This window comes from Rhodamnia argentea, chromosome 9 (genome assembly GCF_020921035.1).
Source record: "Rhodamnia argentea isolate NSW1041297 chromosome 9, ASM2092103v1, whole genome shotgun sequence".
In the NCBI taxonomy this organism is placed as follows: domain Eukaryota; kingdom Viridiplantae; phylum Streptophyta; class Magnoliopsida; order Myrtales; family Myrtaceae; genus Rhodamnia; species Rhodamnia argentea.
Window position 1 is genome coordinate 3,616,205 of NC_063158.1, and position 143,592 is coordinate 3,759,796.

Consider the following 143,592-nt stretch of genomic DNA (forward strand, 5'->3'; position numbering starts at 1 on the left):
AATGATATTTTTTAGGCAAATTCAACTCTAAGTGTAATGAAGGAACACATAAAATTGAACTTGAATTTTGACTTTTTATGAGGTCAAAATGAAAAGGGAATTAAAATAAAAATATAGGATATTTTTCTATATTTTTGTGACCTCAAGAGATATTTTTCTTGATTTTCCATGCATTTTCCTATTTTCCAAAAATATTAAAAAATGCGAAAAATTATCTTTTGGCCAAAAATGGTTCCTTAGGCTTGGACAAGGCTACCAAAGTTGATTTTGCAATTTTTCAACTTTTTATGAATTTTTTTATAAATTTTTCAAAAATAAATAGGGAAAATGCTGATTAAAAATCGGGTGTCAACAGGTGATTGGTGGTGGTGATGGAGGACGGCTGAACCAGGGAAGAAGAAGAAGAGTGAAGGGGGGGCTATCATCTAAGGGGGTCGGAGAGAGAGAGAGAGAGATGTGACGTGATGGGAGGCTGAGTTGACTAGGGGACCCACGAGTTAAATCTACTTTTAGTTATTTTGTCTCTTAGTGAATAATATCCGAGGGCGTCTCGGTAAATTGGCTCGCCAAGTAAATTAAACTATCGGTGCTAAAACCGAGGGCAATTTTGGAAATCTCACAATTAGAGTTCGGTCGGGGCTAAGCTCAAGCGCGAAGGGTCTCAATACTACGACTCCACGACTCGACTACCTAGCTTGACTTCTCTAGCCGACGTCTCAAGATAATCCAATTATTATCTCTTGATTCTTCGTAAATCCAAATTTATTTACCAAGCTGGTACATATGATTAAAATCCATTGAATCCATTTTTTTTCTTACGAACGTCCAAATTTCGGGGCGTCACAGGTGGTGCATATGATCTTCGTTGGTGCCTTTTTAATTGATATTGATGCTCGGTAGGACCAGTTATATGGATCCAATCGGGAATCGGATCGGACCGGTGGTTTTGCTCTCGGTTGGATCCATAAAATGAGCGAGTGGTTCAAAGTTTGCATTTTGCAAAATCGATCTCTAGCGGGCGGTTCTTGGTTTTAGAGTAAGAACCATCCATCCTAGAACCTATTACCCCTAGTGATGACTATCTTGCTCAGGCCATATGGATCCCAAGGACACTTTTCAGACGGGTTTGGACAAAGCTATTCAATGATAAAGGCCTGGCCTGGTTTCAAAGCTTCTTTGATGTAATTTGGGAAAACGATATAGATGGTCTCTAAATTTCGACCCAATATGCAAATCGTCCATGAACTTTTAATGAATTCAATGCGTTGATACATATTCAATGCCGTCTCTAGTGGGCAATTCTCGGTTCTAGGGTGAAAATCATCCACCCCGAAATCGATCACCCCTAGTGATGACTATCTTGCTGGAGCCATATGGATCCCAAAGAAACTTTCGGACGGGTTTGGACAAAGCTATTCAATGTTAAAGGCCCCGCTCGGTTTCAAAGTTTCTTTAATGTAATTTAGGAAAACGATATAGATGATTCTTGAATTTCTACTCAATGTGCAAATCGTCCATGAACTTTTAATGTATTCAATGTGTTGATACATATTCAATGTCGTCTTTAAACCTTTAACTTGTTCAATGTTGTCTCTTAACATTTCGTATATGTTCAATCTAGTCCCGTAACTATATGAAAGCTTTCATTTTAGTTCTTCCATTTATTCAAGTTCACCGATAATAGTGAATACATTTATATAGTTCAAGGACTAGATTGAATATATATCAAAAGTTGAGAGATCTTATTGATCAAATTAAAAGTTCGGGGACGACATTGAAAATTTCCAAATGCTCAAGGATCACGTTAAATAATTTAAAATTTCAGGATGATATTACACATTAGATTAAAATTTCGAGACCACATCCTTTGTAATTTTTTGTTATGGATGATGGACTTGGACAATAAATTAGGCCCGACTTAAGGAGGGTTACGCCCGGTCTGATGCCTTCTCACCCCAAGAATCCTATCGACTCGTGTTTGACAACAACTATAGTAGGTCGTACGATTTCATCTTACTTAACATTAGGTACGTCTAAAATATTTAAAGGTGCGCGAAATTTTAACACGTGGAACTTGGTTAGTTGATCAAGTCTTGACCTCAGGATAGGAAAAGTACGCTTCTAAGAATAGGTGAATTTGTAGCTCATGGTGGGCTAGTTAGATCTTCTCTTTTCTTTTTGTTTCTCCTTTTTTTGGCTGACAAAGCTAAGTTAAATTCATACACTTATTGCTCCATGATATTTTCTTATGAAGTATAAAATCATCGCGATCGAGCATGGCACGAGCAACCCTCCAGTGTTATTTCATTTACGTTATTTTGAGTCATGTTCTTTTTTTTTTTTTTTCATTTTAAGGTTGTGCTTGTTTGGGTAGAAGAATTTTTCGCGAATTAATTTTTTGAGAATGATCTATCAACGAAAAATTATTTACGATTAAATAAAATATACATACTTAAAATAAAAAAAAATGAATTTCCTGAGAAAATATATTTTCCAGAAACATACCCTAAATGCGTGATCCAACTGCATAATCGAATCAAAAACACCATTAATTTTCAATCAACAACGGCCAAGTTAGTTCTATCAAACGAACTGTTTGGGATAATTGCTGTACAATGTTCATATCTGGTCAACCTTAACCTCCCCGAAAATGTCTCCTTTTCGCTCTAATACACAAGGGAATTTTTTTTTTTGCAAAATAAGACTATTTTCTAATAACGATCTCCTCCCCCGACCGTTGATCCAAGTGCTTGATCCACCTTCTCCGACCCTTTGCACCGCTCGTGCTCGCCACGTGCGCGATGTCCAATCCCTTCCCCACCGGCAGGAACACCGACCGCACCACCTGCCGCGATCCTCCCTCCATCATGCTCCGCCACCGCGACGGGGCGCCTGCTCCGGAGATCGCCGCGTTCTTGCACACCAGGACCGCCCAACGGCTGCTCAACTTGGCCTTCCTTAGCACCTTGGAGTAATCGCTTCGCGGACAGTCCACCACCATGAAGTCGATCCCTTCCAGCTCCTCAATGGCCGATTCCGGTCTCCCGACGATCACCTCAGCCGCAGCCCCACCGGCGGCTCCGATCGCCTCGAGGTACTCCGACCGGGACGCCTCGTCGGGGACCACGCACACGTGCCGCCCGCGCGTGTGGCGGGCAGCTACCGCGAGGCCGACGCTCGTGGCAACCACGCCTCCCCTCGACCAGGTCTCGATGATGAGCTGCGCGTTCCACCCCGCCGCCATGGCGGCCACAAGCTCCGCGACGCCGGATTCTTGCCGATCGTCAAACTGCAAATTTTAACAAACGTCGTGGTCAGAGCAATTTCCAAAGGAATCGTCAAGTTTCGGTTTTGAAACTTCAGAGGCTGACGTATTCAGGCGAACTCCAGGGGAAAATTTTTTCCAGGACGAAATGATGAGATCTTGAAGAAGGGTAAGAGCTTACGGATTTGATGGTGTCGATGTACGCTTTGGACGCAGTTTCCGGAGACCAAACTAGCTTCATCGCTTCTCTCTCGCGCGGCCTCTCTAGCTCTGTGCTTAGCTTCTGTCCTCGTTCCTTGGCAAGAAAGTATGAAGAATGACTTCCAAGATGATGAAGAAGAAGATGGCGATGATGAAGCGATGAGTTGGTGAAATGTGGAGAGTGGGTATTTATGTCGAGGAAGCAAGCGTTGTGGGTTGTGACGTGGATCCGCGCAAATCCAACGTGCGGGATTGGGATTACAGTGGATTATCGCGAACAACTCGATAAAATATTGAAGCTTCCGTGTAACAACCTGGATTTTTTTATTTGGGGGCAGCGCTATTTTCACTTGTTTGCTTGTCAAGTGTGGGGGCTACGAGAGTATATTCGGACACGTACACGTAAGTTTGCCACTTGGTGTGCAAACTGACTTTACCGATTTGGTGTCTGACTCCTGTTCATGGCTCGGGAAATTGGCCCGGGTTTTTAACTCGATTTTGGTCATGAAGCCCTGATCTGGCAAGGCTACAGTCAAGCCATGACTAGACCCGTCAGAACGAGTCGTGCGTTAATTTCTTAGCTCGTATTTTAATGATATGGGTAATAAATGAGTTTAGAAAGGTAAAAACTAGAATAATACGCGTGTTAAATGGGCGCACAATTTACTTAGATTCAATTGATTTTTATTACTCTATTTTCACATTCTCGTTCTTATTTGATCTTATGCTCGCTTCGCCTTCTCACCTCATTTTGGGTGTGGGTTTTCTTATATTACGTCGAGTTTGAAAGTATTTTTAGCGATATGGTTCGGTCTCAGAATGTCTTGGGTACATGTTGGATCAAGTAAGAGTCGTTAGATCTGCATTACATAAAAACGGGTTGAACGAGTCAATTTGGATTAGATTCTATCCACTCATTTTGACTAGTCGAACCATAACTAAGATGTATTGTGACGGATGCATTCCGTAGCGTGTGTTTTAAGCTACAGCACCTGCAAAGATTAGATGGCGGGCAGCTTTGAAAAAACCACCCAAAGCAATTGCAGCCGCCAAATGATTGTTGATCTCTTTATATTCAATTGATAGTTTTGAACTCCTAAAACCAGCCCTAGAGAAAGCTGGCCGGATAGATGTTCTGTCAAAGTATGTTTATGCCCTTCTTCTTAGGCCTGATTCCCACCAGACAGCCCTCAAGGGTCATAGGTTGTCGTGTAATTTATCAATTATCTTTCCGGGATCGAGACTTTGTCGATCGCGATCACGTACCCTTTAATAGTGTTTCGTTCACTTATTAAACTTAGTATGAAAGAACACTTCATTGAACCTGAGCGCGTCAAAAAGTGAAGTGATCCTACATCTCGGAAGCCAAGTCCAAGGTCGGAGCAGCTCGATTCTGTGGGCTCGGGCTTGGTTCTTCTTCTTCTGATGATGGTGAATTTGTTTCTTTTCTGTTCATGTAGAGAAAGTCAAATTTCGAAAGATCTGGAGGTAGGTGGGGATCAGATGAACAAGCAGAAACAGCCGCGTCCTCATAGGATGCGATAGTCAACCGAGGCACGAAATGGGAGTTGCTGTCTTTCCTTTTCTTAAACTCTGCGAAAGAAGAGAGGGATAAAAAATTAGGTCGCTCCAGCTTTGTTGACTTCGACGTCCATCTGACTCCGTCGCCCCCTCCCATTGGCCGCCAGCGTCGCCACGTCACGCGTTGGCCATCCGCGTGGCTGACGTGGCTGTCTAGCTAACTGGAATCCGGTCTCTCCACCACCTCAAAATCTTACATGACGTGTCCGAAATATTTACGCAAAATGAAATCAGAGTATCATAATGTGAAAGTAGCTGTCGTTCCCATCGCCATTTTGCTCAGTGAAAGCCGCCCTCCTGTCGCTATGAAAATATGAACTACAATAAGGTGCACATTGAGAAATATTATGTATTTATATGTACGCACATGCATTTATGGCTATCGTGTTCATTTATTTAAGGAGCTGGCTTACATAAGCTGTAGCTACCAGGTAGTATAGTTGCTATATAATAAAGCATAATGTACATTTAGGTAGGGATGTCAATGGCTCGGGTCGGGACGAGTTTCCATGATATACGACCTGGCCCAAAACACTAGAGGAATGTGCTTGACCCGACTCGAAGCACTATAGAAAATTATCCCAGTGGTCGGGTCAATATCGGTCGGGTTTTGAGATTCTTTTTTAATAAAAATAATAATTATTTGCAAAACCTCATTTTATACACAAACCGAATTAAAAAGGTATATGTATATGAATTTAGTTGTTGGATGGTATATAAGGGCAATTAAACTTGCTGCTCGTCTAATAAAGAGTTGAAATTTGAAGTGCATTTAGGTCTAAGAGATTGAAGGGTTGAATTTGAAAACGTGCGCAGAAGACGCGAAAAAGGAAAATCAAGATGTGATGCCAAAACCAGCGATAGCAATCTTCAAACCACTCTTAAAATTGAATCGTGTGAAGCAAATTTGCAGATAAAATGATGATATCATCATATTATCATGTAACAATAATATAAGTAGCCGACTCAGGAAATTCGACCTAATTGCTTTGATATGACAGGTCGATTATCTTTTTTTTAATCAGAGGTTTCCACTTTATAACAAAAAGAGGTTGTCAATCCATGATGATTAGAGAGAGAAGATATATTAAGTTGAGTTTTGTTAGCATAACAATCTTTGGATGGCGGTAAGAATAATAGTATGTTGTGAACCACAAATTATTAAATGATTGAACCGCACAATAATTTTTAATTAATTATTATTTATTTTGTTTGCCCAAAATAGACTATTGGATTTACCATCACCAAAAAACTATTACATGATCATTTCTCTATTAAATTCATGAGAGGAAATATATTGTTTTAACGTTCGGCCGAGTCAAAAAGTTGATTAATCTTTCCTATATTGGAGTCTAATGCATTAGAGCACGTTTAAATTGATAGTGCTATCATAAAACAAACAAAAGAATTTGCTCTTAATGATGTAAATCGAAGGAATAAACATTGGATATTCAAAGCTTAACAAGTCTTAAAAGCTTTGGTAACTTGCGCGGTTTGTTCCTTAAATGTCAGCTTAATAGACGCTATTTCAATTTTATATGAATGCTGACGAGGGGCAATGGAAAATATAAGAAGGAATCTGTCTTATCACTGCCCATTGGTGATTAGGAAAACATATTGAGGCGAAAAATAAAAGAAAAATGACATAAATGGTCCATGAATTTTGACCCGATTTACAATGTAATCCCTAAACTTGTAATTTATTCAACGTGATATCTAAACTTTAACCCAACGTGTAATTGATATATAATATTTTAATTTATTCGATGTCGTCTCTGAATTTTTTATGCATGTTCAAAATTAGTCCTTAGACTATACAATGTTCTACTATTAATTTAAGTTCGGGGACAATAGCAAACATTTCCTTATAGTCTCGAGACTAGTTTGAATAATACGAAAAGTTCATGAGATACATTGAAAAAACTAAAAGTTCAGGACCACTTTGTAGACATTGAGATAAAATAGTGGAGAAAAGTGTCAAAAAAAGAGCTAAACCTATTGCATTGATGCCAATTTAGTCTTAAACATTTAAATTATGCCAATTTAATCCTAAATTTTTTGCATTTTTGCCAATTGAGTCCATCCATCTAATTTTGGCCAGAAATTATTGACATGAACATCAATCATCATAAGTGGGAAAAGTGTTAAAAAAAACTATTAAAAAAAAATCTCCACATCATGCCTGCCTTATCACGTAGGACGATTGATGTCCACTTGGCAATTTTCTGTTAAAATTGGTCGGATGGACTCAATTGACATAAATACAAAAGGTTTATGACTAAATTGGCACAATTAAAATGTTTAAGACTAAATTGGCACAAATGCAATATGTTTATGACTTTTTTGATACTTTTTCCTAAAATACTGACTGAATGAACAAATCAAAAGTTGAGAGATCATATTGTACATTAGGCCAAAGTTTACGAACCATTTGTATTATTGTCCCAAAAATAAACTGAACTTTGTATATAGAGAGAACAGATTTTGGGGATATATTGGTCATTGACCAAGTGGCTGGACTAAGTCGGTTCATTGACTTGCGTGATGTTCCATGCACTTCCAAATGAACAAGTTTTCTCAATCTTACCTTTCAATTATAAATGTAGAAAAGAAGAAAAAGAAGCATTATGTAAAGTTCTAGTTCACTCTCCAATGTCTCCATAGGTTTTGGGATATAAAGGGTGAGTAAACACAAAGGTCAACCGCTGAACCTCGATAAGAAATTTTTTACACAAAAGCCTCTTTGTTTCACAAATACTTCAGCGAGTTTAGACATTATATCAGACACTTCAAACACAAAATTAATTTTTCCCACGAGTATTTCTCTTCCATTTCTCACCTTGTATTGCAAACTTAGCTGTTTTTATCGCATTTTATCATAAATTATTTGGGAGATTAACGACATTACTGTGGTTTTTCTGGCTAGTCGTTGATGTGTGGTTTCTTCGAGTTCCTTTGGGCCGTCTCGAACTGCCTGAGGACTGGGCACGTTACGAGGGATTTTTTTTTTTTTTAAATTTTTGGTCGAAAACGAAGAACTTTTATTCAACTAGAAAAAACAAAGGGGCCCAATAAACGGGCCTCGAAACATAACAAGTCCAAAAGAGTTTGAGAAGGTGAAACGACCCAATCAAAAAGTAAAGACTTGCGAAGGATTGAGTTTACCAATTAAAAGGGGGTTGAAGTGTCGATATATGATTTTTCAAAATTTTTGACAATCTATAGAGAATGAGATAGTCTTTGTATGTGAAAGACGTGACCCAGAGGAAATATCTTCTATCAATGGAAATGTGAAAAGAGTAGGAGATAAAAGTGACTGTAAAACGACTTATGTAGTTCGGCCTTTTCACTCAGTTCATTCAAGTATTCTAACTCTAACAGCTCTAATAAGGTCGGAATTCACTAGTGCAATTCTTAAAGCCGACAGGATTTACATATGAAGTTGCCTCGGGATGTCAATGGGCCGGGTTGGGCCGGATCTCGGCCCGGCCCTGCCCGGCCCGAAACCGAACAGTGCCAAGCTCGACACAGCCCAAACCCTCTTCGGGCCGGGTTAGGTTGGTTTTCTTTTTGTTTTTTTTTTTTTTTAATCAAAATCACTTGACATGTCCGTCGAATGAAAGAATATAAAAAAAAATGAAAATAAGATAAATTAAAAATAAAGCGTGAGTGAAAAAAAAAAGCCGGAACCGGGCTTGCCCAACCCGGCCCGATCCTAACAATACTAAGCCGGTCGAAAATTAGGGTGAATTTTCGAATCGGGCCTGGCGCGAACTTTTTGACATTCCTCCCTCACCAAGAGAGACTATATATAGCTCATAGCTCACTCTATAGGGATACACCGATTAACAAACTCGTTGCCTTTGGAAATTAAAGTCGTGATATGATTAATAAACGCGTAGGCTGCGTTTGGTCGTCAGTATAAAACTCGGGATATAATATATTTTATCATATCCCGTGTTTGGTAGGTGTCTCGGATAGTATAATATCGGATATAAGGGGGATATAACCCGGATAAAAAAATCCTAGGAGAGGGGGTAGGATAAGGTCGGATAGGATTTCTCTTATCCGTCATATAAAAGCTAACTTTTTTTGTCTCATTTGTTTCTATTTTCATTTTATTTATTTTTTTTGCAAAGAGGTTTGAAAATCTAATAAAATGTGTATATTTTCAAGTTTTTTTTTTGTGTATGAGAACATTATTTTTATAATAATAAGATCGGAATATTTCATGAGCATCACGTATGGCATATATGTCATTTAGATTGATATACGGTTTCTACCAAATGCAGGATAGGATATGATATGAGAATATCCGATTTTAAATCCGTAGTTCACCAAATTATGAATATGATATGGCCAAATCCCTAGATTTCTTATCATATCCTATCCAATCCTATCCCGACCGGAAATCCCGACGACCAAACGCAGCCGTAATGTTCGGGTCGGGCTAAATTTGGTGTGACGTGACCTGGGTTCCGATGCCAGGGGCTTCTTGGGTTCGGTCCCGGCCCGCTTGCATTCGGTAGTTAGACGCCGCCCTATTCCCACAGCAGCATGTGGGACGAGCCGCTCATATCCTTCGTCAATCCCCCGATCCTCTCCAGCCCGTTTACCTCTAAAGAAGCCTGCGAAGCCACTGACACATTTCGTCGAACACCTGATCAACCCTCGCCCCACCATCACCGACCGGCGTCCGCCAGTAGAAGCCACAGCCACACTCTCTTGTCCGCGTGACATTTCGCCAGGGGCTACGTGGCATTCTTCTAAGCTTCCTCGTGCCGCTGAGCGTCATTCCTACCCTACCGCTCCTCCATCTTCAACCCAGAACTGTTAATCATTCAAATCACTGATCTGCCCGAAAAAGAACGAACAGATGCACCGGTTGAGGTCACCTTTCCGGTTCCGCAGGTCCATCGCGTCTAGTTACTTGACCCTCCGCCGTAACCACCATCTACACGACCTCGAGAATGTCGGGTCGATGGCCTCCCGGCTCAAGACCCGGTCCGTGATCAGGTTCAGCGGCCCGGACACGATCAAGTTCCTTCAGGGCCTATTGACCAACGACGTGCGGCGGTTCGGTGAAACCCCTGGCGAGGAGACTTCGAACCTGCCCACGCCCAACCTGCCCCTGCTCACGGTCCCTCCAATGTATGCCGCTCTATTGACTCCTCAGGGGAGGTTCTTGTATGATCTGTTTCTGTACAGGCCCGCGAGGCCCGAAGAGAAGCTCGACAAGACTGGGTCCGGACCCAGGTCCGATGACGGGGAGCTCGAGCTGCTCGCGGACGTGGATGCGCAGGTCTTGGACGAGGTTGTGCAGACTTTCAAAAGGTGAGTCCGTTGACAAATTCGTATTATTGTCTTTTTTTTGGGGGTTCTCTGAATTTGTATGGTTAGTGAAGGGAGGACCAAAGTGTTTATGCGTGTTGGTACGCCTGTCACTAATAGTTCCTGTCATTGCCCTTCAGTTTATCATCCAAAAATTGCACAATTTGGCTGCCTTAGCTGTTTTGGTAGTTCTCTGGAGTCTTGGGATGCTGATAAATTCCCGTTTGTCCAATGTTTGAAAGGTTAACCATTCGAATTGTCTGTGCAACTGCATTGGAACTTTGTACCCAAGGAAGAACCTTGGATATGAATGCTATCTGGGTGCTCAGAACAATTTCCAAACCTTCGATCGTCAGGATAACCATGTCATGGGGCCTTCGGTTTCTATATAGGACATGTACCTAATGTCAAATCATGCTAGTTCTGTGGTTGCAAGAACTACTCATAACTTCTATTTTATATCATAGAGTGTTGCTCTGCAGTCTCACTACTCACGTAGTAGCTGACCTTTGTCCCTCAGCATGAACTGACGCGCCATCTTTCTTTTGTTTTTGAACCTATGGTATCCTTACCGATCATTGGAAGGATCCGGTATGGTTGAGGTTGCTGCATTCTTCTTTATGTTGGTGCTGCAGATGAAGCTCCTATGCAGACACGAAGTTAGGTGCTTTAACTTGATCTTAACCATCAGATGTTATCTGTCGTCAAGAGTAGGCAATTCATAATGTCTGAGGCACACATTTCTTAAAAAAGTTTGGCATCATAAAAGAAAAATATGGCTTTTTGATTGATTTTAGTGGGAAGATCTTGGTTTGGTATCAGTCTTGCGTCATATGGATCTCCAATTAATAATAACTAGAGTTTTAGGCAAAGTGCATGCTGTAAAGTGGCGGCCTAGGAAGCACGAATACTCTCCAAAAGCCTCCGTGTCGGTGTCGGACGCGTGTCGGATTTTCAACACGTGGTTCAAATCTTCTAACACGCTAGCGCACGCGTGTCGGGATCTGATGCGTTTGAAAAGTATAAAAACCTAATATTCTAAAAAAACTCCAGCAACATGTAAAAATGTAAAATTCTCCAAGCTTTATGGATTATTAGAGTGGAATGTAGTTGAATTTGTCAATTCAAAACTATGAATGATACTAATAAATGGTGGATTAATGTTTTTAGTGTAAATTCATTGTAGGCTCTTTTTTATTATTTATTAATTTGTGGATTTGAATCAAATTAACTTGATTGAAATAATCATAAAAATGAAAATTTATCATGTTTGTGTAAAAATATACATTTAATATATATCCTAACTGTTGGAATTCTCTATTTTTTAGAAATGACGTGTTGGCTCGTGTTGTGTCGCGTGTCAGTGTCGGTTCAACTTAGGTGGCGGCTTTCTGCCACGTTATATCAGGGTAGGACGATCAATTTTCATTAACTAATATTTTTTTCGCCCAATCTGAAAAGTGGAAACTCGTCACACGAAAAGTGATCTTAGTTCTTTCTATAGGCAGTTTTTCTATGACTCTGCATTCACATGCATGTAAAATGATTTGGTTTTTGGTTTGTGGTAAATGGATGGGCTTCAATGGACAGTTTTAGTTCACCAGAAACTTTGCCCCTCCCAACAAAATAAAATGATGACTTTCCCCTGGACTCATATGTACTGTTTCTCATTATCCTGTCGCTACAGATACCGATTGAGGGCAAAAGTGGATATTGAAAATGCGGCCCAAGATTTTTCTCCTTGGCAGCATTATGGTGGTAACTTCTCTCACAAGTCCTCAAAAGCGGAGGAGCCAGATGCTGCTAGTGTTGGCTGGGGTGCTGGCGTTGACAAAGCTGCTATGTCTGCTTCACAAGGAAGTGAAAACGGGTGGCAATGGTTCAAAGATCCTAGATTAGACTGTCTGGGTTGTAGAGGAATATTTCCATCTTCTTCAAAACGTATGTATTTCTTGTCCTTTCTCAATTTGGTTGCTCGCATGTCTTTGGTGTCATGGTGTTGAAAACTGGGCCATAATCTTATATTTCCCTGCAAATACTCTTTTACCTAAGACTGTTAAGCTTCTTTCTTGTGTCTATTGCAGCTCCTTTGGTTGAAGCAGACAAAGAAACAGATGAAAAAAATTATCTTCTGTGGAGACTAGAGAAGGGGGTGGCAGAGGGCTCAACAGAGATTCCCAAAGGTTCATCTTGTTTCCCAATTTCACACTTGAGATGTAACAGTTGTGTTGAAATTTGTTAAGTTTGGCAAGATATATAGAACCTTCTTGTCAGATGTTCTTTGCAAGTCCCTTTTCAGTAACTATTTGAACATTTCTGGAGGCGTTCAAAGTATCTAAAGAGATTTGTCTCTTTCCACATGATTCTCTTCATGGCACATAGTAGAACTTGGTGCTTAGACCTTCAATTATGCAGCAGAAGCTGTTCTATATAACTATATATTGCGCCCCCCCCCTCCCTTTCTTCTATCTCGCTCGGCCACGTAATCTCTAATCATTAAACAATTACTTCTGCAGGAGAGGTAATTCCACTAGAATACAATCTAGAAGGTCTTAACGCTATAAGCTTCGACAAGGGTTGCTACGTTGGGCAAGAATTGATTGCTCGAACCCATCACCGAGGTGTCATCCGCAAACGTTTGCTGCCTTTGAAATTCCTTAACGATGAAGGAAAAGGTAAATCTTCTGCCTATGTTTTTGTTACTTGCTTTTTTTTTTCATCCCAAGTATCTGATGGATCTCCGATGCTCCTTGTGTTATAGAAGCAGAGCAGAAAGTAGCTCCTAGATCAGAAATCCTGGATGCTGCTTCTGGCAAGAGAATCGGAACAGTCACAACCACTCTGGGATGTCGAGGTCTCGGTGTATTACGGTTGGAAGAAGCTCTAAAAAAGTCCACTTCGCTTACCATACTTGGGCAAGAGGATCTCAAGGTTGAGGCAATTAAACCAGATTGGTGGCCTCCGGAATGGTTTGAAGAGCAACGACAGCACAGTGCAGTTGCTTAAATTTTCGTGGTGCTAATCACTTGTACTCTTCACCTTTTTGTCGGTAACAACTGTCCTTTTAAAGCTGTTTTTGTTAGTAGGAGAAAAGACCCGTCCGACAAAATGTGTATCGATAGCCTTAGGATTGTAATTTATTCCACAAACTCCGATTCAGAATAATTGCGAAGGAAATAGCAATTTTCAAATCTTCAAGAGAAACAGAGGATTCGGTTGATGAGCCAGTTGAGTCACTGCTGGCCTCATCTCCATGATAAGTGATGTCAGTTGATTCCTTTCCTGTTCCAGATCATCTTTGTTGCCCTTGGAACATGTTTCAAGTGTCAAAATCGTGAATTGCTGGGAGGTCTGAGAACTGCGGGATCTGGTGTTCCCTACTTATTGATAAAGAGTGGTATCAAGCAGTCTCCTGACGAAAAAAAGGTACTGCAGTTGAAGTAGGGTTGGCCTGAGATTTGCAGTGCATTTGCCCCAGCATATCATTAAGCAAAGACCAGAATGAGAGAAAACAAGCGATGCAGATGGGATGCATAATTTGATCCTGGAAGATCATCGGATGCGTACATCATCAAGGCCTCAGACAACTTCTGTGTTTTGGGTATCGTTTTAAGTTTAAATGGAGGAGGAAGCAACATGCCCACCTAAATGGGAACGAGGGTTCAATTAGAGCGGACAACAGTACTTGATGATCATTGGAGAAGTCCAATAATGTCCGGTCCATTTTCCAAAGGCCCGACACGGCAGTGACAGTGGCAGTGGCAGTGGCAGAGAGAGGCAGAATGATTGAACGGACACCTTTCCCAGAGCACCTCTTGGCTCTTGGCCAACGCCCAACTCACTTCCCCAGAAGAGCACCTGTTCCCAAACGTCCCACATGGTTCATAAAACTCACGTCGTTCTATGTTGCTTGCACTGTATTAGAATTTCAAGCGCAAGGCTTATATTTATGTTGACGATTTATATCATTCCATATTATTATTAATTAAATTAATATCACAAAAAATATTAAATTAATACATTTATGATAAATTTATCAAAAAATTATTTTTTTGACTATAAAAAACTCCAAACTTGTACATTTGTAATAAATTTATCTTAAACTAGTACATCCGTAATAAATTTACCATCCGTTATTTTTTGTTAAATATAATCGTCAAATTACTGAGTTGGATGACACGTGATGGTTGACATTTGTACTAATTTGAGATTTTTAGCTTGTGTTTATCGGATGTGTATCAATTTAAATTTTTCGTGATATTAACCCAATTTAACGGACGATAAATTTGTTATATGTGTATTAGTTTGGAGCTTTTCATTGTCAAAAATATTAATTTATGATTTTTCCTGATAAAAAAAATAGTTTGAGGTAAATTTATCATAGGTGTACCAGTTAGAAATTTTTTGTAGTAATAACCCTTATTAATTTGATTTTAAATTATTTCGAGAAAAATAAATATTTTAAATCATTCACAAACATACTTAAATTTAAATTATTATCGATAACGAAGATATTTTTCATTGATTATAAAAAATTATATCCATCGCGAATTTTTTTTTTTGTCTAAAAAAATAAGTCATCAACTTTCAATCTAAAAGTCCCAATAATCAAAGCAGACTTTGAATTAAAGCGAAAGCTGATGATTTTTTTTTTTTAAAATGATTGGGCTGCATTTAAAGTTCGAATTTCTTTTTTCAGGAAACTAGGACTATAAGTTTATTATACGATATCTCAGAGTTATAATTAACTTTTTGTTATTCGGTCCTGCACCAAAAGAAAGAGAATAATAGTTTCCCCTACAAAACCGAAGGAGGGACCCACCTCGTCCGCTTCAAAAATTAAACAGTCTTCTTCTGACGACCCTCAAACCGCCGCTTCATTCATTTCATCGCTCTCTCTCTCTCTCTTCCCCCTCTCCTCCTTTGCCCGACCCGAGAAGAGACAAAGGCCCCGAATCGGAGTCCGAGGAGATGGGCAAGGACCTGACCGACGACCAAATCTCCTCCATGAAGGAGGCCTTCACCCTCTTCGACACCGACGGGGACGGCCGGATCGCCCCGTCGGAGCTCGGGATCCTCATGCGCTCCCTCGGCGGCAACCCCACCCAGGCCCAGCTCAAGTCCATCATCGCCGACGAGAGCCTCACCTCCCCCTTCGACTTCCCTCGCTTCCTCGACCTCATGTCCAAGCACCTCAAGGCCGAGCCCTTCGATCGCCAGCTCCGCGACGCCTTCAAGGTCCTCGACAAGGAGTCCACCGGCTACGTCTCCGTCGCCGATCTGCGCCACATCCTCACCAGCATCGGCGAGAAGCTCGAGCCCTCGGAGTTCGACGAGTGGATCCGGGAGGTCGAGGTCGGGTCGGACGGGAAGATCCGGTACGAGGATTTCATTGCCAGGATGGTCGCCAAGTGAGAGCGAGCGTCCCCAAGAGAGGGTAATTTCGAATTTGTGACGTTCGGGTGTATTTTCGTGAACTTGTATTGTTTTCCCCCTTTTTCTATGCCAGGCGGTGGTTGTTCTTTTTGGTATTTGAAGATTGTGTTCAAGTTTCCGTGCAAGGTTCAATGTCGTAAGAGTCGTTTGTCCTCTTTGTCGTTTCTTTCTCTTCTTAATTTGGCTACTGTGTTGTTAATTTGTTCGATTAATGCATAGTGGTTTATCTTTGCGGGCATGAGGCGTGTTTTATCTTTCACGGAGGAATGGGAATGGGGTTTATCTTGATGAATTGGATGGTATTGCAGAGAGGAGTGTGGGTAGGGAAATAGGTTTATGAATGACAACTACGAGTTTCCCAGGAGCTAATCTGATGTTGGCTATATTCGGGATCAATGGCGTCGCATTCTTTCGTGGTTGATGAGGTGCCTCAGCTTGGGTCTTACCTTGATAGTTGTGCAGTGGCTTGGCTTTGGTTTGTAGAACTTGTTTTAGTCTAAAGTTGAACATTTGTCATCGACACGGTGCAAGCAGCTATATATCTGAGAAAGCGGTGAAATGCAGCTTGCAGCACAAAAGTCGCGTGGTCTTTCTGGCAATTCCTTGTGTTTTGTGTAGATTATGGGAACTATTATGAGGTTCCATATTGCGAATGCGCCTTTTGACTGTCCCTTCAGATGTTTTGCTTATGGCTTCAGCCTTGCTCTATCCAAAAGATGCTTCCTGTTTATACATTTGAGCTTGGATTGAGGATTCAAAGAACCCATATTGGCAAATACCCCATCCTCGACGAACTATTTTTTAAGTTCTTTTAATGTACTTTTCCTGTAAGTTTAGTATGGGGTTCCGGAAGTAAGTAATTGCTCAGGTGTGATTCGTATTTCTATTTCGAAGGCAGTAGCCTAGGTATGGAGCTGTATTTACTGTATTCAGGGGATCTTAGTGCCCTATCTCTGCTACTTTTATCATAGAGCTATGCTTTTCAATTGTTGCTGCTGGAGTGTGGGCGAGTGCTAGAATTTTTCTCCACGCACACTATTACATTTCTAAATTCAGGGGATACCTAGTCGCCTTTCTCTGCTCCTTTTACTCTACATCTATGTTTTTTTAAGTGTTGTTGCCATAGTGCGGGCGAGTGGCAGAAATTTTAATCTTTACACGCTCTTGCAGTACTACAGTAGACATGGTAATTAGGCAATCTATAGGTCATTCGACCAAAGCATTCAGGTTATATATGGAAAGTGGAGTTGTATGCAACGCAAGTTGTGACAAACATGAGCTGATTGGTAACCTTGAAGCCAAGAATAGTCCTGCTTCGACTGGAATAATGAAGAAACCTATTTGAGGGAACAAAACTGCAGCTGTTGTGGGTTTGGTACTACCGCCGGTTACAATAAATGGTGTAATAAGCTTCAGTTAAAAGTTGCATCTCCTGGATGTCAATTACCACCTTGCTCTGGAATCAGACTTGGTGAAATAGACTTAGCGAAATGATTTTCCACACTCACTTGCTGGTGCTTGCACTGGATTGTTGGCCTGTCAATTGTTCTTCCAATGAAATCTTATTAGTAGTCACGCCCTTCTGCTGCTTCACTTGTTTAATGGATTTTGTAGGGTCAGATGAACCTAATAGTCTGATCTTGTTTGTTGGGGTGAGGCTTATGGAAGTGTCAAAATCAGGAGAATATGGCTGCCAGCCATGTATCCAGCACAGTTCAGTGTTCTATCCCTTTTCCTTTAGTCGAGCCTAACACAATCTGTTCCTGCTACTGGAACGAGAATGCTCGTATCTCTGTTAATGTTGTTCCTTATTTTTTTCTTGCTCTTTTGGAGGTATCATAAATTACTTCCATTTACATATTTAAACCAACTCAAGCCATCTGCAGACAATGGAGATAAAAAATGGTGGTCATGTCCAGTTAGTCTTTGTAGGTAGGTTCCTATGAATGGGATGGTTTCTTCAGAGTATCCCAGCTTGTGTTGTCAATTTGGTTACAGCCTGATATTTGGCAGCATACATTCAGCTCCGCCATTTGAATCCTTCAATAGCATCTTGAAAGGAGAATTGCCCGTCCGGTAAAATCAACTGGGCCTCTTCTTTTTCATTGTATGATTTTGATCCTTATGGAATTTGATGAGTTAACCATTCGTGTCTTGGAACAGATACCGGGAAAACTCAAACTGCCTTTTACAAATCTTATGTTGATATGACGCTGCTTAACATACGACCACAACCCTGCTTGCCGGTGATATTCCGTGTACGATTGCAAAGGCTACAATCTTTGGGACATGTTTCAACTCTTCTATCTGTTCTTTCAACTTTTGACAATGCCACGAAGTATCAATAAAACGCCAAGTCAAGGATTCCGGTGAAAATTTACCATGGGCACTTTTGGACTGTCCTCCGGAATGGACGAGGGGCAGGTCTGCAGTTCCCCAGCCATCATAATCGCATGGATGTGTAGAAGAGAATGAAACACCCGTTCCTTTCCAAGAGAGAGGCCAAACTACAAATTCTGCCGGCTTACCAACAAGAACCCTGTCTGTTCATATTATACAAACAAGAATGCTCGAAGCTTTCAAAATTTTACAGTCTTTTACTTCCACAGCAAGAAGTCACGAAATGTACAATGAGCAGAAACAAATGCAATGATTGTCAATGTGTACTTCAACAGCTCTCAGCAGATGGCAATTCACCACTCCATGAGGATGTTCAGTCAAAAGCATCAATTTGAATATCAATTGCTCAACAGCTCAAATTCAGCTTAACACCATCCACAAACTTCTGCTGTTTTCTACAACTTCCCTTTATGATGAATCTCTATCTCCATACGCCATCTTTGACACTGGTGCGCTGAAACTGCGACCCGATTGTCCATGAATCTAACAAATGACAGTGCGCCGAAAGCTTGTGGCTTGAAACAAAGTAAGAACTGAAAACACTGGGGGGAAAAAGAAGGTATGCCAGCTCCTCTATCACACCTCAAGTGGCTCTGGTTCAACTCGCTGATTTTCTTCGGTAGAGTGCTTTTCTTCAAAACTGTGAGTTCCCATCATCTCCTGAGCTGGATGATCATCTGAATCTTGCTTTTCTTCAAAACTATGAGTTCCCATCGTCTCATGAGCTGGATGTTCATCTGTATCCTGCTTTTCTCCAAAATCATAAGTCTCTGTCACTTCTTCATCTGGAGGTGATCGATTTTCAGAGGAAGGAGGAGACTTTTCCTCATTGTCCTTGGAAACATTAACAGGATCTCCGCATTGATTAGTGCTGTCGCTGGCACTGACAGCTGTCACAGCCATGGCTCCTCGAACCAAGTCTGGCCGAGCTTCAACCCCAACTCGTCTGAGATGTAGCTGCCACGCGACAGTTAACACAGTTAAAAAAATCTTCGTTCTTAACTAGACAAGGGGCCAAGAGTACCCCAAACAAAAGAACTACTTTTTTGAATTAGACTACCTGAAGATGTAAGTTCACTTCATCTGGGCGAGAAAGGAAGGGAAAGTCTCCTCCAGTTTTCAGGTGTGCTCTTCTTGCTTCGGGATACCTCTCACTTACTTGATCTTTTAGGTTTTGAGGAGTTGCACAATAGTCATTTGTCTTCATTGAGAAAGGATATGCCCACAAATGAGACAAATGCACGATCAGCAATATGTATAGATTTCTTTGTAAATACAAGAGTGAAACGGTTAATCACCAATATGAATTTACAAATCTATGGCTAAATCAGTTATGCAGTACATCAGCTGCATTTTGCAATGAATTCTCGTCACTTGGCCTTTTTATCACAGATGAAAAACAAACCCACAACAAAAATTACAATGAGGTTTCAAGCAGAAGAAAATTAGACAATTTTCACGTTTCCCCACTTCCAGTATGAGAGAGATTCTACAAAGATTTAATATACAACTTGTTAACAGCTATATACCAAAAAAATAAAACAAGGTCACTTACATCCATTATGGTGATAAATGAATCTGACAGCAGAAGAGATCCAACTGAAGCAGCATCAACCATCAAAGTTAACCTGGAGGCTAAGTCTTCCCTGGAGAGAGTCTCAACCTGTCAATTACCACATATTGTTTGGTTTCAAATATCAACAAAACTAATCCACAGTGAGATTCCTGTTTTAGTTAACATTCGAGCAGCAAATTCAAGCGTCGAGTAATTCACTTGAAGAATGAGACATGAAGTCCGTAAAAGACGAACAGACATCCATTAAATCAGGCAATGCATGCCCATTATTCGCTTCCTCTAAAACTTGAGTGTTGGGGAAGAAGTAATTCGAATGAGAATGAAATAAGGATGTACAAGCTGTTTTAAACCACCATCTTTGCAAATTAACATCCTACTTAAGATAGGGTCATGATTTCACGCGGAAAACTAGATTAAATAGACTTTGTTTGCCATACTTGAGAGACGACAAAGTCGACTGAATCAGCAATGAATGGTTCATGAGGGCCATCGCGAATCCCAGTTAATACATAGCGCTTAAGCAAAAAAGAAGGGGTCCAGCTGACACTGCACAAGTCAATACCAGAGCGTCAACCACCTGAATGTCAGATTGAGTATCAAGTGCTTCCAGACTTAGAATAATATCATTATTAAATAAGAAACACTGCTTCATACAGATGAGAAAACGTTTGTATGAGCTCCCAATAAACTCCTTATCAAAAGGTTTAAACGTAAGGAAAATCCTAACATAGAGCTTCAAACAGGACATTCAATATATCCTAAGAAGGCAGGACAAGCAATTGGTGCCGGGCTGAACCATTGCAACTGAAATGAGGGGAAGTTCCACCAGGAATGCTATTTCGCAGGATTAGCACACCAGCTAAGTGATTTGCAGATATATATAGAGCCAAACTTAGTAACGCCCGTACAAGAACTAATCTAAAATTTTAGCAATTTTGCTAGTCATTTTCGGCATTTGCAGGATGAACAATTATAGTATTATCTGATTGAAAATACAACCTGACAAATTCATATCAAATGAAATACCAGCGTAGTCTTAATGCATGTCTGTCCTTATATAGATCTCTACAGATAGAAATGATGGATAGGCATGATCAGAGAAAGAAATAAATGCTCAGGGCTATATCCACCTATCAAGAGAATCGAGGTATCAAACATACATCGGAGCCCATGGCATTGCAGCAGAAAAGCTCTGCGTTTCCAAGAATGTATTGGATAAAATCAATGATCTGACCCGCCTGGGACGATGTTGAGCGAATAGTTGTGCTAGAAAGCCTCCCAGAGAGGTGCCATAAAGATGTATCTGTCAAAACCAAGCTAATGGGTTCACGGAACATCCTAAACATAATTAAGCTGTCAGTCAATGACCGACACAGAATGTATGAAGAAATACACTTTCAGATACACATTCAGCATTGCAGAATGAACCGGCGGGAGTAATTACTTCACTAAAAACTTCATCCATGAGCATAATTAGCCAAGTTGTCCCAACAAAGTTTCATCATTAATGTAAATCAATTCTAAAATATGGTATCTGAGAATGATGCCTATCAACGACAAGAGTTCAAGAAAACATCTAACAAGAATACCACAAAGTTACCAGTCGCAAACAATAAACAAATGCCAAGCAGATAGTAATTCCATATCGAAAAGAGAACTTACATGATGAACGTCGATAGCATCCAAGAACTTTTCAAATGCCTGAATCCATTCGTGATGGTTCCAAACACGTGGAATATCAACAGAAATCACCCGATAACCCTGAAATTTTTTAAATTAGGTCCATTGATCAACAAGTGGTCAAAGTGTAAGATAGTAAAAAGTGAATAGTAGAAAACTAGAAATTTCTCATCATTGCTCATGTTGCAGCTGCTGAAAAAACTCTATGATACTGAAGTAATTACCTTCATTGCCAAAGACATGACCTGCTTGTAATAGACATCTGCCGTTCCTGCTGTGCCAGGAAGACAAATAAGTGGTGGCACCACTTTTGGACCAAAATCGTAATATCTCCATTGCTTTACGCCAATCTGGCAAAAAGAAAAAGACATCAGTTAGGTAGCTGTGAAACAACATAGTGCATGGAATTTGGCTGGAGCAAGCTGAGAAGTTGGGGCTCAAGGGTGGCGTTTAAACCTGACAGCTTTAGCTTAGAGGACGAGGATAGCCAAGGTTCTTGTGAGGATTACAAATGGCAACTTCAGCTTAGAATACGAGGATAGCCAAGGATCTTTTTAAGACACACATGGCAACTTTAGCTTAGAATACGAGGATAGCCAAGGTTCTTGTGAGGACTACAATAAACAATTGATAAGCTATATGAAAATTGACCATAGGAGCAAATCAGTACTCTTGATGATTTGAATTCATGAACGTTGCATGAAGCTATTTCAGACATCAAGTTTCAAAAAACTGTCAAAAGAAAAAGAATTTCAGAACCTCCGATATAATCGACAGATAAAGGATCTCCCATAGCATGAAGCTATTAGCTATGACGCACATCCCAGACACTAAAAGGAAATGACACCATTGGATCAAAACTATCAAATATTACCATTCATATCTAAAATCGAAAACGTGTAAGATGTCAAACACTCTAGGGAATGTTACTAGGGGCATGACAAGCTACTGCATATCACGGAAGCAAGCATCTGCTGAAACCATTGTAAGTTATCGAAGATCCAGCAATACTCACTCAATATCTTTGTTGAACTTGAACCCAGATATAATGGTCAATGGTAAATATTACATCTACCCCTATTTTCTCGTCTCATGAATATGATTAAGTGCAGAGTCAAAGTGTAATATTATTTTAACTCCACATCATATCATTATTGAAGAGGCTACCGCCAAACACAAGAACGACTCATGACTAGGGCTTTATAGTCCTGTTGCAGTGTTGGCCCCAGCTTTTTTGGGTTCTTTGCACTAAAATTGCTTATCTAGATCAAATCACAGCATAAAGATTGGAGATGAGAACCTGATATAATCAAACAGAGCACCAAAAAGGGGGCTGATTTGAGAAATGAACTGGTCAGCATCACATGGGTTGATCTGTGAACTTTCGAGCATAAAAATAACATAGATGTAGAGACAGAATGACTTTTTCGCCAGAATTAACCATCTCACTTAAGTCATTACTGCGTGAATACACCGAGTTCTTGGACAAAAGTGAAGAGCTTAGCCGGACTAATCGAGCAAGAAGCAACAACAAGCAGAAGAATTCCACGTCACAAACAGTAACCCAAACGCAGCAAATCAAGAATTGACCAAATTGAAGGAAAAAAGTGGACACAAATGCCAACGTAAGCACACAGGCGCGCGCGCGCGCACTAACAACACGAAACTAATCCCACAAACCAACTACGACAATTCCAAAATGAGAAACTTAAATTCGAGATCGAGAGAGAGAGAGAGACTCACGGGGATCTTGTGAAGAGGGACCTGAGACTTGAAGTGGACATAATCGCCGGGCGCCGAAGAGACGCCTTTCATGGCTCAATACCCCCGCGGTCGTCGTCGACGCAGACCCATCTATCGAAAAATCACGTTGAAAGCCGTCTTGTGACCGATTTCGCCGTTCAAACAATCATTGACGATGCCGGGATCGTTCTTGGCGTTTTGTCGGGCCGTCTCTGTTCGCAAAACTCTCGTCTTTTTCTTCTTCTTCTCTCCCAATTAATCGATTTCACAACTCAATCGATGAGTGGGAATTGAGGAGAGAGAGAGCACGTGGGACGTGGGTGGAGTTGGAGGTGAAGGTGGAATCAATAAACAGTCAATTGACGGAGCGCACCTTCAACAGCTCGTCAGCGTTCTTTTATATTTTTGGGATATTCCATCTCTGTCCGAGCGAAGGCCTATTTTATGTTGTCCATGAAAACTAGATGCATCCATATTGCGCTATTACTGAAGAACAGGAACAAGAACGCCTGAATTTTGCAAACACCATTGCTGCACATTCTCCAAAAACTCGCCCGATGTCCCAAGAGACCAGGCCCAACCAATTCGCTTCCAAAGCCCAGAAACGTTCCAACAGGCCCGCCCGATTCCCGAGCGCCACCTCTCCACGTGTCCATCATGTCCAAACAATCCTTTTTTGGTCGAAAAATGTCCAAAGAAGTTCACCGGGGCAAAAACAGAGAACTAATGAAATGTCCCGAAACGCCAACATATGAGTCGGATCACCAGAGCTAAAAGCATCCCACCAGGGCCACAGAATTAAGCTAATCCATTCCACGCTAAGTGCTGATATCCCAAGCACTGAGCCAGCTCAGGATTTGAAGTCAACCAGCTAGATCCCCTCCTCCTTAAGCCATCGAGCAGTCTAATTTTGATCGCAATTTTGGCACGCTTAACAAGTCTGTCAGCCTGAGCTATCCGGCTATTATGCAGGGCACCCTTTTTCCGTCCTTCCGTAGAAAATAAAATGGCTCCATTTCCTTGCCCAATTTATAGTTTGTGTCGTCTGATCCATGATCAAGTCTAGATAGAGCAACCGACATCTTTGATTCTTTCGACCATGTTTGCTTCTTGACATTAAGTGTTGATTTACATCGAAATAACTTGTTAGCAAAGACTCAGAATGGGAGAAAAGCAAAATGAAAAGACTATCTGCTTTGGCCGGAAATATTTTAGCATTTAGGCTCCGTTTGTTTCACAAAAAATATTTTTTCGGAAAACATTTTCCCCAATTTCTGGTGTTTGGGGGGCGGAAAATGAGCGGCCAACGGAAAATATTTTCCGGTCAACAAAAAAAGCCTTCTAAAACTAAGGAAAATGATTTTCTCGTTTTTAGAAGATGAAAACATTTTCCACACTTTTTATTCCTCCTCTCTTTCAACTATTTTTTCTTTTTAATTATTTTTTTGCTTTCTTTTCGTTTTTATTTATTTTTTTCAAAATTCAAATTTTTTTTTAATTTTTCTGATGAAATTTATTTTTTAATTACTTTCTTTATTTTTTTTTCCTTTTTTTCATCTTTTTTTCTTTATTTTTTTTAGTATTCTTTCTTTGCCGGTCGCCGGGCACGGCCACAACCAATGGTCGGCGAGGTGAGGCCGGGCGTTGTTTGTCTCGAGCGAGGCCCGGCCAGCCACCGTCGGCCTCGTACGAGGCTAGGCGAGCCGTCGCCGGCCTCGATCGAGGCCAACCCAGCCGCCGCCGGCCTCGATAAAGGCCAAGCCTTGTCAGATTTGGCAAGGCCAAGCGAATCGTCGCAAGCCTTGTGTGAGGCTAGGCGTTGCACATGACCGGTCGCCACATGTCATCGAGGCAAGCGACCGGTAGAAAACTATAATTGAAAAAAGAGAAAAATATTAAAAAGAAAAAAAGAAAAAATGAAGGAGAAAAAAGGAAGGAGAAAAAAGGGAAAAAGATAGATAACTAAAAATATTAAAATTCAATTTTAAAAAATGAAAAATGAAAAAAAAATAAATTATTAAATGAAGTGCATGGAGGAAAATTAAATCCAATTTTCCATCCCAAACAACAGACAATATTTTCCTAATCTTTTTCATATTTCAACTAAACACCGAAAAATATGATCATTATATTGGAAATTGACTTCCTGGACAATATTTTCCAAAAACGACTCATTTTTTGCGAAACAAACGGAGCCTTAGCAACAACACATAATGGAGATTGTTTCTTATTCTCTCTACCTAGCGAGAACACTAGATCAATGATGTGCATGAATGGTCTTTTCATTTTCATCTTGCAATTTTTCAATATCTATTTTGACTGCTTTTAAGAAAAAAAAATCAAAAAAGTCTGAAAACTATTGTCCTTTTGCCAATTTAATATCAAACCTTTTAGTTTTGTCAATTCAATCTTAGACCTTTTGTATTTGAGCTACTTCAATCAAAAACTTTTTTTTTTGTGTGAATTCAGTCCCAACCTTTTTGCATTTGTCTCAATTTAATCCATTTGGCCGGTCTTGATGTGGACGTCGGCCAATGCTAACTTAGTGCCAAGGCAATTTTTAATAATATTTTATTATTTTTTCAACTTTTTTACTACTTTCTCTTATCTTTTTTCCTTTTTTTAAGGTCTTCCTTCTTAGAGTAGAGGACTGGTGGGCCACTAGCGCCGTCGTCGCTAGATGAGGCCGACCACGCCATGGTGTCACCGTTGCCAATTCCTTCCTCTAACTCGAACCCTTTGAATCTCTCGTTGTCATGACCCACCTTGATCTCTATAAGTATCGCTTGGTGAGCTAATGGATTACGGCTTAGCTCGGGTCCGCCCACACCCATACCAAATTGTGGCGAGGTAAAATTGGATTCGATCTTTATATGAACAGTGACATATGTATGTGTACATGCATTAGAGTTGCCCCCACTCTTTGAAGAAGGTAGACCGGAAACCTTATCGAGAATGTTGGAAGAAACCGTTCGATTCTACGCAATCAAAGATTGTGGATTCAGTGACTTGTTTACGCTAATTAGATAACTAACGACCTTTCTGTACCTAACCAATTAATGTTCCTAAAGTGACCATATATTCTGCTTATCAATCAAAACCTATCGGGTGTCAAACAAGCGCTTTATGTTATTTTCGTGCAATTACCTACTTAATTCTTAATCCGACATTTAGAAAAGAAATTAACAGGCAATTTATCGAAATATAGAGCTATGATTAGACACTCAAGTATTTAAAGCAGCTACTTACTAACCGGAAAGTAAATAAGCAAGCCAATTAATATAGGTTATAATCCCAAGTAATCGAACCCGAGACATGATCGGATGTACAACAAATCGAACAAATCGGACTGGAATGGACATCGATCATCCTCTATCGTGAAATAAAAACCTAAAAAATTATTTTTTTTGAATTTTCCAAAATTTTTGGAATTTTTTAAAATATTATTTTTTAAAATATTTTTTTAAAAAAGGAAAAAGGGCGCCAATACGCGTTGCCGGGAACGACTTCGTTCGGGGCGCGATCACTTCTCTTAGGCATTTCACCAAACACCTTGCCCGTACTAAATCCCTTGAACCAGCCTTTGGAAGGATTTTTCCAACCTTCAATCTTGGATCTCGAGTACAACCAACAACAAAACTGCAAAACCGCACATAGGCGCGTGCGACAACATTATGGCAATGACAAAAACATAACGAAAGATCGCGTCGAAGTTGAGGCTAACCTGTTTTTTGCAAGAACTTGGTTTGAAAACCAGCCTTTGAAAGCATTTTCACGGCCTTTAATCTCGGTCCTTGTTGACACCTAAATGTTGAATTCTTATTTATGGCATAAAAATTAGGGACTAACATTAGTCCTTAGCAAAAATATCAAAATCATTTTCATATAGTTATTATGTAGATTAATATTTTAGCATGCACTTACATTTGCATTTGAGTCGGACCGACATCGGATGAAATTAATTCAGTTTGGATTAAGCTCGCAAGAATGTGAAAATCAATCAAGCCGATATCTTCCATGTGGTCAAATATCGCAAAGAATTGCACGACATAATGGGATCTTTGGGGTGTGGAATTTTTGGAGGAAATGATGATAATGAATGTGGGCGTAATAAGAAAAGAAGAGAAGCATTTCTCGAAGAGACTCACACTCTCTCCACTAACGAATTGGAAAAAAATCTGAAACTGTGGAGTATCAAAAGTGATCTGGGCAATCCACGAAATCATTCTAGGCGCGGTTGAACACTACTTTCGTGGCAAGAAAATCTCGAGCAAAAAAAAGTCAGTTGTTTATAGAAGGTTGCCGAATCCCTACGATGAAGGGATTTCGCGGGCACTTAAATGGTTGTGGGGATTTTTCTTGGGTCTATAAAAAGGGACCATCAATAAACTGTCAGGGGGCTGGAGAGTATCATAGGAGGAGAAAAAGTGGAGAGCTTCGTCCATGGAAGTGTAGAGAGAGAACGCGAAAGCTTCGTCCAGGAAGGTTCAGAGAGAGATAAAGAAAAAGTGAGAACCTGATGAGGGAGGGGCACTGAGAGCGCTTCGTCCAGTGAGGTCTAGAGGGAGAAGAGAGCATAGGGAGAGCTTCACAGTATGTCCACAAAAAAGTGAGAATGGGGATGATGGCGCAGAAAAGTCAAAAGGGGGAGAGCTTCGTCCATTGAAGTGCAGAAAAATCAGAGGAGAGAGAGAGAGAGGGGGAGGCTTCGTTAAAAAAGAAAGGGGTCTTCGTGCAGGAGAGAAAAATGGAGAGGGCTTCACAATAATTGTGAGGAAAACTCAGTGAAAAATAGAGAGGCAGGTCTCCCCATCGTCGAAGTTGTTTCCCCTTCGCCATTACGGTGGCCGCGTTACTTATCCCCGACGGTTCGTTGTTGCGAAGATCACCATGTCGCACCGTTGTCCATCATTGGCGCAGCACTAGCGACAAGCAAGCTGACCTCACCAAAGGCGTCAGATCCTCTTTGCTAGCGGTGGATTTCGGAGTTCTACAATACTGTCAATTCTGGTGAGTCCTTCCTCAAGCACACGTAACGTACGGTCTTCGCCATCACCACAAACGCAAGACAATTCATCGAGAACCACCGTCCGTGGCCGAGTTAACCCTTGTCCAATCTCGCACCAAGTTCCATCAAGCCAATCCATCGATCCGCAAGATCGAGTCGATATCGGTTCAATCTTCTGGTAAGGTAAAAATTCTAATTTTATTTTATTTTATTTTTAATTAGAATACTTGATTGTCTTATTTGAAAAATTCTGCATATTTTTAAATATATATTGTGTATTGAGCATATTGCATAAAAGTGGATATCCTTTGCTTAAAAATATAGGTTGATTAGGAATCTTTTCCTAATCCGCAACTTGCCACGAGCAAGGATTTGAATGCAATCGTTAATCGTAAGATTACGGATTAAAGATTGGATTCAAATATTTGCGAAATGTTTTCAAAAATCGGTTGAGATATCCACTTTCTTGATTAATTTGATTGGCATAATATCTTTAGAATGAATATTCTCTTGCGTGATATTTAAAATTCTAAAAGATATTGCATTGCATTTTAAGATAAAAATTGCATTAAAATCATGTAGATATTTGCACGTTAATTTACTTTTCAGAACAAGTTAATTTAGATTTGCATTCTAGGATAGAATATGCATATTAGCATTGATTTTCATGTCTAAAATAATTTATCTTTAATATGTTAGGGATTAGGCAAACCTGAACCTTAAAATATGAAAGATAATTATCTTTATGCATATTTTTAGTTAGGGTCGTTCATTAATCCGAAAATACAGAAAAATAAAACAAGCTTGCCATGTCATTTGCATGCTAGGTTTAGATCATATAGAATTTGCATGTTTAGGTCTTCAATTAGTTCGTAAGCCATGTAGTCATTTTAATTAGACCGTAACATCATTTGTACATTAGTTTCATTTAATTGCATGTCATCTAGGTTAGTCATGTAGTTAAATTAATTTCATATGCATGCCTAGGATTTCCTTGCATTTAATTTAATTCATTTGCATCTTAGACTAAATTCATGCATTGCATATAGGTTAGTCTTTATCCCATTAAAAAGCAAAAATTCAAAAGTGAGAATAATTTGTCTTGGCGTATGCTTCCCGCAATTACCTTGACTCCTTGATGTTCAATTAATTGATTGTGCAATCGCATGATAACCTTTGTTAGTGACTTAGGTTAAAATCAATTAATGTTGCCCGACAAGAATTTTTCATGAAATAAAATGGTACCGAAATGGCGTTAGAGTAATCTAGCGTAATCAAGTCCCCGGACTTAGAATCTCCGGTTCGTAAAAGTAATTTAGTTCTCCCGCTAATTTACTTAGGTTTCTAATCGACCTACCAAAAATGATTAGTGGCGGCTCCAATTCAAATATCTTTGCATGTTAAGTTGCGATTTGGTATGGACTTGGGAGAGTCCGAGTTAGGTTAGTTGAATAATCAACCTAATAATCCATTAGCCTAGAAACCGGATTTTTAGGTCGCGACAGTCCTTGAGCACAACCAACAGCAAAACCGCACATAGGCGCGTGCGACAACATTATGGTAATGACATTAATTAAGAAAGAACAACTAAAACAATAAAAAAACATAACAAAATATCGCTTCGAAGTCGGGGCTCTGGCCTGTTTTTTGCAAGAATTTGGTTTGAAAACCAACCTTTGAAAGCGTTTTCACGGCCATTAATCTTGGCCCTCGAGCACAACCAACAGCAAAATACATTCTGGGAATGACATTGACTAAGAAAGAACAACTAAAACGAACAAAAACATAACGAAAGATAGCCTCGAAGTCGCTGGTCTGGCTTGCTTTTTCCAAGAACTTGGTTTGGAAACCAGCCTTCGAAAGCATTTTCAGGACCTTCAATCTCGTCCCTCGAGCACAACCAACAGCAAAACCGCACATAGGCACATTTTAAAACATTCTAGGAATGACATTAACTAAGAAATAACAACTAAAACGAACAAAAACATAATGAAAGATCGCCTCGAACTTGCGGGTCTGACTCATTTTGGAGAACTGGGTTTGAACCTAGGCCAAGCGAATAGGTTGCATACCCGGATTCAAGCCCCTAAACCTATCACACATGCATCATTCAAAAGAAATAAATCAACCCAAGCTAAAGTACGTAACACAAGGTTTCAAATGCATCAAACGGCTCATAAAATAGTTGAGCACATGCATCACAAACGTGTCACGAAGAAGCCTTCGTGCAAGACCCACAGCCAAAAAAGGAAAAGTGCAGACTCGGCTGCTTGTGAAGGGTCAAAAACCCTCTGCGCGGCGCTCATAGGGAAGAACGATGGCGAGATGTTGGTGTTAAACGGTAGAGGGAGTCTCCCTTGAGGTCTCTCAAGCTTTCTTTCGCTCTAAAAATCACTCGGCTCACCACACGGACCCCCCATTTTCCTTCGTGACCAATTTTTCTGAATTTTTCCCTTAGTTTTTTTTTCGACAAACCCAGCCCTCTCCCTCTTTCTCACTTGTGTGTTCTTGAACCTAAGACAGGAATTTTTCCCTTAGATTCTCTCTTGCTAACCATGAAAGGTCTTGATTGGCCCATGACCTATGATGTGTCATTTTGGATGGCCATGATTTTATGTCCTAATAGATGAGTAAGATAAGGCCCAAAATACAATAAAATCAAGTTAAATTTTGATTATGCCCGAAATGTGAAAATGATTCGATCGAAGTGAAATTAAATGCTCCTAAACCAATGTCATAACTGATTGAAAGCAGGAAAATGACAAGAAGGAGACCAATTTCATTTATTTTTTTGTTGCTCAATTAGGTCATGAATTGTTATGATTTGGGAAAAATATGATCCTAATCGATTTTTTTTTTAAAGTGTCCAAAATGAAATCCAAGTTGAAATAAAACTATTGACTATTTTTTCAGATTTTTCTAACCACATTTGGTATTTTCCCTTTTTTTGGCCATGTTTAAATGAAAAGAAACTTCGAAAATACCGAAAAAATAAAAAATAATTTTTGGTCAAAATTATTTCCTTAGGCATGGTCAATGGTTTCAAAGTTAATTTTTTAATCTATGAATTTTTATAGATTTTTAAATATTTATTTAAAAAATTAAAATGACAAAAATCAGGTGATAACAACCGCCCTTCTTTGGGAGTGATCTCGATAGAAGTCGCTCTCAAAGAAAAGGTGGCACCCGAGTTCCGATCGACTCAACTAGAGATAAAATGAAAACTATGATATTTGATAAAAAGAATTCCATGAAAGTTCGGGTTCAAACCAGATTTCTTTCTGTTCTTTCCTAATATGAGAGAGGGAGGGACTCACTTCGCACATACCCAAAGACCGGATGATATGGATATTATGGATGTGAATGGTGTTGATGAAAACCTAAAGTTTCGTTGGAAGAAAGCTCTGGGGTGATTTGATGATGAGATGACCAGTATGGTGGACCTAACCATAATATAACCTATGATGACATGATCCGAACTAGAATGATCCATGAGGACAGTATCTAACCTAAAATTCCCTGTAAGAGTGGATTTAATCTGAGATGCGCTGTAGCAAGAGATCTAGAGAAAAGTCCTAATGATGCTTTTAGGAAAGTCGAAAGGGCTTTAGTTTTGAAAATATTTCAGAACTTCTATTGAAAATCTTATCTTGGCCAAAAAAAAGAAAGAAAGAAGAACTTACTGATTTTTGTGATCCACGGTCAACATTTCTGGCCGATGGTGAACGATAATGACCAAATTTAGAATTTATCGATTATTATACTAGAATATATATATAACAATAATACTAAAGTTATAGATTTCGCGGATGCATGTTACCGATTGCTACAAATGTTGACAGACTATGGCAAGTCAACCACCATGATATTATAATATTATATTAATTATTTTATTAATGTAATAATAAAATGTAATATTTTAAATATAAAAGAAAAGAAAGAGAAAAAAGTTACTGATTGCATGCAGTTGGTTACAAGTTTATTGTGCTCATTTTCTGAGTTGCCGAAGCGATGCAAGAAAATGCTTATGCCTAGATGATGTTGTAATATTGATTTAGAACGTTTTCATGAGTAACATCCTTGCATGATAATTATGTAAAAGAACATGAAAATGCTCCGTCGTCCACGTGATAGTGGCAACGATATCGTGGAGTTGCAATGCTCCGTCTGTCGGGATGCCCCATGGGCCGATGTTGCAAGCTGCTGTGGAGTTGCGATGCCTCGAAGTGGATATGCCCTATGTGTCGGGATGCCTCGGGAGTATTTGGGATGAAAGATGAAGTAATGAATAAGATGCATGCTCACTTACATACATTTATTTGCGTGAATAAGACACTAGGTGATACTAGTGCATTGTAAACTGACATGACATTTGCTTGCATCATATATACAACATTATGCAACATTTATGAAAGATAATCATGTGTATGCTCATGCACTTATGTTTTACTTCGAATGCTTGTGGTTAGGAATGTCTGGTTGAGCGGTAAGAGGATCACCTATCTTAGATTTAGAGATTTCGTTTACTAAGCTCGGCTCATTCCTTTATTTTTCAAAGGGAGTTGTTACGATGATAGTCCGACAAGACTATCATTATTTCTGAACTCATGATTTTTCAATTAATGAGTGCTTTATGCAAAACGCGCGGTGATGATGTGTAGATCTACGGTCAGAAATAATTGACTGTATTGTCGGACTGTCATGAAAGTATTTCTCTTTTTCAAATATGTAGGATGAATCATCGACCACCACTATTTGGAGCCGCGGTGTATGTAGAATATATCTCCGAAGATGTTTTTGTTCCCGAGCAAGCTATAGTGTATACTAAATTTACCTCTTATGCATGTATAGACATTAGACTTGAGGAATGGGTTCCTCATCTCTATGTTGCTTGGTATATTAACGTTGAGGGCGAGTTAGTAGGACCGCTTAGGGGTTTTGATGGTCCTCCAGGTTTCGATGATCATGGCCCATCGATGGGTGAAGTTGTCGAACCTTAGGTGATATACCGACGTTTGTACAAGCATATTTTTGGCGATGAAGGAGTGAAATAGAGGGGATAGGCGACCCTAACCCTTTTTCCAGGTCCATGTAATTTTTGTTTTGTATGATGTGTTGATTATGTTTGTAAAATATAAATAAGTGTAATGTACGTTTGGTAAATTAGTGGTACTTTAAAAGATGCAAATATATTTTATTAACTCATGCGATATGCGTCGGGGATGATATGAAAAATTTTATTACGCTTTCGCATGCTAATAATTAATAAAGAAAAGATATAAATAGAGATGGCACATGTAGAGCGTGATATTCTGGGGCGACATATATAGCTATGAAAAAAAAATAATGATAATTCCATAAGTAAATTACAATTCAAATGATGAAATATAACCTAGTGTATATCTTGAAGACTTGAGGCAACCTCACTTGACTCCCCATGCTTGTGCAATTCTACATAGTCATGCTAGTTCAACGTCGAGCTAAACTCATCTTTAAGCACCACATATATTACTCTCACCATCCTTAACTATAATACCACCGAAGGCAGCTCTACGTGTTCTGCAGCCAACACGTACTATTTATTATTGTCAGCTTTAATTGCTATTTATCTGCACGGCTTTAAGCGCGTCACGTTAGTTTAAGGTTGCGTAAGACTTATTTATCTACCACTAAACAAGCTTATGCATAAGCGACGCGGAATCATAAGTATAGTCTATATCCAACCCGAAGTTTGGATACAAATTTTCAGTAGATGATACCTAAGTGAAGTTGGGGGTGAGAAGTGCGAAGAATTTTTCGAATTTTCCGAGATAAGAAAGGAAATCAGAAAAGTTTTCAGCATGACAACTGGGATTTGGATCGCCTAATATTGGAGTTTTCGTGACATGTTTAACATTACTCAAATCAAGCAATCCAAATAAAAATAGATGGCCAAGAATGGACCACGTCATTTGTTGAAGGGGGAGGGAAAAAATTTGGGAGGGAATTTTTTTGGGGTTTGAAAAATTTTGAATCCCAACCCTCTCTCAAATCAGGCCGTCCATTTTCATTTGAACGACCTGATTTGAGTAATGGTAAGCATGTCACGGAAATCTCAATGTTAGGTGATCCGGATCCTGACAACTGCCGCAAAAAGCGCGTTTGTTTCAAGGACGACGTTAATGTGGACTGGGCCCTTGGCCCCCCGAGCCCAAACTTGGGTCCATGTTCGGGCCGGTCAAATCGTGCAGAAAAGCACGACCCGGCCTATACCCGGTTCGGCTTTCGCATTTCTTTAGAGTCTTCGGAGCCTCCGTATGAGTTTACATGCGTTGGAAATTCTGCCATTCTTCTCTTCTCTGATTCTTCTTCTTCTTCTTCGTCCTCGCCTTCTTTCACTTCTCCTCCTCCTTGTTGTTGTTGTTGTTGTTGTTCGTGGTGAGGTCGGCCACAGAGAGAGAGAGAGAGATGAGCGGGCACGACTCCAAGTACTTCTCGACCACGAAGAAGGGTGAAATCCCCGAGCTCAAGGAGGAGCTGAATTCCCAGTACAAGGTCCCAATCTCGTCTCGCATTCTTGTTCGCCGTTGATATCTGATCTTCACTGATTCGTTTCTCTGCCTCCGCTTGCGCGGTGCTTGTCCTGCTGATTTGATTAAGGATTATGGGCTAGATCTGTCGGTTTGCACTCTCAGTGCTCGCTCGATTCCTTTGAATTATTGATCCGATCGGGCTTTGAGGTTGTTCCTGGCCTGTGCGGTTGTAGTTTTTGTTATTTCTGTGTCAGGCGTCTGTCCTTCTGATTGATCTGGGGAGAAATAGCGGGAAAATGAGTTAGGATTTGGGTCCGCACGAGCTCCGGTGAAATCTGATTTCGACTCTCGTATCGGTTGTAGTTGATTGGAGCGTTATGGAGCTCTATATAGTTAGATTTGCCTAGGATAAATCTTGATTTTCTTTTTGTTCCGTAAACTATATGCTTTTGCTCTGTAACGGACTTGTATGAATTGATCTTTAATGCACGAGAGGATCATGGGATACAGCATTTCTCTGTGTTGGCATGATAGTATCTTTAGTTTTGGTATCTAGTTGTTGTTTAGCTTCTCGTGGCCAAGACAGTTGCTTTCATAACAATATTGCACGCCGAGAACTTTGAACCTTTTGGCGCAACCGGTTATGTCAATGAGTTTTATGCAGTTAAATCCGTGACCATGTTGAGACTGGATTGAACTATGGATACCCCAGAAAGGATAATCATTTCTTTGTATGTATTTATGTTGTTGATGCAAACATACTAACTTTCCATGCTTAGTGTGCTGAGCTGGTAGATATGTTGTAGCTTAATTTCTAATCAATATCTTAGATGGGTTGTGCAGTTTCAGAAAATTCAGGCAAAAGCTTGGTTACATTTTGAAATTTGTTTCAGTATGTTAATCCTTGCGATTATCTATTTGTTGGATACTGCTTTTACTTGATAATGACATCTGTGATTCCTCACTACATTATGCAGGATAAGAGAAAAGATGCCGTGAAGAAAGTAATTGCTGCAATGACGGTGGGAAAGGATGTTTCTTCACTATTCACTGATGTTGTAAATTGTATGCAAACAGAAAACTTGGAGTTGAAAAAGCTCGTGTATCTGTATCTGATCAATTACGCGAAAAGTCAGCCTGACTTGGCAATACTTGCAGTAAATACATTCGTGAAGGTAGGCATTATGATTACTGTTCTGTATCTTTTGGCACGACCATTTTATTAGCTTTGTTCAATATCAGGAAAATGGTTTTCCAATTGTCTTCCAATCTATCCTACAATAAGTGCGAGCATTTGCATGCGCATAATAAAGTTATTCTTGCAGATTGGACAAGTTATGTTGTTTTCTGAAGCAATTTTGCTACGAATTTGTGCAGGATTCGCAGGACCCGAATCCCTTGATTCGTGCTTTGGCTGTACGGACTATGGGATGCATTCGAGTTGATAAAATAACTGAGTATCTCTGTGATCCCCTTCAGCGATGTCTTAAGGTTAATTTGAAGCCTTCACTTCAACTGTTCTTTCTTTAATATCTTGGCTAGAGAAATCTAGAATGCATGTATAAGCCGGTTATGTGGGTTATTTTCTGAGCCATCTGCCACCTCTGACTATGAATTACACCGACATTTCCATTGGTTGGTTTGCCACCTCATTGTTACTTCCTGACCTGCTGATCGTTTGCTTATGTTTGGTTTATTTGTCAGGATGATGATCCATATGTTCGTAAAACAGCGGCAATATGTGTTGCCAAACTCTATGACATTAATGCTGAATTAGTGGAAGACCGTGGTTTTCTAGAATCCCTAAAGGATCTGATCTCTGACAACAATCCAATGGTTGTGGCGAATGCTGTTGCTGCTTTGGCTGAGATTCAAGAGAATAGTAGTAGACCCATTTTTGAGATCACCAGTCACACACTCTCGAAGCTTCTTACAGCTCTAAATGAATGCACTGAGTAAGTCTGCATTTAAAGACTCTTTATATGTCATCTCTCGCTTTTTTCCTATCTTCCTTAGAAAGAGAGCTTGTACTTTAAGTATGGAGATTTACTTGTTTTTATCTGCCATGTTCATACTTCAAGGTGAAAAGCAAATGCTGAATATCATTTATGTTGGGGCAAACTTTTTGTTCTTTTTTGTCTCTTCCTGCTGGCCCTTTTACCAATGAAGTGGTGTACTGTTGGAAGTGCGCGTCTTATTATGAAATTAATGTTGGTCACTGCATAATCCAATGGCTTAGATTGTGAGTCGGTCTTAGCTTCGAAAGTTATGTTCGTTGGGAGCCGATTCATGGAGGCAAATTTGCTAATTTGTGGTGAGATATTCATTCCAATAGTAATAGATATAAAATTAAGACGCATGTATGCTGGACGAATACACAAGCATCGGGTCTCATGATACATTGGGCCTCTGCTCCTTAAAAAAAAGTGAGTAGATGCAGATATCGCCTGCAAGTGGTTTAAGCTCTCCAATGTGCCCCCCTTTCACTTTTCCAATGTGATGACAAGTACAACCTTACAATATTTTGGTTATCAAATAAGGGTATCAATTGATTGTTCTATCTGTTGGTTTTGCCATCATATGGCTTATCGATAATTTGCCACTAGCATTGGCAAAGGGCTCTATAAAAACATGTTAATTCATCATTCTTATGAGAACAAGTACGTTCTAATTGTGAAAAATGCAGGGATCAAATCTTGGAATCCATGTTTTGTGCTTGAATGTCTTCTCACCTCAGTTCGCATGACTGATTATGAGTGTGAGAGTATTGTGCAGACCATCTTGTGTCGCCTTTGTTTCATGAGCATGTAATGATGGTAATAGAACTGGAATGAGTGGAAATTTATAGACTGACAGTCAAGCAATAAGGTTTGAATGGATTTGCAAGAACTTGGCTTGGAATGCGAACATTTATATATTTGTGAGTGCATACATAGGACTTGCTAGCTGTCTGTTGCTTTTTGCTGCTTTGGCAGTAATTTTGATATGTCAATACCATCTTACGCCATGGGGTTTATTTTTCTCTATACTTTTAGTGTTCTTTTAGTATAGAAAGTTAGAGTTGAATTTTTTTTTTTTTTTATAAAAAAAACCCCAGAATGAATTGAATTTTAGGCGCAAGAAGACCTTTAGACTCTCCACACCACCAAATGCATGCAATGCCATGTGTGAGCCTCTCATCGAGGCTTTGGTTTGTGTCTTTCGTCCATATGGGTTTACGCATGGTTTATCTACCTAAGATGGCTTAATTACTCGTCATAAAAAAAGAGAGAAAGAAAGAGAAACGATACAGCATTTTTCTATTTGGTGCATGTCCTTGCAATTGATCATTCACCAGTGGATCAATGTGATGTCTCCATTGCAAATTCTGTTTAACATGATGGATGGAACTGCAAATTGTAAACGTGGTTAAGTCTGCTGTTCTTTCGGATGTTGGTTTGTACAAGTTATGCTTTCAAGTGTGCATCAGTGATGGGTGCTATGGCAACAGGATGTTGGTTTGTCAAGTTCTGCTTTCAAGTGTGCATCAGTGATGGGTGCTATGGCAACACTGTTAATTTGAAAACTTTGAAAAGCATAGTGACAGGATTACATTTTGCATTAGAGCACATTAGAAGCCTTTGAAAACTATAGCAACCAAAAGCTGGTTTCCGCCTAAATGTGTAATGGACCTGTGACAGGGCTTCTGATCAGGTTTAAGCATATACCCGTGTTCAGAGTAGCTAGCTAATATATTCACATGCTACACGTTAATGACGCTATGTCTGTTTTCCTACATTGACTACGCACTTGTTTAGATGGGGTCAAGTTTTCATATTAGATGCCCTCTCCAAGTACAAAGCTGCTGATGCTCGGGAAGCTGAGAATATAGTGGAGAGAGTCACTCCGAGATTACAGCATGCAAATTGTGCTGTTGTACTTTCAGCTGTTAAGGTATCTGTACTAGTTATCATCGTTGTCACTGTGTCATTCCTGGTGCAGTACCTAAGCTATATTCTTTAGTTTCTAATAACCTTTTTCCTTACTATTCTTTTAGATGATCCTCCAACAAATGGAACTGATTACTAGTACGGACGTGGTTCGGAATCTGTGCAAAAAGATGGCACCTCCTCTTGTTACGTTACTCTCTGCAGAACCAGAGATACAGTATGTTGCATTAAGAAATATTAACCTTATTGTCCAAAGACGGCCTACTATTCTTGCCCATGAAATTAAGGTTGGTTCATTTAGTCTTGCCAACTCAAAGTGACCATTATGAGTGAGAAATGCATGCTTATTGATCTCTCATCATTGCCAGGTGTTTTTCTGCAAGTACAATGACCCGATATATGTGAAGATGGAGAAGTTAGAAATCATGATAAAGCTTGCTTCGGACAGAAATATTGACCAGGCATGGGGACTGAAGACCGTCTGTTGATTTTGCTTGTTTACTCCAAATGGTTAATTTTATACTCTCTTAATAACTAAATGTTGCAGGTTCTGCTGGAGTTCAAGGAGTATGCTACTGAAGTAGATGTTGATTTTGTTAGAAAGGCAGTGCGTGCTATTGGTCGCTGTGCGATCAAGTTGGAGAGAGCAGCAGAGCGATGCATCAGTGTTTTGCTGGAGCTGATTAAGATTAAAGTCAATTATGTGGTTCAAGAAGCTATTATAGTTATTAAAGACATATTCAGAAGATACCCTAACACGTTAGTCTCAATATCTATAATTTTTGGAGTATGTGAACTGGAAAGCAGTTCCATTCGTCTCTTAATTCAGTTTTCAACTTTTGTATGTTCTGCAGCTATGAGTCCATCATTGCTACCCTATGCGAGAGCTTAGACACACTCGATGAGCCAGAGGCCAAGGTACTCTTTAATGTGTCATTACTCTTTTAGTGTATTGACCTATTACATGGACATTGTATATTAAGCTTCTTCGATTCATTCTGCTCAAACTTAACTGCCTTGTGCCTCTCTCCTTTTTTCACTTCGCAGGCGTCGATGATTTGGATTATTGGTGAATATGCAGAAAGAATTGACAATGCTGATGAACTGCTAGAGAGCTTTTTGGAGAGTTTTCCTGAAGAGCCTTCACAAGTCCAGTTGCAATTATTGACAGCGACTGTCAAATTATTTTTGAAGAAGCCAACTGAAGGCCCGCAGCAAATGATCCAGGTTTAACCTCCTTCATATGGACATGTATTGATATGTCTGCTTGTTGTCGGTTCGTTTGTTTTGTTTGCCAAATTTTTCATAGAGTATTTAAGATGCTGCCTGTGGTTGTTCCTTATGCATTTTGAGCTCGTCATTGCTGTTCGGTAACCTTTTTTTAGCACTCCCCCTCTATTGAAAGCTGAACCTGCTATGTGACATACAAGTTGTGGACGTAGTTGCATTGACAATATAACCAAGGAACAAAAAGAGTGATATACGAAATAAATATAGCGAGTGTTGAAATGCGAACTCACATATTCTTTGATACCATGTTAGGCACGGGGCCTAACCTCTTTTTTTAAGCTTGTTGGACAAACAATTGCTTATTGGGAAACTTCCTTGTTCGAATCTCTCCAATGTCGTCATTTACCTCTCCATCCATTATCAGCTGCCATGATTTTATACCAAATCTATGTGAGAAGAACTTTCAAAGCATTTACTTATCCAATTTATGCCTTCATATTGCAACTTAAGCTTTGAGTGAGTTGGCGGGTCCAACAATTCTATGACTGAATTATCCAAGTCTGCTTTGTCATACAGAAGTTCCTTATTTAACATGTGGGAGGTTCGGCATATTCTTTGCATAGCAACTCAAAATGCAAAAAAGAGATTTTAATTCATGCTGGTTGAGTTGTTTCTTTGCTATTGAAAATGGTGATACCTATTAATCTGTCTGTTACTTCCGAGAAGCTCTGTATAGTCTGTGCAGTTCATCTAGCAGCAAATTCACATTTCTACGGCACGTCTTCTTGTGCTTCACAGGTTGTTCTGAATAATGCCACTATAGAGACGGATAATCCTGATCTACGTGATCGTGCGTACATTTACTGGCGACTTTTATCGACTGACCCTGAGGTATGCTTTTGCTGTACGTTTTACTGCTTCTAGAATTTATATATGATACATTGGTATACGCATTTTCTGCAATTGGGTTGTTGATGGTTTTAAGAAGGATGGTGTCTCCATGTTAAATGGCTCCTCTCTTTCTTTTCCGGCGCCAAATAAATCTTACTTTTCTCTTTCATGTTTGTTAGACCTTTGATAGCCATATCACCCCCTTTGTGCCTGGAATATGTGCACTATCGCCTTTCTTAATATACCGTCAAAACTTTTCACATTTATATGCTGAATTGATTTCCTCAGGCAGCTAAAGATGTCGTGTTAGCTGAGAAACCAGTGATCACTGATGATTCCAACCAACTCGATCCTTCTCTGCTTGATGAACTTCTCGCAAACATTGCTACATTGTCCTCCGTGTATCACAAGCCTCCAGATGCTTTTGTTACCCGTGTCAAGACAACAGTCCAGAGAACAGAGGACGATGACTATCCTGATGGAAGTGAATCAGGATATGCTGAATCATCTTCCCATGTAGCTGATGGGGTTACGTCACCGCAGGCCAGTTCAAGCAGTGTTCCAGCTGCTGCAAGGCAAGCTGATCCTGCCCCAGCCCCAGCTCCAGTACCGGATTTACTTGGTGACTTGATAGGCCTGGATAACAGTGCCATTGTCCCGGTTGACCAGCCTTCTGAACCTGCAGGGTGAGCCTTTGAAAATGCACCTCTTTATGTCTACCAACAGGATGGCAAAACAAATTGGAACAAGGATATATGCAAATATGTGTATAATTATTCATACTTGCTGTCCTTTTGAACTGTATAGTGCTGTTTTGACTTTTGAATTCTTGAGTATTTAAACATCAGTAAATGACTACCCACGCTAGATTCTCGAGATTCATGGACTGTCTCGCGAAGATCTTCGATCCGAACCTTCGCAGCTACTCTCTCTTAGGCTTAGAGGATGAACCACGCCTTCTATTCTATGTGTGACTGGGCACTTTCATGCTGAGACTTACTGTCATGTTCTCCAAAGATACTTAATGGATCTTCTCATTGTGTATTCCAGGCCTCCTCTCCCAGTAGTGTTGCCAGCTTCGACTGGTCAAGGTCTGCAAATTAGTGCCCAGCTGACACGGCGAGATGGTCAAATATTTTATAGTTTGTTGTTTGAGAACAACTCACAAGTTGCTCTGGATGGATTCATGATTCAGTTCAACAAGAATTCATTTGGTCTTGCAGCTGCTGGACCCTTGCAGGTACTGAACAGTTAGTTATTGTTGGATCAATTTATGAGCATCTTGTATTACGAAACAATGTACCCTCTTGCAGGTTCCACAATTGCAACCAGGAGCATCGGCAGGGACTCTTCTGCCTATGGTTTTATTTCAGAACCTGTCCACTGGTCCTCCAAACTCGCTTTTGCAGGTGGCTGTGAAAAATAACCAACAGCCAGTGTGGTACTTTAATGATAAAATTCCATTGATAGCGTTTTTTACTGAAGATGGGAAAATGGAACGCACAAGTTTCCTCGAGGTAAATTCTTTTCCCATATCCTTTTTGTTTAAGTGCAATGAGATTATTGAATCCTCAGCTTCGAGGTCCAAAGGCAGAACCCTCTCTTCATCAGTTGTTAGGCTTTTTTGGCTCTTGTGGTCCCTCTCACCTGTCAATTTTACCGACAAGGGGAGAAATAAAATTATGGATTGCTTTTGCTCGCATGCATTGGGGTCACATGGTCCTGTTGTAGATTTTCTATATATATATATATTCCTTTTCTGGGGTTTTCATGTTATCACATCAGCAACGCAGAGAATTTTGGTATTTGGCCATTTACCACAACTATCGAGCATATGCAAATTTGCAGTTATCTATATGTCTGCTTGCCTGAATGTGTATGTACTCTTCTTGATATGGTGCATATTTTTCTTCTAAAATACTTTATATAGTGTCCTTGCGAAAATAGCAAGAAAATTGATGAGTCATGGTGACGTCAGTACTGAAACTTCTGTGGAAACTATATATTCAGGACATGCTGAAGAAAGTCTTGTGTTTCTAGCAACTAGTTTTTGAAAAGGCAAACTTGTTAATAGCAAACCTTGTATCTATAGTCTCGGTTGCAATCTGGTCATCCTTACATCAATGCTACGTTATTGCTATGCAGACATGGAGGTCCCTTCCCGATTCTAACGAGGTCTCGAAGGATTTCCCTGGTGCTGTGGTGAGCAATGTTGAAATGACTCTCGATCGAATGGCTGCCTCAAACTTATTCTTCATCGCAAAACGCAAGCATGCGAACCAGGATGTGTTCTACTTCTCCGCTGCGATACCACGGGGTGTCCCTTTCTTGATTGAGCTCACTCTGGTCGTTGGAGTACCAGGCGTCAAGTGTGCGATTAAAACGCCAAGTCCCGAGATGGCGCCTCTTTTCTTTGAAGCCCTGGAGACAATTCTGAAGATCTGATGCAACCCCTTCCCCCAAGAAGCTTTCTTTCTACATAATTGGTTTCTGCTTCTTTTGATCAGTGTTGTAAATTCGTAATGGCTTACATGATTTTGGTAATTTGTGTGGTTCATTTTTCAAGTCCGGCCAAACACTTGATTTTAATTGTACCCATTGAGATCGTTTGGCTAACATTATTTTGCTGGAGATTCCACTTCGATTGTGCTTCAAAATGTTAACCTTCAATTGTTGCGTTTAGAAATGGTTATGAGATTGTAAACTGCTGATGCCGCCGAGAAAGAGTCATCATGCTTCGAATAAGTAGGGTCGCTTTTATGTGCTCTTCATTTGGATTTTGTTTCTTTATACTTGTGTCGTATGCAGCAATTCTGCTTCTTGATTGATTAGATCGTCTGGCCTTTGCCTTGAGACTATAAAATCAAGGGATAATGACATAAATAGCCTTTGAACTTTTGCCCAATGTGCAATGTAGTTATTGCACTTTTAATTTATTCAATGCGGTCTCTAAATTTGAGTTCATTTTGTAATATGATTTATGTACTTTTAATTTGTTCGATGTGATTTTCGAATTTTTGGTAGGTGTTTATATATATATTTTTGGTAAGTTGGTAGGTGTTTATATTTAGTCTCTGAGCAATATAAAAATGTTCAATATTATCCTTAAATTTAAATTAACTATATTAAACATTTTTATGTAGTTAAGCGACTAAATTGAACATGTACCAAAAGTTTATGAATCACATTGAATAAAGTAAAAGTTCAGAAATCATATTGTACATTATGATGCAGATCATGGATCACATGGAATAAATTAAAAACTCACGGATCACATTGTATATTAAGTCAAAGTTGAGAGACTATTGATGTCATTTTTCTTAAAATTAAAGATGCATTCAACTCAATTACCTGAGTTTGCGAAGGACGAAGACGTTGCAAAGACTAGTGGATTCAAATCACTTGGATTCGTTCTGATCCATAATTCCCCCGCATTTGATGCTAATTACGTCGATGGCGCATCTTAATGAAGTGACTGATGCCTTGTAATTTTTAACCGGCTTTTATCTAGAGGACAAATTTCGTCCTTCTTTTTATTATGCTCGACCCCTCTTTGAAGGATTGCTAAAGTATGTCTGTTTATTACATTTAAAGTTATAAATTACTTTTTGCATTCCCGTCAAAATTCGGATCCCATGAAAAATATTTCATATGTTCTAAGTGTCAAGTAATTAATTGCTGTGAAGGTCCTAGAGTTTGGAATTTTTCTTAAAATAAAAGGAAAAGTGCGCGATGTGCAAGATTTTGATTAAACGAAAAATAGAAGTAATTGCCAATTCAGTCTGTAAAGTTAGTTTTTGGAGGATGTTGATGTTATGAATAGTGGAATTCTAGATGATGTTTGTGGATGACAATGGACAACCAGTTACAACTCAATGAGCATGCTATCATATTTGGCATTCTCATCGGCCAAATGGAATACTATATATCAATTCAGCTCTAAAATTTTCAAATTTGTTGATATAGTCATTAACCTTTTCACTAAGTTTCAATATAATCCTTCCGCCTAATTACGTTTCAAATTATTGATGTGGCATTGCCGACCATTTTACGTGACAAGCTAAATTGATGTTGATGTTGTTGTTTTTGTCCCGTGAGCTATCCCGCGCCAAAACCCCTTTAAATATTAATTTTTGGGTAAAATGCTACACGATTCATGTAAAAATAGGTGTTTGTCATATCACTCATTAGGTTACTACATGGCAATCATCGTTTCCAGCTTTTCCAATGATAAGATAAATCTCTTGACACAAATTTAAATAAGTTTATAGGATATAAATGTTGTTTAAGATAGATGTAACAAGAGAAAACCTTTTAGAAGTGTTTCTAGAGCAGAAATCCATTTGACAACGTGACTTCTCGAGCAGAAATAATCCGTTTGGTTACGCAACTTCATTTTTTTACTCATGAAGGCACTTGAATAAGTAAAAATTTTTTTTACTTCTATCTAGAAAAATCGACTTCTAGCCAGAAATTAATTTCTAGAGTTGAAGTGTCGCCATGCATAACAAAGTCTATACACAAGGTAGATTAGTGATCACGATGAAATCAACAATAGGAGACATCGTTGGGAACACGTGAAGGAAAGATCACGCATTCTCAGCATAGCATCAAAATCATCATTTTAAGAACCCATGGAGTAAGTTCTGCCAAAGAATGAAGGGCGGAGCATTGAACATCCATCCAAGGTCTAAGCACAATCTTCAAACTCGATGCCAAAGCTCCAGAGCGCACTGCGCGACAATGGAAAAAGATCAAAGACAACCAAACGAAAAGACAGTACTTCTGGTCTCGTGTCTTTATCAGAAGAAAATGTGCATATAAATTCTGCTATCAACCTTTTGTTCCTAAGCAGCAATGGCACAGTCACAGGGTTGCAACACAAGCACTTCGAACAATCTTTCCTGTTCTCAGATTCCACAGCTTCCCACCACCCATGTCGAGCATGAAACCAAATACGACTTATATCACGATATTGCTTCATACTACCCCACAAACAATCTTCATGATGCAGATTCCCTTAACCATGGTTCACAAAGTAGAAAATTGACTATCTTATTGCAATTGGGAGGGAATAACTTGAGATTAATAAAAGGGGTCAAATAAAAACCAAATTGATGTAATTGATCATCCATGAACTGTAAAATTTCTTATCTGCTATCGTGTCCTGAGAAGAAGAAAGAAGGATGTCAATATCATGGTTCAACACTTCTAAACTTCAACTGAAACAGCTCCGAATCCTCCACAAACAGTCATCAGCGTCTCAAAATGTCACCAAAGGTCTCCTCATTGTAGAACGTGCTATTGATCACAGTGCAAAACTCAAGGCCAAAATATCAATCAAAATGTGAACTCACACCAGTTATAAGATCACCAAAAAAATGTCAATCTATTGGCCAAACCCATACAAAGGACAACCGTGATTAAGCGCAAAACTGGGGAGATTTCACGAGGAATACTTCTTCAAACCCCAATGGTACTCGAGGTACCACTTCACAAACTTCTTCGGTCCGGTTTCGAAATCCGTGGTAGGCTTATAGCCAAGTTCCCTCCGAGCCAAACGTATATTCGCATGTTTAAACTTCACATCCCCATTTCTAGGCATTGGCAACAACTTCTTCTTGGCCTTCACCTTTAAAAGCTTCTCCAATATGCTCACAAGTTTCGTCACCAGCACTGGCGAAGTATTCCCCAAATTAAAAACCCGCAACTGCACGGAACCTTCCTTGGTCCCCCCCACTTCCGGTACTCTTCTCTGCTGTATCCAAAGTCGCCAAACAACCCTCAACAACATCATCAATGTAAGTAAAGTCCCTAGCTACAGAACTATGCTGAGGCCCTTCAAAGATCTCAATCCGCTTCCTTTGCAATGTATGTTGAGTGAAAAAGTAATAAGCCACGTCCGTCCGACCCCACGGGCCATAGACTGTGAAGAACCGCAAACCAGTGATCGACAGGCCATAGAAGTGATTGTAAGCATGAGCAATTTCCTCACCAGTAAATGAGAAGTTGTTGACACCTAAATTTTGAGCATAGAAAATTAGCGACAGATCTCGCTCCCTAAAAAAAAAATCATTTAAATTGCATATGGATATTAGGAGCATCTGCAATAATAGTCTACTAGGTTCATATGGATGCATTGGACCGACGATGGGCGAGGTAAAAGGAATTGGACTGAGTGCACGGAGAAAGACAATTTGGAAAAGTCTATTATTTTCTTAACGGCCTAAATTTTTGATAGAAAATCTCCACAATATATTGTTTCGATTTTTTTCGTCACATAGGCGTGGTTCTTGGGGGATTGAATCAACAGAAGCCGATTTCCTTGGTTGTGAGAAAAAGGAGAAAAAAGAAGAAGAAGATGAGCACATACGGTTAAAGATATTCACGCGTCCATATCTGCAGAGGGGAACGAAAGAGAAGATTCTGGCTTGATTTGGTGGTTTGAAAAGTGGGTAAAATAACAAAGAATGGAGATTTCAATTCTCGCATCGCTTAGAAAGGGCACATGCACGTAATCTATAAAAGGGAGAGGCTTCGTTGAAAAGAGGGGGTCGTCCAGGAGGTCACAAGAGAGAACTGACGCAAAGAGAGAGAGAGAGAGAGAGCTTTTAGCACACGATTGATGCTCTGAGCAATAGTGAGAAAGGAAGGCTTTTGTTTTTTTCTCATCTCGGTGCATATGTCCCCATCACAGAGACATCCGAGGGAAAGCCATAGGTTCTCTGATACATGGCTAAAAAGTGAGAGGGTGAGGGATTACTGCAAGCACAAAGAGACAAAAAGACCTTCCATTTTTTCTTTTGCTTGGCACACACAAGGTCCATACGTCCAGAGAGTAGAGAATCATCCACCACGCGTCCTCTGATGCCCATGTAGCGCCATTCCTTTGAGCGTCGTCAAACACCACTCAGCCGCGCCAACATCGCCAAACTAGCTGCAGTCATACGGCCGCCATTGCAAGTCGCGAGCTGTTCTTGTCCCGATCCCACCTGAGCCGTCAATTTCCATCTATGCGTCCATCCCGAGCTGTGCCGATCCGCTCGTTCAAATGACAAACAAAACAAATCTGAAATATTTCAGATTAGGTGCAATTTCAATTTGCTCAGATTTTTTTATTGTTGTTATGAATTTTTGGATGATATTTCGATTAGGCAAGATTTTATCTGTTGATATCGCAATATATGATAGTTGCCTATTCGAATTTTTCGATATCTTCGGCATATTTTTAAATTAGAAAACCAATTCGAATTAAGGGGTGATTCCCCGCCAACAAAGTGCAAATTCGAACTAATCTCGACCCCGAGATTTGTCTCGATGAGACGGGGATCGAGATATTTAATCTTAACCACCGGATTTGATTCCTCGATCCAATTCCTTATCTGATTCCGGTCTGAAGATATTTTCAAAAAAGATCATGCATTATCTGTTTAGTGATTTGGTTTGTTATGTAAAAAAAAAAAATCCATTCAAAATACCAAAAATATCTCATTCATGTAGATTGCATATAGTTTAGAACATTCCATTCATGTAGGCTGAATATTTTATTTCACATATGCATTTCATATAGACCTAGTCGAATGACCGTTATGTCATTTTCCTACCGCATTGATTAACCATATAGTTTTGCTATGTCATTAAAATCCGTCATATCATATAGTCCGGCATATCATTTTGTCATATTATTTTATTACACGTCGTATTATTCGTCATGTCATAAACTTGATAAGTCATTGATGCCATGTCGCATTCATATGTCGTTTATAATAAGGCTCGTTCATTTTAAATTAGCAGATTAGTCTAGTCTAATATAACATGTCATTTAGATTAAATTCATGTCATTTTTATTTTTTATTTTTGCATAACATGTAGATTAGAATTCATGTTGTTTTGCATGTCTTTAAGATTCAAAAACTTAAAAAAATTTCGTCATGCATTCATGTCATATTCGTCACTTACCATGTCATTAGACTAATTGTATTCGCATAATACACTTACATTCATTCATTGCATCATTCACTTAAATAAAAAAAATATAAAAAAATAATTACGCCTTTGGAACTTTAAATCACAATCCTCAAAAGTTGCCGACTCGGATAATTTTCATAGAAATGAAAGGTGCCGAAAGGGCGTTAATAGAAATATTAGCGTAACCAAGTTCCCGAACTCAATGAATCTCTGGTTCGTAAAAATAAAGCATTTCTCCCGGTACTTTATTTATGTATCTAATCAGCCTACCGTGAATTGATTAGTGGCGACTCCAAGTTAAATCATTTGCGTGTTAAATAGTGAACCGTAAGTTGCGATTTGGAATGGACTTGGGAGAGTCTGAGTTAAGTTAATTAGATAATTAGCTTGATAATCCATTAACCTAGAAATCTGATTTTTAGGTCGCGAGTGATGAATGACTTTTCGAAATTCGGTAAGTGGGCAGCAAGGTCATTAAGTCCAAGATTCGGTAAGTGGTCACAATTCGGAAACTTTCTGAAAATCGTAGAAGGTCAACAATGGAAGATTGCAGGCATAAAGAGGGCCATGGAATGGCGAAGTTAGCCACGTCAATGGGAAGTTACAAGCAGAAAACGAAAGTAATGGGCACGAACAGATCATGGAAGGTTATTCAAAACAATTCAAATTCAAAGTCATTATGGCAATTGAAGATCAAGCAATGAAGAATATGGACAAAAAGGGGTAGTTATTGAAGGTGCCAAGATTAAAGACAAAAAGATAACCGTCGAGCGATTCTGAGGACGAAATGAGATACAAATATCAAGAAGAAAGAAGGGAAATGCAGATGAACACACATCCAAAAATACTCAATTTCGTCTGCAGTTTAACTTTTGTCGTACTTTAAGTTTCTTGCACTTTCAATTCTAGTAACCAAGTTTATTTCCTAGTCATGTACTGCTTTCTTAAGAGTATCGTAACTTAACTCGGACCTTTGTTGATCTCAAGTCCACTTTCAATCCATCTATTTCTAACCCATTTCCTCACTTTCTCTTTGTGATCTGTTTTTCATCAGATACCTCCTCAAGAATTGAACCATAGAACTTTCTTAATAAAAACTGAAGAACGAATTTCGACGAAAGATTTTTTTTGTTGCAAAACGAGCGAACATGAGGGATCGTCTTCGACTGGGACATTGACGGAGCTTCGAATCAAAAGACTGAATTTTTCGGTCGTCGGTCGTGCTGAAACAAACGGGTTTTCGTGGGAATCGTCAAATGCACGATCGCTTGATGCGAGTTGCGAAGGAGCAACTAGGGGAGTGGAGTGCGTCTCTGCGCGTGACTGGCTCCGATTTGGTCGTGTGAGCTCATGTTGCGACGCAAACCAGGAGCAATTCTTGCAGTGGGAAGGCGACCATGGAGGGGCAATCAGCAATGGAACGGTTGAGGACGGATTGACCCACGATTTTTTTTTTTTTGGAAATTTGACTCCTAAGAAACGAAAGAGGAGGAAGTTGCCAGGCCTTTAAAAGGCGCATCTGCCCACATTGACCCTGCGTGTTTAATTTTTCTCCTAAAATGCTCCAAAAAAATGTATTTACATTTGGATTGAATGTCACAAAACTCAACTGCCATTTAAGCTAACATTTCATGGGTCAATCAATATCGATTTCACATTTTTATTAAGCCAAACTACGGCGTGAAAACAATATTGAAGGGCTGCACCATTAGATGAGATACGTGTGTATTTACGGATAGCTTATGATACGCACACCTTTACACATTGTCCTACATTTGCCGATCACACATCAGGGCCTAATAGATTTATTCATTAGTTAACCATATTCGACAAGCATAGCACACTGCAACCGCAAGTTGGGTTTCGAATTCTTCCTTAATAAAGAGGTTACATTTGGTTGTTCGGATTTTTAGTCAAGATAAGACTGGATATGATATAATAAGAAATTCAAGAATTTTGTCATATCCTATCTCTTGTTTTGTGAAGTGCGGGCTCCTCTACTATTTTAGCAATCGACTTATCTAAAAGTGATTATGTGAACGATTGGCATCTCTTTTGCAGGTCTTCTCTCTCGATCTATAGTTAAATTTAGATTTGGATGCTCTTCTACTCCGAACTAGAAAGAGATCTGAAATTTGCGAGATGTTTTCAGTACTTTTTCAACTTGTTGGCGTTGTTGTTGTCGTCTCTATACAGAGGTGATGTTGGAAATGCTGAACCTAGGCAAAACCATAGCTACTGGAAAGGAAAATCTTGACGCGTACTCATCACCGACAACGATCCGATATTCGATGATCAAGCCACTAGTTGTGTTTTGATGCTGTGATGAAACCGTTTTTGCGGAATGAGCGAATTAGGCAGTATCAAATTGATTTATATTTCATATTTACTTGCTCTGTTTTATTTGTATTTTATCGTGAAATTATGTACCTACTTTTTCAAGTGGAAGGAAAATTTTTCTTCCGACCAAAATTAAAAAAAGAAGAAGATAATAATCAAATGCTATTTCTTTTTCCATTTTCTACAATAGTGTGATGGCGGAGACATTTTTTTCCCCAAAAGAAGAAAAAAAAAGGGAAAAAGCCACCAAAAACTCTAAACTATGCTTGTTGTGACACATTTACCCCAAACTTTTCTTTGTGACACAAAAAACCCTAAACTTGTATGCATGTGACACATTTACTCCAAACTTGTGCTCGTGTGACACATTTACCCCAAACTTTTTGTTGTGACACTAAAAACTCCAAACTTATATTCGTGTGACACATTTACCTCAAAGTTTTGAGGTAAATGTGTCACACGAATATAAGTTTAGGATTTTTTATGTCACAAAAAAATATTTTTGGGTAAATATGTAACACGGGTATAAGTTTAGAGTTTTCAATGTCACAAGAAAAAGTTTGGAGTAAATGTGTCACATGAGTAAAAGTTTAGGATTTTTTGTGTCAAAAAAAAAAGTTTAGGGTAAATGTGTCATAATTGGCATAGTTCAGGATTTTTGGTGGCTTTTTCCAAAAAAAAAAAAGAATATTCGGCAATAATGCAATCATCGATCTAATTCATTTTTTTGCGAAACTGAAGATAGAAAATCCTCTTCTCAAAGCATTCTATCCCGAAACAGATATTTTTTTTTGTACTAGAACTTCACTTCCTTAGAGCTCTCTTGAGCTGAGCCACCATGGCAGGACCTTCCTCATACCTTCGTTTCTCTCTCTCCATCTTCTTCTTCTCCTTCGTTCTCTTCTCCATATTCATCCCTTCCTGGTATCATCCTTCGAACGAGCCGAAGCTAAGACCGAAGCGCTTCTTCCCTACAAGCAAAAGCCCAGTCGTTGAAGAGCCTCCCCGAATCTGCAAAACCAAGACCCGCCCGTCGTCCCAAACCATCCACCACCCGCTCGACCCGCTCACCGCCCAGGAAATAACCCGGGTCGGGTTGATCCTCCGGTCGTATCCGCCTTTCGAGTCCTCTCTCCCCCCCATCCACTCCCTCTCCCTCCACGAGCCTGAGAAGCCCGAAGTCCTCGCCTGGGAAAAGGGCGACCCTCTCCCGCCCAGACGGGCGTTCGTCCTCGCTCTCTCGAGCGGCCGAACCCACGAGCTCGTGGTCGACCTGGGCTCGGGGCGGGTGGAGGCCCACTCAATAGAGTCCGGGTCGGGTTTCCCGCCCCTCACGCTGGACGACCTGGTCGCCGCTCTCGAAGTCCCGTTCGCGAGCGCGGAGTTCAACGAGTCGATCCTCGCGCGAGGCGTACTGCTGTCGGACGTGAAGTGCATCACCCCGTCGTCGGGATGGTACGGACAGGCGGAGGAAGAGAAGAGGAGGGTCATAAAAGTTCAGTGCTTTGATCAGGAGGGCACGTCCAATTTCTACATGAGGCCACTTGAGGGCCTCACCATGACGGTGGACATTGACAAGAGGGAGATTGTGAAGTTCTTGGACTCAGGTCGGGGCATTCCGATCCCGAAGAGCGCGGGCACGGAGTACCGCTACGGGTCGGTCGAGGAGGAGGTGGGCTGCGACTCGGCGCCACCTTTGAAGCCCATCTCGATGGAGCAGCCCGGCGGGCCGAGCTTTTCGGTGGAGGACGGGCATGTTGTGAAGTGGGCGAATTGGGAATTTCACCTCAAGGCGGACCATCGGGCGGGGCTGGTGATTTCGCGAGCCAGGGTCCGAGACCCGGAGACCGGGGCGCTAAGGAGCGTGATGTATAAGGGGTTTGTGTCCGAGTTGTTTGTGCCATACATGGACCCCGACGACGGGTGGTACTTCAAGACCTACATGGATGCAGGTACTACTTAAGCCATTATTTCTGATTTTTTTTTTTTTTTTCATTTATTATAAAAGTTGAACTTTATTTGATTAGGAGTATTTAAAATCTTTCAACATAAAAAGTAACTGAAGGAAAGTAAGAATTGCTAACAATAGTTAAACTAAATGGATTTCACCCAAAAATTGTACACACATGCGTGAATGGAAAAGAACAGGACGAGAAGGAGACGATTAAGAAAGAGAGTGAGTAGTTGAATACCCATTGGTCCAGTTCAAAAAAATTACCTTCATTTTCATTTGGGATCCTCTATAAAAAGAATCGGACTTCTTATGAAAATTACCATAGTGGTATTTGGTTGGACGAAATTCGAGCAGCCATGCATCAAAAGTGAAATCGTGGGGCCCTTGAGGGCTACTAGGACAATTTTATCGCTGCTCATCTCTCGGTTGACAATTAGTGTGTCCGATCCGACGGCCGATAATACCTTTATTAATCGATTGTTAGCTTGACAGGCTGACAGAATTTTTGATCATATAATCTCTCAATCAATAATTGTTTTATGTAAAATATCGATGATAGTGTGTAAATCTACGGCTGAGATTGTATTATCCCTAATAGTATTGTCGGAAAAGCATTTTCTATTGTCGAAATTTAAGTCTAGCCAACTCGATGGTCCATATTTTGCACGACCAAAAATTGATTTTGCATGACAACTTGGTCGAGGGGATAGCCATCGCATGTAGGAGTGCCCTAAGAAGCACGGACATGCCAAAGAGGCCGCATCGGTGTTTGGGCTAACACACGTCCAATATGCGGTCAACGCGTGTCGATTATCCGACATGTGGTCAACGGCAGCAACACGTGAGTCGGTGAGGTTTCGACAACTGCTATGATGGAGCGTGCAGTCAGATCTCGCCAGGGAAAGCGCGGATGAGGGGGAGGAGGGCGTCGGCATCTTAGAGAGAGATGAGGGAGAGAGACCGGGAGAGATGAGGAAGAAAAGGAAGAAGGGGAAGGGGAAAACAAAACCTAGACTTGAAGAATTGACAGATCTAGAAGAATCGGCAGAGGCGGGGCAAATTCAGAGGCAGCGACAGCGACTTACTGCTCCTCGACGGGGCCTCGTTCCCCGATAGCTTCTACTTGTCGTCGAAATACACTGCCGGCGCGTGATTGAGCCATGTGAAGATTTTCTTTTCTCTCCACTCGTTTCTAATTTGGCTCACCTAATCATCGTGGTCACTTTATTCGTTGCCGCAGGGTACTCTAGCCATCATTTTCAAAGGAGAATATAACTAAATAATATCATCGCAAAAGTAGTTGCGTGCTTAACGCATTTCTGAATACATCTAATCATAAGGAAAACTTAATCATAATCTGTCTAATCATTACAGTTGTCGGTGGTTCCATAAAATTTCACATGGTATTATAACATGAGGTTCTGAATTCAAATCTTTTCAGCAATAGATTAAGTTTTTAGAACAATCGACAGTAGTCCCACAAAATCTCACATAACTCAACATGCCATGTAAGACATTATCCATTAAAATTACTAATCAAAATTATAAGCACATTTACTTTTATTAATCCCCGTGCACGCCTTTTAGAAAATTGAATATAAGACCTAACGAGCAGATCTAATGACTCCACTGCCTTTTATAAAATTTAGTATGTTTCATGTATTGGATCCACAGCCTATCAAAGCTCAACTCACCATGCCAATTCGGCAAATAAAGCAAATTAAAGGGATTGGTAGAGAGAATATGGTGATTTTTTTTTTATATAAATGAATCCAAACAATCTTTGCGTTTGATTAGATGCCAATTTATCATTTAATCTTGTCTTGATTCTTTTCTTCCTTAATGATGTTTTTGTGTTTATCTTTTGGGACATAGGAGAATTTGGCATGGGGGTGACGGCAATGTCACTTGTGCCACTAAATGACTGCCCTAGGAATGCATACTACATGGATGGCATTTTTGCCTCGTCCGATGGGACGCCCTACTCCCAATCCAACATGATCTGCTTGTTCGAGCGCTACGCCGGCGATATCAGCTGGCGTCACTCTGAGAGCCCTCTCACGGGAGTGGAGGTACGATATACATACACACCCATGAACTTGCGATCATAAAAGTCTTATGGAGATTGCACTCTACACACGTAGAAATGGCCCGATACTATTCTAAATCTATTTTTTAAAAAAGCGCAGATTAGAGAGTCAAGGCCTAAGGTGACGCTAGTGGTTCGAATGGCATCATCGGTCGGGAATTACGACTACATTTTCGATTGGGAGTTTCAAACAGACGGATTGATTCGAGTCAAGGTTAGCCCGAAAGCCATATTCATCCCCATTATTTGGTCCTTTTGAAATGGAAATTAGTTAAAACGGATGGAATGATCGGCATGTAGGCGAGTCTATCGGGTATGCTCATGGTGAAAGGAGCTCCGTTTGAGAACACAAAGAATGTGCCCGAAGACTACGAAATGACCGGGCCCCTCGTGTCGGAGAACGTGATCGGCGTCATCCACGACCACTTCATGACGTTCCACCTTGACATGGACATCGACGGCTCAAACAACTCTTTTGTCAACGTCCGCCTCGAGAAGGAGGAGACCCCGCCCGGAAGATCCCCTCGGAAGAGCTATGTGAAGGCGCGCCGCCATGTGGCTCGGACGGAGGGAGACGCAAAGATCAAGCTCAAGCTGTACGAGCCGTCGGAGTTTCATGTGATCAATCCGTCGAGGCTGTCTAGACTGGGAAACCCGGCGGGGTACAAGGTGGTCCCTGGAGGCAACGTGGCGAGCTTGCTTGATGTCGACGATCCTCCGCAGCTCCGAAATGCCTACACTAATAACCAGGTAATGCCGATTCTCTTTCCCGTAATTCACAGAATTTATACAACTGATTAGTATTGACGGAAGAGAACATTTGCCGAGTTCACTGAAAGAAGTAATCTTTATCTTTATTTTCTTTTGGGACAAAAAATTCAGATTTGGGTGACTCCATATAACCGAAGCGAGCAGTGGGCCGGTGGACTCCTGGTGTATCAAAGCAGGGGAGACAACACTTTGGCTACCTGGTCTGAGAGGTATAAAATTTTAGAAGTACTGTCAAATTTGTAGCATTCATTCACTAGGTAGCTATAACTTTCGAATCAGATTATATATTGGACACATCACAGATCAAAAGTGATTCACATTGCATGGTCTCTGTCTATTTCTTGGATACTCAAGCCGTCTTGTACTTACACAACACGGAACGTTTTTTGTGGGATCGAACAGGAACCGCCCTATCGAGGACCGCGACATCGTGCTGTGGTACACCGTCGGGGTTCACCACGTCCCGTGTCAAGAGGACTTCCCGGTGATGCCGACCGTCCAGTTGAGCTTCGATCTGAAACCGGTCAACTTCTTCGAGAGCAATCCGATACTCCATGCCGCACCCTACTTCGACAAGGACCTCCCTGTTTGCACGATGGCCGCTTCATTCTGATGCGCTTTCGTCCTCATCGGTGCCATAGATTTCATGTATAATGCATGTCTGATCCAAGCAAATAAGAGAAATAAAAGCTTCACAAAGGAGCAAGTTGCAGCTAGGGGTGAGCAAAAGAACCGCATGGAACTAGCCAGTTTGGAGTTTCCGGTTCCTAAAATTTGGAACTAGTAGTCGGTTTCTTGGTTCCAAGAATGGACCTATCCACTTGGATCGGATTGATTTTTTTTTTTTTAATTGTTGTTACTCCCAATTTTGAAAACCCTAATTCTCCTTTTTTTTTTAATTGTTCCTCAGTCTGTTTCAGGGTTGTCGCTCATGCATTTCGCTCTCACTTCTCTTATCTCAATCACGCAGCGCTTACGCCTTCCTCACGCTCACATGTAGTAGCTTAGACTACGCAACAACACTTACAGTCTTGCAAGAAATGGGGGTGAAAAAAAAGAAAAAAAAAAAGAGAGAGAGATGTCACCGGTTCCTGAATGGGTCTAGGAACTGGTGGCTGGCTCCTGATTACACAAATTGAGAGCTGGCCCTTCTGATCCGGCATCCGGTTCTAAGGTGAGAACCCTCTGACCCTTAGTTACAGCAGATCTCCAAATACATACTAACTTAAACGATTTTAGATTAGAATTGTACAGATGATGCAGGGAACAAAGAGTTCGTAAGCTCAGTGTTAATATGGCCAAATTCCGTAAAGCAGCAATAACTTTTGCCTTCCGGGTCAGAATTGGCACCAACGTTAAACCGTCTCTCTAAATAGCATCCACTTTCAAATTTAGGTAAAATCTGGCCTAAGGGTGTTAAGAGGGAACATTGTGTAAAAAACAACTCAGAACTCCAATTCTACCCCTTTTCCTATCCTTCGTTTGTTTGTGAGATTTTTCGAGATTTATTTCTTGTACTTGAGGTCCAATTGTATTTAAAGAAGGATACCAATCTGAATTTGAAGAAAGCAACAATATTTTTTTGATTTCTGAGAAATAGTGAGAGATAAAATAACCCAACGAATATATTTATCATACTTATGAGTCTAAACATTTGGTTCGTCCTAAGTGCAAAGTGTCACATCCCAATTATGATCAAAATACTGAACACAATCACAAAAAATGACGTGGCGGGGGGTTGGCCTCTCTCGATCTAGGTAAGGGCTGCGACCATCACCCAAATCTGTGCAAACCCTCGCCTACAATCGCCCTCGCACCACCCACCCGCCCACCCCCCCCGGCCGGAGCATTCCCGTATTGTTGTTGGGCCTCACCTGCATCTTTCCCTTTTTTCTATTTTTTTTTGTTTTGCTTATTTTGAAGATAATTCAAATTAAATTTGCATTAAAAAAATCAAATCTTGCCCAAAACGACGTCGTTTTAGTCATATGTTTCATATTTTAGCCATGTCAGCATTACGTAGGATATAAACATTGATAAAAAAAAAATGTCACTTCAGTATTTTCTGTTAGTCAAGTTGGACGGAATTAATAGAAAGCTTGATTGCACAAATTTGATAAGTTTTAGGACTTGATTGAGTCTTTTGAAAGTTTTAAAACTCAATTGCACTTTCGTGACAAGTTTATAATTTTTTGTACACTTATCCCAAAATTTAATAATAATCTTAGCCAGTTTGCACCCAGTTAATGGGATTCGAACGCACGTAACTGGAAATCCTTAAACGTTACAACCAACTACGTCAACTCGGAGTTGTAAACATAACATTTCACATGAGACATGAAAGAAACTTGTGGAATGTTCATATCAAAAAGCGTATCTTTCTTTCCTATGACGGAATTATATATCCTAAAATAGAGCAAAAAATATCAGAAATATCAAAATTTATAAACGGCTCACATTTTAGTGCCAAAGTTTTTTTTCCGGCTCACTTAAATGTCAATTTTTTTGAAAATCGATTACTTTAGTGTCAACTTTGATTTCCTTAGCCTTAAATCCTGAGTGGCACTTTTTTTTATTAATAACATAAGAAATATATTAAAAAAATATTTAAAAATAAGATAAAAAACAAATATGTTAAAAAATAATTTTTTTTTTAAAATTTACCACATGGACTGATTTTTTAAAAAAAAATTACCACGTAATATTAAAAATTTAGTAATAAATGCCACGTAATCAGTTTGGCCGGAATTTCTTTGATTTGGCACTTAAGTAATTATTTTTTCTCCGATTTGGCACTTAAGTGAGCGAATAAAAAAATTTCGACACTAAAATAAGTGTCGTACATAAATTTTGATACTTTTAATGTTCTTTTGCCCTTAAGATAGGCATATATAAATTCATCTGATGATCTTCGAACAAAAAAGAAAAAAGAAAAATTCATCTGATGATCATCATATCATTCGATAGAGATTAGAGCTATAATAGCCTTGATGAGTATATGTATGACTAGGTTCCCAATCTCAGAACCTATCGCCTTTAGAGCTTAATAGGACGTCAGCTTCATTTTGGCGAAACAAACAACTCTTCGAAAGGAGACAGACAGGAACGAGAATCTTGTGCTTGGACAATTCGAAAGTCTCTCTCAAACATCGATTCGAACTGTTCAACGTGATGTAGCACATTGATTATCCGCACGACTTAAACCTATGAAAAAACAAATTCGAGTCTTCAAATAGCTACGATGAGCTGTTTATAATAGCTGGTCCTACATTAAAGAGGTCCGCGGTTCGACTATCATGGTTTATCCGCGATTGACACTGCCCAATCCGTCTCTGGTGATTAATGCGGAGCATCACTCGAACATTTAAGTTGAATATCGAAGTGGCCAAGCACATTTTATCATCTGCCGACTCTGCTTTCTTAATTTCGTATATGCCGAAAGGTTGTGATGACTTGATATCGGAGAAGTGCTCTGTTCTAAACACTGATAAATGACTAAATAAGGCGAGGGAGGGCCAAGGGAGTCGCCGGCTCAAACACGAGATCGCATATATGAGATCTCTTAACACGTGCCCTGGAGAGACATCACTCTTAGACGACTAAAAATAGCGAATGCAATTATACTTTGGAAATCGAAAAAAAGAGGTGCAAAGAAAATAACATGATTTGAAATTTCACGTGTTTACACCGTTCCGTGGAGTAGGACAAATCTCTTTACACGCAAGCTAGCGGGCCCTAATCCGTCCCCGAATCCGTTAGTTGGTTCAAGGGGTCCACGAACCTACTCAATCGATCAAGTCGATTCTGGACCCATTCTAGCCAATTGCCAAGAACGAGTAAGGCTGCGTTTGAAAAGGCTTTCAGGGAAAGCTTTTGGGAAAATACAAATACCTTTGATCTGAAGAGATTTGGTGAAATGCAAAAATTATTTGGTAAACTGTAATTGAAAAGTGCCTTGGAAAGAAAGTTTGCGAAAACCCTGTTTGGTAAATATATATTTGGAAAGTCATTTAAGATTCCGATTTTGAGCACATAGACCAGTGAGTTTATTTCGCCTGAGCTTGTAGTTAAGGTTTTGTTCTGCACATGTAGAGAGAGGCTGAGCAATGCAGTGACCGCGTGCTCTTGACTCCACGGATCCGCGAATTAGAGCAAAGGCATGAGTGCCGGAATAGCGCCGGATCCCACGATCAGAGCTCCGATTATCGGACCGATTCTTTGCGAGTAACCTTGAGGCAAAACCAATTGCAGGAAAAACAAAGGAAAAATTTCAATCTTTTTTTTTTTTTTTCAAGAATCAACAGTGAACTCTTCACGGCCGGTGACGGAGACCGCAATCTGCGCAGATCTTGACCGTCGCCTTGAGATCCTCCTGCGATATGCTCTCAATGATGTTTTGAAAGCTGATTTTATCCTAAAGATGTTTTGAAAAAAATTACCAAACACCTAGACTTTAACCCAAAGAGTTTTGGACCCCTTGAGAAAGCCCTTCCTAAATGCAACCTAAGTCCCTCTTTAAATTTGCTTTCTCTAAAGTTTAGGGCATCACCCATGTCCGCAAATCGAAAACCAAACGAAACAAACTCCAAGTTGACATAATTATCCTTGTTTGGGATAACATCGAAAGGTAAGCTCTAGGGGTGATCGGTTCTCGGCCTGGTCTGGTTCCTCTCAAGAAACGAGAACTGGACTCGTGATCCCGATTCTCAATTTTTCGGAATCAAGAACTGGACCACCGATCCGGTCCAGTTCTAGGACGGTTTCATTGGATTAGACACATGCAAAAAAAAAAAAAAAAGGCACCATTCCTGGACGGTCCCAATCCAGCAAATATAGAGGTTGGACATAAAAAAATTTCAAGTTCATTTCTTGAAACGAGTCTTTCAAGGCAAAGCTGAGATTTTTTTGTAAGATTGCTTCCAAAATGCACATGGGATTCAAGCATAAATGATCACCCTTCGGGTCAAAAACGGCCCGGGAACCAGCTAAGACAAGAACGAGATGGGGATTTTGTTTGGGGACTAAAAAAGCAAGATCAAGAAAACTCCATGCGCATGGAGTTTTCTTGATCAAAATAAAAATTTTTTTTTGATCGGTCCGGCCCAGGCAGTCCGGTCTTGCCGGACCCTAGAATTAGGAATCGGACCGCTTCCTCTAGAATCGAAAACCAGATTACTAGTCTCGATTCGATCCGGACGGTCCCAATTTAGGCGATCTGATTTACTCAGCCCACTAAGCTCCATCCACCGGAATATTCAAGATATTGGGTGAGAGAGCACACGCGCAAAGATACCTTGCACTTTGAGCGTCGTCGAGCACCATTCAGCCCCGCCAACATCGCCATACTAGCTACGATCCTGCGGCTGATCTAGTTCCGCCATTGCAAGTCCCGAGATGATCTTGTCCCGATCCCACCAGAGCCGTCAATTTCCATCTATGCGTCCATCCCGAGCTGTGCCGATCCGCTCGTTCAAATGACAAACAAAACAAATTTGAAATATTTCAGATTAGGTACAATTTCAATTTGTTCAGATTTTTTAATTGTTGTTATGAATTTTTGGATGATATTTCGATTAGGCAAGATTTTATCTGTTGATATCGCAATATATAATAGTTACCTATTAGAATTTTTCGATATTTTCGGCATATTTTTAGATTAGAAAACCAATTCGAATTAAGAGGTGATTCCCCACCGACAACGTGCAAATTCGAACTAATCTCGACCCGAGATTTGTCTCGATAGCACGGGGATCGAGATATCTAATCTTAACCATTGGATTTGATTCCTCGATCCAATTCCTTATCCGATTCGAGTCGGAAGATACTTTCAAAAAAGATCATGCATTATCTGTTTAGTGATTTGATTTGTTACGTAAAAAAAAAAATCCATTCAAAATACCAAAAATATCTCATTCATGTAGATTGCATATAGTTTAGAACATTCCATTCATGTAGGCTGTATATTTTATTTCACATATGCATTTCATATAGACCTAGTCGAATAACCGTTATGTCATTTTCCTACTGCATTGATTAACCATATAGTTTTGCTATGTCATTAAAATCCGTCATATCATATAGTCTGGCATATCATTTTGTCATATTATTTTATTACACGTCGTATTATTCGTCATGTCATAAACTTGATAAGTCATTGATGCCACATCGCATTCATAGGCTCGTTCATTTTAAATTAGCAGATTAGCCTAGCCTAATATAACATGTCATTTAGATTAAATTCATGTCATTTTATTTACTTTATTTATTTTTGCATAACATGTAGGTTAGAATTCATGTTGTTTTGCATGTCTTTAAGATTCAAAAACTTAAAAAAATTTCGTCATGCATTCGTGTCATATTCATCACTTACCATGTCATTAGACTAATTGTATTCGCATAATACACTTACATTCATGCATCATTCACTTAAATAAAAAAAAAAAATAATTACACCTTTGGAATTTTAAATCGCAATCCTCGAAAGTTTCGACTCGAGATAATTTTCATTGAAATGAAAGGTACCGAAAGGGCGTTAATAGAAATATTAGCGTAACCAAGTTCCCGAACTCAATGAATCTCTGGTTCGTAAAAATAAAATATTTCTCCCGGTACTTTATTTAGGTATCTAATCAACCTACCGTGAATTGATTAGTGGCGACTCCAAGTTAAATCATTTGCCTGTTAAATAGTGAACCGTAAGTTGCGATTTAACATGGACTTGGGAGAATCTGAGTTAAGTTAATTAGATAATTAGCTTGATAATCCATTAACCTAGAAATCTGATTTTTAGGTTGTGACAAGAGTGACGGATGACTTTTTTGTGGGCAGCAAGGTCATTAAGTCCAAGATGCGGTAAGTGGTCATGATTCAGAAACTTCTCGAAAATCGTAGAAGGTCAACGATGGAATATTGCAGGCATAAAGAGGGCCATGGAACAGCGAAGTTAGCCACGTCAATGAGAAGTTACAAGCGGAAAAAAAAAGTAATGGGCACGAACAGATCATGGAAGGTTATTCAAAACAATTCAAATTCAAAGTCATTATGGCAGTTGAAGATCAAGTTTTGACGAACAAAAGCAATGAAGAATATGGACAAAAAGGGGTAGTTATTGAAGGTGCCAAGATTAAAAACAAAAAGATAATTGACTGAGCAGATTCTGGGCGAAAGGAGATACAAATATCAAGAAGAAAGAAGGGAAATGCAGATGAACACACATCCAAAAATACTCAATTTCCTCTGCAGTTTAACTTTTGTCATACTTTAAGTTTCTTGCACTTTCAATTCTAGTAACCAAGTTTATTTCCTAGTCATGTACTGCTTTCTTAAGAGTATCGTAACTTAACTCAGACCTTTGTTGATCTCAAGTCCACTTTCAATCCATTTATTTCTAACCCATTTCCACACTTTCTCTTTGTGATCTGTTTTTCACCGGGTACCTCCTCAAGAATTGAACCATAGAACTTTCTTAATAAAAACTGAACAACTAATTTCGATGAAAGATTTTTCTTGTTGCAAAACGAGCGAACATGAGGGATCGTCTTCGACTGGGACATTGACGGAGCTTCGAATCAAAAGACTGAATTTTTCGGTCGTGGGTCGTGCTGAAACAAACGGGTTTTCGTGGGAATTGTCAAATGCGCGATCGCTTGATGCGAGTTGCGAAGGAGTCAACTAGGGGAGTGGAGTGCGTCTCTGCGCGTGACTGGCTCCGATTTGGTCGTGTGAGCTCATGTTGCGACGCAAACCAGGAGTAATTCTTGCAGAGGGAAGGCGATCATGGAGGGGCAATCAGCAATGGAATGGTTGAGGACGGATTGACCCACGATTATTATTTTTTTTTTGGAAATTTGACTCCTAAGAAACGAAAGAGAAGGAAGTTGCCAGGCCTTTAAAAGGCGCATCCGCCCCCATTGACCCTGCGTGTTTAATTTTTCTCCTAAAATGCTCCAAAAAAATGCATATATATATTTGGATTATATGTCACAAAACTCAATTGCCATTTAAGCTAACATTTCATGGGTCAATCAATATCGATTTCACATTTTCATTAAGCCAAACTACGGCGTGAAAACAATATTGAAGGGCTGCACCATTAGATGAGATACGTGTGCATTTACCGATAGCTTATGATACGCACATCTTTACACATTGTCCTACATTTGCCGATCACACATCAGGGCTTAATAGATTTATTCATTAGTTAACCATATTCGACAAGCATAGTACACTACAATCGCAAGTTGGGTTTTGAATTCTTCCTTAATAAAGAGGTTACGTTTGGTCGTTCGGATTTTTAGTCGGGATAAGATTGAATGTGATATGATAAGAAATTCAAGAATTTTGTCATATCCTATCTACTGTTTTGTGAAGTACGGGCTCCTCTACTACTTCGGCAGTTAACTTATCCGAAAGTGATTTTGTGATCGACTGGCATCTCTTTTGCAAGTCTTCTCTCTCGATCCATAGTTAAATTTAGATTTGTATACTCTTCTATTCCAAACTAGAAAGAGATCTGAAATTTGCGAGATGTTTTTAATACTTTTTCAACTTGTTGGCGTTGTTGTCGTCGTCTCTATACAGAGGTGATGCTGGAAACGCCAAACCTAAGCAAAGCCATAACTCTCGGAAAGGAAAATCTTGACGTGTGCTCATCAACGACACTGATTCGATATTCGATGATCAAGCCGCTAGTTGTGTTTTGATGCTGTGATAGAACCGTTTTTGCGAAATGAGCGAATTAGGCTGTATCAAGTTATTTATATTTCATATTTACTTGCTCTGTTTTATTTCTATTTTATCGTGAAATTATGTACCTACTTTTTCAAGTGGAAGGAAAATTTTTCTTCCGACCAAAATTTGAAAAAAAAAAAGATACTAATCAAATGCTATTTCTTTTTCCATTTTCCACAATAGTGTGATGGCGGAGACATGTTGTTTTCCCCAAAAGAAGGAAAAAAAAACGAATATTCGGCAATAATGCAATCATCGATCTAATTCATTTTTTTGCGAAACTGAAGATAGAAAATCCTCTTCTCAAAGCTTTCTATCCCGAAACAGATATTTTTTTTGTATAAGAACTTCACTTCCCTAGAGCTCTCTTGAGCTGAGCCACCATGGCAGGACCTTCCTCATACCTTCGTTTCTCTCTCTCCATCTTCTTCTTCTCCTTCTTTCTCTTCTCCATATTCATCCCTTCCTGGTATCATCCTTCCCACAAGCCGAAGCTAAGACCGAATCGCTTCTTCCCTACAAGCAAAAGCCCAGTCGTTGAAGAGCCTCCCCGAATCTGCAAAACCAAGACCCGCCCGTCGTCCCGTACCATCCACCACCCGCTCGACCCGCTCACCCCCCAGGAAATAACCCGGGTCGGGTTGATCCTCCGGTCGTATCCGCCTTTCGAGTCCTCTCCCCCGCCCATCCACTCCCTCTCCCTCCACGAGCCTGAGAAGCCCGAAGTCCTCGCCTGGGAAAAGGGCGACCCCCTCCCGCCCAGACGGGCGTTCGTCCTCGCTCTCTCGAGCGGCCGAACCCACGAGCTCGTGGTCGACCTGGGCTCGGGGCTGGTGGAGGCCCACTCGATAGAGTCCGGGTCGGGTTACCCGCCCCTCACGCTGGACGACCTGGTTGCCGCTCTCGCAGTTCCGTTCGCGAGCGTGGAGTTCAACGAGTCGATCCTCGCGCGAGGCGTCCAGCTGTCGGACGTGAAGTGCATCACCCCGTCGTCGGGATGGTACGGACAGGCGGAGGAAGAGAAGAGGAGGGTCATAAAAGTTCAGTGCTTTGATCAGGAGGGCACGTCCAATTTCTACATGAGGCCACTTGAGGGCCTTACCATGACGGTGGACATTGACAAGAGGGAGATTGTGAAGTTCTTGGACTCGGGTCGGGGCATTCCGATCCCGAAGAGCGCCGGCACGGAGTACCGCTACGGGTCGGTCGAGGAGGAGGTGGGCCGCGACTCGGCGCCACCTTTGAAGCCCATCTCGATGGAGCAGCCCGGCGGGCCGAGCTTTTCGGTGGAGGGCAGGCATGTTGTGAAGTGGGCGAATTGGGAATTCCACCTCAAGGCGGACCATCGGGCGGGGATGGTGATTTCGAGAGCCAGGGTCCGAGACCCGGAGACCGGGACGCTAAGGAGCGTGATGTATAAGGGGTTTGTGTCCGAGTTGTTCGTGCCATACATGGACCCCGACGACGGGTGGTACTTCAAGACCTACATGGATGCAGGTACTACTTAAGCCATTATTTCTGATTTTTTTTTTCATTTATTATAAAAGTTGAACTTTATTTGATTAGGAATATTTAATATCTTTCAACATAAAAAGTAATTGAAGGAACGTAGGAATTGCTAACAATAGTTAAACTAAATGGATTTTACCCAAAAATTGTACACATATGCGTGAATGGAAAAGAACAGGACGAGAAGGAGACAATTAAGAAAGAGAGTGAGTAGTTGAATACCCATTGGTCCAGTTTAAAATAATTGCCTTCATTTTCATTTGGGATCCTTTACAAAAAGAATCAGACCTCTTATGAAAATTACCATAGTGGTATTTGGTTGGGCGAAATTCGAGCAGCCATGCATCAAAAGTTAAATCGTGGGGACCGTGAGGGCTACTAGGACAATTTTATCGTTGCTCGTCTCTCGGTTGACAATTAGTGTGTCCGATCCGACGGCCGATAATACCTTTATTAATCGATTCTTAGCTTGATAGTCTAACAGTATTTCTAATAATATAATCTCTCAATCAGTGAGTGCTTTATATAAAATACCGATGATAGTGTGTAAATCTACGACTAAAATTGTATTGTCCCTAATAGTACTGTTAGAAAAGCGTTTCTCATTGTCGAAATTTAAGTCTAGCCAACTCGATGGTCCATATTTTGCACGGCCGAAAATTGATTTTGCACGACAACTTGGTCGAGGAGATAGCCATCGCATGTAGGAGTGCCCTAAGAAGCACAAACACGCCAAAGAGGCCGCATCGGTGTTTGGGCTAACACACGTCCAATATGCGGTCAACGCGTGTCGATTATCCGACATGTGGTCAACGGCGGCGACACGTGAGCCGGTGAGGTTCCGACAACTGCTATGATGGAGCGTGCAGTCAGATCTCGCTAGGGAAAGCGTGGATGAGGGGGAGGAGGGCGTCGGCATCTCAGAGAGAGATGAGGGAGAGAGACCGAGAGAGATGAGGAAGAAAAGGAAGAAGGGGAAGGGGAAAACAAAACCTAGACTTGAAGAATTGACAGATCTAGAAGAATCGGCAGAGGCGGGGCAAATTCAGAGGCAGCGACAGCGACTTACTGCTCCTCGACGGGGCCTCGTTCCCCGACAGCTTCTACTTGTCGTCGAAATACACTGCCGGCGCGTGATCGAGCCATGTGAAGATTTTCTTTTCTCTCCACTCGTTTCTAATTTAGCTCACCTAATCATCGTGGTCACTTTATTCGTGATTGCTGGGTACTCTAGCCGTCAATTTCAAAGGAGAATATAACTAAATAATATCATCGCAAAAGTAGTTGTGTGCTTAACGCAATTCTGAGTACGTCTAACCATAAGGAAAACTTAATCATAATATGTCTAATCATTACGGTTGTCGGTGGTTCCATAAAATTTCACATGATATCATAACAGGAGGTTCTGAGTTCAAAGTTTTTCAACAATAGATTAAGCTTTTAGAACAGTCGACGGTAGTCCCACAAAATCTCACAGAACTCAACATGCCATGCAAGATATTATCCATTAAAATTACTAATCAAAATTATAAGCACGATTACTTTTATTAATCCCCATGCACGCCTTTTAGAAAATTGAATATAAGACCTAACGAGCAGATCTAATGACTCCACTGCCTTTTATAAAATTTAGTATGTTCCATGTATTGGATCCACAGCCTATCAAAGCTCAACTCACCATGCCAATTCGGCAAATAAAGCAAATTAAAGGGATTGGTAGAGAGAATATGGTGATTTTTTTTTTATTATAAATGAATCCAAACAATCTTTGCGTTTGATTAGATGCCAATTTATCATCTAATCTTGTCTTGATTCTTTTCTTCCTTAATGATGTTTTTGTGTTTATCTTTTGGGACATAGGAGAATTTGGCATGGGCGTGACGGCAATGTCACTTGTGCCACTAAATGACTGCCCTAGGAATGCATACTACATGGACGGCATTTTCGCCTCGTCCGACGGGACGCCCTACTCCCAATCCAACATGATCTGCTTGTTTGAGCGCTACGCCGGCGATATCAGCTGGCGTCACTACGAGAGCCCTCTCACGGGAGCGGAGGTACGATATATATACACACACATGAACTTGCGATCATAAAAGTCTTATTGAGATTGCACTCTACACTCGTAGAAATTGCTTGATACTATTCTAAATCTCTTTAAAAAAAAGCGCAGATTAGAGAGTCGAGGCCTAAGGTGACGCTAGTGGCTCGAATGGCATCATCGGTCGGGAATTACGACTACATTTTCGATTGGGAGTTTCAAACAGACGGATTGATTCAAGTCAAGGTTAGCCCGAAAGTCATATTCATCCCCATGATTTGGTCCTTTTGAAATGGAAATTAGTTAAAACGGATGGAATGATCCGCATTTAGGCGAGCCTATCGGGCATGCTCATGGTGAAAGGAGCTCCGTTTGAGAACACAAAGAATGTGCCCGAAGACTACGAAATGACCGGGCCCCTCGTGTCGGAGAACGTGATCGGCGTCATCCACGACCACTTCATGACGTTCCACCTTGACATGGACATCGACGGCTCGAACAACTCTTTTGTCAACGTCCGCCTCGAGAAGGAGGAGACCCCGCCCGGAAGATCCCCTCGGAAGAGCTATGTGAAGGCGCGCCGCCTTGTGGCTCGGACGGAGGGAGACGCAAAGATCAAGCTCAAGCTGTACGAGCCGTCGGAGTTTCACGTGATCAATCCGTCGAGGCTGTCTAGACTGGGAAACCCGGCGGGGTACAAGGTGGTCCCTGGAGGCAACGCGGCGAGCTTGCTTGACGTCGACGATCCTCCGCAGCTCCGAAATGCCTACACTAATAACCAGGTAATGCCGGTTCTCTTTCGGTAATTCACAGAATTTATACAACTGATTAGTATTGATTTTGCCGAGTTCATGGAAAGAAGTAATCTTCATTTTCTTTTGGGAAAAAAAAATTCAGATTTGGGTGACTCCATATAACCGGAGCGAGCAGTGGGCCGGTGGACTCCTGGTGTATCAAAGCAGAGGAGACAACACTTTGGCCACCTGGTCTGAGAGGTATAAAATTTAGTAACACTGTCAAATTTGTAGCATTCATTCACTAGGTAGCGATAACTTTCGAATCAGATTATATATTGGACACATCACAGATCAAAATTGATTGACATCGCATGGTCTCTGTCTATTTCTTGGCTATTCAAGCCGTCTTGTACTTACACAACACGGAACGTTTTTTGTGGGATTGAACAGGAACCGCCCTATCGAGGACCGTGACATCGTGCTATGGTACACCGTCGGGGTTCACCACATCCCATGCCAGGAGGACTTCCCGGTGATGCCAACCGTCCAGTTGAGCTTCGATCTGAAGCCGGTCAACTTCTTCGAGAGCAATCCGATACTCCATGCCGCGCCCTACTTCGAAAAGGACCTCCCTGTTTGCACGATGGCCGCTTCGTTCTGACGCTCTTTCGTCCTCATCGGTGCCATAGATTTCATGTATAAGGCATGTCTGATCCAAGCAAATAAGAGAAATAAAAGCTTCACAAAGGAGCAAGTTGCAGCTAGGGGTGAGCAAAAGAACCGCACAGAACTAGCCAGTCTGGGGTTTCCCGCTTCTAAAATTTGGAACTAGTGAATGCCAGTCGGTTTCTCGGTTCCAAGAATGGACCTATCCACTTGGATCGGATTGATTTTTTTTTTTAATTGTTCCTCAGTCTGTTTCAGGGTTGTCGCTCATGCATTTCGCTCTCACTTCTCTTATCTCAATCACGCAGGGCTTACGCCTTCCTCACGCTCACATGTAGTAGCTTAGATTACGCAACAACACTTACAGTCTTGCAAGAAATGGGGGTGAAAAAAAAAAAAGAGGAGAAAGAGAGATATCACCGGTTCCCGAATGGGTCTAGGAACAGGTGGCTGGTTCCTGATTACACAAATTGAGAGCTGGCCCTTCTGATCCGGCATCCTGTTCTAAGGTGAGAACCCTCTGACCCTTAGTTGCAGCAGATCTCCAAATACATACTAACTTAAACGATTTTAGATTAGAATTGTACAGATGATGCAAGGAACAAAGAGTTCGTAAGCTCAGTGTTAATATGGCCAAATTCCGTAAAGTAGCAATAACTTTTGCCTTCCGGGTCAGACTTGGCACCAACGTTAAACCGTCTCTCTAAATAGCATCGACTTTCAAATTTAGGTAAACTCTGGCCTAAGGGTGTTAAGAGGGAATATAGTGTAAAAAACAACTCAGAACTCCAATTCTACCCCTTTTCCTATCTTTCGTTTGTTTGTGAGATTTTTCGAGATTTATTTCTAGTACTTGAGGTCCAATTGTATTTAAAGAAGGATACCAATCTGAATTTGAAGAAAGCAACAATATTTTTTTGATTTCTGAGAAATAGTGAGAGATAAAATAACCCAACGAATATATTTATCATACTTATGAGTCTAAACATTTGGTTCCTCCTAAGTGCAAAGTGTCACATCCCAATTATGATCAAAATAATAAACACAATCACAAAAAATGACGTGGCGGGGGGTTGGCCTCTCTCGATCTAGGTAAGGGCTGCAACCATCACCCAAATCTGTGCAAGCCCTCGCCTACAATCGCCCCCACACCACCCAAACCACCCCCCCGGTCAGTGGTGAGGGTTGCAACCACGCAGCCTCACTTGCATCTTTCCCTTTTTTCTATTTTTTTTGTTTTGCTTATCTTGAAGATAATTCAAATTAAATTTGCATTAAAAAAGTCAAATCTTGCCCAAAACGACGTTGTTTTAGTCATATGTTTCATATTTTAGCAATGTTAGCATTACGTAGGATATAAACATTGATAAAAAAAAATGGCACTTTAGTATTTTCTGTTAGCCAAGTTGGACGGAATTAATAGAAGGATTTGACTGCATAAATTTGATAAGTTTTAGGACTTGATTGGGTCTTTTGAAAGTTTTAGAACTCTATTGCACTTTCGTGACAAGTTTAGGATTTTCTATACACTTATCCCAAAATTTAATAATAATCCTAGCCAATTTGCACCCAATTAATGGGATTTGAACGCACAAAACTGGAAATCCTTAAACGTTCCAACCAACTATGTCAACTCGGAGTTGTAAACATAACATTTCACATGAGACATGAAAGGAACTTGTGGAATATTCATATAAAAAAGCGTATCTTTCTTTCCTATGATGGAATTATATATCCTAAAATAGGGAAAAAAATATCAAAAGTATCAAAATTTATAAACGGCGCACATTTTAGTGCCAAATTTTTTTTTTCGGCTCACTTAAATGTCCAATTTTTTGAAAATTGATTACTTTAGTATCAACTCTGATTTCGTTGGCCGTAAATCCTGCTTGTGATTAAGGCTTTGTTCTGCATGTGTAGAGAGAGGTTGAGCAATGCAGTGACTGCGTGCTCTTGAGTCCATGGATCTGCGGATTAGAGCAAAGGCATGAGTGCCGGAATAGCGCCGGATACCCTGATCAGAGCTCGATTATCGGACCGATTCTTTGCAAGTAACCTTGAGGCAAAACCAATTGCAGGAAAAACAGAGGCAAAATCTCAGTCTTTTTTTTTTTTCAAGAATCAACAATGAACTCTTCACGGCCAGTGACGGAGACTACAATCCATCTACGCAGATCTTGACCGTCAGCTGGAGATCCTCCGGCGAGATGCACTCAATGATGTTTTGAAAGCTGATTTTATCCTAAAGATGTTTTGAAAAAAATTGCCAAACACCTAGACTTTAACCCAAGGAGCTTTGGACCCCTTGAGAAAGCCCTTCCTAAACGCAGCCTAAGTCCCTCTTTCAAATCGCTTTCTCTAAAGTTTAGGGCACCACCCATGTCCGCAAATCGAAAACCGAACGAAACAAACTCCAAGTTGACATAATGGTCCTTGTTTGGGACAACATCGAAAGGTAAGCTCTAGGGGTTATCGGTTCCCGGTCCGGTTCCCCTCAAGAACCAAAAATTGGACCGGTGGTCCCGGTTCTCAATTTTTCGAAATCGGGAACCAGACCACCGGTCCGGTCCGGTTCCAAGGCGGCTCCATTGGATTGGACACATGCAAAAAAAAAAAAAATGCACCATTCTTGGACAGTCCCGGTCTAGCAAATATAGAGGCTGGACATAAAAAAATTTCGAGTTCATTTCTTGAAACGGGTCTTTCAAGGCAAAGCGGGGAATTTTTTGCAAGATTGTTTCCAAAATACACGTGGGATTCAAGCATAAACGATCTCTCTTCGAGTCAAAAATGGCCCAAGAACCAGCTGAGGCAATAACGAGATGGAGATTTTGTTTGGGCACTAAAAAGGTAAGATCGAGAAAAGTCCATGCCCATGGAGTTTTCTTGATCAAAATAAAAAAAAAATTTGATCAGTCCGGTCCGGGCGTCTGGTCTTGGCGAGACCCTAGAATCGGGAACCAGACCGCTTTCTCTAGAATCGAAAACGGAACTACCGGTCTCGGTTCGGTCCGAACGGTTCCAGTTTGGGCGGTCTGATTTACTCACCCCTAGTAAGCTCCATCCACCGGAATATTCAAGATATTGGGTGAGAGAGCACACGCGCAAAGATACCTTGCACTTTTAACAATTCATATAAAAAGGGCCCAAATTATATTATTGGAACCCTAGTCAGTGTTTTTTGTCACGTCTCTTAGCCTTTTGCCCCAAGAAAGTTCACAGGTCCATGTTGGAGTTCCACCAGAGTCTTGTCATCTTCCTCGTAGCAGGGAGATCAGTGGGGCATCCTAGGTTTAAAGAATGCTGTCGTGACCCATGGGGACCCAAATAGGGTTTATGATTCTTTTGATACTCCTAAATCCACAGCCCAGCTCAGGATTGCTTTCTTCCATGTGAATAATAATCAATTCCTTTTCATTTAGTGTTTCCTAGTCATCAAAGCAAACACGGGTTCAATTGGATTTTGACACTTTTTTTTTTTTTGGGTCCAAATTTGGATTTTGACACTTAAGTAAATAAATACTAGGGAATCTTGATAAGTAGCAGCTGGAGAGCGCTTCTTTAAGAGTATGTCTGCAGCAAGTATCACTCTCTAAAGTCATTGGCTTGCATGGACAAAGAAATGCTATCCGTGGCCCTGTGGGCACGAGAAAATCCGCATCCAAAGCGGACAAGAATTAGCCCCTGCTTGTTAAAGGACACTTTTCTATTGTCGAGATAGACGTGTGAGTTGTGTTAGAAAAAATCATATATTGGATAATTGATGTGATGTGATGCTGAGCTATTAATATATTTTAACTGGCTCATAACTCGTCGCTTCAAGTTTTTGAGTGAAGATTAGTTTATTCAAATATGTTGATGGGCACGGACTTTAACTCCCTATTAGAGATCTCCCAGGAGAAGGCATCGGGTTCCTGCCGTGCATCTCCAACATATGTAGGTAGTTTTGACGTACATATATGCGCTCAATCACACAATACAGGTTTGCACTTAACCCGCAATTTTCTCTTCTCATTTGATGAGCCGAATACGTAACTGTTTGTTTTCGTAATCAATATGTCTTTATGCACTTTATAAAGGGAGGGAAAAAAACAATGGAAAAGTAGAGTAGGGGGTGGGGAGTGGGGGTGAGGGTGGGGAATGCGTCAATTAGCTGATAATTTGGAACGGGGATCTTCTATTACAGTTTTTATCCTTATTACCTGTATGGTCTGGTATTTATCATAACTTGGACATTTTTTCTCGTGTGTGTATGTATATATCTCGGATTTGTGTACCGTATATTGTACTGTTTACTCAACAAAATAAGACATGTTGACCACACGTTTTGCTCACAAAATCCGCTGCAAAATACAATTTGACCATGACATTAAAAAGAATAGGCACACAACGGGAAAATTATCAAAAAAAAGTTTTAAATTTATTATAATTATATCAATTTAGTCATAAATCTTTTGTCGAGGCTAATTAAGTCTTAAAATTTTTGCGATTATGTAAATTCAATCCATCCAATCAACTTCCGCAAGTCGTCTTAGACATTCGTTTCCTATACTTTTTCCTAATTTTTCTCTTTAGAATTTTCCCCCGTATTCAAGAGCCAACCAAGGAGGGACAGAGCATGGAGCCTTACAAGTTACCGTGAGCACGGCAGTGGACAACCTCAGCAAAGTCTATTTATCTGCACCTTCTCTTGGAAAGACGAAATAGTTCAGTCCTCCTCCCAACACTTGCCCTCCGAAAAAGAAAAAAAGAGAGAGAGAGAGAGGGGGGGATGGAGGCGAGGCAGTCCCTCCGGCTGATGTTACTATTCTTCAGCATAGCCCTGATCTTTCTCTTCACCTGGGTCAACCTCCCGTCCACGCTGCCCGACACGGCGGAGCTCCTCGACTGTGACGCCACCTCCCCCTGGTGCACCTCCTCCAAGAACCGCTTCCAGCCCAAGCAAAGGCAACCCCCCACCAACCTCAAGAACCCTGTGCCCCGCCCCCACCCCCGCTCCCACGTCTCCGACACCCCGCAACACCCCCTCGACCCCCTCACCCTCCAGGAGCTCAGCCGCGTCCGCACCCTCCTCCTCTCCCACCCGCTCTTCGCCAACCGTGCCCCCTACGCCCTCCACTCTGTCGTCCTCGAGGAGCCCGACAAGCCCTCCGTCCTCGCCTGGCGGAAGGGCGACCCCATCCCCCGGCAGGCCTCCGTCGTCGCGAGCGTCGCCGGCGAGTCCCACCTGCTGACCGTCGACCTCGACAAGGGCGGCGTGACAGCGCAGGGGGCCGGACCCCTTTCCGGCTACCCGACGATGACCATAGAGGACATGACATCGGCCACATGGGCCCCGCTCGCGGACCCTGAGTTCAACCGCACGGTGTTGGCACGTGGGGTCGACCTGGCCGACCTCGCGTGCCTGCCAATCTCGAGCGGCTGGTTCGGCAGGGCCGAGGAGGGCCGGAGGCTGATCAAAGTCCAGTGCTACTCCTCGAAGGACACGGCCAATTTCTACATGCGACCAATCGAGGGGCTGACCGTTTTGCTCGACATGGACACGAAGCGCGTGGTTGAGATCACAGACAAAGGAAGCGACATACCAATCCCCACCGCCGCCAACACCGATTATCGATTCTCGCAATTCGATCAAAACCGGCGGGCTTATCGCCTGATCAACCCGATTTCCATCGAGCAGCCCCAAGGCCCGAGTTTCACCGTCGAGGACGGGCATGTCGTCAAGTGGGCGAACTGGGAATTCCACGTGAAGCCCGACCCGAGAGCCGGCGTGATCATCTCGCGGGCCAGGGTGCGTGACCCGGAGAGCGGCCAATTGAGGGACGTCATGTACAAGGGGTTCACGTCGGAGCTGTTCGTCCCTTACATGGACCCGACCGACGCGTGGTACTTCAAGACGTACATGGACGCGGGCGAGTACGGGTTCGGGCTCCAGGCCATGCCGCTCGACCCGCTCAACGACTGCCCGAGGAACGCATACTTCATGGACGGCGTGTTCGCGGCGGGCGACGGGACGCCGTACGTGAGGTCCGACATGGTGTGCATATACGAGAGCTACGCGGGCGACGTCGGGTGGAGGCACGCCGAGAGCCCGATCACGGGTATGGAGGTATGGGTTCCGGGTCAATCACCCGTTATTGGAAAAAAAAAGTATAATAAAGTTGTTCAATTTGATTTTATTTTTGTAAATTCGGCCACGGAGATATTTTGTTCTTTGTTTTTTTCGGTCGATAGATATTTTGTTCTTGACGTATGCTGGATTTTGATTTTGATTTTTCTTTTTTTTTTTTTGGTTGCTGTTTTTGGGGTTTATGTGCAGATAAGGGAAGTGCGGCCAAAAGTGACATTAGTGGTTAGAATGGCAGCGTCAGTGGCGAACTATGATTACATCGTGGATTGGGAATTCCAAACGGATGGGCTAATCAGAGTCAAGGTCTGTGATTCTTCCTTATTGCATCCGTGCTGCTTTGGGCCCACTTTGAATATTCCAATTTCCACGACCTTTCACCCTTTCCAAATTTTTTAGTTTATTTATTTATTTATTTTTTTGTGAACCACTTGTTTTTGAGCTGTGTTAGAAAGTTAGAATAGGCTTTATATAGAGTGCCTAAAGTAAATGAAGTAACAGGATTTTACAGGGTGCAACCTTGCTTAGTAGGTCCAAGATGATGGTCCTAGCCGATGATCTATTCGACGAGTAGGCTAATCAGGCTTATCAATCTATCAAATTCATGGTCATGTCTAATAAGAACTCATCGTGGAAAGGGATTAATACTATGAAAAGTCCCAAATTAGTACACATGTGAAAAATTTACCATAAATTACTTTTTTTATTATAAAAAATCATAAATTGGTATACTTATGATAAATTTATCCCGAACTAATACAGTTGTGACAAATTTATTTTATCATCCACTAATTTTCGTTAAATTTTACCGTCAAATTGTTAGGTTAGATGACATGTGACAGTTGTCGGGATACGCGTTACCCTCTGTTTGCTACGGGTATATATCAATTTGAGATTTTTCGTGATATTAACTCAATTTAACGGAATCTAATAGAGGGTAAATTTGTCATGTGCGTACCAGTTTGAAATTTTTTATGGTAAAAAAAATTAATTTAGAGTAAATTTATAACATTTATATAAGTTTAGGATTTTTTATGATTAAAAAAATAATTTGAGGTAAATTTATTATAAGTATATCAATTTAGGATTTTTGATGATTAAAAATATAATTTGAAATAAATTTATCATAAAAATATTAATTTTAGGTTTTTTTATGTGATATTAAGCCCGCGGAAAATAAGATTCCTCCGTTGAAACTATCAACAGAGACATGCCTGGCTATTCCAATGAACATACATTTCAACCTAAGCTGATGTCTTGAAAATGATTTGAAAGGACATGTGAAAATGATTGTTTGATTCCTGCAAGCGAAGTCGCACTGTGATTTTTCTCGATATGCATAGCTTCAAAAATTGCGTCTCATCACCAAATATTGACAATTAAACCTTCAACACTGACGCTTACCCTCCTAGTGAGATGTGAAATCCTTACAGAATGACGTAAAAAATTGCAGGTTGGTCTCAGCGGTATTCTGATGGTGAAAGGCAGCTCCTATTCCAACATCGACGACATCCCGGGGCAGGAAGACCTCTACGGCACGCTCCTCTCGGAAAACGTCATCGGCGTCATCCACGACCACTACGTCACATTCCATCTCGACATGGATGTTGACGGCGCCGACAATTCCTTCGTGAATGTGAACATCCAGAAGCAGGAGACTTCCCCCGAGGAGTCGCCCCGGAGGAGCTACCTGAAAGCGGTCCGCAACGTGGCCAAGACCGAGAAGGACGCCCAAGTGAAGCTCAAGCTCTACGATCCATCCGAGTTCCACGTGGTCAACCCGAACAAGAAGACGCGGGTTGGGAACCCCATAGGGTACAAGATTGTCCCCGCGGGGACCGCGGCCAGCCTGCTGGCTCACGACGACCCACCTCAGAAGCGAGCCGCGTTCACGAACAACCAAATATGGGTCACCCCCTATAATCGGACCGAGCAATGGGCAGGCGGGCTGTTCTCTTACCAGAGCCAGGGCGAGGACACTCTCGCTGTGTGGTCGAACAGGTGCAATCTAGCATTTTCTGTACACACATTTGAGTGAAATTCAAATTTCAGCTAGTTGACCCGCTGGCACCCAGATGAGCCCAGGCCAAATGGCCTTAGATTCGGAGACTTGTGCATTCACCGGAAATGTTGTTCAATTGCAGGGATCGGCCGATCGAGAACAAGGACATTGTGGTATGGTACACGTTGGGCTTCCATCACATTCCGTGTCAGGAGGACTTCCCGATCATGCCCACGGTGTCGTCCAGTTTCGACCTGAAACCGGTCAACTTCTTCGAGAGCAACCCCATTCTCCGGATCCCACCCAACGCGGAGAAGGACCTGCCGGTGTGCAAGGCTGCCGCTTCGGCTTGACTTGTGAGCTGAATTATTTTGTATTGCTGAAAAAAGCTAGTCATTGCTCGCTGGAGGACCATGTTCTGCGGTACTCGCCGTACATATCTAAGGCCCTAATAATCCACACTTCTATGTAAACTTGTTTGCTGAAGCTAGAGAAATGCGTGCCGCGGAAGTTCGTCTTTGGAACCTCCTCGCTTCGATCAAGCAGTCATAGTTTGGTTCCTTAATACTGGATAAATTGATAGAATGGTTGTATGCACCGGTAGTCGACCGAATCTATATCCTTCGGAAGGTTTTTTGCTCTTAGATCACGACTTCATCTTCTGGTCGAACTGAACTAAAGAGTGTCCTAACCAAAGCAGCATGAAACCATGCACAGTAACGTTGGCTGCGTTTGGGAACCACATTTGCAAGGCCCTTTGGACCTCTAAAAGGGCTTAGGAAAAAGTAAGTGTGTTTGGTAAGTATTGTTGGAAATTCATTTGGAGAATGCTAGCATTTTCAAGTACCCTTAAAGGGCTTTAGCCCAAGGCAGCCTCTGACTAGCTTTGGCATTCTGGCTTTCTCGGCATGTTGGGCCCCAGGTTTAATGAAATTTTCCAATTTCCCATCTCATCCTCGCTCAATCATCATAATTCCCAACTTACCCTCCCGCCCAACGCTCGCTTTCGCCTCTCTTCCTCGCGCCTCGCCCCCAGCAATCGTGCTTGCCTCTCTTCCTCAGGCCCAGCGCTCGATGGTTTGCGAGCAGCCTCCTCCTCCTCCTCCTCCTCCTCCTCCTCCTCGTCCAGTTTCCCTCTTCGCTCGCCGCGGATAATTTCACCGGCCGGTCCAACGCCGCCTTCGAGGATGAAATCAATGCGATCACGGCCGAGATCCAAGGAGGACAGCTTCGCCGATGTGATCGATCGCGCTCTCGAGAAGGAGTTCACCGAGAACGACCAGAACGAAGGTTTGTGCTAGATCTAAGCTCTTGGACTCGCTTCGGTATGGTCCTTGCGTTTTTTGTTTGAGGATGTAGTTGGGCTAGGGTTTCGGATTCGTGCCGGGACTAGGACATTTGTGTGTAGTCAATGCTAGCGAGTCCTGTGAAGGAATCAATTGCTCTTTTTGTTGAGCAATAAGGTTGGAGTTGAGAGTCGATTTCTCTTGCTGCATTTTAGTTGATCTCCTAATGGGTGCTGATTTTCAAACTTTTTGGTTTAACACGCTCAGCTTATCCGTACTGTGTGGTCTAGTTTGCAATCAGCAAAACTATGTTGGATTAGCTTTCACCTCCAGATTCTTTTTTTGTATTGCAGTAGGACGAAGGATGAAAATTTGGAAGTGATTAAGGAACTTGCTTTTGCAATTCTTTGGTACTTTTCCTTTCTGAAATAGAAGAAAATGGTTCTGCAAGGGGTAGTCGTTAGATTAATAATGCATGTGGGCATCTTACCATCCCGTCTTGCTTCTTGCAGCTACAGATCCTGGAAGCTTCGATAACAGTGTTGCAGGGCAGCAGGTTAGCATCATTTGTATGTAATGTTGTCGTTGAGTCTGATCTATATATGGTGGATTTTGTTGGCCATCGATGCTTCTACTTGATTGCTTAGTCAGTCTCTCTGATTTGTCTCCTCTTTCGCTTTATTTCTATTTTTTCACTTATTATCAATGTGAGGGGACTTTTATTGTGTCTGCATTGAATCAGCTAGTGCTGTGTAATTCTTTGGGTCCGGATAAGGCATATGTGTGTGTGTGAGAGAGAGACACTGGTATGAGGAAATGAATATTGGATGCTTCTGATGAAGCAATTGCTGAAGATGTGCTTTGCACTGTCATTGCACCAAAAAGCATTATAACGTATTGTCAGCGTGATTGGGATGGGAAGATTTTCTGTCCGAGCGTTTATTGGGAAGTACTCTGAGTTTAATAGTAAAAAAAATGAAATACGTGGTGCTATATCTTAATTCTGACTATGCACCGAGGAGAAAGGCTATTCCGAAGCCAGTTTGTTCTCTTTTGCTATTTCGAAAGGCTAATTTATATGTTGATGGTGTACCGTTGTACCTCCGTCTTCTGATTTCATTGGCAGAAAATGGTGTTGCATACGGTGATACTCGTAAAGCTTATTCATATTGAGGTAAAGTTTATGTTGGTACTATTCATGAAGGAGACGACAATGAGACATACGTATTCTGAATTAGTAACACTTCTTAAATCTTCTTAGTTTTGAGATGCTTGAAGTTCACTTTCCAGCAATTATTAATAAAGAATGCTTTATCTTTTACCCTCCTGCTGTTTTTTTTTACTTGGCTTTATACATCCTTGGAAAAGCCATGATGATATCGTTTTCATTTCATCCTATTGCAGGTGCATATCACACGATGTGAATAGGCAAAGAGTTATAGGGGGATCTCTACAGTGCTCCAGTTTGGTGCAGGCTTCAATAGTGTGAGGCTGATATTGGGGGGAGGAAGCCAAAATGGGTGAACTTGATGGGTGCAGACAGGTTTTTTTTTTTTTGGTTGGATGGTGCAGAGAGGTTGAACGTTTTCATAGATGCTAGAGATGGTCGCGGAATGGAGGCAAGGTTGACAAACATGACTGGCATTGCTGGGTCATGACCAAGAACTGTTGGTGCTTGTACCCTTGTGTCATGGAATGGTCACCGGAATATTTATGTTAGATTGAGTATGTATAGAAACTTTGGTCGCATGTTGTTTGCTTTTGTTGATCAATTTTTAGTTTGTGATCAAGTTGGTGACCCAATCAGTGATTACTGGTGTTCAATTGTGATTTTATGTATACTACTCGCGAAGCTTCCGGTAGAATTACTTGTGCAATCTTTATTCGTGCTTCTCCCAATCGACTCAACTCGAATTTCCGGTTATTATATACTTATTATAAGAGCTTAGTGTATCATCACTTAATTAAAATTTCCATATGGGTTGTCGAGAAGTGTCCAATCGTAACCCTTCCTTGTGTCGTTTAGAAATTGAGCGAGCCTTTGGCATCTTAAAAAGAATTGGAAGATTCTAACTAATTTGCTAATAGTTTGACCAAAAAAATAAAAACTAATTTGTTAATATATCTTTTGCATTACTCTCAAAATGAAAATATAAAAGTTACCGTTGTTTTTTATTTCAATTTTAAACAAGCAAAATTAAAAAAAAAATTAAATGGATTACTTTTCACAAATATGTTTACCAAACAGCATTTCTCCAAAGTTGCTTTCCAAAGCAATTTTTAATTACAGTTTACCAAACAGTCTTTACATTTCAGCAAATCCTTTTAGGCCAAAGGCCTTTGCCTTTTTCCAAAGGCTTTCCCCAAAAGTTAAACCAAACGCACTCGTTGTCTAGCTGAGAAGAACATGCTTGGCATGAGGGCTGGCCGGCCGGCCAGCCAATTGAACAACCGTAATGCTAAGGCATACAGATTGCAGCCCATAATATATGTATTCCAGAATCCGAGCGATGAGGGCCAAAGGTCGACTTCAATCATATAATAACTCACCGTAATTTCGATAGATCAGTTCAGCGAAATCGTCAATATCACGCGTTGCGCTAGCCTTTCGAGTCCGACGAGAGAGAGGATGCCCACATTTTAACCTCTTCCGAAAAAAATGAAGAATTGTTCACTTTTGAACGACCACTGCCCTAATTTTATTTTTGCAAGCATCATTCACATATTTCTAAGCAAAACCTAGCCTTGAAAAGACTAAATTGCCCCTATTTGCAAACTCATTTTAGCATCTTACTGCTTTTTGTCGTTAAGTGAGTAGAGGAGCTTTTGGTCGTAGCGATTAATTATGTGGCCAAACGATTAATTATGCGGCGCGTTTGTGAATTACATCTCGAAGAAATTGCAAGTGTTTGGAAGCCAATCTTTTTGTTTTTTTGGCAGAACATTTACAAATCGATTTGCGAGATTGAGAACTTGTTTCGCAAGAGATTGTGAGAGTTAGAGTTTGCGGATGTAGTTGCGAAGTAGGATAACACTAAAAGTATTTGAGTGACTCGATTGTGATCGTAATATCTATTGTATCACTTTATCCGTAGTGTAATCTCGTAATGTACTCCTCATGAAGTAGGTCACACCAATCGAATCACGTAAATTCGGTGTTTTCTTGTTATGTTAAATTATGCGATTTCTTCGGGAAAATTGTCCAAAAAGTTATAAATCTATTGCACTTTTTCCAATTTAGTTATAAACCTTTAAATATTATTTTAAGTTCTAAACATTTTCATGTTTTGCCAATTGAGTCTATCGGTCAAATTTTGATCGAACATCACCGACGTAGACGTTGACCGTCCTATATGGCATAGCCAGTACTTACGTGGATAATTTTGAATAAAATTTTAGTATTTCTTCAATTTTTTATTTAATTTTCTTTCCATTTTTTTTTTTTCGAAGTGGCCGGGGAGGGTCATCGGTCCCTTGCCGGTTGCGGGTGAGGTTCAAGGCCCTTGCCTAGACCATCGCGGCCAATTTAGATATTTGTATCCTGTCGAGGTGAGGATCCATGGCATATATGTGTGGAATCGCAATACAATTTGGCTGAGGCCTGCCTCGCCAACCACATACGAGGCATCCTTGCTAAGATCCGGGCGAGGTTGGCCTTGTCTCGGCTACGAGGGCCAACTACCATCGTTAGCCACTTCCAGGGGAAAAAAAAATACAAAGAAAAGAAGAGAAAACAAAACAAAGGAAAAAGAGAATAAAAATAAAAAATTCCTAAAAATATTTAAACATCGGTAAGAATTGTCCAAATCAGTGTCGATCATGACACGTAGGACGATTGGCATCCTTTTGGCCCAAATTGGCGGAATGAACTCAATTGGCAAAATATGAAAAGGTGTAAGAATCAATTGGCAAAATTAAAAAGTTTAAGATTGAATTGACAAAAGTACAATAAGTGTAAACCTTTTGGATGATTTTCCTAGTTGTGGTTTGTCACGCCCCAATCCTCGGGACCGCAACAACCCTACCAAATTGCCTCAAATCATAAAGGTACGATGTTCCGGGCACGTCATCAATCCATTATTTTCATCTGATTAATTAGCGCATGCGGAACGTACAACTCCCAAATAATTATAAATCTATAGGGATAGAGAAGCGGGATGTCCAACAAACAGTCACATCAATCAACGTCGGCAATAATCAGTTTCATTTATTTACTGTTAATTTAGGAAAGTACGTATATACAAGCCCTACCTCGGGGTCACTTCCTACAACCCTCAAAATACCAGATTAGGTTAGGGTTAACATTACTCCGACTACTCAAAAGGGAAATCAATGTCCACATCCTCCACAGAGCAAGCTCTTTATAGCTAAGAGTCCGAAAATAGTTAATAACAACATATGATATATAAAATCTCCGTGAGTCAACGTATAAGTCCGAGTATGACATTGACTTGCTCAAGGAAGCCTAAACATGCGGGATAATATCGATAACGGATCTATAGCATGCGACTCTCGCCACGCTCTAACTACTACATGACCAAGTACAATATCACAATGAATCATCAATCACATGCAAACTTACCCCGTCTTGGGCCACATGACAAACAGTTTATATCATAACAGTCAACAACATATAAACCAAGGCACCCAACGAGAACACTTATCACGGTCTCATACACAATGTATCACACGTGTTTTGGTTAGTAGAGGCCATTAAGCCTAGTGCACACGATTGGTGTGGCTTAACGGTATGATTGGCAGTGTCTACCGGCGTGACCAGGTTTCGTCTTACTTTCGGCGACGGCATTCGATAGTCCGTAAGATCCGTACGCCCGACACGACACGAAACTACCAGGAATCCTTGTAGAGGCTTCGGTCCTTCACAAGTTGCAACCGGTGTCTAATAAGTCATGTTATTTCGTACGAGCGGCATGGCACGAACTTATTAGCAAACCTAATGATTGACACAGTATAATCTCATTATATGACCATACAAGCACACTAGACAATCAAGCTCATTCTTATCTTTGCCTTTAGTCCAATGCATCTACAAACAATCGTGCCAAAAAACTTGGCTCTAGGCCATTTTCATGCTCAAATTTCGGTGCACACACAATCACATATACACATATATTATCCACTAGACTTTGTATATACATACATGATGATCAATCGTCAAATACACATCAATCATGTACTCAACAGTCATTAGGAAATCACCCAATAATAACACAGTAATTATCTAATAATAATAATTTAATAATTAATTAACAATTAATTATTTAATCAAGCCATATTTAATTAATTCGACTCGATTAATTAATCCAGATTACTGTTAATATTACCAAAATATTTAGCGAGCTCGATTTTAGATAAATAATTCGATCGCAGGTTATTAAATTATCCAGCCCAACTAAATATTCTAATTAACAAATAATGATAATAAAACTAATCCTTAAACGCAGTTAAGGCCCTGTTCAGAATTTAGGGTTAACTCATAACTCCCTGCGCTCGGTGTCGGATCGGATACGGGCGAGAGTCCTCGGTTCGATTTGCGAACTTGGATTCAAGTCCGCGGCAACCAACAACAACCCTGGAAGTTACGTACGTCGTGTTCGAGTTGATCTTGGCGACGGGTTGGCTATTCTATAGCCAAATAGTAGCTAAAGGCTCGGGTTGGCACCGTTCACGACCCCATGGAACTTCGGATGACTACGGTTTGTCATCCGGGGCTGAGCAAGAGTTAATGGTGGCTGTGGGTGATTGGGTAGACGTCGGGAACTCGGAACAGGAGCGTAGCAGTAGCCGGAAGGGTCGAACGGGCATCGGGCTCGGGACAGCGGCTCCGCGGGTCCTGTTCACGGCATGGGGGTGTCGGGTCGGCGGTCCACCAACTCAAACAGTGGTCGGGGTGATCTCGCGGGAGTTGAGAGGCATGGGATAGAGAAGGAGAGGCCGCGGAACGCTCGAGCTCGCGGCGCTAACGTGCGGCGATGGCCGAACTAGAGGTGGAGGGTCGCAGTGGCCTCGGGCTCGAGTTGAGCAGCCATGGGATGGGGCCGGCCGGGCGCGATGACGGCAAGGTGGTGACGGGGCAAGACGGCCGAATGGCGGGGGTGCCGGTGATAGTCGGGTGGAGATGGGTTCGACGTTGGGGGCTTGCGGGTGGCTGTCGCAGCGAGAGCCGGCGGCTTGGGACGGACGAGCGGGACGGCGATGGGGCGGCGACGAGATGGCTGGAGGAGCGACGAGCAAGTGGAGGGGGCGGTCGCAGTGGCTCGGGCTCGGGTTGGGCGGCCACGGGACAGAGGCGGAGGATGTCGGGACTGTGGATCTTGGATCGTCGAAGGAAGCGGTGACCGGTGGCGGTGCTGTGGTGTCGAGTGAGTTGCAGAGAAGAAGAAAAGAAAAAGAAGATGGTGATAAACGACGAAGACGAAGGAGCAGGAGTGAAGAAGAAGACGTTGGGGGGGGTGTTGGAGACTTTTTTTCAAATTACGTGGGAAAAAATTTTTATTTATCAAATAAGGGGAAAAAAAACTTAATTACCGTTTATGGGTCCGCTTGGCGGTTTTGGTGCCGAGCGGACCCGCTCAGCACCCACAGTGCCAAGCAAGACAGCACGCAAAAAGAGAGCAGAATCCCGCTCTCTCTCTGCACGTTCTCTGCACGCTTTAGTGCAGAGAGAGAGGGAGAGAGAGCAGAATTCCGCTTTCTTCTCTCTCTTCGCAAAGCGTGTAGAGCTTTAGTGCAGAGAGAGTGAGAGAGCAGAATTCTGCTCTCTCTCTCTCCACATGTTGGGTCTTGCTCGGCACTCACAGTGCCGAGCAAGATAAAAGCATGCGAGAGAGAAGGTGTCTCCGCGCTCTCTCGCATGCTGGCCCCTACGTCGCCGGCGCCTTTAATCGGGGCCGGTAGAGCACGTGAAAGGTGCTACAAGCACCTTTCCACGAGTGCTTCTGAGCCTTCGGCTCCGCTTTAAGCAAAGCCGAAGGCTCTCCGTTGATAAGCTCATCCATAGAAGCTCTTTTCTCTGCATTTCGCTCCTCCAAGAAAGCTTCTTTCTCCGCATTTTGCTCCTCCAAGGAAGCTCATTGCTCCTTTGCATTTCTACGTTTTGCCTCTCAGAAGCTCATTTCTCCTCTGCATTTCGCCTCTTCTCAGAAGCTCATCTCTCCTCTGCATTTCGCCTCTCCACGTAAGCTCAACTTTCCTCTGCATTTCACCTCTCCACAAAAGCTCATCCCTCCTTTGTTGAAGTCTCCTCCACAGAATTTCTGATTTTAAGTGATCTGGATATTAAGTGAACAGAGTGTGGAGTCCGTTGGGAGCCCTCCCCTCGCTTTGATTAACTTTGGCGAGATTTGTTCTTAATATCCCGACCAAGTTTTAATCGGACTCTCTAAGACCTCATTTCTTGTTTTCTTCTATATAGCTCACGAAGATTTTCTCATATCCCCCTGTCCTCATGTGCCTTTATTGATATTAGGGTTTTATTTTATTGCAAATATTTTTGTCATGTTTAAATTAAATTGGGACTTTTTTATTTTTGCAGAAGGCGAGAGAAAAGCAAAGCCGACCTTCTTACTAGTTTGAGGTAAACCTTGTTATAGTTATTTTTTGCGGTTTCGTAAGTATTGTTTTATTTATTTAATTATTATTTGTAGACCGAATAGTTGTAATGTTTACGAGTTGCGGTAAATAAAAAGAATGACCATAATCTCATAAAAGAAATTTTCGGGACTCATTTTTGCAACTACGTCCATATTTATTTTGACGATTTTCAAAATATAAAAAAGAAAATTAGGAGTGTAAAATGATTTTTTGCGAAAATAAAAAAAGTTGATCGAGATGGCCTGAGAAGCGGGGGCGGGGTTTGACCCGGTCCGAAAAATATTTTTTTAATAAATTCAAAATTCGAATAATAGAAAATTAGAAAATATAAAATGGATTAAAAATAAAGAAAAATCATAAAGACTTTCAAAAAAATGAAGGAAAAATATTAAGAAATTTGAGAAAATGGGAAAATAGCCACAATGAAGTGGCCATAGATTATTTTGGCCGGTGACTTAAAAAAATGACGATTTTGCCTTTTTGAAAAATTATATCCCAAAAAAATTGTAAGAAATTATCAAAATTAGGAAATGGCCACAATCAATCGGCCATTGACGATTGACGGTATTTTGGCCGATAACATTTGAAAAATGACGATTTTGTCCTTCCGGCAAATCGTTTCTCAAAAAATTCAAAAAAAAACTCAAAAATTAGGAAATGGCCACAATCAATCGGCCATTGACAATTGATGATATTTTGGCCGATAACATTTGAAAAATGACGATTTTGCCCTTCCGGCAAATTGTCTCCCAAAAAATTCAAAAAAATTCTCAAAAATTAGGAAATGGCTACAATCAACTGGCCATGGACGATTGACGGTATTTTGGCTTATAACATTTGAAAAATGACGATTTTGCCCTTCCGGCAAATCGTCTCTCAAAAAATTCAAAAAAAATCTCAAAAATTAGGAAATGGCCACAATCAACTGGCCATTGACGATTGACTGTATTTTGGGCGATAACATTTGAAAAATGACGATTTTGTCCTTCTGGCAAATTGTCTCCCAAAAAATTCAAAAAAATCTCAAAAATTAGGAAATGACCACAATCAACTGGCCATGGACGATTAACGGTATTTTGGTCGACGAATTTTGAAAAATGACGATTTTGCCCCTTCGGCAAATTGTCTCCCAAAAAATTCAAAAAAAATCTCAAAAATTAGGAAATGGCCACAATCAACTAGCCATGGATGATTGATGGTATTTTGGCCGATAACATTTGAAAAATGACGATTTTTCCCTTCCGGCAAATCGTCTCTCAAAAAATTCAAAAAAAATCTCAAAAATTAGGAAATGGCCACAATCAACTGGCCATTGACGATTAATGATATTTTGGCCGATAACATTTGAAAAATGACGATTTTTCCCTTCCGGCAAATTGTCTCCCAAGAAATTGAAAGAAATCCCAAAATGTCGTTTAAACCCTTAGGCCTATATTAAGACATTTATTTCATTTGATATATTGATAGTGGGTATGTTAATTTGATAACGTAAATGGGACAATATTTAGGAAATTGTAGTTTAGAAATAATTTCTAATTTATTTAAATCTCAGAATGTCGTTTACATCTTTTGCGATTGTGCGTTGGGGAGGCACAATAGTACGAACCGAATATGGAATTGATTACGAAGGCGGACAATCTACCATGTTCGGGATGGCAAACATATCAACATTTGATGAGTTACGTGTGTCGATTGAGAGCGCATTGAATATAAAAGGAAATCAGTATATTCAAACAGTGGTGTATAGATATCCGTATGTAACACGTAATTGTGTTACATATGACATTACTGAGGTGCATGATGATGCCACGATTACGATGATTCAGCAATTTGTACTTCGGGCGGGTGGTACGGGGTTCTTGCTGTTTTATGCAACCGTAGCAGAACACCAAATGAGAGATGATTTCGCGGAGGAAGCTTCGAATGTTGGTGAAGATGATGATGGTCTGCATAATCGGTATGTGCAGGGTGATGGTAATGATGATAATGCTGATAATGCTGATGATGATGATGATGATGATGATAATGCTGATGATGATGATGATGATGATAATGCCGCTGATGATGATGATGATAATGCTGCTGCTGATGATGATGATGATGATGATGATGATGGTGATGAAGAAGATGATCCTTGGATAGACTCCGATGACAATGACGAAGAAGATGTCGGATGTGATAATATGGAGGCTTACTATAATACGCAGTGCAGTAATCCCATTTTGCCATTGGTACATTCACCGCCTTATTCGGAGATCGACTTTGACATGATGCAAGACGACACTAGAGCCAAGCCGGGCCGTATGCTATTTGATCCATCAAAAGAATTTGATGTTGGCATGTTGTTTCCTTCACGGGACGCGGTGCGATTAGCTACAAAAGAGTACTCCCTTAGGAGAAATCAAAATTTTCGCAGTTATTTGACAAAGAAAGACGAATATGTGATAAGGTGTGGCAATGCAAATGGACCGTGTGGTTGGAGGTTCCGCACGATTGCTAAATCAGGTGGCATGTTTTGGAAATAAGTAAATATAATGGGCCACATACATGTAGTTCTCCGCAAATGTCACGGGATCATCAGCACCTTGACCAAAAGTACCTCTGCAGCCAAATAGAAGCAATGGTCGCCGCCCAACCAGATATCAAAATCAAGCCATTGATGGCGGAGATTCAAGATAAGCTGCAATTCGAACCTACTTACCGTAAAACTTGGAAGGCCAAACAAATGACGATCGCGGGACAATTTGGAGATTGTGATGAATCATACGGTAGGCCGAGGACGTGGATGATCGAAATGAAGAGCCGGAATCCGGGTTCACATTTTGTGATCGATGATCATATCAACCTAGATCGGGGCTGCACGGTTTTCAACCGGATGTTTTGGACTTTCAAGCCGACGATTGAAGGCTTCTCAAGTTGTTGTCTTGTGATTTTTGTTGATGGTACATTTTTGTACGGAAAATACGAAGGAACCCTCCTTTGTGCGGCCTCCCTTGATGGAAATAATCATATTTTCCCACTGGCATTTCTTGTAGTCCATTGGGAAAATATTGATAATTGGACTTGGTTTATGAATCTATTGCGGAGATATGTCATTAGGAGAGATGATATTTGTGTAATATCAGACTGACATATCGGTATTCAACGAGTAATGGAGACAGCACGGTGGCTTCCTCTACATGGCCACCATAGATATTGCATTCGGCACATTGCCAGCAACTACAATAAACATTTCAAAAATGCCGAAGGGAAAAAACTTATTCGGACGGCAAGTAAATTCTCGAATTTGTCAATTTTAAGAAAATACGTATGGAAAAATTTGAGTACGAAGTACTAATTAATGTTGTCATGTACAGCTTACGCGAACCAACGGCGGAAGTTCGACCAATTCATGAGCCAAATTAGGGTGTTTGATCCGGCCACATTTGCATGGTGCAATCGGATTCCAAGAGAAAAATGGACAAAGGCTTATAATGAAGGGAGGAGATATGGATCGATGACGACAAATTTAGTCGAATCGGTCAACGGGATGCTGAAGGGTTTCCGTGGTCTACCGATAGCAGCCATGGTCGACAAGATATTCTATCGGTTGGTGCACTATTTTAATACGAGAAGAACAATGTATAGGATGCGAAAAGACAACCGGTGGAAATATACGGAATTTGCCGGTGTCACGCTCCGACAGAACAGTCAAAAAGCAAATAGGCATGTCGTCACGTGTTTCGACTACGATAGAGGCGTTTTCGAAGTGACATTTGGACGTGACGGATCCAGAGGTTCAGGGGGCCATAAACACATAGTGCGCCTACACTTGAGAACGTGCACATGTGGGAAATTTGAAGGACTGAAAATCTCATGTTCACACGTAATGGCAGCATGTCAAGCGTATGGCATTGATTACGAACCATACGTAGATGAATGGTATACTTTAGAGAAAACCCTTCAGTGCTATCAATATATGTTTAATCCGTTGGGGCATCTTCATTACGAGCTTGAACCCGACGAGCTGCCATTAGTGCCGGACCCCAGTCGTATTCGGAAGAAAGGAAGGCCCCGTACATCATGGATCCGGAATGAGATGGATTGGAGAAGCGCGAGCAAGAGCACTTCGCGAAATCATTGCACACACTGTGAAAAATTAGGGCACAATAGGAAAACTTGTGCACACAGATCGGCCGGAGAGTAGATCATACTTGCTCGATCTTTATGTATTTCGTTCCTATGCGTTGTAAGGATGATCGTATTTCTATGTTATAAAATCTCTTTGTCTTCTGAAGTCATCAAATGAATTTATTCATATGGGAAAAAAATTGTATTGCTTTCGCTTGCGCATATCGCATCACGTTAAGTCTATCACCGTATCGATCCTGGGAAATAAACGAATAACGGATGTTGGCGCGTAAAAAGGACACAGGGCGTGATAAGTATCATGAATTTTTGTAATGTTATAATATTATTATTGGATTGATATTTATGAAGTTAATTTTTCCCGGATTTTTACATTATATATTTGATTTTTTTTGTAATGTTATAATATCACAATTGCACGATATTTATTCGGTTTATGTGTTCCATGTTATATATACATATGTGAATTTGTTGTAATGTTATAGTATCACAATTGTGTAGATATGGCACAGAGTACTTACATTCAGCCGGGCCCAGAGGATGATTCACTACTTACTGGGCAAGCCCGATATAGATCTCGAGCTATATGGGACGCTAAGGTAATTGAAGATTTTTCGGTTGATCTGTACTTTATAACAATATCATCAAAATTGCCACTAACTGTTCATGTCACATGTCACAGATACCTCCGACAGAAGCCCTTCGATGTCGGCGAGCGATGTTACACGTAGGTGATCTTGATCCACGGATAGTCCCGTATCTGCAAGCTTCATGATTTTTTGGCGTTTATTTGATGGGATTCGTGCAGCTGGATTGGTACTTAATTACCGCATTAGTCGAGCGGTGGAGGCCCGAGACCCACATCTTCCATATGCCGGAAGGTGAATGCACTATCACGCTGCAGGATATTGCGGTGCTTACAGGCCTTCCTATAGATGGACGTGCAGATATCGGCCCCGATATTGTGAATTGAGCCATTATATGTGACGATCTACTCGGTGCTCACCCAACCCGGTTGCGGGGCACACAGATCGGTTTGAGCTGGTTGAGACAGCGCTTTGAAGAGCTTTCGCCGCACGCCGATGACGTCACCATCGTGCGGTATTCCCGAGCTTTCATTCTCCGTCCGCTAGGAGGATCTATTTTCTCGGACAAATCGGGTGCCCGAGTTAGTTTGCTGTTTCTTCCATTATTGGCGAACCTTAACGTCCCTACACGGTATAGTTGAGGTTCAGCAGCACTTGCATGGTTGTACCGAGAGTTATGTCGTGCAACCGACCCGGAGACGAAGCAAATGGGCGATGCCTTACATATACTGCAGATTTGGGCGTGGGAGCGCTTCGGATGTGTCTCCCATCCCCGACGGTTGAGGTTCCTTTAGGACTTGCACCTTTCGGTAATCGATATGTGATCTATTGCATTTTCGGTTCGTGCGTCATTAATTCCTTCCAGTGCGTATAATATATGAAAATTGAATGTTTTTTGTTTACGCAGTTGGAGTCACGGTCGAAGCACGACGGAGATCCCCACGCATACGTTAGTACATCTGCGCTACCAACTTGATAGATTGGCATCCGAAGATGTAAGTAATGATAGCAACGAATGAGTTTAATATAATGTTAGCTTTTAAATTAATTCTCCATTTAATTTCATATGTTTTATTATGATAATAGATTATTTGGGAGCCCTATGGTGGTGACATTTCGGAGAATGTACCGGTTTCTCGCTTGCGGGGACGGGATATTTGGAGGGCTCGTGTGCCACTCATCTGTTTTTGGATAGTTGAGTGGCATTATCCAGATCGGGTACTTAGCCAGTTTGGTATGCGGCAGCCGATACCTACTCCTCCCCGCGATCACACATCCTTGCATGATATTGACAATAGGCCACCCGGGAAGGATTGGGCAGCTAAGCACGGACGATGGATCGCTATGTGGGACGGACGTACCGAATATATAGTCCATGCTGATCCAACCACGGATGAACTCCACTTTCACTCGGGATATATGGAGTGGTTCCTTGGACATACACGAAAGTGGATTTCTATTACGGGAGCTGCAATGGGTTCAATGGTTCGTGCAAATACTTTCAATTTAATTCATTAACTATATTTTTACTAACATAAGTTATTGTAATTTTATAACATTTGTTACTTGTCATATCATTACCGGGGTGATGGCGTGGAACAAATCTTACGTATATTAAATTCACGTCCATCTCGTTAGACTTTGGGAGATGTGGGGAGGATAGCTAAGGCAATGCTATACGCCCAGCATGAGGAGATGCGTCTCACGATGATGCCACCACCCCAACCAGCAACTACGGCGGCAACCGTTGGCCCTCACGATGACGATCCGCTTGAGCCTGTTCGGTCGACCCGGAGGACTCCTCGATGTCATGTAGTTGGCGATGCTGTCCCTTACACCTTCGAGTATCATACGACGGATTTCGATCCGGGTTTCGCTCCGGGTTTCACTTCAGGATTAGACCGGACGGGTTTGAGTCTTGGATTCACCCATTTTGCCGCCCCATTTCCCGAGGGATCTACTTTTATATTTCCTAATCCGGAGACTCCAGCTCCTTCTCCTACTTCGTATGTACCCGATTTCCCTCCTTTTTATTCAGGCTTCTCTGCAGAAGGATATGTATCGTCCGGGCATGGCATATTTTCACAAGATATGCCTTCATCATCTACACATCCTCCTCGGTCGGATCCTCCTCCTCAGCCTCCTCCTCGTCCGTACAATACTAGAGCCGCCGAGCACCGAAGAGAGCCACGTTGTGGAACAAGAGGTCATGTAGGAAGACGACATCGTTAGTACATGTAATTGCGACAATCCGATTATTATCTATTATGAAAATAACATGTTTTTCATATATCTCAGCACTTACATTTTATCAATATTCTTAATTAATTACACTAATAAAATAAGCTTCAAAAGAAACAATTTATAAATAAAATAATAATTATTAAAAAATTAACAAAAATAATGATTTCCTTTTTAAAAAAACGCCGAACGTAACAAAACACCCCGAATCGTCCATGGCCGGTTGGTTGTGGCAATTTTCCTTTTACAATTTTTTTGGGAGACAATTTGCTGGAAGGGAAAAATCGTCATTTTCTAAAAGTTGTCGGCCAAAATACCCCGAATCGTCCATGGCCAGTTGATTATGATCATTTACTAATTTTTGAGATTTTTTACAATTTTTTTGAAAGACAATTTGCCCGAAGGGCAAAACCCTCATTTTCTAAAAGTCGTCGGCCAAAATAACCTGAATCGTCCATGGCCAATCGATTATGGTCATTTACTAATTTTTGAGATTTTTTATAATTTTTTTGAAAGACAATTTGCCGGAAGGGCAAAACCGTCATTTTCTAAAAGTCGTCGGCCAAAATAACCCGAATCGTCCATGTCCGATCGATTATGGTCATTTACTAATTTTTGAGATTTTTTATAAATTTTTTAAAAGACAATTTGCCGGAAGGGCAAAATCGTCATTTTCAAAAATCGTCGGCCAAAATACCATAAATCGTCTATGGCCAGTTGATTGTGGCAATTTACTAATTTTTAAGATTTTTTACAATTTTTTTGGGAGACAATTTGCCTCAAGGACAAAACCGTCATTTTCTAAAAGTCATCGGCCAAAATACCCCGCATCATCTATGGCCAGTTGATTGTGGCCATTTATTAATTTTTGAGTTTTTTTACAATTTTTTTGCAGAAAATTTTCCAGAATGGTAAAACTGTTATTTTCTAAAAGTCATTGGTCAAAATACCCTAAATCGTGCATGACATGTTCATTATGGCCATTTTTGACATTTTTTACAATTTTTTTTAAAGACAATTTGCCGGAAGGGCAAAATTGTCATTTTCAAAAGTCGTCGGCGAAAATACTCTGAATTGTCCATGGCTAGTTGATTGTTGCCATTTACTAATTTTTGCGAGCTTTTATAATTTTTTTAGAAGATAATTTCCTATAAGGACGAAATCGCCGGGCCGGGATCGGGTCTGGTGGTGGGGAGGGGCGGTAGGGGAAGGGAGGGGTTGGCGGCCCCGCTTGGCGCCGGTGGTGGGGGGGGCCGCCCTGCTCGGCGTTAGGACTGCCGAGCGGGTTCGTTTGGCTGTTAGGCTCGCCGAGCGGACCCCAAATCGGTAATTAATTTTTTTTTCCCCTTATTTGGTAAATAAATTTTTTTTTTATGCAATTTGAAAAAAAACCCGGGCATTGGTTCTGGTCGCTGAACAGAGGGGAGAGAGACAGAGAGTCACGTGGGGAGGGGAAACTTGGGGAAGAGGGTGATGATGTCAGCGATGACATCATCATGGAGGGGACCCGGCTAAAATGACAAAAAAGGAGGGGGTGGGGCCCGCGGTCAATTTAGAACTTAATTTTCTGATTTTACACAAATAAAATCTAAAAACAAAATGGTAATTTGACAAATGGACATCAAATGATCATTTGGGTCGATCGAGTGAAAGCAAAAATGATATTCTCCATTTACAATTCGAACAAGGCTAAATTTGTGTATGAAATGTGTCAACGTTACAAGTTAAAATTTGATGATTCAAACTGGACTTTTTTTGATAGACGTCCCGGAACAACCGATCATCGACTTCTAAGTTCTCAAAAGCAAATTTTACTTTTCATGCTGGAACTTATAATTTTTCTTACGGATGTTAAAATTTCAGGACGTCACATGGTCCAACTAATCCGAAGAACCATTAGACAACAGGATTTCTTTCTCCTACATATAACACTCTGGCAGGGTACTTTTATTTAGTAGAATTGAAATGAAGAGTCCTGAGACTCTAATGAAAGATCTATGTTGACATGTAGAGCTCTGGAGTGGACAACCTCGGCCTGGGGATGGCAATCAGGGGATTCATTTTCTTGACCACAATCCCGAACTTGTCCGACAGTTCCAGCTCGGCCCCGTGCGGTGATTCCCAGACGAAGGAATGCAAAAGGGAGGCCAAGATAAACGTTAGCATCCTCTCTGCCAGCGGAAGCCCCGCGCATATCCTCCGACCGGATCCGAACGGCATGTACCTGAAGTCGTTGCCCGAGAGATCATACTTGTCTGGATCCTCCAAGAACCTCTCGGGTCTAAACTCTGACGGTTTGTCCCAAATCGCAGGGTCCCTATGGATAGAACCCACGTTCAGGAATACGTTGCTGCCCTTCGGTATGGTGTAACCCCCGACGACACAGGAAGCATCAGGCATCCGGGGCACCAGTAAGGGCAGCGCCGGGTGCAAGCGAAGTGCCTCCTTGATGGCAGCATTGAGGTACTTCAATTTGGGCAGGTGGTGCTCTTCGATCATCTTATCCTCCCCTACGACTTCTGCCAACTCGTGGACTACTTTGTTCATCACATTTCGGTTGTGCAGCAACTCCGTCATCACCCACTCGACCATTGTTGAAGTTGTATCGGTTCCACCGACCACGATGTCCTACTCCGCAGAGTCGAGATTTCATTAGAAATAGTAGATTGTTGTAATGTTTTATAGAGCTGAATATTTAACAAAGCAATGTAATAGAGAAGAATCGACGTTCTAGTCAAAATATGGAGCTTTTCATGATGGAGAGGGCAAGGTAGGATACGACCTAAGTTAGACAATAGGATGCGAAACAAGAGATACGGAAAGAGAATTTAATCTTGACAATGACACGACCAACTTCATACGAAAAGTTGGCCCACAATAATTGAAGTACCTTTTCATAATTCAGCTTTGCCACATTTCTTTCCCTTGAAAATCATGGTACTCCAGCCTCTAGGGCTGACATAGATCTGAAAAAAGATATCCATATTCTAGTAATAGTCGCTCGACATTAACTCATGAATCATGATTATGGTGGCCAAAATATGAAATTAAATCTGCGAAGAGTAGAATTGCCGAAGTGGATTAACCTATATGTTTTGATACAACTAGCTACCTCAAGACTATGGAACGAAGGGTTATTCCAAACCTCTACTGAGATATTGATTGTGATTCTCATATATCGAATAATAGAATATGATACGATGAGATAAAATGTAATAGAAACAAAGACCTGGGGAACAAATGGAAATTCCATCGAGTTAAACGGAAGAATTATAAATTTATAAAATAAATTGATAGGAATACTGCATCAGGTCCAAAATTATTCATAACTAGTCACCTAAGCGTAATAGGCTTACCGTAAGAATGGCTTTGAGCGCTCCGTTCTTGTCAATTGGTGACTGGTTATCTTCAAGATCCATCTCTATGTCCAGGAAAATGTGCAAGAAATCCGTTTTTTGTTCATCCCTTCCAGATTCTCCTTCCTTCTGCTCGAACAGTTCATTTGTTCCTCCTCCGACGGCACAATCGATGAGAGACTGAAGAAAATCATCGAGCCACTCATGCACCCTTTTCATCTCCCTTTCCACTCCTTGCAGGTCAAGCCAAGCGAATGCCGGGAAAAAGTCCGAAACATTCGGACTACCTAAGAGCACCGATTGTTTAGCAATCATCTTTCGAAACTCGGCGCCCACGGCGTCGCGCTTCTCTCCCTTGAGCGTCCCTCCCCACAGCATTGACATCACCGTGTTAATCAAGATCAGAAAGGCCATTTCTCCAACATCTACCGGCACCCCAGATTTTCCATACAGATCGCTCAGAGCTTTCCGGACCTCCTGCCTTCTTAATCTGTAAGAGGCATCGAGGCTCGCGTTGCTCATTACCTTCCGTACGAACAGTTTGCGGAGATTCCTCCAGTGAGGTCCCTGGCTCGAGAAGGCAATGTCCATTGCGCCGTATGTCGCGATGGTAGTGGCGATGTTCGGGTCCCGATTGGCAAACATCATGTCCTGGTCCCGCACAATTTCTTTGGCCAGCGACGGGGAGCTAACCACGACATACAACTTGCTTCCAAGCTGGAGTTTGTAGATGTGGCCGTAGGTCTCGGCCAATTCGGCAAACTTCCGGTGGAGGTTGGCCCCAAGGAATGGGAGGTACCCAAGGAACGGCACTCCTTGGGGCCCCGGTGGCAATGGAGCCTTCGCAATCCTTCGCCTCTTTAACAAAGAGAAAAAACCAAGAGCTGCAATTGCTATGACAAGCAGTGTCGTAGTAGCTCTTGGAATTGCATCACTCGCTTCTTTAGCAAGCCACAACCCCAGCGACAGCAAGGGACGTTCGGAGTCTCCGACCGGCATTTCAGCTTGTGAGAACGGTTTGAGGAGTCGTCGAGCAAGAATGAGGATGTTTCTAGCCACGCCGTATAAAGAAGTTCTTCCAATGGACGGTTTTCATAGGAAAGTTGTTCAAGTTACTCTCACTGACCCACGAACTGTACATTGATCAAACGAAAATGACACCGACGGTACAGTATTTGACTTGCTGCGAGAACAGCCACAGAACAGAAAGGATAAGCTTTAAAGGTGGCATAACCGCATAAAACAGGGAATAATGACATAAATAATCTTTGTATTTTGATCAAATATACAATGTAATCCCTGGACTTTTAATTTAATCAATATGATCCATAAACTTTAGCACAACATGCAATGTGGTCTCTAAACTTTTAACTTGACTAATATGGTATTTGAACTTTTAGAATATGTTCAACTTAATCCCTTAATCCCTGAATTATAAGAAGATGTTCAATATAGTGCTTTCATTAATTCAAGTTCAAGGACAACTTTAAACATTTTATTATAGTTCGGGGATTATATTGAAAAAATCGAAAGTTCAGAGATTACATTGCATATTGGGCTAAAGTTCATGGACCATATTGGTCAAGTTAAAAGTTCAGGGATCACATTGCATATTGAGCCAAAATTTAGGCACCATTTATAAAATGAATGCATGACCGTAAGGATTATTTTACAAGATAGACGGCGGAATGTCAGCCACCGGTTTTGAAGTTGGGAACATGATAGAAGCTTTGCCGGTTTCATAATTTTTTTTTTCCATTTCAACGAAAAGGTGGGGTTTTCATTATTTTAAAAATGAATAATATGGGATTTATTTTTCTATTTTATTTAGAAAAATAAATCAAAGTCATAATATTCGAAAAAATCATGAATTATCCAATCGCAACTTTCGAAATAGGGATATTATTCTCTAGCCAAAGAAAAGATATGGTGGATGTTATTCCTAACTAAAAGAAATCTACGAACTCAAAAAATAGAATGTGGATATTTAGCATACTTTAAACTTTCAATTATTTTAAAATTTTGTAATCGATTGACATATAGCTGTGGAGAAAGGTTCATTAGTCTTTACTTCCTTGATCGCGAGAAAGCAAGAGGTATTAGTTGACACCTAATTTTAGTTGGTACCCGTCAACATATATATTTTAAACATATAGTGCTTAATTTTTTTTTTCCATAAATGGAGTTCGTGTTGAGAGCAACTTCACTAATGTAAATAATGTTAGTGATGAAGACGAGACGAACAATTCATTTGAAGACATTAGTGATGAAAGAGTCATGGCACCATGCAATCCTAAGTTACTGGTTATGAAAGCAACTTCATTAATTTGATTTGAGCAGAAAGAATGAGACGTCATGATGCACAATGATTTTCTTGTTAGTGGCCAAAAGCGAATTTCTCTATTAACGGTTGATAGAAAGTACAAAATGTGACTTTTCTTTTACTTCGAAAAACTTTGGCATTGAAAAAGTACACTAGAAGTGCCATAATTTGTGTACGGCATTCACTTGAGTGCCATAACTTCCAAAACGTTTACTTTAGTGCCATAACTTTCAAAAATCGTTAACTTGAGTGTTACAAGAACTTTTCCGGCGTGCCACGTCAGCTTTCCAACGTACTACAGTAACTTTTCCAACGTGCTACAGTAACTTTTTCGGCTGCCACGTCAACTTTCGGCTGTCACGTCGGCTTTTCCGGCTTCCACGTTAACATGATACTCAAGTGAACGATCTTTGAAAGTTATGGCACTTAAGTGAACGTTTTGAAAGTTATGGCACTCAAGTGAACGCCGTACAAAAGTTATGGCACTTCTAATGTACTTTTCCCGCATTGCGACATATAAGCTTGATCAAATACAACTCACATTGACTGAAGTTTAACAGACCATATGAAGGTGGGTAAATGCAATTCTTTCCCTTTATTCTAGACAAAGAAGCTTAACCAAGATGCACGGTGCGTATGGGGCACTCCCCCAATACCTCATTCATAAAGCCTAGGATCAGAGAAAGATGGCGAAGGAACAGCCATTAGAGGCTTTTTCTTCTTCATGACGATCCCAAACTGCTTCGTCGGATCCATCTTCTTCCCCTCCGGCAGCTTCCAGTGGAAGGAGTGCAAGAGCGTGGCGAGCGAGTATAGCACTGTCCTCTTGGCCATCAATATTCCCACGCATGTTCTCCTGCCGGATCCGAAAGGCAAGTAATTTACATCATCCCTGTCGAAGTCGACCTCACTGTGCAAGAACCTGTCGGGATCGAACTCCAGCAGGTCACTCCATATCGAAGGTTCCCTGTGTATCGCCCACACATTGATGAAGACCCGAGAGCCCTTCGGGATCGTATAGCCTCCGACGGTGCAAGTAGCACTCGGGCAGCGCGGGACCAGCAGGGGGACTGGCGGGTGTAACATCAGCGACTCTTTCATGACAGCTTGTAAGTAAGGAAGTTTAGGGATTTGAGATTCTTCTACTACGTTGTCTTTGCCGACCGCAGTTTCCAGTTCTTGATGGATTTTTCTCAGAACGCTGGGTTTGTTCATGATCTCAGCCATGGCAAACTCGATTGTGTTGGAGGACGTGTCTGTTCCACCAACCAATATGTCCTGTCAAAATAAATCAATTGCATGCAATGTCTCAACGGGCCATCCTCAAGAGAAATCGAGTTCACGAAGAAGATTTAAAAGCAAGCAAGAGCTAGGATTAGGAAACTAATTTTGTAAGCGCAGAAATAGACTTATGACAAATAGCAGTGCAGTGAAGTGTAGACTCATCAAATTGTCTTTTATAAATTGTCAGCAGTGAAACGCGCTCCAAATTCAAACCTTAGTGTCGTTTTGCACTCGTAACCATGGAATGAAATAGCTAGGATGGGGAGTTTCGCTATATAATAATATTACACCAAATACCCAACATAGAAAAACTGCTGAAAGGTTAACAGAGAAGGCGATTTGTGTTACTGTGCGTTGTTAGATTTGTGTTGATTAGGCCCATCAAATCAGTGGGTCAGGCATGATTGGATCTGATCATAAATGGTCCAATCAAAATAGATTCATTTAACCGTTTTTGAATTATTTATTGCCCATTTAACACTAATATTATTTTGACAAAAAAACACTAATATTATATTTAAACTCATTTATTGAATACAACTAACTTATATAAAATTCAACCCATCACATATAGGTTAAAAAATAGGTTTATAACTCGTTTTGACAGATCTAGTGTCAATTCATGCGGTTAAAAAATGTGATCTTGTACGGTGGCAAAATTGATTTATGTTCTACACAAACTAAACGTTAATAACATCAATTTTAAAGGGATAAGTACACTGGGAATGCAATAACTTTTGTACAGCGTTCACTTGAGTGCCACAACTTTCTTTTCATTCACTTAAGAGCCACATTAGAGCAAAATCATTTATATGAGTGCCATTTCCAGCAAATCGTCTTACGTGGACATTTTACTATTATTTTATTTTTTCAGTGACACATGGATTTTTTTAATACATTTTTTTAATATTTTGTGAACTTTTTTTTTATTTATTTTGATATTTTTATTATTTAATATTTTTTGAAAAGAAAAAACCCTTGAATTTTCCCATGGCTTGCGAGGGTCACCATGAGGGTCCTCGTCGGCCGTAGCCGACTAGCCTAGGGGTGATAGCTGTCACCCCGGGTTGTCACGGACACGGCCGGCTAGCCCAGGGGCGAGGGGGGTGCGACGGCCGTTACAGCACCGGCGGTTGCGGGTGGCGGCCGCCTCACCCCCGATTGCAATCACTGTGGTTGATGGGGCTTCGTTGACCATGGCCAAGGGCATGAAGGCCCTCTCCGGTTATGGGCGAGGGCTGCCTCGCTCATTTCAGACGGGGCAGCAAGGGCCCTCGCCTAGATCTGCGAGGGCCTTTGCGCCCTCGCCTAAGGCTATCGAGGCCGCAACGGTAGTCACCTACGTCCATTGAAGCCCCCTTGGCCGAGGGCTAGGCGGCCCTTGCCCCCGGGCTAGCCCACCGTGGCTGGTGAGGGCCCTCACGATGGCCCTTGTCAGCCAAGAGGGGAAAAACACAAAAACCAAAAAAAAAAAAGTCAAAATAACTAAAAAAAATAAAATAAAAATCCATTTGTATATTAAAAAATTCAAAAAAATTGCTCCAGCGATGCCACGTTAGATTTTTTTACATTCAAGTTGGGTTTCCGGCGGCACATATCGACGATGGTACTTAAGTGATTGTGTTTTCAAATTTATGGCACTCAAGTGAATAAAAAAAAAGTTATGACACTCAAGTAAACGCCGTACACATGTTATAGCACTCCCGGTGTACTTATCTAGTTGTAGTGGACTCATCAAATTCAAGGGTGTTTCTCAATAAATTATCTTCCACGCTATGCCATGTTTGAATTGTGTTTCAACGTTGTGTCGAAAATTGTTATTAGCGGGTGGAAGTGGCTCAGGGGTCGACCTTTTAGGAGAGAAAGTACAACAATCACAAATGTATCTAGACAAAGAAGTTGAGTCGGACATGGCCAACGCTAGTTTCTCCTAAAACAACCAATGCGGCCCCTCTTTATTCTTGTGCCTAGTCATTTCATCTTCTCCTTTGAGTCCTGCTCAGGACTGAAATTAAACTGGCATGTACAATTGTCGGGACCTAAAATTCAAGAAATTTCAAGCTAATGGATTATCGGGTTAGTTATTTCACTAACCTAACTCGGACTCTCTCAAGTCCATTCAAGTGATTAACATGCAATGTAAATTGAATTCAAAGTCGCCACTAATCATTTACAGTAGGTCGATTATAAATCTAAATAAAATAGTGAAAGAAACTATTTTATTCTTACGAACCGGAGATTAAGAGTTCGGAGACTTGATTACGCTAAATTACTCAACGCCTTTCCGGTTCCATGTTATTTCATGAAAAATCATTTGAGAATGCAACATTAATTGATTTTAATTCATTAACAAAGGTTATCATGTGGGTGCACAATCAATTAATTAAATATCCAGAAATCATTATAATCTAGGGAGCATGCGCCACATAAAACATTATTATTATTTTTTCGATCTTTTATATGAATGAATGATCTTATTCTAAATGATGCAATGTCATGAATTAAATGCAAGACTAAACTAGATGACATGCAAATTAAATTAAATGAATGTACAAGTGAGACCATGGTTTAATTAAATTAACTATGTGACATGTAGATTAACTAAAACCTAGATGTGCAATTCTAATATGCTATATGAGCCAAAATGCAACCTAATAGGACATGGCAAGAAATGATGACCTGGCATAGATGACATGGCAAAGATGACATGGCAAAAATGAATGTCTTTTTTTTTTTTTAATTTTCGGATGAATTTATTTCCTTAAATAGAACTATGCCAAAATAATGTTTACCTTGCATATTTTAGAGTTTAAATTGACCTAAACCCTAATATATTAAAGATAAATTATTTAAACATAAGATTCTATTTAAACATGCGATTTCTATCCTAAAATGCAATCAAACCTAAATATTTTACAAAAACAAAGGATTAGATATGCAATTATCTACATGATGCAATTTTTAAAAGATATGCAATTTTCAAATATGGAAAGTAAATGAATGCAAATCTTTTAGAATTTTCGAGATTACATCATGCGACGGTTATATTCTAAAAAATATGACAATCAAACAATTCAAGTGAAATTAGGAAAGTAAATATGACAATTATTGTCAATTGAGAAAGTGGATATATATCAATCAAGTTTTGAAGTAATTCATAATTTTTGAGTCAATCTTTAATTTGTAATACTACGATTAACGATTGAACCCAAATCCTTACCTAATCGAGTATTCCATCAATAATCTTAAAGATGACTTTCTCAGTTATACGGCAAGTTGCAGATTAGGAAAGGAAATTCTCCTAAGAAAAGATATCCTCTTGTATGCAATATACTTGAGATATGCAAATATATGACAAGATATGCAATTGAATATACCAGCTAACAGTCCTCAAACGATGACAAAAAGGATTGAACAGCGGCGGTTTCGAGTGGACAGCAGGGGTTTCTTGGGGTCTTCTAGCACAATGTGGGATCACCGAAACAAAGGACAAAAACAAGCCTGCTTGTTGTCCTGTTTTGGGTGTAGCAGCTACAAAAGGCCAACAAGTAGAGCAAAGGAGTTGATTAAGCAGTAGTGGAGAAAGAAGGACAAAGAAACTGCCCAGGGAAACCGCCCGATCAAGCTTCACTCAAAAGGAGTCTTCTCTTTGTTTGTTTTTTTTTTTTTTTTAAACTCACGTGTGTGTGTCAATTTTTTCTGAACGAGTGTCCCCCAAAATTCTGACCTCCCCTCAGTCCTTCCCCAGCAATCTTTTTTATAGGCCTGAGAGTCTGAATTCTCAAGGAAAGAAAGCTGATTTTGTTTTCTGCAGAATATATTGTACTTTCTTTTTGGTGGGAAAGCTTACTTTCTTGTCCCTCTTTTGTCTGCGTGAACATGGAAGAAGGCTAAGAGGTGGCCATGGTTCAGAACCGGCCGATTTTCGTTCATGAACTGACGGTTCCAGTTCATGGCCACCCCTGAACCGGAATTGGCCCTTTAAGGGGCGGTCCCTGTTCCAGTTCAGAACAGGTGGTTCCGAGCCGATTTCGGTTCCGATTGTTATATTTAATTTTTAAATAATAAATTATGAAATAATAAATAACAAATTATCAAATATAAATTATAATCAAATTGTACATTGTAACTAAATTTGGAGGAAAAAAATGGAGGGGGGAAGGGGCTTGAACTTAAAGAATTATCATTAAGCGCATATATATATTTTTGGGAATAAAAGAATCAAAGTCCATGTAATTCTTTTAACTTTGACAATCCCAACTTATCTCGTCGTCAATTGCCGCTACCCGTTCCCGTAGTCATGGTGATGGTATTTTCATCATCATCATCGAAGAATTCGGCTTCTGTGTTGCGATCCATCTCTTGTTGTCGAAATTGAGCCATTGTTCAATCATCAAGACAAGCTTGAGCATTCACCGAATCCGGAGATAACCTTGAATGTCGGTTGTCCAAAATTAATCTTCCAGCGCCAAATGCTTATTTAACCACAACCGTTGAATAAGGAGTTGCTAAAATCTATCTTACGATGAAAGCGAGGATTGAGAATTGAGTTGAATGCCTCTTCTACCACTCTAGAATTGGAAAATCTGTGTTTTCGGATTCACCAAACTCAAAAGAAATGGTTAAATAGGTCTTTATTTTAGAAATATTACTTGTTGCTCCTTTTTGTCTTTTTTCCTACTCAATAGCATTTTGTACCCTTTACTAATTCAACTACTCTCCCCGATTTGTACGTCACTAGGTTGGAAAAATCCACTATCACCTAAACCATATTTACTACAAAATTCACTATACAATTCTACTTTTGCGTCTTTAATCTATGCTTGTATAGTTCTAACATTTACTGTTTCATTCAAATGTAAACATTCATAATAGCTATTCGGATAATCACCTAGACCATCTAATTTCATACGTGGATCGAAAGCAAAAGAAACCAAATAAATAAGAGAAATTTCAGTATAATAAAGGCGTCATTTTGCTCGCATTGCTATAATAGTCGGAGCTAATTGATTATCTTTTTTCATATTCTTCAAAAACACCAGCAATATTAACACACTCTATTAAGAATAAATGTATAGTAGGATAATAAACACCAGATAAAATATAAGTTGCATCGTTAAAAACTTTTAAAAAATCTAATTTTTGTTTTTTTGCAAATATCCCACTCTTGTGGGAATAAATTAATTTTGGAAACATTATTCAAAATAAACGCACATAAGAAATCTTTATAGGCAAAAGATTGATTAAGCAACTCATAGGTAGAATTCCAATGAGTCGGAACATCTTTTGAATTTTTTTTTTGGTATTCTTCTATGTGCTTTATAAAATCTACCCCATTCTTTCATAATTTGGGGATGTTTCGATAAAAATTGAATTGCTTTTTTTATTGGGCTGAGAAAAGCATCAAGAGTTTGCATAAATTTAAAATATGGCAAGCAAATCTAATATGAAAAAATTGTCCACCAAAAGTGGGTTTACAAATCTTTTTTAAATAAGGAATGGAAGCGATATTTACCACGGCATTATCAAAACCAACTGAAAATTTTTTATTAATCAAATTATATTCTTCTAAAACTTGCCTAATTACTCTATAAATACTATTGACCGTATGTTTATCATCAAAAACTCGAAATGCAATAACTTCTTTTTTGAACATTTCAATTGTTACCTATCCAATGACATGTGATACCCATATAAGAATGAGTTTGCCAAGGATCATTCCAAATGTTGCTACCTATATGCACACGTCCATTGAAATTCGTAAAAAAGTTTTTCAAATATTTTTTTCTTTTTTTATAAAGCCCAAAAATTTCCCGTTTAAGAGTATTTGTGGGAACGGGTTTTGCTTGCGGAGTACATGTAGTGTTTATAAAAAAAATTAAAACCAAAATTTTCACCAAAATTAAACGGTAAACGATCAATGGCAGAATATTAAGCTAATGTTTCTTTATAAATTTTTTCATTGTAACGAAATAAAAGAGGAGTGTTAAGATTGACCTACACGGAGATTTGTTGTTGGGTGGTGTCGATCCCCGCTTGTGTTGCATGTTTTGACCTCAAATGCCATTTAAATGATCCATAACTGCCTCCACCTATAAAACTATATGTTGTCCCACAATATTTACATTTTATGCTATACTTGTTTTAGCTTAAATGTTCATTCGTGAAGTGTTTCCATATGTTGGATGTACCCTCTCGTTCTGGCTCCCGTATTGTTGACATTTCTTCGACACCGGTAGGAAGATGAAAACTTTTTTGTGTTGGGACGTGCTCGACGTTGGGAATAATGTTGATATCATCATCCTCGTCTACCCAACATACAAATTCACAAGGATCATACTCATGAGGATGAGGATAATCGGATTCTCCTATCCGCATCGCTCTCTTTCCTTTGTCACTAGATTTGCTTCCATTTGCCTTTTTTTGAGAGAATCGAGCGGAAAGCGGATTCAGAAAATTGAGAGAATTGAGCCGGGATTGAGAGAATTGAGTAGATTGATAGAATTTGTGAGAAAAAACGAAAGGGGAGGGGTATTTATAAAGATTGAGGATAGTTTTAATAAATTTAGAAAAAAATAAAAAGGATGGGAGGGGGGGAATCCGTTGCAATGCAACGGTTAAATTGCATTGCAACAGAGATTTAGGATAGTTTTAATAAATTTTGACCGTTGCAACTGCGGCCCGTGGGGGAAAGAGCCGTGGCTCTTTCCTTGATTTTTTTAAAAGTTTATAGCCGTTGGGCCTAGCCCAACGGCTAATTGGCTGGTTCCGTAATCACCGGTTCTGAAATTGGCTGAACCTTAACCGGCCTGTGAGGGTCGGGCTGGTTCTGGTTCGGAACCGGCGGGCCCGGTCAACGGGCCGGTTCCGGTTGATCAATGGGCTTGTTTCAGGCCCAAATCGGCCCGTGGCCATCTTTAGGCTGGGTATCCGCAAATCAAAATATAATATTTTCTGTCCCTTGCGTGTTGACTGATTTTGGCATGATCAGGAGAAAGGAATCAAAATTCCCTTTTTGTATTCTTCTTAGCCACGCATTGGGCACGGGCAGCTTTTTCTTATTACATTGCTCAAAGAGTAACGCCGGATATGTGTCCCTCGTGCAAGATACTTTGTACGAAACCTCCTCTGGCCGTTAACTTGTCTATTAATTTTATCCCAGGATAAAGTTTTGGTCATCATGGGCTTGTCCACAGGCTTAATACAAGTCAGTTCATGCGCTCGAGCCCATCCATCACCGGTCCAATTAAATGTAAATGCAATGCATGCTAAACTAAATTAATTATGCTATGCATGAAGACTTAACTAATTATTTTTTGGTGAGAACTTAAACTAATTCTCATTTTTATGTAAAATGTATGATTTAAGAAAAATCAAAATTTGTAGTCAACGACAATCAAGTTCACATTGGAGAATTAGAAGAGGAACCACGAGTACTTATTGCAGATATTAACATCAATCCCTATGCACCTTGATATTTGGCTCAAGCATGGAAAATTGATAATCATCCTACGTTCATTTTTCATAAGTTAAAAGTTTAAGCCCGTTGAATGCCATCTAGAAATGTTACCATTAAGATAATTTATCAACTTATGAAGCAACAAACCTAAAATCATCATTTGAACAAACTAGTTATTGTGATCTACGCAAAATCTCCCATATATTAATCTTGAGATAATTATCCAAAAAGTCCTAAACCTATTGCGCTTTTGCCAATTCAGTTCTAAACCTTTTAAGTTTGTCAATTGAGTTTATCCGATAAATTTTGGTTGGAAATCCCTGACGTAAATGCTAGCCGTCTTACGTGGCACGGCTGGTGTTGACTGGATCATTTTTAATAGTGCTTTAATAATTTTCTTCGAATTTCTTTCATTCTTTTCTTTTTTTCTTTTCTTTCTGTTTTCTTTCTTTTTCTATTCAAATGGCTGGCGACCTCCGCCGCTCACACCGAGGCCGGTGAGGGCGTCGCGACCCCTCGCTTAGGGACCATTGGGGGTCACCGAGCCTATACCAATGGCCGGCGGCCTTGCTGGCCCTTTGAACCAAAAAAGAAAAAAAACCGAAATAAAAGAAAAAGATAAACTAATAAAAAATAAAAATATTTAAAAATTTCAAAAATTATTAAAGATTATTCACGTCGCTGCCACCTATGCCTCATTGGATGACCAACGTCTTTGTCATCAATTTTTGGCCAAAATTGGCTGGATTAACTCAATTGGCAAAAAGTAAAAAGGTTGAGTATCGAATTGACAAAAGTGCAGCAGGTCTATGATTTTTTTTACAATTTTCCCTATTAATATTACTCTAATAATTATGTTCGTTCAAGTATTTCAATTATCAGATCTAAACGTCACAAAGAATCGGTCTACATCATGTATTCTCATCAGAAAGAACAAAAGAATAAAGCATAGAGAAGTAAGCTCGGCAATAGTATAAGAAGAAGAAGAAAAACTGACCATGAGCAGAGCTTTCAGGCCAGACATCGTGAGAGGAGTCGTGGCATCTCCCTCATCCTTCCACTCCAACAGAAACTGCAAGAAATCTTTGCTCTCCTCGCTTCCGCCATCTCTCTGCATCTTCAACCTCTGCTCAATCATCTTCTCAAAAATTCCATCGAACCACTTCGCCAACCCCTTCATCTGCCTCTCTGTCCCTTGCAAATCGAATCGAGCCAGACTCGGATAAAAGTCCGAAATATTTGGCTTCCCAAGAAGTTTTGTCAAATTTGACATCGCCTGTAGAGGGAAGGAAAATTCAGAAAGAAATTATAAAATCAATATCTTAAATTTTGTATATTCACTCTAATTAGAAGTAAAAAAAAAAAAAAGATATAATTCCACCAAAAACCTTAAAACTCTTCTAAGTGGGGACACCAATAATTCAAATTTTTCCGTCTCACCAAAACTATCATACTTGTACCGATGAACCAAAAATACCTTCCATCCATATGGCCATTAAAAATTCCAACTTGGCAGCGTGTGTGAACATTAAATATTTGACGTGGCCATGCTCTTGCTCGGTGGGGCAGTGCGTGTCCATTGCCACATCAAATCCATTTGCCCCGTTTGCTATTACATCGTTTTTTTTTTTACGGATGCTTAAAGATGAAAATCTAGCGGATGTTTTGTTTTTTGGGTAATTGATACAAGCTTGAGGTATTAACGAGATGAAAAAAAATATGTTTGGGTATGGATGTCTCACGAAGAAAAGTATTAGATTTGTTTGTGGGATTATCCAGGGACAAATAGTAAAATGTTAGTCTGAAATATATATGTTGAACTTAAATTAGAGAAAAATAGACAATAAAACTAACAATTCTTGAAATATGAATATGAAATAGAATTGATCATGGATCTTGATGACTAACATACCTATTTCCCAATCTTAATAGGCAAGAAGAGCACTTTTTAGCGAACTTTAGTGATACTGGTTAATCATAAATTCGATTTGTAGGTTGATCCAAAAAGTAAGTTCGGCGCAACCTTAAAGTCTAAAAATGATCACCTTTATTATGAAATAAGATAAATTTGTATTTTCTTTTCTGCTGACAAGAAAAGGGAAGTAATAGCATATGTTGCCAATATAAAATAAAATAAAATAAAATAAATTCAAAGACGACCACGTCCACATTTGGTTAGATGAGTATATTTAAAGACTCAATGAAGGATCGACAAAACCTATTTGTCTTAAAGTTGTGCCGAAAGTGTGCTTAATCTTTTATGGTAAAAAAAGCAAAAGAGGGATCCTATTCGATCGTCGTCGTCACCAACCAACCTGCTTGAAATCAGCACCCAAGCTCTCCTTGTCCTCGCCCCGCGCTGTCCCACCCCACAACATGCTCGTTATCACGTTGAGCACCGTCAAGAACATCTGCTTCCCAACGTTCACCGACTACCCGGCCCGGAGCCGGAAGTACCCGACGGTCTTTTGGACCTCCCTCCGCCGGAGCTCGTAGACGGAGTCCAGCGTGTGGTTGCTCAGCATCTTGAGCCCGCACACCTCCACTCGGGCCCGTACGAACTCCACGCGATGCTGCCCCCACCCCCCCTTCCCCCGGGAGCGGTAGAGCACGGTCCTCCCGGTGATGGGCACGTCATGGTTGGCGAACGTCACGTCATTATCCTTCAGCACCTTGCGGGCAGTGGCCGGGGACGTCACAATGACGCCGAGCTTCTTGCCAAGCTGGAGCTTCAGGACTGGGCCGTACATCGTCGCAAGGGTAGCGAAGTAGGTGTGGAGCTCCAGGTCGAGGAAGGGCAAGTTCCTGACGAGGGGGAGACCCGCCGGTCCCGGCAGCAGTGACGGCGAGTTTTTCTTTTTGGGCAAAATGACACCATGCGCAACAGCCGATTGCGAAAATGCCTGAGAGAAGGAGAAGTAAGTTAGGGAGCGAGACATCGTGCCACGAGGGAGAAGATTCATGATCGTGGAGAAGGGGAAGGGAGGTGGAGGGGGACATGGTGATCTTGGAGTGCGATCAATTACGAAATAAGGGCTTAGTATATAAGAACAAAAATTAAGTGATGAGCCATTTACTTGCAAGTTTCTACGTGCTACAATATTTTACGGCTGAATTACTATAAAATTCATACTAAATCAGGATGAGTTCTACACTCGCCACCAAGGCCCCCGCCAAATCTGGACGTGGTTTGCGAGCAACACCGACACTAGTCCATGGCCGTGGTTGGCATGGTTCTGTTAGTGATTAATGTAATATTTTTATGCGGAAATTTCAAATTAACAGTTCTTCGATCTTCATGATTTTCACGTTCCGAGAGGGATGAAGACATACCTTTATCCATAGTAAAACCTTCAAGCGTTGATAGTTGCGTCAGAAAACAGAGACAATGGAGACCTGCTTTTTCTCCCTTAACTCTCTGTGCTTTATGTTGTTTCTAATGGAGAGAGAACCATGCATCGTTATTTTATTAACGTTATAGAGTTAAAGAGAAGACCAGAGTTCCTTTTAAAAAAGAAAACGTTATCCAAGAGGTGTTTCTTCAAGAGATGCCTTCTATCAAAGCACATCAAATTCGCACATTTTCAATTGTATCTTTTCATAACCAATATTGATTAATTATTACATGAAATAATTATTAAACAATATTATAACATCATATGGGCCACAATTATTTTACATTCTCTCATTTGGCCAATATGAGTTTCCTTGCATGGTTTAACAAATACCATAATGTGCACAATAACATGATACTAAAACTTTTCTTTAATGGGCTATCACATAATAATCACAATAAAGTGAAGAAGACTAATGCGACTCATAGCGGTTGTGTGTTGTTAATTGAGACAGTCCCTTCTATGTACTACAACTATAGCTCTCTACTCATCATGATTCATAAATAAGAAATATAGCAATGGTCCAACTATAATGTCTTTGTTAGGGAGTATCCTGTCAAACATTCATCTACTTCCATTATGTATACTAAGTAGAAAATAGAATATATCAGAAATACACATAAATGAGCTCAGAGTGTCAAATACATAAACTTAATAGAGTCACAATACAATATCATTAGTGACGTCCAATAATTCCCATCCTTTCAACATGTTCATTAAATGTTTTGGGCGGCAATCCTTTTGTTAATGGATTTGTAATCATAAGATTGGTTTTAATATGCTCAATTGACAATCTCTGTTTCTGAACTTCTTCTTTGACGGACAAGTATTTAATTTCCATATGCTTAGCACCCTTACAATGCTTGACGTTCTTAGAGAAGAAAACTGCTGCAGCATTATCACAGTAAATTTTCAATAGCCTGGCAATACCGTCGACAATCACAAGCTTGAAATAAAGTTCCGCAGCCATAACCCATGAATAGTGGCCTCAAAGCATACTACAAACTCTGCTTCCATAGTGGATGCAGCAATGACTAATCGCTTCGCACTTTTCCATGAAATTGCAACTCCAGCCAAAAGGAACAGATAACCAAATGTTAATTTCCTTGTATCGGCGTATCCGGCTAAGTCTAGATTTGAATATCCAATCATCTCAAGATGATTGGATCTTTTAAAAGTGAGCATGTAATCATTCATTCCTTGCAAGTATCTAAGAATTTTCTTTGCAGCCTTCCGGTGATCCAATCCTAGATTACTTTGATACCAACAAAGTGTCACGACCTGACTTTTTCCTCCCGCAGGGTCTAGCGGGTTTATAGGTATTGCTTATCGGTTTAGGCGTAAACTCTCTCAAGTCCTACCTCGCATGACGTTGGATTTAGTTTTCATGATTAACAACCTAAATCATTACTAGGAGTCGCCACTTGTTTCTTGAGGTCAACTAGAAACCAATCGAGACATGGAAGTGCTATCTCGATTCCTATACAACTAGAGCATCTAGGTTCGAGGATTTATTTACTCTAATTAGTTAATTAGCGTCATTTCGGCACCTAACCAGTTAATTGTAAGGACCCCTACGATGTCCCAGGGCGTCATGGTATTTAGCGGGTCTCATATTATTGTAATATAAAATATAATCAAAGGAGCATGCATGAAATGCTGTGGGTACTTTAAAAGGAGAGCACACCATAGGAAATCAGAGACAGGCACGAATACAAATTGGTTGGTCTTAGTAGGGCTTATCTCACACACATGTTAAACATCTACACATTCACAAACATCAGCATATCAGGTTGTCCATTAAACGTACATATATAGACATGTATAAATCGTTTACTTTCTCTGGGACATTAACAAAAGATTTCTACCTCCCAATTCTAAGTTCCTTCACCGCCACTACTCCATCACAATCCTCACTTAAGTGGCCTAGTCGACAAGTGTTCGCAAAAACGCTACCATCCAAAAGCTTGCCTTTACAACACCCTGTCCCGCAGCTCTAGCACGTCCACTATTCCATCACGTGATCGTCATCAGAAGGCATGAACGGTAGTGGTCCAGACCAATGACCAGATGGGTCCAACATACACAACGACATGAAACGGAGTGGAACAACTCTAATAAGCCCACATCTATCCACGGTACAGACACCATAACACAAATTGCTCTGCATGCAACTCAGGGTTGTGATATTCTTCCCACGTATGTACAAAGTTAATAGGAGCACCATATCAAAGGATGGGGATGGCAGGTGGAATCGTCATACCTACTCATTTGAAAAATAGTTTGTCGCGATCTAAAATTAGACTAATTCCAGGCTAATGGATTATTAAGTTAATTAAAGTAATTAACCTAGTTCGAGTTCTTCCAAACTCTACCAAATTGCAACTTATGGTTCAAATTAATCAACATGCAAAGATTTTTAAATTAAAGTTTCACTAATCGTTTTTGGTAAGTTGATTGGAAACCTAAGTAAATTAGTGGGAGAACTAAATTACTTATACGAACCAGAGATTAAGAGTTCGGGGACTTGATTACGCTAGATTACTCTAACGCCCTTTCGGTACCATTTTATTTCATGAAAAATTATTTGAGAAAGTAACGTTAATTGATTTTAACCTAAGTCACCAACAAAGGTTATCATGCGAGTGCACAATCAATTAATTAAACATTCAGAAATCAGTATAATTCAGGGAGCATGCGCCACACAAATTCTATTTTTTTGATTTTTTCGAATTTTTATATGAATGCATAAGATGCGTGAATTCTATCCTAAATAATGCAATGTCATGGTTTAGATGCAAAACTAGGCTAGATGACATGCAAATTAAATTAAATGAATGTATAAGTGAAACTACGATTAAATTAACTACGTGACACGTAAATTAATTAAAACCTAGACATGCAATTCTAATATGCAATTTAAGCTAACATGCAACCTAATATGACATAGCAAGAATGATAACATGGCATAAATTATATGGCGAGTATGACATGGCATTGATGATGTGGCAAGTATGACATGGCAATGATGACGTGGCAAGGATGAATGATTTTTTTAATTATTTTCGGATGAATTTATTTCCTAAAATAGAACTATGCCAAAATAATTTTTATCTTGCATATTTTAGAGTTTACATTGACTTAAACCCTAATATATTAAAGATGAATTATTTCAGACATGAAATTCTATTTAAACATGCAACTTTTATCCTAAAATGCAATCTAATCTAAATATTTTACAAGAGGGATTAGATATACAATCATCTACATGATGCCATTTTTAAAATATGCAATTTTCGAATATGGAATATGAATGAATGTAATCTTTTTTAGAATTTTTTAGATCACATCATGCGACGGATATATTCTAAAAAAGATACGACAATCAAACAATTCAAATCAAATTAGGAGAGTGAATATGCTAATTAATGTCAATCAATAAAGTGGATATATCAATCAATTTTTGAAATATTTCGCGAATATTTGAATCAAATCTTTAATTCGTAATCCTACGATTAACGATTGAAATCAAACCCTTGCCCAATCGAGTATTCCATCAATAATCCTAAAGATGGACTGTCTCGATCATATGACAAGTTGTGGATTAGGAAAGAAATTTTCTTAATCAACCTGTATTTTGAAAAGTATCCACTTTGATGCAATATGTGAAAGATAGGCAAATAAAATCACAAAAATAGGCAGGTGAATATAATAAAATTCAAGATAGGAAATTTACTTCATTCTTCAAAATTGCCTTTCCTAATCGAAATTCAGCGAAAATTGCAGCACAAGCTAGGACTCTTTGGACCGATCGGTTGGGAACTCTTCCCGACGCGGCGGTGGACGATGGCTAGCGAGGTTCAAGGTGGGACTCCACATTTTTCCATTTCTCCATTTCACGTTGAATGTTGGTCAACCGTAAAGGGACATGTGAGCAAGTGGAATACTGGGACCACCATTAATCAGACTTCGATTTGCTTTGACCACCGGGTGATCCCAAATTGGATCGGACTTATTGGGAACAACTCAAGCCTGCACTAATATTAATGAAAATGGTCGCTGGCAATCGGAGTGTTACCGACAACGCCAAGGGACCTGCAGAACAACTTGAATAAACCAAACAGGACATTGTTAGGGAGAGGCAATTGAACAACAAGAAATTGGTGGTGGTGCTCGGCTGATGGGTGTTCTCAAGTTCGGATCTGCCAAAATACTGCAACGTCTTCAAGGGGAGTCCACTGGTCTTAGATTCTGAAGCTTTGACTTTATGTGCGTACCACTGGAGGGATTGCAAGGAAGTACACGGTGAAGCCAAAACTAGTCGTGGTGTGAGAACTCACTTTAAAGACCTGCAAACAAAGACACCCAGCAAACGAGATGCAATCTCGAATTTTTATGAATTGTTGGTGTCGTTGGCAATATAAGGAGCAATGGTTAGAGAGGGCTTCTTCACAGGGTGTCCACGAGCAGGTGCTGCGTGTAAATCGGCTAGAACAGGAGCTACGTCGCCGATGCGTTGGCCGGAGAACTTGCAAAAATCGTCTGGAGCTTGTAGGGCACGACTCGCTGATTCCATCGTGGTGGTTGCGCGAGCACGTTGCGCAATATCGGGCAATAACTAGAGCAACGGTGATTAGTCAATACCAGCTGTGGAGGAATAAATCACCGTCGCGTGAAATTGTTGGGACGGTCACTGGGGCTGCAGTAGACTCGCTTCAATGAGCACGAAGAAAAGATGGACTGATATTGATGCTCCCTTCATGTCAACCCATGGAGGAGGAAGCAAAGAACTTCGTTCTTTTTTGTCTTTTCTCTCCCCAACTCCTCTTTCGTTCTCCCTCTCACCGTCTGTGCAGTGTGTTCTAATATTGAATTTGGCCTCCTTTGCTTGCGAAGCATAAGCATGCTTTTATAGGGAAAATTAGGTCAACTTAAGGGCTCTAACCTATGACTCTTTATGAAATAGACCTGAATCACAAGAACTTTTTTAATTAAGCCCTGAAGGACTTAATCACACTTAATTAAGTTCAAATCAGCCCATATTCCTTAAAAATTTCGGCACAAGATCAATTCGGATAACTCAAATGAGTTCAAAACCTTGAATTAAATCCATCCTTTGCCAATCCGATGAAAATGTGTATGCAATGTATGCTAAAATAAATATGAAAACTGATTTGATTATTTTTGTTTAGAACTAAAATTAGTTCTAATTTTTTCTTATGCAAAAATGACTAAAAAAGGTTAATCAAAATTTAAGTGTTAATAACTGCCCCTCTTTGAGTGGAGACTCGTAGAGGTTTCTCTCAAAGACTAAATTGAAACATAAATTTTGCAAATGCAAATGATGAATGATAAATTTTTGGCGGGAGTTTTAATCCCATTTTCTATGCAAAAGAATGATGCATGATATGCAGAATTGTAAATAACATGTGCTAAAACTCCATTTCTCCGTGAAATGAATTAAAGAAGCTTGCACATGGATCGCATATGAAGTACCTGTTTTATCAAATACCTCATAATGCCGATGATTCCCTCAATTTCCAATATTCTTGTGGATGCGAGAATCTCAAGGTACCGAAGTGCCTTATCCGTTACCAGAAGTTTCATTCTGATGCGAGACAATGCAAGATATGTGTAGTGTTGAACATATGCTTTTCGAGGTTACAAGAGCTACGTTGTTGTGAATCGAAAAAAGGACCAAGATCACAAGAGGATCTTAAGGTACCGGGGCCTTATCCATTAACAGAGGTTTTCCTTTAACGCGGGACAACGCAAGATATATGTAGAGTTGAAATGTGCTTCGAGATCACAAGAGCTACATCGTTATGAGTCGGAGAAGGTATAATCAAGATCACAAGAGCTACATCATTATGATCTGATTAAAAGACCAAAACCATAAGAGCTATGTCGTTATAATTTGGTTAGACCAAGACCACAAGAGCTACGTCGTTGTGATTTGGTTAAAATGGGACAATAACCATAAGAGTTACGTTGTTACGATTTGGCAAAAAAGGGATCAAAACCATAAGAGCTACGTCGTTATGATTTGGACAAAAGGGCACCAAAACCACAAGCGCTACGTTGTTGCAATTTGGTTGGACCAAACCACAAGAGCTACGTCGTTGTGATTTGGGAGGGGATCAAAATCATGAGTGCTTATGTCAGCGTGATTTGATAAAGGGGTCAAAACAATAAGAGCTACGTCGTTATGATTTGACGAAAATTCAAGATCGCAAGTGCATATGTCATTGCGATTTGACATGGGTAAAGATCATGGGTGCATATGTCGTCATGAATCAATACCATCAAGGCTGTATGGCACAATTATAAGGGATGTACTACTGAACCGAATCGATAAATACAAAAGAAATGCGTTGCTTGAATTTCACCAACACAAACACGAGAGGGCCAAATGACAACTTAAATTTGGAAAGTTGTCAATTTGAATAAGGTTCAGCGTACTTATCTGGATTTTCTAAACGAATGGTCGTGGAACAAGACAAGCCGATCGTATCGTACCTGCTCATTTGCTCGAAATGGGATTTAAAACAACATGTGCCTAGACAAAATCAATGCTTATGCAGCATGTATTCCATAAAATCACGTTTCAATCGAAGAAAGTGGATGCATGGATGATCATGGGTGCTGATGCTCGTCCGCTATCCGAGGTTTCCCTCGGATGCAAAACAACGCGCGATGTGTAAAAAGTGTAATGAATGTCACCTAAGTTGATCGGATGAAGCATTTGTGTAGAAAGGTGCAATCTTGAGTTAATTAATTATTAATGTGGAGCAAGATTTTGAAGTGCAATCAAGAAACATACTTGAAATCTCTTGAATTGTCACCAACTATTGGGCTAATTGCGCTGCACTTGTCTTTCCACCCAAGATAGGATTTAAAATAACACATGAGTATATAGACAAAAGAAATCGATGCCACATGTTTTTTTAATGAGATTTGTGATTTATTGGGGGAAGTCGGGTAACTAAATGACCACAAGTATAGCAGTGGGTTTGAATATCTATATAATCATATGTACTCATTTTCTTGAAAGACTCAAGTTGAGGATGTATGTACTCGAGGATTTGGAAGATTGCCTAGTGAGTGTACGCCAGCAAGGCTCGTTCGTTCAACAATTCATGGATGAATTTCGAGGCCCGATAAGGTGTTCGAATCAACAAGAATACACTACCTATCGGACAATGTCAGAAGTAACCTATGCAAGCATACATGCTAAAATTCGTCAAGGTGTTCATGCAAAATTATTCTATCAAGTTTGCATTACCAAATCTGTTAGGGAGGTTACTACATCATGAATACCTCGAATGTAATCCGAATGGGGGACTTCAGCTCGAAAAGGGCTTTCTCTACTCTCGAGAAAAACTATTTATCCTAACTACAAGATTCAAGAGAAATCACTCAATCTTACCATCATCGTATTTGATAAGGGTCCGAGTAATCTCGCAATTGGTACGATTGAGCCGATAAGGAGGTCTTGATTAGGACAGTAATAAGGGCTAGGTCAAAGGTTTATCAAATGGAAACCTTTTGAGTGAAGGCTTTTAAAATAAAGTTCTTCATCAGCTGCTCCGGGTTTACAAGTGAAGAACCCTACAAAAATGAGACAGAAATAATCTTGCCCGAACTTCTTCGAGCGATGCTGAAAATCATTGAACTCTACATTAATTCAAATGCCCTAATTAGAAGAGACTTTAAAGGGTTGTAACGTAGGTTAGGATTGGGGACTGCGAAATAAAAGGCATGTGTTGGCTCGGAAAATATGTGAGAATGGCTTGATGTTGGTGATCATGGCTTATTCATCACCTATCTTGGTCTTCTGATAACTTTTTCAAAGAAAACCATCATTGCTGAAGGATGGTCGTCTTGTGCTGGGGATTGTAATGACTTCTCTAGGGAGCTTTCTTTACAACCGGACTCTTTGGGGATTTACAAGAAAAATAACATGCAAACATGTACATGGAATTAACATACAAAAATGTGCATTCAAAGTTCATAAGTATTTTACAAATGAATGGACATTGGCCTTACTTTTGGTAGGCACTTTGCTTTTCCTATGCTTGGAATTTTCTATGAGATCGGCCTTTGCTTTTCTTATTCCCAACTCTCATTTTTCTTTTTTTCTTCTTTTTTATTTTCGAGAAGAGATTTTTTTTTCTTTTTCCTTGAGAGCTCTTTGACATTTCTCTCTTTTGCTTTTTTTTTCCTTTTTTTTTTTTTTTTGGGAACGGGCCCTTCTCCTTTAGGTTGAATTTGCCTCTCTCTTTTTTTTTTTTTTTTTTTTTAACAATCCCATGATTTGAACCAGGAATTATAGCAAGAATAAACATTTACAAACAAAAATTATGCAAAACGTCACATAAAAAATCTAGCATACAAGAAATGAATCCATTCGGGGAATTCTCTATTGACCCGACCATCTCCAACTCTACTCCTTGGGAAAATGCTATCTTCGTCTTTGGAATGGGCAAATGACCACCAACAGGGGTTCAAGAAATGAATTTGCAGGCTCAAGTGGGCTATGGAAAGAATGAAGTGTATATGATAGAGAAATGAATGATCTTCGTCATCCTAAGGCACTGGAATTAAAGTACGAGTATAAATGCAAAGAAACACTTGAAGATTTATGTTTGTTCGAGCAAGAAAATTTTCATCCATTTATATCGCTCTGCTGCTGGAATTACCTTGTGCGGGACTCGATGTGGGGTGGTTCTTAATAGGGATATGAAATGAAACCGCCATTCAAAGAGGTTAACAATGGTCACATGTACTATTTGGGATAGAGAAATGAATGCCTCCTTCATCTCGGCTATCGTACCTTTTGTGAGAAAACCCTTTACCTTATGGAACGCGGAACCTAGCTACTGCTCAGCTCATTGGGGATTATAACGCGGGACGTGTGTAGAAATGGCTTGCCTTTCATCATCCTGTTATGCCCTATTTTGTACATTCGATGCATCATATATAGCTTACACTTCATATTCAGAGTTGGTAAATTAAACATGAAGAATAATTATGCACATACCATGAAATGAGTGGGCATTTTCAAAGTACGTGGACATGGCAATTTCATGCATTGTGTCTTGTTTCATGAAAATCTCATGTATTTTGCTAAAGAAACAAACTATGCAAATATGAAAGAGAGTTCTTGAGAATGGATGATTTGAGTTACCCTAGAACATGTCAATGGCTCAAATCAAGGAGTTTACTCCTTGGGTCAAGGACTAGCTCGTTTCCATCTATGCCCCAGAACATATATGAACGAGTTGAGTGAAGACTTCAGATGCTCCGGTTGCTCCAGTTCAATGGTGATGACTATCATGGTCGATCACATGTTCCTACAAAAAGGAAAGTGTTACCTTGAAAAAATACTAATAAATGCAAAAAATATGAAAAAAATCGCTTTTTGTTCAAAATTGGTTTCTTATGCTTGACCAAGGTTCCAAAAGTTAATTTTGCAATTTTATGAAACTTTATGAATTTTTCAAAGATTTTTCAAAAGAAAAATTGATTAAAATCAGGTATCAACACATGTGACTCTTGCAACGCCCTAGCTACCACATGGTCGGGCACAAGTCTCAACAGTCAGCCATTAACCACATGCACACATATCTCGCCTTGGCACACACATTGTACAACATTCACTTGGTATCCAAACCACACATAAATCAAGGCACACAACCAGAACACCCATCACGTTCTCGCATGCACAATGCATCACACGCGTTTTGATTATTAACGGCCACTCGGCTACAACATACTAGGCAATTGATGCTCTTCTAGCATGAACCATCCCAGCGATATGGACTGTCGTGCATTTGATAAGCCGTGTGTTTCCGAACTCCTGCCGGCATGAACATATCGGGCGTAGTCCCCAGGACACCCCTGGGTGACGGTTCTCATCCCCAGGACACCCCCGAGCGATCGTTATCGTCCCCAGGACACCCAGGCGTGACATAACCATCATGTGACCACATGAGCACACCCGACAGTCATGCCAATTCTTATCTTACAAAGCAAACATGGTTGTGCTAAAAAATCTGCTCATTGCAATTTTTCATGCTTAAAAATGCAACGGGATATTCACACATGATCACATGAACATACTCGTTCCATTAAACACGATACTCCAACTATGTATGTATGTATGTATGTATGTATGTATGTATGTATGCACATAGCAATCACCAAACAATCACCAAAGTATCACCCAATAATAATTAATTATTCAAATCAAGGTTAATTAGCATAGCTGTAATTAATTAACTCAAATATAATTAATTAAGTCCTTAATTAATTAACCCGACTATGATCAATCTACTCCTCTCAATTAATTTACCCGTCTATAGTTAATTAGCACCACAATAATTAGCTAACTTGACCTTAGTTGATTATTCCGATCATGATTAATTAAAGTAACCAAGGTTAAATAAAGTAACTACAGTTAAACCAAAGTAACTATGGTTAATAATAAAGTAACTACAGTTAATTAAAAGTGACCATGATTAATCAAAAGTAAATATGGTTACTTAACACAGCCAAGGTTTACTTAACCTAGCCATGATTAATTTATTTAACCTAATTGCGGTTAAACTAACCCAACCACCATTATTCTAAACTAACCACAATTAACTTAAACTAAACTATCCCCTAAACGTAATTAACATCCTAATCAAAGATTATGGGTTAACTCACAACTAACGACGGTCGGTGGAGGCGGTTCGGGAGACGTACGGTGGGCGGCTCGGCAACTCGGCAATTGGCTATTGGGGGTCGGCGGAGGGCGCTCGGGTCGACGGATGGCGGTCACGGGTTGGCTCGGCTTGGACGGCATCCGGGCGGCCTTGGATGCTCAGGTTGCACGGGTGTGGGTCACTTGTACCGGTGAGGTGGCTCACGGGTCGATGGGTTGTGGGGGTTTGGGCCGAGAGGGATGGAGGTTGCGGGTGGCTCGTAGGACTTGGCCAAATAGCAACGGAGGGACGGCATGGCTTGGGGCAATCGGCGAACGGCGGCCGCGGCAAGGAGGAGCGGCCGTGAGGGATGATCGGCGCTGAAGATAGATGGTGGGTGGTGGTGGTTGGTCGAGAAAAATGGAGAGGGGAAGATAAGGAAGGTCGGTCGTGAAGGGGGAAAAGAGAGAGAGGGTTGGGCGGCCGAATGGGGGGAAAGGTGAGGGAAGGAGAGAAAAGAGAGAGACAAGAGAAAGAGTGAGATGTGAGGGGTGATTAATGGGGTGGGGCCTACAGGTCAAATCCCCATAAATGGTTTTTGTTTTATATGAATAAAGCAAGCGCATTTTGGTAATTTGGCTTGTAGGGGCTAGATTAGTCTTCTAGTACTAATAAGCGATGGCTTTTTGGTATTTTCACAACTAGGGTTCGATCATGACCGGGCACGAGCGCGAAGGGTCTCGACACTACTACTCAACGACTCGAATATCTCGGTTCGATTTGCTCTAACCGATGCCACAGGATAATCCAACATCCATTCAAAATTAATAAATCAACGTCTAATAATTGTCCCTTAATCCTCAAAAATCCACTATTATTTACCAGACTGGAATTTGTGGCTAAAATCCATTGAATTCATTTATCATACAGATGTCGAAATTTCGGAACATCACACAAAGTGTTCTCTTTTGAAGAAGAACGAAGTCAAGTAAGTGAAATACAAGAAGATACTAGAGGCAAAAACTCCGAATGATTATTAAGATAGTGAGAAAGACTATGCAAATATATGTCTCATGGCAAAGTCAGATTCAAAGTCAAACTCAGATTGGGATGCCGAGGTATGTTCTTCTGATATACCGGATGAAGTTTCGGAGTATATTGATAAATTGTGCGAAAACTACAAAGAACCTCTCAAAAAGGTTTCTAAGTTGAAAAGGAAGTTTCATCTTTCAAACAACAAGATGTTTCTCCAAAAGACAAGATTGAGTTTCTGCGAAGAGAATTTCATCAAATTAAGAAAAATCGTGATTTGATTTTAAAAGAAAATGATTCTTTGAAAATCCAGATTGGAAATATTTCAAAAAGATTTTCTCAGAGTTCAAAAATCTTGAAAAATATTATTTCCAAAAAAGTTCATTTCAATGACAAATCTAGTCTTGATTTTAAAAAGCAAAGCAATCTTAAAAATAGATTTCCTGAAATAAATTATAGAATTTGCAAAAACTTTCCAAATTTGCATATCGACAACAGTTTCATGAACAACTTACAGAATATTATTTGTGAAAGTTTTGTTAAAATTGTGGTGGTTCATATCATATCAGAAACAACCGTATGAAACTCTGGAGACCCATTAATAGAAAGCAATCAACTGTGACTAACTCGGATAGACCTAAGAAGATCCGGGTACCAAAGAAATAGTGAGTTCTCTTTGTCTTGTAGGTACCAAGAAAGAGAAAAGACAAATGGTTTCTAGACAGTGGATGCTCGAGTCACATGGCTTGTGAGCTAGAAAGATTCATTTAATTAATAGAACACAACGGTAGAAGTATGTCTTTTGGAGGAAACAACAAGGGAAAAGTAATTGGCAAATGAACCGTGAAAATTGAGAATCTTACAATCAATGGCGTCTCCTTAGTCAAAGGATTGAAATATAACTTGATCTCTGTAAGTCAATTATGTGATTCTGGATATCAAATTTTCTTTCAAGATACAAAATATTCGGGTATCGATAAAAACAACAAGCAGAGCTTTATTGGTCAACGTCATAGAAACATCTACCTTCTAGATGTTAATTATGAAGACATCCATTGTCTTATATCCATCAAGGATGAATTTGAACTATGGCACAAAAAGCTAGGCCCTATCAGAATCAAGCACATCTTAAAGCTATCTTCCAAGAAGTTGTTTGAGGCTTACTATAGACAAAGTTTGAAAAATCTGAACTTTGCTCAGCTTGCACTCTTGAAAAATAGGTGAGAAGTTCCTTTAAATCAATTAACCTAGTTGTGCCTAGACGTGTATTATAGCTGCTTCATATGGACATCTTTGTGCCAAATAGAATTCTAAGTCTTGGAAGTAAGAAATACTGCCTTGTTATCGTTGACGATTACTCAAGATTTAGATGAGTTCTATTTTTTGTTGACAAAAACGATGCTTTATCATCTTTTTCAAAATTTACCAAAAAGGTTCAAAATGAGAAAAGATATATTATTTCCTGCATTAAAAATGATCATGGGAGAAAGTTTGAAAACTAAAACTCTTCTGATTTACGTGATGAACTTGGAATTTAACATAATTTTCTCTTCTCCTTACACACCTCAATAAAATGGGGTGGTGGAAAGGAAAAATCATTTTTTGCAAGAAATGGCAAGAATTCTTTTGATTGAAAGCAAAATAGCTTCGTACTTCTAGGCAGAAGTGGTCTCAATAGCTTGTTATATTTCAAACCATGTTTTCTTGGGACCAATTCTTAAGAAAACCCTTTTGAGCTTTTCGAATATAGAAAACTAGATATTGCATACTTTCATGTGTTTGATTGCAAATACTTTAATCGGAAGAATGCTAATGACCGTGTTGGCATGTTTGATGAGAAATCGGATGAATGAATACTCCTAGGATACTCAACAACGAGCAAAGCTTACTGCGTCTACAACAGAAACTCTTGTATGGTTGAAGAATCAATGAATGTCAAGTTTGATGAAAATATTCAAGAACAAAATGATCAATCTGGATATGCTTAAGTTCTCTCATTCCCTTAAAGTTCGGAACCGATCGAAAACTTTGAAGAGAATGAAGCTTCTGAAAAGAATAATGTTTCTGAAGAAGTTCAAAATCAAGAGACAGATCAACAAACAGTAGAGCCGGAGGAGATGCGGCCCGAATCCAAAGATCCAAGTGACGCTCAAGAAAAGAGATTCAACAATGACTGAAAACATAAATCCAGTTATCCCAATGAACTTATAATGGGAAGCTTGGATGATGGAATCAAAATCATATCGAGGTTCAAGCAAGCAATGAGTAATATAACACTTATTTTTGAAATTGAACCCAAAAGGATTGAAGAAGCCCTTGCAGATGAAAACTGGATCAATGCAATGCAAGAAGAACTTCATCAATTCAAGATCGATGATATATGAGAGCTTGTGTTAAGACCCAAGAATCGTCCAGTGATAGGAACAAAATGGGTATCTAGAAACAAGCTGGATGACAAAGGAAAAGTGGTTAGAAACAAAGCAAGATTAGTGGCAAAAAGGTATTCCAAAAAAAAAAAAAGAATAGACTACGATGAAACCTATGCTCCAGTTGCCGGGTTAGAGGCTATAAGGCTTATGTTTGTTACAATGACTTTAATCTTTTTTTAGATGGATGTAAAAAGCGCATTTCTGAGTGGGTACATCAAAAAAGAGGTTTATGTCGAACAACAACCTAGTTTTGAAGAACCAAGAGGAAAAGATCTTATATATGCACTGAAGAAAGCCTTATACGAATTAAAGCAAGCAGCATGTTCTTGGTATGAAAGATTGAGTAACTTTCTATCCGAACATAAGTTTGTTAAAGGTAATTTGATACTACTCTATTTATTCAGAAGCAAGGTAAGGATATACTTCTTGTTCATATTTATGTTGACGATATTATTTTTTGCTCTTCTATGTGCAAGAATTTCTCTAAAGTAATACAAGATGAGTTCGGGAAGAGCATGATAGGAGAATTAGATTCTTTCTCGGACTTCGGATAAACCAGACCGAGAAGGGAATTTTTATCCACCAAGAGAAATATGCGTTGACAATTGTCAAGAAGTTTGGCTTGAAAAACTGTAAAAGGACAGAAACTCCTATGTTGCATTCATCCAAACTTGATAAAGATGAACAAGGAAAAGAAGTTGATCCAAAGCTTTATCGCAGTATGATTGGCTCACTTCTATATCTCACAGCTTTAAGACCCGACACATTATACAATATTTGCTTATGTACGAGATTTCTATTAAGCCCAAGAGAATCGCATATTTCATCTATCAAGAGGATCATTAAGTATATTGGGGCATATCCCAAGTATGGATTATGATACTCTAAAGAATCTGAGTTAATTTCGAGAGGATATTCAGATGCGGATCTCAAAGATGCAAGATTGATTTTAAAAAAAAAAAAGTACTTCTAGAATGTGTCAACTCATGGAAAATATGCTGATCTCATGGTACTCTAGGAAACAAAGTACAATTGCACTTTCCACAGTAGACGCAGAGTTTATCTCTCTTGGAATATGTTGTGCTCAGATTTTATGATTAAAGCACTAGGTAAGAGATTATGGAGTTGAAGATATGAATGTGGATATACAATGTGACAACACAAGCACCATTAATCTAACCAAGAATCCCATTCTTCATTCAAGGGCGGAACATATTGAGATCAAACATCAATTCATTTGCGATCATGTTCGGAATAGAGATGTCCACATTCAATAAGTTGATACGAAGAATCAACTCGCAGATAAATTCACCAAACTTCTTGATAAAAAGACTTTCAATTATATTTGAAATAAATTAGCTATCATTGACCCTTTATCTTGAGATGATTCAGAAACAGGTACTCAGAAGTACATATACAATATGTTCATTCATAAGCAAAGGTCAGTTCTTTCACTACTTTATATGTCTTGATTTCACGACATTGCAAGGATTTAAGATAAGTTTTTTTGCAATCTTAACATAGTTTGTTGATTGGTATAATATATATTGTCTTTAGATGATTTATTTTGGATATTATTCTTGTCCAAAATTGATTTTGTTTCCAAAGAGAACCGTTTTATAGTTTTTCTTTCTTTTTCAAATTTTCAGAGCACACTAACTGTCACCTTTCTCTCACTAAAAATACATATTTATTTCTAATCTTCACTATTCATTTTCTAAAAACCCTAACATTCGTAACATTCTCTTTCAGAAAACACTCGCTCTCTCCTTCAAATCTTCTCACTCGTTTTCTCAAAATCTAAACTTTCTTTCATCATTGGCTCCTAAGTCATCCTCTTATGTAAAGAAAACTGTCGAGGAAAGCGAGAGACAATGAAGAAAATCTTGGCATCTGATGAGGGATATCAGATCTCGAGACATGACTCCGGTTGAAATTTTCGCGTCAAAGCACGAAGAAGAAAGGGACATTGCTCAAAAGAACTCAGGTTTGTCTGAAACTCTGTACGTTGAAAAGGTCGCCTCGGCCTTGCCTATCAAACCCCTCTATGATGCATTTAAAGAACCAAGGTCCGAAGATGACCTAGTTATAAAACTCCTAACGATTCATAAGTTCTCTAGTGAGAAAGATTATCTCTTGCTATGAATATTCTTGAGGATGTCTCAAGGAAAGGAAAAGAAAAGGTTGGGGTGTCTGGTGTACCCAAACCTAAGAGGACCCCGTCGGAAGGAATTGTTATTCAAGAATCTGTGATGGAAGAAAGCGACATTGTGACAAAATGACGGTTTGACGACGATGATGACGTCGTGTTTAAAAATTTCAAAAGGAGAATGACTTTTGTAAGAGACAAAAGTTTTAAAAGTAAACTGTTTCTGTCTCAAAAGCATCTTAATATGTATGAGGCTCTGAAGGAATGTGGAGTTATGCCTCACAGAGTTTTTGATGTGAAGTATTTTGATAAAGTTGGCATTCCTGTTCGAAAGCATCTCGAGGAGATGAAGTTAAGAGACTTTGTGACTATTAGGACCTCTGTTTTCCCTGACTTGGTTGCTTACTTCTATTCAACTCTGTCATTTGCTAGTGCTGATTCATTCTCTTACTACATTGGAGATGAACGATATACTTTGCACATTACTGAATTTGCAAAGCTTATGCAAGTAATGGAAAGGGAATTCAAGCCCATCGATAAACAACCAAAAGCAGCTTGTAGTTATCTTATAGGGAAGGAAAATTACTCTAGAGAGTTAAAGGCATATGTGGCCTATAATGATTTTCCTCTAAATCACATTGTGATGCACAAGGTTATTATTGAATGTTTGCGACCCAAGACTTCTTCAAAGACAGATATTTCAAAGTTTGAAGCCAACCTAATGTGGGCATTGATAACAGGGTATAATCTTTCTCTTGCTTACACTGTCTTTCTGCATATGTATAGAATTGTGCTAAAATCGAAAGGACAATTGCCATATCCTGGACTGGTTTCTTTGATTCTAAATTATCACAAGGTTCGTCTTCCTGCTGAGTTGACACAAACTCAAACTCCTATTATGGTTGCTGGAGAAACCATGATCCAGAAAATGGGCTTCAGGTTGACAGACAAAGGTTGGGTCAATAAGAACAAAGAACTCGTTAAGGTTGAACTAGAAGAGCACACTGAAGTGGCAGAAAGATCTACCAAGAGGAGAAAGATAGTTGTTGGAAGAGGAAAGAATCCTCTGTCCAACTTCTAGATGAATCTTCTGAGGAAAAAGAAGCAAAAGAAGAAGAGGCTCGGTCAACCAGTTCAGAAGATGAAAGAACTCACTCATATTCATTCGAGGACATTTCTAGTGCTAATTCAGGCGATGATGATTAGGATAATGGTAAGAATGAAGGAGGTAAGGTCATTGCTGAAGATGTTAGCAAAATAAATGATCAGGAGAATCTTGAGAGCAAAGAAGAAGATCTATATAAGACTCACGTGGGTGAAGGAAGTAAAGAAGTGAAAGCAAAAGGAACATCTGCTGAAAAAGCAGAAAAAGAAGCAGAATATGCCCGTAAGCAGTACATTGAAATGTGGGAAGAACATACATATGAGAGAGAAGAAGCAACAAAGATTGATGAACTTGTTGCTAGTTTGAAAGGCTCAGAGTCTGAGGAAATAGATGTTGACATAGTGGTTAATGATGAACCACTTGTTGTTGCTGCTGAGAAGTTGACTGCAGAGATTCCAAACAAGACAGTAAAGATTCAAGAAGAAGATAACGAAACCTCTACTCAAGTTCAGAGGCAGAATGAATCTACTGCTCAGAAGGAGCAATCTACTGTTCTGAGGGAGCAACCCATGGAAAAAGAATCTAATGTTCAGGGGGAGCAATCCAAAGAAAAGGAATCTACTGTTGTGATTCAAGAGGAGTTTCCCAAGGATACAGAATTTGTTCTTGCTGAGAAAGAAAAGAGAATTTCAAATACAGCCCCTGCTCAGACTTAGGGGGAGATCAACTTGCAGTGTATTCTCGATTCAATCAAGAGAGATCCTTCAGGGAAGGGAAAGGCTCCAATGGATGATGAAGAAGGGCTAGAACACCTAGCAGAAAACTGACTTCAAAGGAGACCCTAAATGCCTTCATTAGAGAGCTGGTGGGCACGAAATCTGCACAGGGTAATGTTCAAAAGAATGTGGAACTATTGCAGAATGAATTGTTGCAAAGGCTGGATGCAGTTGAAAAATTGGTTATGAAGAAGTTGAGCACTTTTCAAGAGATGCTTGACAAATATCTTTGGCTGTTCTACGCAGAGATGGCAAGTTTGGATTCTTATATTTTGATCTGGGAAGATAGAATCACTAGAGAAGTTCCTGAACTGCTATCTTTGAGAACTCTCACTTCAACTTTTGCTAGTACAAGTGGAGGAAATCAAGACCAGCCTGAAAGAGATCCACAGGAGGATGACAAAGGGGCCAGATGGTGTTCCCTCCTCTTCTGCAAAACTAACTCCACCACCTTCTACTTGAATCTGTTTTCCAAAATATCTAGTGGTTGTCTTTTTTTTTTTTTTTTGCATTAGACTTTTGTGTGGATTGCTATGGTTTAACTATGACGACCTTATTATAATCTGATAGCTCTATTGTTTAAATAAAGTATATATGGTGTGCTATCTTATTTGTTTATCCTTATTGTTGATGACAAAAAGGGGAAGAAGTTGCCTCATTATAATTGCAGGTTTACACACACACAAGTCATCATTATGGAAGAAATTCAAAATCCAAAAATGAAGTATTATGCAAATGACGACATGATGATACTTTTCCAAACTTCAATTTATCGTCTCAATTGAGGTGTTTTTGAAGTGATATATCTTTCAGATGCACATCTTCTACGAAAAGATTCACATGGGTTACATGGCATATATGTTTATACATTTTGTGTAATCTTTTATGCGCTAAACCTTTACTCAAATTCTTTTTAACATCTATTTTTGTTGAGGAAGTTTCGTCATCATAAAAAAGGAAGAGATTGTTGAGAAAACCTTCATTTGAATATTTTGATTCTGACAAAACTATCATTCCTTAAAAATGATCTGGTTAATGCCTATCAGCATTTTATTGCAGGAATGAACACGTGAATAAAAAGCTTAATTGCTCCAAACCTAATGTTCGGACACAAGGTAGAGTCGTCACATATTTGCCTTTGAGATAGTTGAGTCTTATTATTCGGACGGATGATATGTTGCCTCTGAAGACTTAATCTTGAGAAGACTTATGTGACACTTTAGCAAATACTTTACTATAACTCAAAGTCACTATTCTAATCCATTCAGATTTAAAGAATTTCTTCTACTTTTGAAGACTGCTTCTAAATTATATTCAGATTCTGTAATATCTTTTTGGCTAGCTTTTGAAGACCCGCGTTTAGCAGGTTTCCGATTTGGCTGTGTTATTTATGAAAATCTGTAATCTCCGATTGACAAGATCATTTTTCAATCAGATTAGGAGAATATCTTCGATTTGATATTACCTTCTAGGAACAAGATATCTTGGAGATTTGAATAAACTGCACTTATAGAAACTAAGGATTCAGATGTATGGGCGACTGAATTTGAAGGGTTTAGAATCTACTCCAACGGCTACCAAACTTTTCCAGATACAATTCGTTTAATCAAGATTAATGGCATCCAACCAGCGATTGAAGAACAATCCTTTGAAAACTTTTCAACGGCTAGTTTGGGGGTAAAGAAGTATAAAAGCGAGATCCATGGTGGCCGGTGTAGGGGGATCGGAATTTACAATTCCAAAGTACTTGAGTTGTTCATAGTTATATACTCGCTCTCGAGAGCTATAAGTTTTATCTTTGAGAGGTTTTGTAAGAGTGATAAAGTGTGACATCTCTTGTAACCTTTCAACAATTCGTATAGTGGAATCCAGCCAATCGATTGTCAACGTGAGAGAGTGAACATAGGCTTATTAAAGCCGAACCATTATAAACTTTGCATGCAATTCTCTCTTACTCTAAACTCTCTTTATTGTGTTTAGATTTATGCACGTCTCGTTTAAGTTTAAAACTTGTTTAAATTCTATAGTAAGTTTAAAATTGTTCAGAATCACTATTCACCCTCTAAGTGATATTGCTAGATACAACAGTTCTAATTTCTATGCAAGTAAGATCATACAAAGATACCGTAACAACATGAAGCAGTGCACATAATAGCTCATTCATAAAGCCGAGGATCAGAAAACCTCGGCGAAGGAATAGCCACCAAAGGCTTTTTCTTCTTCAGGACTGTCCCAAACTGCTCCTTCAGGTCCATCTTCTCTCCCTCGGGCAGCTTCCAGTCGAAGGAATGGAAGAGGGTGGCGAGCGAGTACAACACCATCCTCTCGGCCATCGCTATCCCCACACATATTCTTCTCCCGGACCCGAAGGGCATGTAATTGAAGTCGTTCCCACTGTAATCGCCATTACCATGCAACAACCTCTCGGGGTCGAACTCCAGCGGGTCGCTCCATATGGAAGGGTCCCTGTGTATTGCCCACGCGTTGATGAAAACCCGAGAGCCCTTCGGGACCGTGTATCCTCCAATGGTGCAGTCCGCACTCGGGCAGTGAGGGATCAGCAGGGGAGGTACCGGGTGCAATCTCAGCGACTCTTTCATGACAGCATGTAAGTAAGGCAGTTTACAGATATGAGATTCTTCTACTATGTTGTCTTTTGCCGACCACAGCTTCCATTTCTTGCTGGATTTTGCTCTGTATGTTGGGTTTGTTCATGATCTCAGCCATGGCAAACTCAACTGTGTTGGAGGAAGTGTCAGTTCCACCAATTAGCATGTCCTGTCAAAATTATCCAATTGCATGGAATATCTCAACGGACCGTCCTCGAGAGAAATTTTGATGTCATTAAAAAGCAAGCTAGCAAGATTAGGATTAGGAAGCTAATTTTGTAAGAGTACAAATCTGCGTCTTTCAATTGTTCTTTCTGTAGTTATTTTCTGAACTAGACATCTGGCAAATAGAAATGGAGTCTAAACCCATCAAATTGTCTACTGTAAATGTTAGCAGTGGAATCACACCCCAAAATTCAAGCTTTAGTGCCACTCGTAACAATTAACAAAATAGCTAAGATGGAGAGTTCTCACTATTCAATGATACGACACCGAAGTCGCAACGGAGAAAAACTAACGATTTATGCGCAACACGATTTATGGAATCTTGTGTTATCCCACGTTCTTAAATTCGAGTCGTTTCATGCGGTCGATAATTTAGCTTTGACCTAATAAAATGGAAAAAACCCATTTATGCGCAACACGATTTAATAATTATAAATTCCCTTATTAATAACTGTGCTGAGGTCAAGAGTGTGCAATTATAATATAAATTCGCAATGAAAATCCATAGAGTTAAATGGGCGCTCTCTCTCTCGCTCTCTCTCTGCAAACCCTATATAAGTAACAATCTACTACATTAGGGACTGTCAAATAAATATTGTTTAATCCAATTTCTTTTTCGCAAAATTTCCTGATGGAAAATTCTCTTATTACAATTATCACTGCACTTACACGATAAATCGCAAACAGCTGATTAAAAAATGATGCCTAGATTTGGGTTTTTCCATAGACGCAAGGTACAAACATCATGTCACCTTTCGCAAACTTCATAAAAACCGCTGCCTAGTTACTAACAGATTACCAATTCGAATATTCATCTTCCAACAATGAAAGCAACGGGATTTTTTGCTTTCTTTCTTTCTTTTTTCTTTAGTTTACCTTAATGATAATATGAAAGAAAATTTCGATCTAATCTACTCATAAGATGGACAGAAGGTATCATGAAGCGCTCTTTCTTCTTATAATTAATTTACGAACACGAGCTCCAACACTTGGCTCAAATAACCTACAAGTCGGAAAATTACCAAAAAATTCTTAAATCTATTGCAATTGTGCCAATTCAGTCCTAAACATTTTATAATTACTCCAATTCAGCCCATCCGGCTAATTTTAGGCCATTGACTACGCGATCGTCTGACAACGTAGTATTTTAATAATTTTTTTCCCTTCCCTCAAACAAACTTGTCATAGCTATCGGTGAGTAATCTCTTATACATTAGTGTTACTCCAATGATTAAGAAGGTCCAACAATTTCAATGATAAAGTCTAAACGTCTCAAAGACTCGGTTTACGTCATGTGTGCTCGTTAGAAGAACAAAAGAATAATGTATGAAGAAGTAAGCTTTACCACTAAAATATAAGAAGGAGAAGAAGGAGAAAAACTCACTATGAGCAGAGCTTTGAGGCTAGTCATTGTTAGAGGTAGGGGTGAGCGGTTCCGGGTTCCTTACGGGTTCCACTTGGAACTTGGAACCTACCCGTCGGAATAGGTTCAATATTTTTCGGAACCTGGAACCTACCCCGTCACAGGTTCTAAGGTCGGTTCCAGGGTACCCGAAAAACTATCAATTTCTTTTATTTTCTTTTATTTTTTCGTTTTAAATTAAGTAAAATGAGAGTGAACGCTATAACATCTAAGAGAAAGTAGAAGTGAGTGATTTTAGACTCTGTACATGTTACATTTAAAACCCGAAACCAATCCATTGGAACACAAAACCTAAAAATTTGTTTCACTCCAAATCATACATTCATCATTGGATGCCATAGAACATTGTATGATCGTGCAAAAACATATACCAAGAAAAATATAAAAATTTATTTTAGAATCTAGGATCCAGGTTCCGGGTTCTATGTAGTAGAACCTGGAACCTACCCGTTGGAGCGAGGTTCCTCGGTTTTGGAACCTAGAACCTACCCTACATACATTGGAACCCGGAACCGGACCGGATCCTACAAGTTCCGGTTCCAGGTTCTTGGTTCTACCCCGGAACTATGCTCACCCCTAGTTAGAGGAGTCTTAGCATCTTTCTCACCCATCAACTCCAACAAAAACTGCAAGAAATCTTTGCTCTTCTCGCCACCGTCCGAGGACCTGTTTTCGCCTTCTCTCTCAACCTTCAATCTTTTCTCGATCTTTTGCTCAAAAATTCCATCGAACCGCTTGGCCAACCGTTTCATCCGCCTCTCTATCCCCTGCAAATCAAATCGGGCCAAACCCGGATAAAAGTCCGAGATGTTCGGTTTCCCAAGAAGATCCATGAAATCCGACACCACCCGACGAGGGGAAAAATTAAAAAGGAATGACAGAATCAATATCGAAATTCTTAAAATTTTCACTCAAGCCAAAGATTCAAATATAGAAACATTAAAATGGTAGTCTGAAATACAAATTCTAAACTTACATATTGGGAAACTAGACAATTAATCACACAATTCTTTAAATATGAATATGAAATAGCCATGTCCTCTCATAGGTTGGTCTGGAAAATAAGTTCAGCGCAATCCTAAAGTGCTAAAATTATCATTTATTATATGATATAAGAGAAAGTCTAATTTTTGTTTATTTTAATAAGAAAGAGTAATCGTGACATACGTTATCTATATTTAAACAAAAAAAATTCAAAAGTAGCCACATCCACTTTTGGTTAAGTGAGCAGGTTATTATTATTTTTTTTTTTTTTTTTTTGTCAAAGTTAAGTGAGCAGGTTTAAACGCTCGAAGGAGGGATGGAAATGTCTTATGTTTGCACGGGAAGAAAAAGAGGGAAGTCGTATGCGTTTGTCTTCATCACTAACCAACCTGCCTGAAATCAGCACCTAAAAGCTCTCTCTCCTCGCCCTGCACCGTCCCACGCCACATCATGCTCGTGATCACGTTGAACACCGTCAAGAACATCTGCTCCCCAACCTTCACCGGCAACCCGGCCCGGAGCCGGAAGTACCCTACGGTCTTTCGGACCTCCCTCTGCCGGAGCTCGTAGATGGAGTCCAGCTTGTGGCTGCTCAGCAACCTGAGCACGCACACCTTCCGGAGCATCCTCCACTCGGGCCCATGCAATGTCCACACAACGTCGGAGCCTCCGTATGTCCCAGCCCTCGCGGCGATGGGCACATCACGGTTGGCAAACGTGACGTCATTATCCTTCAGCACCTCACGAGCGGTGGCTGGGGACGTCACGACTACACCGAGCTTCTTGCCAAGCTGGAGCCTTAAGACCGGGCCATACGTCCTCGCAAGGGCAACAAAATAGGTGTGGAGCTCCGGGTCAAGGAAGGGCAGGTTCCCGACTAGGGGGAGGCCGGCCGGTCCCGGTGGTAGAGGCGGCAGTGAGTTTTCCTTCTGGGTGGAACGAAGCCATGCCCAACAGCTGATTGCGAGAATGCCTGAGAGAAGGAGAAGCAAGGGCGTCAGCGACAAGTCGTGCAACGGAAGAGAAGATTCAACATTGTGGAGAATGGGATGGGATATAGTGATAGACATGGTGAAGTAGACTGCGACTAGTGACGAGCCTCCTATCCATATAAATAGAGAAGTGGCAATTGAGATAGGACTTGGCTAGCACAATAATGATTTGAGCCACAAGTTCTTAAAAGAGTGAACCTTATTCTAATTTTAAATTACTTGTTATTTATTTTTTGTGGCTCAAAATAAATTGTTAGCATAACAGTCGCACAAAAACCATTATATAGTCAATTCGGCCGAATTCCATAAAAAACCCCCAATTTTGGGTTTTGTCCCAAATCTACCCTCAACTATTTTTTGTCTCGTAAAAAACCTCCAACGTTTATTTTAGTCCCAAATCTACCCCAGTTACTCCTCCGTTAAAAATCGCCGTTAAGTGATCCGACATGGCAATTCCACATCAGCATAAAATTCACGTCAAATATTGACATGGAAAAACACCACAGAAGTGTTGTTCTTTGCTTGGAATACTGGAGGAGTTAGGGTTTTCTTTTCTTCTTCAATTCGAGAACGTGGTCTCTCCCTCCATCAGCTCGACGCAACAATTCCAGATCCAGAGGCAACTCCCTCCATCAAGTTCGCTCGACACGACGAATCCAGATCCAGAGGCAGCTCCCTCCATCAAGTTCGCTCGATGCGACGAAGCCAAAGCCAGCGGCGGTCACTCCGCTATCGGGTTTGTCCGACGCTACGATTCCAGAGCCAGAGCCGGTAGTCAATCCCTCGATCAGGTTTGCTCGATGCAACGGAGCCACAGTCAGAGCCACCGAGCTTCTCCGCTCCCCTCGCCTTGGGAGAGTTAGGGGTTACTTCTTCTTCTTCTTCAATTCGCACGCAATCTGGTTTGGTAGATCTTATAACTTATCCGAGAGTCCCTTGCAAGAAATTGAATCATTCCTTGTACATTGTCTCTCCGAATGTTTTGAAATTCGAGTTGATTTTTGTCGATTACGATTGTCTTAAGTGGAGAAAATTGTGAAAAATCCCAGCAACAACCGTGTATCTATTTTTTTGTTTGTTCTTTTTCCCCTACATTCGACTTCCATCACTTTTGTTGAAGTACGAGTACACTTATCTTGTATTTTTCAATTTTTGCTATTCTTGTTACATCTATGATTCTGACTTAGAAGCTTCATGTTTGGGGCTTGTTGTTGTTTCACTGCTCTCTGTTAGCCAGCACCTTCAATATCAATCTTAGAAGAAGGCTTGTTGATTGTTGTGGTAGTTAATGTTCCCAAGATGTGAATTGTGTTGTTTATAGTTCACTTCAATCAATGTAATGTGTGTGACATTGAACTTGCAGGTTGACCATCGATTTGCTAGCAATTTTGTTTCATTGAAAATTGGAGTGTTACTAGGTTAAATCAAAAGTAATGGTAAGTTCATTGTTGACTATTTATGTTTGAAATTATTTTTAGTTATTAGTTTATAACTTTGTATATTTTTTAACGGAATGAAAGTAACAGCGATTGTGGCTCATTAGACTGGAGTGACAAAGAACCAAATATATTAGATGATGAAGAGTACGCAACAAGGGAGATCGTGACAGAATTCGAAGAAGCGGGAATTGAAGAGGAGGCAAATGACGTTCTAGATTTAGTTGTGGGTTCCACCGATGTTGTTTTATATGAAGATGAGGCAGCTAATGAAGATGCAAATTTTGATAGTGAATCTCTAAGTGGACCTGATATTGATGATTTCGAAGAAACCAACGGCATATCAAGCCTAATGGTTAATAAGTATGATCCTACGTGTGACCACAATGAGGAAATGTTTAGCATAGGCATGAGATTTGAATCTCATGAACAGTTCAAAAATGTTGTGAAAAGATATGCCGTGATTAATGGATTTGACATTTCTTGGAAAAAGAGTGAATATAAAAGAATGGAAGCAAGGTGTGTAAGAGGATGTGATTGGAGGTTGATGGCGGTTGGATTCAAAATGAGAAAACTTTCGTCATAAAAAGAGTTGGATTTCCCCATTATTGCAATAGAAGTCTAACAAATAGGCAAGCCACTGCTACATGGCTTGCTCAACAAGACATGCCCAAGATTAGAGCTAGACTTACTTACTCGGTTGCAGAAATGCAAGCAGATGCAAGAGAAAGGTTTGCCTTGACACTTAACAAGAAAAAATGTTATAGAGCTATATGGAAAGCTCTTAGTGATATTAGGGGCCCGATAGAGGAGCAATATGATATGTTGCGATCTTATTTGGCGGAGCTCAAGAGAGTTAGCAAGGAGGGAACATTTGTCATAGAAGTCAACCCAACAACCAAAGTATTTGAGAGATTTTATGTGGGTTTTAATGAGTTGAAAAAGGGTTTTTTAGCAAGATGTAGGCATGTCATTGGCTTAGATGGGTGCTTTCTTAAAACTGGATTGAAGGGTATGTTGTTATGCGTTGTAGGACGAGATGGAAATAATCAAATGTTTCCAATAGCTTGGGCAGTTGTGGAAGTTGAGTCTGAGGCATCTTGGACTTTGTTTCTCACCCTCTTATTCATTGACTTGAGCGTGGGCACGGGTGAAGGTTGGACTTTTATCAATGATCAACAAAAGGTGATATATCAGTTTTTGTCTTTATTAGCTGTTACGCTACAATTTTGTAGTTATTGATGTGATTTGTTTGTTTTTTATTGGCTGATTTTTTGGTTGCGGGGACTAATGAACACAGTTTCATGCTTATCTCCACAAGCAGAGCATCGAAATTGTGCAAGACACATATATGCTAATTGGAAAAAATTGCACAAAGGAGATGCTCTTAAGAATCTCTTTTGGAGAGCTGTGAGGTGTACATTTCAAGCTGAATTTGAACTAGAAATGGCGAATTTGAAGGAGGAGTGCCCTAAAGGTTATGAAGACTTTATGAGACAAGGCCTAAGCATTTCTGTAAGGTCATCAAGACAGGTACAAAGTGTGATGCAGTTGATAATAACTTAAGTGAAACCTTCAATGGATACCTTTGCATACCAAGAACAAAACCCATACTTGAGATGCTTGAAGAAATAAGAACTATGTTGATGGATAGGATGGCAAAGAGAAATCAGTTAATGATGGATTGAATAGACCCAATTTGCCCAAGAATTAGAATGAAGTTGGAGAAGACTAAGCTGGAAAGCAAGTGTTGTATTGCTAGAGCGGCAATGGGGAGTAACTTTGAGGTTCAAGTTTTTGACAAGAGATTTGTGGTAGACTTGGCTGGGAAGACCTGTGCTTGTAGGGAGTGAGATTTATCCGGAATACCATGTAAACATGCAATATGTTGCATTAGTTTCATGAAGTTCGATATCAATGATTATGTTGATGATTGTTTCAAGAAAGATGCTTATGAGAGATGTTATCAATTTTTCCTCCCAGTCATGAATGGACAACAAATGTGGCCCAAAGTCGGTGGTGAGCCAATCAAACCACCACCTTATAGAAGGAAAAGAGGGAGAGAGAAAAAAAATAAAATCAAAGACAAGGATGAGCGAAGTAGTGACGGTAAGAAATTGATGAAAGTTGGTGTCCAAATGCGATGTTCAAATTGCCTTAACTATGGGCATAACAAAAAAACATGCAAGAATCCTACAGCACCAAAGCCACCCAAAGTAAGTCTCATTTGACAATTTGTAACTTTTATAATAACTTTTTTGTGGGATATCATGATCGTAAATGTTGGTTTTTTTTTCTTTCACATGCGAGCAAAAAGGGGAAGACCAAAGAAGGCTATTGGTGCGCAGTACAATACACAGGCTAGTAGACCATCTAATAGGGACTCTGTTATCATCAGAAAGGATAGAGCACAAGTTTGTGTTTTTTTAGCCTCATTGTATGTTAATAAAACTTGTGTTCCTTGGGATTAATGTTTTGTGCTCATTTTGTATCTTCGGGCTCGACAAGGATATGGACTTTTCATGTCTGAAACTGGAAATTCATATTTAAGGGTAATATCTTTGTCTAATGTATTATATGTATATTGAAAAAAAAGAAAACAAGTTCATATGTCAGATTTTCTTTTCCTACCGCAGATGCCTGGTAGTGATAGAGTTATTGACATTGGCGGTCCATCTTTCTCCAATGGACAAGTAGGAGCAAGAAATGTTCAAGCTTCATAGAGCCAATCTTCAATTGGCATCTCAAGCTCCATTCAACAATCTGAAATCAATGGTGGATTGTGAAATAGTGGACCAAGAAATGCTAGTGGATGTTCATTTCTTGCTGTTAGACGAGAATTTTTGTTGCGGATTGAAAAGTGCTAGTTTTTGTGTTTTTTGTAAATGGATTTGGTTGTGTATCTATCTAGTCTGGGGATTTGGTAATTTTGAGTTTAGCTTTTAACCTTGGAGTTAAGGATCAACATTTTGTAATGATCTTACCGATGGTGATAGCAACTTTCTAGGCCTTGTATTATTGCTTTTGAATGGAAAATTAATGATTTCTAGATGGGCAATTTATTGTGATATATATATATATATATATATATATATATATATATTGCGTTTATCTCATGTATGATGCAGAATTTTAGAGAACCCGTGTGAAAATCACTACTAATTTAAGTTTCAAAAGAAAAAATGATACTGTAATCGTTGTATTTGTATTTCAATGTCAACGAGGATTACAACTCAAATAGGTCTTTTGCCAGCATTACAAACAAAGAAGAATGAGAGATGTAAAAAAACAGATACAAGATGCTCTGTATCATCTAGAATGCAACTCCATTTTAGTCGAATAGAAGAAAAGGACTTCGCTAGTCGGCTAGAACGCAACTCCATTTCAGTCGAACAAAAGAAAAGGATTTCACTAGTCGGCTCTCACTCTTAACTCCTTTGCTCCTTTTCCTTCTCTTTCAAGGCCTTCGATGTGTTCTCTACATGTGCTAACACTCATTTGAAAATCCATGAGCTTCTTATTCCCATCCTTGAGTAAACCACATAAAAGAAAAGTGATTTCATGAGCTTCTTCAGCACCGGTAAAATTAGAGAGGACCCTGAAAAAATCATATAGGAAAGACAAATATAAGTTTAATCTGAAGGAGTGTAATTTTTCCTGTGGCACATTAACCAAATAAGCAAGTGAGCTCAAGTAGGGCTCCACCACATTTGTCTAGGAAAAAGTTTCTTCTTTAACGAGATTTTCCTATTCAAATGCCTAAAGACAATGCCAGCCATCACCATATGTAGAAAATGGCTACATGAGTCCTGCACGCTTTTACACCTATAATCTTCAATTGCATTTGTTATAAACACTAAATTTCCCCTTGAGACGAATTATTAGCAGCCTATTTTACTTTTACTAGAAAAAAAATTAGCAATAAATGACACCGACGGAGTCTCTCAATTTTCTAGGAATGCTGTCTAAATATATGAACCATAGAAACACTTGAAGCACAAAACATGATGGCAAACAGAGAAACAAAAACAATGATTATACTCCGCAGCTATGAAATTACATCAAGAATCCTGTCTAATAATGACCAAGTCGATTAAGAGCATGTGGACTATTAGCAAAACATATTTAGATTGAGCAATTCCAGGAATTAATTCATGATCGTATCTCGGGGACATATCATCAAATAGATTGTATACGCTCGACAAAAGGAGAAAAGACAAGTTAACAAGCTCGGATTTGATACTAATGTTGTGCTAAACCCAACGAACGTAATCGACAAAATCACGTTGAATCATCATGGAAATTAACCTAAACTAAGAAGAAAACATCTTAGCACATTTAGAGAGACAATGTACAAGGAATGATTCAATTTCTTGTAAGGAACTCTCGGATACGTTCCGAGATATACCAAACCAGATTAAACGCGAATTGAAGAAGAAGAAGAAGAAGAAGAAGAAGAAGAAGAAGGAAGCCCTAACTCTCCCAAGGCGAAGGGAACGGAGAAGCTCGGTGGCTCTGACTCTAGCTTCGTTGCATCGAGCAAACCCGATCGAGGGAGCGACCACCGGGTTCGGCTTTGGAATCGTAGCGTCGGATGAACCCATTAGCGCAGCGACCGCCGCCGGCCCTAGCTCCGTCGCATCGAGCGAACTCGATGGAGGGAGCGACTACCGCCTCTAGATTTGGAGTCGTTGCGTCGAGCTGATGGAGGGAGCGACCACGTTCTCGAATTGAAGAAGAAAAGCAAGCCCTAACTCCTCCAATATTCTGAGCAAAGAACGACGCTTCTGTGGTGTTTTTCCACGTCAATATCTGATATGAATTTTATGCTGATATGGAATTGTCACGTCGGATCACTTAACGGTGATTTTTAAAGGAGGAATAACTGGGGTAGATTTGGGACTAAAATAAAAGTTGGAGGTTTTTTACGAGACAAAAAATAGTTGAGGGTAGATTTGGGACAAAACCCAAAGTTGGGGTTTTTTTATGGAATTTGGCTAGTCAATTCCCATTGAGATAACACTTTTAAAAAACATAAGTGCATAGTTCAACCTTTTTCAAGGTAACCGACAGGTTACATGATACACGGAGTGATTGCGAGAGAGCCGAGGTATGATGCCTTCACACACGACACCAAAAACAAAGAGAAGGAAAGGAAAGTACAATCTGGCTTCGTTCATTTCGCACAAATTTGACGCTTTTGGAAAATATTGTTCAAAAAGTTATTTTTTAAGAAAAGAATAATATTTTTTTGATGTTTGACTGAAAACTGAAAATGAATCGAAAAATATTTTTCACCTTTTGATATGAAAAATCGGATTTAAATTTCTCAAATGCATTCTTTTTAATATTTATATTTATATTTATTTTATTTTTCTATTTTTTGTATTTTTATTTTTTAAGAAAACTTAATTTTTAATTTTCCCTTTTCTGTCGGCTGGTTGCCGACCACAGAGATATTTTATTTTTATTTTTTTCGGTCGATAGATATTTTGTTATTGACATATGCTCAATTTTGATTTTTTTTTTTTTTTTTTTTTTTTGGGGAGAGAGGAAGAGGAAGTGTGTGTGTGGGGGGGGTGGGTGCGTGGGGTGGCGTGGGTGGTTTACGTGCAGATAAGGGAAGTGAGGCCAGAAGTGACATTAGTGGCTAGAATGGCAGCGTCAGTGGCGAACTATGATTGCGTTGTGGATTGGTAGTTTCAAACGGATGGGCTAATCAGAGTCAAGGCTTGTGATTCTTCCCATCGCATCCATCCTGCTTTGGGCCCATTTGAATATTCCAATTTTCACTACCTTTTTTTCTTTTCAATTTTAGTTTTAATTTTTTGGTGAACCACTTGTTTTTGAGCTATGTTAGAAAGTTGGAATAGGCTTTACTGAGTGCCTAAAGTAACTATAAGTAGACATAGCCAAAATGGAATCGGGGCCCAGAATCGAAAACGGCCCTTGAGGGCCGATTCCAACCCCCTTTTAAAAAAAAAAAAAAAAAAAAAGAGGGTAGGCCCGAGGGGAAAGAGCCGTTGGGCTCGAGAACCGGCGGTTCGGCTGAACCGGCCATCTCTAACTATAAGTGACAACATTTTACAGGGTGCAACCTGGCTTAGTAGGTCCAAGATAATGATCCTAGCCGATAACCTATTCAATGAGTAGGCTAATTAGGCATATCAAAGCCGTCAAACTCATGATTGTGTCTAATTACTAAGTTTAGAAAAAAAAAATTATGTGGGTCCAATTCACTGTGGAAAATAAGATTTCTCCGCTGAAACTATCAAAGACTAAGAAATGCCCGGCTATTCAAATGCATCATACATTTCACCTTAAGTTGGTACCTTGAAAACGACTTGAAGG

At 40.2% G+C, this 143,592-nt stretch overlaps 9 protein-coding genes, 1 long non-coding RNA gene and 2 pseudogenes across 13 annotated transcripts; 5 read left to right on the forward strand and 7 right to left on the reverse strand.

Moving 5' to 3' along the window:
- Positions 1-2,695: 2,695 nt before the first annotated feature.
- Positions 2,696-3,760, reverse strand: LOC115737041. Its single transcript, XM_030668994.2, has 2 exons — positions 3,447-3,760; positions 2,696-3,289 (listed from the first exon to the last, which is right to left on the reverse strand). Exons 1-2 carry the CDS (start codon positions 3,504-3,506, stop codon positions 2,705-2,707), a joined length of 645 nt encoding a protein of 214 aa, XP_030524854.1. The 5' UTR covers positions 3,507-3,760; the 3' UTR covers positions 2,696-2,704.
- Positions 3,761-9,591: 5,831 nt separating this feature from the next.
- LOC115736920 (putative transferase At4g12130, mitochondrial) lies at positions 9,592-13,610 on the forward strand. 2 transcript variants are annotated; one of them, XM_030668813.2, is made up of 5 exons: positions 9,592-10,381; positions 12,066-12,319; positions 12,463-12,561; positions 12,895-13,053; positions 13,140-13,610. In XM_030668813.2, the coding sequence occupies exons 1-5, from the start codon at positions 9,924-9,926 to the stop codon at positions 13,382-13,384; spliced, it is 1,215 nt and encodes a 404-aa protein (XP_030524673.1). In that variant the 5' UTR covers positions 9,592-9,923; the 3' UTR covers positions 13,385-13,610. The 2 variants fall into 2 exon arrangements, with proteins under 2 accessions (XP_030524673.1, XP_030524676.1); XM_030668816.2 differs by having other exon boundaries at positions 13,146-13,610.
- A 1,628-nt stretch (positions 13,611-15,238) lies between these two features.
- Positions 15,239-16,052, forward strand: LOC115736922 (probable calcium-binding protein CML13). The gene has a single exon (XM_030668820.2). The coding sequence runs from the start codon at positions 15,350-15,352 to the stop codon at positions 15,791-15,793; it is 444 nt and encodes a 147-aa protein (XP_030524680.1). The 5' UTR covers positions 15,239-15,349; the 3' UTR covers positions 15,794-16,052.
- Positions 16,053-18,338: 2,286 nt separating this feature from the next.
- On the reverse strand, positions 18,339-23,655 carry LOC115736921 (maspardin). The gene is made up of 8 exons (XM_030668817.2): positions 23,214-23,655; positions 21,695-21,820; positions 21,453-21,551; positions 20,951-21,093; positions 20,228-20,336; positions 19,770-19,877; positions 19,275-19,415; positions 18,339-19,171 (listed from the first exon to the last, which is right to left on the reverse strand). The coding sequence occupies exons 1-8, from the start codon at positions 23,283-23,285 to the stop codon at positions 18,791-18,793; spliced, it is 1,179 nt and encodes a 392-aa protein (XP_030524677.1). The 5' UTR covers positions 23,286-23,655; the 3' UTR covers positions 18,339-18,790.
- Positions 23,656-34,514: 10,859 nt separating this feature from the next.
- Positions 34,515-43,453, forward strand: LOC115736944 (beta-adaptin-like protein C). The gene is made up of 15 exons (XM_030668857.2): positions 34,515-34,755; positions 35,711-35,908; positions 36,111-36,224; positions 36,438-36,688; positions 38,531-38,666; positions 38,770-38,949; positions 39,031-39,123; positions 39,210-39,421; positions 39,517-39,580; positions 39,710-39,889; positions 40,691-40,783; positions 41,072-41,469; positions 41,834-42,023; positions 42,097-42,300; positions 42,929-43,453. The coding sequence occupies exons 1-15, from the start codon at positions 34,669-34,671 to the stop codon at positions 43,226-43,228; spliced, it is 2,700 nt and encodes an 899-aa protein (XP_030524717.1). The 5' UTR covers positions 34,515-34,668; the 3' UTR covers positions 43,229-43,453.
- Positions 43,454-45,324: 1,871 nt separating this feature from the next.
- On the reverse strand, positions 45,325-47,658 carry LOC115737051 (UDP-glucuronate 4-epimerase 4). Its single transcript, XM_048285461.1, is given in 4 exon segments — positions 45,325-45,630; positions 45,673-46,520; positions 46,522-46,802; positions 47,613-47,658. Coding segments are annotated over 3 exon segments (618 nt in total). The 3' UTR covers positions 45,325-45,630; positions 45,673-46,229.
- A 4,146-nt stretch (positions 47,659-51,804) lies between these two features.
- On the forward strand, positions 51,805-69,657 carry LOC115736947 (primary amine oxidase-like). 3 transcript variants are annotated; one of them, XM_030668862.2, is made up of 7 exons: positions 51,808-53,043; positions 54,921-55,107; positions 66,843-66,847; positions 68,313-68,431; positions 68,518-68,967; positions 69,083-69,180; positions 69,373-69,657. In XM_030668862.2, the coding sequence occupies exons 1-7, from the start codon at positions 51,930-51,932 to the stop codon at positions 69,581-69,583; spliced, it is 2,184 nt and encodes a 727-aa protein (XP_030524722.1). In that variant the 5' UTR covers positions 51,808-51,929; the 3' UTR covers positions 69,584-69,657. The 3 variants fall into 3 exon arrangements, with proteins under 3 accessions (XP_030524719.1, XP_030524722.1, XP_030524720.2); XM_030668859.2 differs by lacking the exons at positions 66,843-66,847; positions 68,313-68,431; positions 68,518-68,967; positions 69,083-69,180; positions 69,373-69,657 and adding exons at positions 55,235-55,348; positions 55,435-55,884; positions 56,017-56,114; positions 56,308-56,589 and having other exon boundaries at positions 51,805-53,043; positions 54,921-55,117; XM_030668860.2 differs by lacking the exons at positions 51,808-53,043; positions 54,921-55,107; positions 66,843-66,847 and adding exons at positions 64,969-66,132; positions 68,005-68,201 and having other exon boundaries at positions 68,318-68,431.
- Positions 69,658-74,245: 4,588 nt separating this feature from the next.
- On the forward strand, positions 74,246-78,310 carry LOC115736946 (primary amine oxidase). Its single transcript, XM_030668858.2, has 4 exons — positions 74,246-75,697; positions 75,908-76,021; positions 77,169-77,716; positions 77,860-78,310. Exons 1-4 carry the CDS (start codon positions 74,360-74,362, stop codon positions 78,068-78,070), a joined length of 2,211 nt encoding a protein of 736 aa, XP_030524718.1. The 5' UTR covers positions 74,246-74,359; the 3' UTR covers positions 78,071-78,310.
- A 690-nt stretch (positions 78,311-79,000) lies between these two features.
- On the reverse strand, positions 79,001-91,214 carry LOC125316729. The gene is made up of 3 exons (XR_007199814.1): positions 91,204-91,214; positions 89,782-89,786; positions 79,001-79,201 (listed from the first exon to the last, which is right to left on the reverse strand). It is a non-coding gene; the product is annotated as an uncharacterized LOC125316729 (long non-coding RNA).
- Positions 91,215-95,493: 4,279 nt separating this feature from the next.
- Positions 95,494-98,080, reverse strand: LOC115730208 (flavonoid 3'-monooxygenase CYP75B137-like). Its single transcript, XM_030660801.2, has 2 exons — positions 96,930-98,080; positions 95,494-96,201 (listed from the first exon to the last, which is right to left on the reverse strand). Exons 1-2 carry the CDS (start codon positions 97,926-97,928, stop codon positions 95,569-95,571), a joined length of 1,632 nt encoding a protein of 543 aa, XP_030516661.1. The 5' UTR covers positions 97,929-98,080; the 3' UTR covers positions 95,494-95,568.
- A 1,829-nt stretch (positions 98,081-99,909) lies between these two features.
- On the reverse strand, positions 99,910-111,016 carry LOC115736949 (annotated as a pseudogene).
- A 20,712-nt stretch (positions 111,017-131,728) lies between these two features.
- Positions 131,729-135,883, reverse strand: LOC115736953 (annotated as a pseudogene).
- Positions 135,884-143,592: the final 7,709 nt, after the last annotated feature.

Coding starts and splice junctions, on each gene's coding strand:
- LOC115737041 (XM_030668994.2), bottom strand. CDS start 3,506: ATGAAGCTAGTTTGGTCTCCGGAAACTGCGTCCAAAGCGTACATCGAC. Junction 3,290..3,446: donor ACATCGACACCATCAAATCC/GTAAGCTCTTAC, acceptor TAAAATTTGCAG/TTTGACGATCGGCAAGAATC.
- LOC115736920 (XM_030668813.2), top strand. CDS start 9,924: ATGCACCGGTTGAGGTCACCTTTCCGGTTCCGCAGGTCCATCGCGTCT. Junction 12,562..12,894: donor CTCAACAGAGATTCCCAAAG/GTTCATCTTGTT, acceptor TTACTTCTGCAG/GAGAGGTAATTCCACTAGAA. Junction 13,054..13,139: donor CCTTAACGATGAAGGAAAAG/GTAAATCTTCTG, acceptor CTTGTGTTATAG/AAGCAGAGCAGAAAGTAGCT.
- LOC115736922 (XM_030668820.2), top strand. CDS start 15,350: ATGGGCAAGGACCTGACCGACGACCAAATCTCCTCCATGAAGGAGGCC.
- LOC115736921 (XM_030668817.2), bottom strand. CDS start 23,285: ATGAAAGGCGTCTCTTCGGCGCCCGGCGATTATGTCCACTTCAAGTCT. Junction 21,821..23,213: donor TCCCTCTTCACAAGATCCCC/GTGAGTCTCTCT, acceptor TCTTTTTGCCAG/ATTGGCGTAAAGCAATGGAG. Junction 21,552..21,694: donor TCATGTCTTTGGCAATGAAG/GTAATTACTTCA, acceptor AAAAAATTTCAG/GGTTATCGGGTGATTTCTGT.
- LOC115736944 (XM_030668857.2), top strand. CDS start 34,669: ATGAGCGGGCACGACTCCAAGTACTTCTCGACCACGAAGAAGGGTGAA. Junction 39,581..39,709: donor TCGATGAGCCAGAGGCCAAG/GTACTCTTTAAT, acceptor TTCACTTCGCAG/GCGTCGATGATTTGGATTAT. Junction 40,784..41,071: donor TTTTATCGACTGACCCTGAG/GTATGCTTTTGC, acceptor TGATTTCCTCAG/GCAGCTAAAGATGTCGTGTT.
- LOC115736947 (XM_030668859.2), top strand. CDS start 51,930: ATGGCAGGACCTTCCTCATACCTTCGTTTCTCTCTCTCCATCTTCTTC. Junction 55,118..55,234: donor GCCCTCTCACGGGAGTGGAG/GTACGATATACA, acceptor AAAAAAGCGCAG/ATTAGAGAGTCAAGGCCTAA. Junction 56,115..56,307: donor TTGGCTACCTGGTCTGAGAG/GTATAAAATTTT, acceptor GGGATCGAACAG/GAACCGCCCTATCGAGGACC.
- LOC115736946 (XM_030668858.2), top strand. CDS start 74,360: ATGGAGGCGAGGCAGTCCCTCCGGCTGATGTTACTATTCTTCAGCATA. Junction 75,698..75,907: donor GCCCGATCACGGGTATGGAG/GTATGGGTTCCG, acceptor GTTTATGTGCAG/ATAAGGGAAGTGCGGCCAAA. Junction 77,717..77,859: donor CTCGCTGTGTGGTCGAACAG/GTGCAATCTAGC, acceptor GTTCAATTGCAG/GGATCGGCCGATCGAGAACA.
- LOC115730208 (XM_030660801.2), bottom strand. CDS start 97,928: ATGCCGGTCGGAGACTCCGAACGTCCCTTGCTGTCGCTGGGGTTGTGG. Junction 96,202..96,929: donor CGCTCAAAGCCATTCTTACG/GTAAGCCTATTA, acceptor TCTGCGGAGTAG/GACATCGTGGTCGGTGGAAC.